Source organism: Thermobia domestica, chromosome 12, assembly GCF_964235325.1.
Source record: "Thermobia domestica chromosome 12, izTheDome1.hap1.1, whole genome shotgun sequence".
NCBI lineage: Eukaryota > Metazoa > Arthropoda > Insecta > Zygentoma > Lepismatidae > Thermobia > Thermobia domestica.
Genome location: NC_137465.1, coordinates 54,535,017 through 54,656,912, shown reverse-complemented (window position 1 = coordinate 54,656,912; position 121,896 = coordinate 54,535,017). Strand labels below are relative to the sequence as shown.

The 121,896-nt window shown below is 36.4% G+C and overlaps 1 protein-coding gene across 2 annotated transcripts; it reads left to right on the top strand.

Moving 5' to 3' along the window:
- Positions 1-4,956: 4,956 nt before the first annotated feature.
- On the top strand, positions 4,957-87,424 carry Dtwd2 (DTW domain containing 2). Of its 2 annotated transcripts, XM_081733686.1 has the most exons (7): positions 4,977-5,084; positions 29,510-29,607; positions 35,173-35,278; positions 44,893-45,078; positions 46,959-47,154; positions 62,237-62,568; positions 79,038-87,424. In XM_081733686.1, exons 3-6 carry the CDS (start codon positions 35,202-35,204, stop codon positions 62,534-62,536), a joined length of 759 nt encoding a protein of 252 aa, XP_081589812.1. In that variant the 5' UTR covers positions 4,977-5,084; positions 29,510-29,607; positions 35,173-35,201; the 3' UTR covers positions 62,537-62,568; positions 79,038-87,424. The 2 variants fall into 2 exon arrangements, with proteins under 2 accessions (XP_081589811.1, XP_081589812.1); XM_081733685.1 differs by lacking the exon at positions 29,510-29,607 and having other exon boundaries at positions 4,957-5,084.
- Positions 87,425-121,896: the final 34,472 nt, after the last annotated feature.

Below are 121,896 nucleotides of genomic sequence, written 5' to 3'. Positions count from 1 at the left end.
TTTTTTGGTGTTAAGGTTTCCTGGTAGCACAAGCAGACCTAGCTGACGGTTCAGAAAGTTTAGGTCTCTCCACACGTTTAGATACTCTTGATTGTCTTTGCCGTTATTCTTCAAGATGTTTTTTGAAAGGACTTGATGAGAGTATTTCTGTTCTTTGTGGTTGCATGTTGGTAGTTCTATTTCCTCCTGCTATTGGGCTGGACAGCGTCACTTTATTTTCTATATTTTTTCAAAGCACGATTCACAGACTCCGGAGACCATTTTCCATATTGCCATGTGCCCACTTTGTGTGAATTGTAACGAGATAGAAAGCAGGAAAAACAATTCATCACGGGAGCCAAAATCGCACTGGTGCGATTACGGACACACGGTAGTAGTGCGATTTGGGAAACTAAACCATTTTAAAAAAATCTTTATATACCTCACAAATTAAAACAAGAATAACTTGAATTTGTCGCTATAATATTAATGGTATTTTGTTTATTACTACTTATTGAAACATAAGCTAATTCTCTTACCTTAATCCCTATTCTACTGTGAAATACCCCGAAAATTAGTAAGAAATACTCCAATTATATTGTACTGCAACTGCACAAACACATAACTTACTGCACGTCGTCACTTTACTCTGTAATTATGGAAATATCCTTAAGTACTTAATTTAACTACCAGATGGCTTGTTAGTACTACTGTTCCTTTTAAACTAGTGCGATTAGAACCCGATGCGATATCCGGAACTCTTCCCTATGTAGCTATAAAGTGAAACAATGTGATACATCAATAATAGTTCGGATAGTCAAACGTACGATGCATTCATGAAATACTACATTGATACTAGTCTCTAATTTACGATTTTTACTGCATCGAAACTTGCACAGTCTTAATATGCATCCATATATCCGAGCATATTGATTGTTCCTGTGTGTTTTAAAGCAGTATAATCAGTACCTATTGTGTTTCTAAGATATAGCTATATTAATTTCTGTGAAATGTGGTCTTCCTGTCACCACGGCATGGCGCGTCCTCAGGTTGTGGATCGAGGAGAAGGCCTCTAGATATAGAAGTTAGCTGCGAATATACTGAATAAGCAGTCGCGGACAGATGACAAGGGGTGATCCTCCAGCTTGGGGATTTGGTGTGGGGCGAACAACCTTAGCCTGTAAAAAAAATGTTCAGATATATTCGCAGAATCCTTGAATTAGAACTGATAACTTGGCACGAACTCAGCAAAGTAAAATGGAACATGAGATTTGGAACATGGAATATAAGAAGTTTCTATAGGGTAGCGGCGTTAAAATTTGTAAGGAATGAGTTTAGAAATAGAAAAATGAAATCTTTAAGTTTTACATCCCACGCTTATGCCGGTTAGGCTAAAGGAGACGGTAATGAAATGGTGGAATGAAGAAAGTGAAAGGAAACGGGAGAACCCCGAGAAAACCCACGAGCACGGTGTTTGTCCACCACAAGGTCCACACGGCGCGAGCTGGGATCGAACCAGGGACCCCAAGCGCCGGAGGTAAACGCTCTACCACTGAGCCACCGCGTCCCCAAATTTAGCAATAGAGAATGGACCTTGTGGGATATCAGAAAGTTAGATTAGAAGGAAATAGAGGAGTCAAGTCGGGAAATTTTACGTTCTTTTAAGGGGAACGAATTAAAAGATACCAACTAGGAACAGGGCTATCCACTCACAAACGAATAATATTAGCAATTACATGGATTGAATTTGTTAATGATAGATTTTCTTTTACTTCTCTTAAGGGTTGGTGGTGTAATATTTTGTTTTAAATGCACATGCTCCAACATAAAATAACGATGACAATAAAAAGGACAGTTTTTACGAAAGACTAGAACACATATTTGATCATCTTCCTCAATACCATATGAAAATTCTGTTAGGCCGTTTCAAAGCGAAGGTGGGACGAGAGGGGATTTTCAAACCTATTATAGGGAATAAATGTCTGCATAAGCAAGGTTGTGACAACGGCGTTAGACTCGTGAACTTTGCAACATCCAGAAACCTTATCGTGAAGATTACAAAATTCCCACATCGCGACATTCATAAATATACTTGGAATTTATCAGATGGAAAAACACATAATCAAACTGATCACGTTTTAGTAGACAGAAGAAAACAGTCTAGCACAACTAATGTTCGGTCTTTCAGAGGAGCTGATTGTGATACTAATTAGCATTTGGTAGTAATAATAATAATAATAATAATAATAATAATAATAATAATAATAATAATAATAATAATAATAATAATAACAATAATAATGCACAGGTGTTATAAAGGTTAGTGGTAGCCCAAGCCATCAAACTAGTATACGCCACTGCTGCAAGAGTACATTCTTAGTACAAGTATATTTTAGGCCCAGACTAACTTCTTCCCCACCTCGAAGTGCTTCAATTTCCACACTGCAAAGTATAAGCGGTTTATTTCTTAATCTCAAATGTTCAGATATCAAGAATGAAAACTTGGAACACATGAGTGTAGCCCTAGTGATGAGGCGAGGGTGATTTACGTATATTTGAAACGCATACATATTATCAACACTTGTTGATCCATTGCTATATTAGGGTCTTTCCAATACTTTTTGACAGCCATTTATGTTCGGTAATTTGTTTCCTAGATATTTGCAGTAATACCTAATTTCGTCATGCCACCTTGTATTAGAATGCTGTGTAGGTCACTTCTGGTCACTTGTGGTATCCAGTAAAAAAATTGCTTTTGTCTACCTTGTACGGTTTGTTTCCTAACAGTTATATCTATTTATCTACCTATCCATCCATCTACTCTCTCTCTCTCTCTCTCTCTCTCTCTCTCTCGCTATATATATATATATATATATATATATATATATATAGATATATATATATATATATATATAGATATAGATATAGATATAGATATATATATATATATATAGATATATAGATATAGATATAGATAGATAGATCGATAGATAGATCGATCGATAGATAGATAGATAGATAGATAGATAGATAGACATGTAAGCATATATACAGAACCGATTGTTAAAAGCAATAACATCACTAATTGTTGGTAAAGGGAAAGAAATCTTAAATAAGTTACTACACTATTTTGAAATATATGTTTAAAATCATGTTTTAAACTGTTCAAAATATTTAAAACATTTTTTGTGTGTGTTTTAAAACATGTTTAAAACATTTTAAACATCTTTTTCATGTTTTAAACACGTTTCGTTTTTTTTTTTTTTAAAAAAAAAACTCTTTTTTCAACCCTGGCGTGCACCCAATATAAAAGTTGTGTTTTACTTTGCGATTGTTGTTTTGTAGTTATTATTACTTATTGCGTTATCTGTCTTGAGTAGAATCCTGAAATTTGCGCCAACTGTTATGAAATGAAGCCCGCAGACAGTATAATAGATTGGGGTGTATTGGAATTTCTATTAACTCTGACGAGCGTTCTGTTATTTCTAGCGGGAAAATGGAAAGCTACTAAGAAAATTATCATTTAAAAAAATGTTACAAAGTAAATTGATTATAGAACGTTTGTTTGTAAGGCTAAGATCAGTAAATAATGATTTTGTAGTCAAATAGCAAAATCACGTTACACATTTCGTGATGCAAATTAATGAACGAAAAATATTTTATGGGATAATTGGGCACACTTCGTAATCGTTTGCGTCAATACAAAGCAAAACTTGAGATTTAGGTAACGATAATCGACATAACAATTATTATGATTGTCTGCATTTTTGCATTGAATTGGTCAGTGGCGTATTTAGGATTTTGTTTCGGGGAGGGCTTTGCTAACTTTCAGGGGGGCTTTGCCTGAAAATGTGAAAATTCTGCAAGATATTTCATATACTTTACTATAGTAAGTAAGATTTCGGGGGGGGGGGCTTAAGCCCGGAAGCCCCCCCTAAATACGCCACTGGAATTGGTGTACTCAACGTTTCTACGAAGATTGGTGCGGTATGACAATCAACATCAATAACAGAGTTGACTCTTGAGGGAAGTGACAGTGGTAAAAATTAACTTTTTATAAATGCAATGGCTCAGTGGTAGAGCGTTCACCTCTGGTGCTTGGGGTCCCGAGTTCGATCCCAGCCCCCTCTAAGTGAACTTTGTGCTGGACAAACATCGTGTGCGTGGGTTTCCTCGGGGTTCTCCAGTTTCCTCCCACTTTCTTCATTCCACCAGTTCATTCATTACTCATAATCACCGTCTCCTTTAGCCTCACCGGCATAACCTTGGGACGTAAAACTCAAAGATTTCATTTCATTTCATTTTTCGATTACAATCGTTTCACAGCCTGAGTATTATATTCCAAATAAATATAATAATTATTGTTTATATGATGTTCTGTCGTTAGTAAATACATTAAATTAGAATAAAATATTAAATTTTGTGCTTCAAAATATCGAGGGGGGGACGCGTGCCCTGCCAGAAATGCCCGTGACTTTTACAATCTGTGGATCCGTATAGTAAGACTGCATCCATGAAATACTGGTTTTCTACATTGTGAAAAGTTCATCCGACAGTGGAATTTAAAGCACTGCACAACAGGCCCGTATCCACGGGGGAAAAGGGGACAGGGCCCCCTAAACTTTGGCTGGCCACCTAAAATTTAACGGTAGGCTTGCAAATAAACTATAATATGGTGATGAAATATAATATGATTGGGTCGGGCCCCCCTAACTTCTACCACCCCCTCTAAATTTTTGGGCTGGCTACGGGGATGCTGCACAATCATGTTTGATATACACTTACTCATTTATTCTAAAAATTATCATTTGTATTATGGACTATTCTTAATCAGTATCCCTTATTAAAATTAGGAAATGTTTTATTAATATATTTTTAATTAATTAAAGCTACAGATTTACTTATAATTTGAGCAGGTTATCAATTTTCGGCCAGGTTTCGCCGTTTTGTGCGTTTTCGCTACTTTCTTAAGATAGCTACTGGCAACACTGGCAAAAATATTCGCGCAAGAGGAAATACGTTTAGCGCAGAGAAAATAAAAATATATTTTCTTCAGTCTTTGTGTTTTCAGTTGATGTGGATATTGTGAAGGCATCCATCGAAGCGTAAGTATTTTACATATTCCTATTATAAATAAAACCTCAACTTAGTTTTCTCTCAATATAAACGCAAAAAGGCGTGTAGTTGCGTTATAGTCTTCGATGAATAATGGAATTTGAAAACCATGTGCTTAGTAAAGTTATGGTGTACAGTGGAACAATTAAATTCATGCATACTAAGTAATGTATATGCAAATTGAGAATAGGATCCAACTGGAAATACACTAGATCCTATCTTTTTGGACAAATTGCGCTCTTGTCCTTCAGCGAACTTATTGTCGTTGGGTTCCTTGGTGTAGGTTTACTTTAGGACGTCTCATGCATTTTGGCTATAAATACAGTGTTTCTTGAGGGAAATTCGTCAGGAGACGCGTAAAAAGACTGTAATTGGCTTTCTACTAGGCTCCTTGCTTGAGGAAATTCGTTTCTTTGATCAGAGGTGAAAGGTCTCGAGTGACCTGCGGTATGAGGATGGTGGATAAGTTTAGCGTACACCGAAGGCAATGGGCAGATGACCAAAAGTCTAGGCACAACACTGAATGCGTTACCAATTTTCATTAGTCATGTATATTTCTTAATTCGATCCTTTTTCATTCACATTTTCACCTTCGTGTAATTGTAAAAATTAATTGTTGAAAATGGCAAGGTTCTAGAACACAGGTCCTCCTTCCCGTCTAGTTGTAATAAAGACAGAAAACAACGTGCCCTGCGGGGCTCTAACTCGCCTTCACTCCCTCACGCTCGTTCGGCAATACTACGTGATTTAAGAATTAAACTTTGGTACAGGAAGGAACCAACCTAGCTACTAACCTACATGGGGGGGACCTGTGTTCTAGAACCTTCCCGTTGAAAATTTAGTTTTTTTACAGTACGGTTTTGGGTATAAATACAGCTGGATATGTAGCATAGACACTGCTAAACTCAAACCAACCTGTGTTGGGTGACAACTAAAACTCACGAATGCTATCTAACCGGGTCAGGGTAGGACGAAGCCAGTGGGCACGCGCGCTGAATCTTTCAAAGAGAGCTGGCGTGTCAGTGATTGTGTGTGTGTAAGCGACTGTAGATGCTGGTTTTGGCAGCGATACGAGTTTCAATAGCACTTGTGATAGTTTCATACTAGTAACGCTCCATTCTAAACATAAAATACATATTTTGTATAGTATGTAGAAAGATTCCGCCTGTGGAAGATAGCATCTGATAGTCATTTTTCATATGCACTCGCTTATTTTACCCGTCGTAAAGCGTTGTAATGATTTTACACTAGTAATCTTATACTTGTAAACTTAAACTACATCTATATTACTCTGTCTTTAAGGGTGTCGCCTGCAGAGATTTACTTCTTATAAACATATTTTTTTTATGCAAAGTATTGGATTTTACCTCTAAATCTTCCATAATGTTTTGAACCATCACCGAAAGGTGAATAGCAGTCTCCTAGTGGTGCAATGTGGTTCTAGATTCGTTTTCCGATGGTAGAGGATAAAAAATTGTGATACATTCCAGTGTTTTGGATTCCTCCTTAAACAGTAGGTACACGTGTCATGTGATTCTTAAGAATGATTCGATCATTTGATTCGCTCAGATGAATCGTTTAGGCTTCTGTGCATTCCCTTCGCGCAATTATTTGTTTCGATCAAATGAATTGGTTAGAAATGATTCGCTCATTGGATCATTTAGGTTTGCGCGCATACATTGTGCGCAGAGGAGTTATTCGATCATACAAATTGTTTGTCTGCTGCAACTCAATGAATTGCTTGTGATGAAATGCGATCTCTCTTGTCAACCATCTTTGCCATGTGACACGGACAGCACTGCATTGGGGCCAGAACAGCTTTGAAACAAGTTTCAAACTTCATTGTCACTACGAAGTTAGAATATGCTCTTGCTTCCTCGCATTAATTGTTTCAGAAACTAGCATTTGCGTCGGAACGGGCAAAATCTAAAAGTGTTGCCGTCTTCATTTTTTATTGCCAAATTCAATTTTCGAGAAAACATGCTTTGTTCAAAGTGATCCATCAGAGGCCTGTATACCGTAAATCATGTCCTTTAAACCAGAACGTTATACAGAAAAGTTAAATTGAAGCAGAAACTAGAATTTTATTTATTAGCGCATTTTATTCGTTTCAGCCTAAATGATCTGCTTCTTGCTGGAAGCATCAAACGTATTCCTTTACCTTTTTACTGATCGAAAAATTTCAAATTTAAGTGCCCCAGTATTGCACCATGACAACATGAAGTACGTGGACTAGATATACTTCCATCGAGGTACACATCGTTAACGGTGAACATAAGATTGTAGAGTAGGTCAGGCTCGTATTCACAGGGGGCTAGGGGGGCCGAGCTCCTCCTAAATTTTTACTGGCCCCTATAATTTTCACGGTAGGCTTACAAATGAATTATTAATATAGTGATGAACTGTCATATGATTGAATCGCTCCCTCTAACTTCTTCAGCCCCCCCCCCTAAAAATTTGAGCTTCCTACGAGCCTGGAGCAGGCGCATAGTTAGGGAGATCCAGGAACCTTAATATCCCCTGCGGGCAACTGAAGCCCCCGCGATTACCTTGGAGTTCCCTTGAACTTTCAGTTGTTTCTTTAGATAAATGTATCTTAGAAATAAGAGTAAGAGCGAAAAGGGTCAAGTGGATTGGGCGAGGTACGGGCCTGATTTATGAACTTTCTCCGAGATAATTTTAGAACAGCTGTCTTTCTATCTCTAGCTTTTTTTTAAAATTTATTTATTGTATTATTATAGATAGAAATATAAAACCCTAAAGTGGATGTGTAACTTTCATGTTTTTACTTCTAAATACTGATACCACTACACGAAAGTGTGTGCTCATTTCTGGTATGTAGGTTCTTACATTTTCTTATGCCGAGTGTTACAAACTCTGTAAAGGATAAACCTTGTTCATGGATATATACAGTGGCGTATTTAGGGGGGGGGGCTTCCGGGCTTAAGCCCCCCCCCGAAATCTTACTTACTATAGTAAAGTATTTGAAACATCTTGCAGAATTTTCACATTTTCAGGCAAAGCCCTCCCCGAAAGTTAGCAAAGCCACCCCGGAAACAAAATCGTAAATACGCCACTGGATATATATATATATATATATATATATATATATATATATATATTATATATATATATATATATATATATATATATATGGGTGATTCCACGAAAAAGGGAAATTTTCACTTGGAAAATTTTTGTTCCGTTGAGGGTCGCTTATTTCGATAAAAATATCACATGCACTTACTACTACTAAGTACATGTTAATTAGGTGTTCAGCAGAGCTGAATCGTTATTGGTGTAGTAAATAAAAAATAATAAACTTTTCAGCACCCACGGAGTTGAGACCATAGGACACGGAGTTGAGATTAGTTAACACGGAGTTGAAAAATTGCTGTGGAGTTGAGAAACGTGATACATCTGCGTGATCAGTTTTATTTTATAAGCGATTAAGGTTATAATTTACACAAAAATCAGAATAATTTGCCAGTAATTTTCGTAAGTTACAATATATTCTCCTTATGTTGAATAAATACTAACATAAACTAAATGACATGTAATTTGTTATACAAAAATACTCCAGAAAATATTGTTTTTAAACATATGAAAACGAACGGACCAAAATTGAGTACATATACTGTATAATATATATATATGAATATGAATATGTAACGTACAATAATAAGATACACATACACTTATCAAATATTGAAGAAGTATCGCGCTCTCGATGTGTTGACTTAATCATACGGAATTTGTGTATTTGTATATTTGGAATATATATATATATAATGAACACTAAATAGCAATGTTAGGCACTCATCGTTTCTCAGTTTTCTTTGAATAATTCGATGTTCTTTGTTAAGTAGTCCACATTTTCCACTCCAACGAAAGAAAAATGTCTTGAGGAAACAGGGAAGGGCTGTTCTAGTCTACACAGAATGTCCTCTGCCAACACCTTTTGCACATCAGGTTCAGTGGGCCAGGAGAAATTCTTGCCGATCCGCTTCATAAAATTGACTGTCAGTACATTCCCCTCAGACTCTTCGACAATCCCTAAAAAGAAAACAATAAGCTGATCATATGATAAGATTTAGTAACTCCTTATAGTCAGAAGTTTTGGTCAAATAATAGTAGATGCGAGAATTTTTAGAGTTCTTTTAAAAGTTAAAAAGTAACAATAATAATTTGATTTTTACCTGGGTACCACTCATCAGAGTATATAACTGCAACCCAGTCTCCAGTTTTTAGTGGATTGTCATCTGTTAAACCAACTTCACTAGAAACGTTTACATCCGAAGAAATTGTTGTTATTGATGGTGGAGAATAGTAAAGTTGCCCGAGATGGAAATGAATGCAGATATCTCCTGCTGGACATGCAAAACACGAAAGAGAACGGAAATTAATTACTTGTGGCGATATGCTACACCATGTTACTTGATGTACTTTTGCTGTTCCTACAAAACGTTTCGTGGTAAGAGGAAGGTGCTGTTCGACAGATGAAACTTCTTCCTTTGAAACAGTATATATCTTAACACCTCTGCAATATTTTCTCATTTGTTCAATTAATGTTGCGTAGTTGTCTACATCACACCCTTGAGCAATAAGGGAGTCTGCAGTTCTTTTAAGAGTGGCCCCAACCCCATCGGGAGCACCTTTCCCATGTCCAGTTTCAGAATAGTTCCATGTAATATTCTTGCATTTTATAATTGACGTTGACAGGTAAGTAGCAATCAAGTAGAACATGTTCTTATTTCTATATTGGGTTGAAGGTCCGTCCGAGACAAAGTGCAAGCTTGTAAGATTTGGAAAACGATTCTTCACTTCCAGCAGAATTGGTCGCAGATAAGCAATTATGGCAGCTGGTCCATGATTGAGAGATTCAGATACACTACAAAAACTTTCAACTTTTAACTCTTCAGACTGACCCATGTAGTACATTACTCCAGTATGCAACGTTATTTGTTGGCGCGAACCTCCAAAGTGAACAGACTGTGGTTCTTCAGCATATTTACAGACAAAATTCTCTGAGAAGTCCACGTGGATGATAACGTCTTTTGTGGTCAGCTTACATTTTAAATCTTTTATTGCTTTGTACTGATGAACAATATTCATTTGATGTTTAATTAACGTGGGAATCAAGTCGTATAGAGATTCAACCAACTCTTTCTGCGTACATTTAATCTCAGCTTTTTTCGTTACTTGAACAGCAATTTCCTTTTCTCCTTTTCCAATTCGTTTTTCTTTCGTCGTTACCCACTTATGGAGAGAACACTCTAAGTTACCTTCAAATTCACTGACAATTACTGACTTTTGTGCACAAAATTTACAATCCCTTCGCAAACAATTTTCATTGTAAGTGCTGCAACAGAGTTCTTCAACTATACCAATAGCGTTTTTTATTGAAATAACTCCCAATGAATTAAGTTTTTTAACAAGTAAATTCACATTTTCATGGAATATGCACAAGCAAGTATTTCTTCTCCCAACTTCAGGAAACATGACCCAGTATGGTCGTAATTTGCAGAAAAGGGAATAGGATATGTTATAATTATGTTCCTCATTGAATTTCAGGCATAGGTTTTGTAACGTGTCACTTAAATATCTTTTTTGCATCTTAACACCATCTCTTGTCACATAATCTTTTTTACCGGGGCAAATTCTACTGTTTTCATCACGTACCAGAAATTTTCTAATATCCTCAGCAACATTTACTGGAACAGAGTATCTTCTGTATTTTTTTCTTTCATACTGAACTTTCTTCTTCCGCGATTCACAAGCTTTCACTCTCTTAAAAGAAATGAATGTACCCAATTTCGTCAACAGTCTGTATTTTTTCAAAATTTTGCCAGCAACAAGTTTTGTAAATATTTGTTTCTCTCTATCACTTTTCATTCGTCTGTAATTTTCTGCTAACTGTGTTTGAAGTACTTCACCGAATACAAGCTTCTTCTTCACATCTTTTGGTATGTTCTTGCCTCTCACAAATTTCCTTACTTTACTTCGGGGAGTATTTTCACATTTGTTCTTATCTTTTAATAAACGCTGTTTATATTTTGAAGCGATTTTTGTCATTGCATGCAGTTCTTGTTGAAGCTTTCGTATTTTCCTGTACGCCTTCGAACGATCCTTTCTCACTTTCTTGCGACCTATTTTCTTTTGACTACTACAACAGTTTGCGGAACCTGTGCTAGGCATAGCTGCTCCGAATTGGTTATTTTCTGTAACATGAGAAACCAATGACCCATTATGTGATAAGAGTGAACTTGCGTATGATGAATTATCTTGAACAATCTTTTCAGCAATTTGTTTGGATTTTTTCCTTCCATAATGTTCTCTTGATGATTGTCGCCACTTTTTCCTCTTCATTCTTTGCTCCCTTTCAGATAATGATGATATGCCTTTTACTTTTCCTTCTTCCTTCCTCTTTCTCCACCTTTCTCGTTCTCTCCTCTTGAACTCTTCATACTTAAGAGGATCATTCCTGATTGCCAACCGACGTTTCTTTTCGGCTTCCCTCTTTCTTTCTAGCTTTTCCTTTTCAGTTAATCGTTTTCTCGGCATTTTAATCTGAAAAGATATGAAAGAAAAAGAGTTTTATAACAAATGTTACTTCTCACAGACTATTTCACAAGAAACATTTAGAAATGTAAGAAATTCATTGATATTGAAAGATTTTGAAGAAGTTTTTTTTTTTTCGGAATTTTTTTTATAAACTTTTATTGAGACTGTCATATGTGACAAATACTGAATTGGAAAAAAAAATCTAATTAGTTAAGGGGTGATAATCCAATATCAATCAATCAAGAGAGAGAGTGTGTTTTAAAAGCTTTTTGTTGGTGTGCATAATACTTATAGATTAGGACGACAATAGGTTAAAAACAGACACTATCTATCTTGACTGAAGTTCTACCTCCGGCTACCTGACGGCCGCAAAACTGAACTTACGCGTAACAGTTCTTCTTAAATGGACTATAGCAGGGCCAACAAGAGATGGTCTCTGAAGTTTCTTACCACATGCAGAGGGCAAAATGCAGCCCCTACCTTGGTGTTAGTGTTACCAACCACGGACTATCTTACAAGCATTAATTAAATTAGCATTATAGATGGACCTAAAAAACCCTTGACACGTGAGTAGTAGCAACGCCGCTGTGAGTTGTCAGAGATCTCTTGCTGGCTCCTCTATAAGACGTACCAGCTGGCCTTTAAGCGTGAATGATACGTGGCCAGCGCGTCGGCTTCTACGGCCATTGTACTGGTCTGGGCAACCAGGTTTCACTACATCTCTACACAAGTAGTTTCCAAGTGCCTCACTATGCGAGGTAAACACCATCAATTTTTAAGCTTCCACCGGGAAACAAACCCAGAACCACGCACGAAAGGCGAGCGTGCTAGTCATTAGACCATGAACTCGCTTTATTTCTATCAATACGTTGAAAGAATAAATATTTAAGACAGCATGGGCATAACAAATACAATAGGATTATCAACTCCGTGAACTTGTCTCAACTCCGTGGATTCCTTAGTTTTCAAATGGACACGGAGTTGAGCACCATGGAGTTGAGAAAATTGCATATAATTCACCTTTACCGGGACACCTTTTAATCAGTACATGTAAGTACTTGTGCACGAATTTCGTACATTACGACGTAGGTTTCTAAAGGAAAATTAGTTATATACCGTACAAATACATTCAATAATACATACCATGGTGTTGAGTAACAATTAATATACGCACCTGCTTTTCACACAAAAAATATTTTTCCTACAGCTTCAGACACTTGCACACAAGGTTTTCTGTCCTTCAATCCAACATGACTGCCTTGTCTTCTTGTGGGTGTTGCCAATGTGGATGACCATGCCATCTATTGAGAGCAATATCAATTTTTTCTCATGCCATGGAGTTGAGACGAAATATAAGTGACAGAAACGAAGCTTAGTTAAGCTTTCGAAAATAATCGTAATATAGGTTTACTATTAATAAAACCGAAACATTGAAGGGTTCTCTTCCAGTTAATGTCCATTAAATGATGTTTGATTTGCGACTTCAATTGTAATTTACTAATTAAAGTCAGTCAACTGTATTCTGTGACAGCCCACGGTGTTGAGAAATCTGGGTAATAATAATTTTTTACGTATGTTCCGTGTTACATTTGCAAATTGTTATACACGATATACCTACTTTTTGACGGTTACTATCAAACAAAAAAAAAAATGAGGTGAATATTTCTAGTAGTAGTTTGATGAAATGCCCGTGACAGAAAATTTCCCTTTTTCGTGGAATCACCCATATATATATATATTTATTTGGGAGCCGTAAGAATCGGCAATGCAAGTCGCGGACCCTGTTCCCGCTATTTGAATTTATTATTTATTAGGCCTACTGATTTGTTAAATTAACCCGATGGCAGAACTTTCTTTGTCTTTCTGCGATAAGGTTTTGTAAGACAAAAATTTTCTGCAGGAATTCCGAAATAAAAAAAATCAAGATGATGATATCATGTTTTTATTATAGCGTTACGTGAAGTATGGTATCCCTAGTTTGAGTTACAACCTGTGAAGTCACATTTCTTGAAAGAGTTTTGCTAAAAGAAGCAGATTTAAAATATATATATGATACAATACATGTGAGATTTCTACATACAGTATTAGAAAATTTCTTTTGATGTTCCATTTATAAAGTGCAAGTGATGTTCAAAAAGTAAAACTCATTTACTTTCATTAAAACGATTAAAATAGCTCACAATGTACAATACACAATATCTTGCAGATGGCCAGATTAGGGTGGGCGCTTGAATGCAGAATAGCAAATACAACGTAAGCCACTGCAGTGACGGCAAAATCGATCAATATATAACTATGATAATTACTAAAATGTTATGTCTAATACGTCTTCGTTAAAATCGAAATATCTAGAAGATGGCGTTACTCACGAGACTAGAAATTCCTCATCTTGTCTCGATTTTTGTCTACAAAACGAGAGAAGTGTATTTTCAAATTCAAGACGATAGGAGAAACATGATATCTCGATAAACAGAAACGAGACGAGAAGAGACATTTCTCAAGTATAGTCAACAATACTATTTCACTCAATTGTAAGATCTCAAAAACTGTTTTAATGTTACATGATTTGTAGTATAAAAACTATAAATTGATTGCCTGAACGTAGTGGAGAGCATTTATCAAAGTTTAAGCAAACGAAAGTCATTACATATGCACTGAGAAAAATCCGTTCTCCAAACAGCGGTATATTGTACAATAGGGATATGACTTTTTTACTTTTTACAAAATTTTAATTTTCCTGATGTTGTATTTAATGAACTTTTGCCTATACGTTACTTCTCTGGTGTTATTTTTGTTCGGGGTTGGAAAAACGTCCCGCACCTAATCTATTGTCATATGCGAGGTAAGTGAAAAAAACGACACATGATCAGAATTTTTAATTTGTAAAACATGATAATGAAAAGAAGTCTGGCATCTAGGAAAGGTTTAATAGACATTGGTATAATATAAATTGTGGTCATGTAATCTATTTATCGTATATTTACAATCAAAATGTAGAGATCTTTGTCTGCCCATCAACCCATCAGGCACGCAGAAATTCAAAGATTCCTATGTAAATAACACATTGTGTTTTTTTGTATGTTATAAGTAAGCAACATAAATACAAGTTATTTTCCAAATTTTAATTTATACTATGCACATTAAACACTTTTGCAAATCAGTTTTATTGGTGTTACGAGCCTAGTAGGTTGCTTTGCCAGTGATAAAACTTTAGTATTCTTTGCTTTTATACGTATTTGCAACAGTGCTTCCCTCAATTGTCTTTCTAATTGCTATCTCTTCTATTTTTAGATTAAAAATGTCATTCAAAACCAAAAGATAAAATCAGCAGTTGAATCAACTGGAAAAAAGTGGACACAGAATTTAGCAACATGTAGAAAACGCCGTCCCAGCATACCAGAAATTAAAACGGGACATGAGTGAAATGTGTAAAACGCCTACAAACAGAGACATAGTCGGTAGATATTTGGGGTTGTACGATGAACTGAAAGGGCAGTCGGATAGAATAAAGATAATCTCTTAAGAACTGTGTAGACTTTGGGAGAACTGTGAATTTTCCTTTGCTTACTATGCAGCAAATTTCATCAAAAGTTGCCAAGCTGATACAGTTGTTCATAAAATATAGAAAAAGGAGGAATGAGGTATTTGAAAAATCTCTCACTAGTGTGTTCGATATTAAAAAAGGAAAAGGAAACTGGCTTTGCAGTGAAGACAAAGAACTGTATAGAAAACAACTTGAATCTGGTGGCCGAGTCGGATACACTACAGAGAAAATTGCCTCTATATCAACGATCCATCTTTCAAAAAGGCGAAATAGCTCAATTGGTCCGTGTACAAGCCAAGTGCAACATGTGAGTATCAGTGATACTGAAGTAGGTAAGGTCAGCAGTGACTCTGAAATTTTCAGAAGAGCCTCCCCTTATGAAACGTAAGTATCAAGCAACAAAATCTGCAGCCAAACTCGTGTCAAAACTGTATCTGTCTACAAGAAAAGCAGTGAAAGTTCTTCAGAACTTGGCTGAGGAAGAAATAAATGTACTCACACCTTCACAATCGGGGATTTTGCGTCGAGTGATCAAGGAAGCTGAAACAATGAAGAACCGGCTAAAAGAAATTTTCGGTGAACAGGAATTCTGCTTACATTTTGATGGGACGAGAATAGGAAGAAAAAATTATCAAGTGCAGAATTGTGAAAGAAGTCTTCGCCTTGGAGTTTTGGTTTGTGAAAGCAGATCCGCTGAGAACATCTATATCTTACTTCAAGCCTTGTTGGATGAGTATAATGCATGGAGGAATATTAAAATGATCATTTCTGATATCACAGCATTGAATATAGGGCACAAAAGTAGTGGTGTTGTTAGACTCCAGAGATATTTTAAACAAATGGGTTTCGATGAGCCTCAGTTTATAGGATGTCAGCACCATATTCTTGACCTGGTTCTGTGTCACTGAATGGATTCAGTATTCCCAATAAAATCACGGTCATCCAGCTTCAACTATCAATTCATTGAAGATGTTTTGGCTGGGTGTGAGGACTTACAAGAAAACTATTCTGACACAGGAAAGGTACCACCACGTGAAAACCCAGTATGGAGAATTGATTTCTGGTTTTTATTTGAACTTTGTGAAGGATATAATTTCTACCGGAAGGACAACGATTGGCCTCAGTTGAACTGGCAGAAGCTATCTTCCCTCAAGAATGCTAGGTGGAATTCACGTGCAATCTATGCATGGTTGCCTTTTTTCTCCTTCCAAAATGGAGAGATCAGCTACAACGTACTTGCGACTTCATCGCAACTAGATGGACAAAGGTATGATTTTCAATTCAGCATTATACAGAGGACACATACAATGAATTGCCTGCTACTATCTCCGACCTAAAGTGTCCTAAAGCTTTAAAGTGATTTTCCGCTTAGTGGGTAAAAGAACGTTCTATGCTGGATGTGCCTCGCTCAAATATGGTGGCCGAGCGAGCTGTGAAAGTGACGCAAGAGCATCACAACACTTACAAAAGTGACAAATACCTCAACAGCAAGTTCATTAACAGTAATTCACAAAGTATCTATTGAAGCTTTCCTGGCGACGTATTGTGAACAGGTCTTCTCGGGCTAGCAGCCAGGTAAATACTGTCAGCCCTCGAAACGTCGCAAGATATAATAGTATTTACCTGGCTGCTAGCCCGAGAAGACCTGTTCATAATAATTCACAAATTTAAACAATTTTACTAATGTACTGTATAGAATATTCAGTGCCAAATGCAGACTGTGTAAGTAGATGTATTTTCTTTTAATGCTAAAACAGCATCAATGTAGGTGCGGGAGCTTTTTTTACAATTAAATAAAATCAAAGACATTTTTTAGGTTTGCAGCCAAATGTTCATTGTTTGCCACCCCAGGCTTTTCAATTTGAAAAAAGTCATATACCTATTGTACAAGTATACGGACTCCTTTTGCTTACTACAGAAATCAGTGCGAAGCATACGTTATCCATATGGTACATAGCCTCTGCCCTTCGGTGTTGCATCATGCCGTTGCAGGATGCCTGATGTCTAACAGTCTTCCTTATATTACTTACATATATGTATGTTACCTTCGTCAGCTATTTGTTATAAACGTCCATTTGTATGTGAGATCCTGACCACCCATATTGTTTCATACGGAAAGTACGTATAGATGGAACGCTTATACAGAAAGTATTATAAAACATGCGTTTTTAGTTATGTTTGCTGTACGTTAAGTCCAAAAACTGCAGCATTTAAAAATGTAACATACGATTTTACGTACGCCACATACAATTTTTTCACCAATTATTATGATTTAAGTGTTTTACATAACGCCTTTCGTGGACTTCTCGTGACGCGGAAGGGTTCTGATACTTTATAGATGAAATTAAGCAGAAAATCAGGGTATGAATTGTGTATATAAGTTTACAAAACGAGATGAGAGAAGATTTCTCAGAATCGAGACGAGACGAAAAAGAATTGTTTTAAATCCGAGACGAGACGAGAAAGCCTTATTTTTTTCTCGTAGGCAGCATTACTAATAGACTGAGTTGTTTGTTTTAAAATGGTGTTACTCGTTTGTGGCCCCCGAAAGGAGAAAGTCAGCAGTTGGTGCTGGAAGGAATCTCGGAGAACCATATATATATAAATCAATTCAAAGGATCTTGTTGTTGTAGATTCTGGAAAAGAAATCCAACTTCAACTCCATACAGAATAAAAATATCCCCTTTCACCGGAACTAACTTATTGGTTGGGCCTTCTAAACACCTTCTTACATAGGGCTCCCCGAATAGATTTGTTACGGCACTGGGGTACCTTGTTCTTTCCCCCTTTCTCATTTAATCAATTCATCCATTAGGTCCTTCATGTGTCGCTGGACCGGTTGTTCTCTCATCAAGCATCTAAATTATTCTATCAAAGTATCAGTGTCATTCGGTCGATGTTGAACGCAATGTCAAAGGTGAATCCGCTGTTTGTGTAGGGTCTTTGATCATTCTTCTCGACATGGTGCAATACTACAAACCAAACATTCGAGAACAGAAATACCTTCTGTACAGACAAAGTCTAATTTGTATGAGAGCTTGTGCTGTTAGTTGCTTTAACATGTAAGAATTTGGGAATATTTACTCTTCACTCTACACTGTGGTGGTAATTGAAAACACAACAAAACAAGCTAATGTTTTGATCTACAAACGAATTCTGGAATGAATAACGTTTAATACATTTTAGTTTGTAACTGGATGGAGCTCCGATCTGACGTTGTCAACAATTTGTACCACTAAACTACTGCATGTATAAGTTCAGAAAGTGTATACAATATGTACTCCATATCTGGCTGTAATTGACTTAAAATCCATCTGTTCAAAGTAAAGTTGACCCCAATAGAGAGTACTTAAATGCAAAATTATTTTGCTTCCCACTATCAGTACGCCACGGAGCACCAATTTCACAATGTTTCGTTACCCTACCAAAATTTACCCGAATTCAACCCATGCTAATAAACGAGTTTTACTGTACCCCCTAATTCCTTTCTGTCAGCTTCAATGCTTATGCTCTAAATGCTAGTTATTTTTATTAGACATGATTGTGTTATTTACAGTAAATTACTGATTATAATGAACTACCGAACACAAAAATTTTGCGCAATTATGGGGTGAGGATCGGCAGAGAAGATTCTGTTAAATATAACTTTATTTGTATTCCTAGCACTGAAGATGTACCGTATTGGATCTACTGCTTAAAGTGGGTTCTGAATCATTACTCGGGTCTGTATCCAAGGCAAGGTCCTTACTAGGAGTAGAATCAGAGACTACGCGCTTTATTCACCTAGCTATGAAGAAATACTAGTCTTTTAACTGATCGGTTGGTTTGGAATTAAATGTCCTTTTATGTACTGAGGCTATATACGACATGGACGTAAAATCTAACGTGGGACCATAATCACATGTGTTCCCCGAGGAATCGAACAGGAGTCCCTCGCCTCAAACACACATAGTCTTCATGTGTGGTGGCCAAATTAGTGTGGTTTTCTACATTTTGATTCTTTATTTTACCGAAAATAAATACTCCATTCTGGAAGTCATCATTAAAAAAAGAAAATAAGAACTTCAAGTTGACATAGTAAATGCTAGATATTGCAAGAAAACTGAGCTCGACACTAAATCCAATGAGTTGAGTTAATTTTGGGTTTCACGTTCCTTTCAGCAGCGAGGCTATATGAGACGTGGACCTACTGATTAACGTAGAATCCGAACCACATGAGCTTCCGCCGGGAATCGAACCCGGGCTCCATGCCCACAATCGAATGAGTATATGATATTTAAAGGTTAGGGTGTTAACACAATTTTTTGTCTTTTTCGATAGCCTTATAATTTTCCACAAACTTTAATTCAGTTCGAAATAAATGAGAGAGTAAATTGAAGTACTTCAATTCGTATAGAAATCTACGCACAATAAATACGGTATTAATAAAAAGAAAACAGTTGTTTGCCCTCCTCGTTGGTCTAGTGGCTAGCGCGTGCGCCTTTCGTATATGATCTCAGGATCGATTCCCGATGAGGGCAAAAAAATTCACAATTATTCACTTTCATTAATTATCCATCTTCTTTAGCGTAATGAGCATAATCGTGGGACGTTAAACTAAAATTTCACTTTTTCATTTCAAAACAGTAGTTTGTTGGTGTATTATAATGTGATGGTACTGTTAAAAATATTCTTTGTGTATATAGACCGATGAGTTATTTAGGGATTATTGCTTTACACATAATCAACAATAAATTTCGTTTAATAACGTTTGTGCTCTTTATCTGTGAATAAACATATAAAAAGAGTTTAAGAAGTTATTTGAAAACATTTGAACGAATCCATATAAAACTATTTTATTTCTATCAGCGTATTAATTGTTACAAGAAATGAATGAGAGTTAACTGTCTTCTAACTAAAGAAAATAGGAGTTCCCTTACGGAAATGCTTCACACACAATGAAGTCCTATTAATTCAAACTACTTCTAATAGAAGAAATCCTTTAAACACTTTACAAACGTTAGTCCTTTCTAACTATAAAGCGCTTATAGCCAGTGTCTTTTGACGAAGTAAAAAGAACCCAACAAGACAGCACTCACTGCTATAACCATTCTTGGCATATTTTTCTGGGTTCTTTCAATAACAGCACAATTCCTGATGACTAATTCGCCATCAACCTCTATTTCTCTGTTTAATGAAGTGTGCATCACCGTGTAATCCTCGAGGGCTGCACAAGTGTCTCTAAAATGGTCACTGCAGGCCACAGATGTTAACAAACTGCACACTCCAAGAAAAACACTTCGTCCACTGGCCAAACTACAGGACATTAGAGAACTGATACCGAGTGCTACAGACGTCCAGTGGTATCGGTCTCCAGTAAATATTATATCCAGAAGGAGATTTCTAGGAGCCGGAGGATTCACGTATAAGACACGTCTTCCATGTTCCACTTCGTGCCTTATCACTGGCCAATATACATCCAGCTGATCTGGAAGTCGCACTTCAATCTCCAATCCTACATAAAAGGGAACACTGTAATCGGTAGTATCACCTGTTGGTTCCTGGGGTTCTACGAAATTCATTACACTTGACAAGAGAAGCATACCAAGAGTCGAGATAATGGCTGACAGACCTGTTAGTCCATCCTGAATGGCAGCAATGGCTCTGGCTGCGTCACTTCCTGTCAAAGTTGCCAATATCCCCAGCACATTAACAACATCCGAAGGTGTGACAGGAGAAACTTGTTGCATACTCCGTCGAACTGATGATGCGAATGACTCGTAGTCGAAGCTCCACAACTCCTCTTCCTCGCTTGCTGTTTGTTCGAAACCTGGATCAGCTGAATTGTCTTGATCTGCCTGTTGCCCGTTCTCTTCAGTAATTCTGTATTCCATGGATGAGGGTCCAGGGACGTCCTCAGGACTATTGTCTCTCTGCATTTTATAATTATAATTCCTCTCACTTTTAATATGTTCAGAACAAGAAAGTGATCACTAATAAAGTCAACTAAAGTATTTGTAAGTATTTAGCCGCTTTATTTGTCGCTTAAGTCTTTTATACTGTCTATCCGGTTTAATTCCATCCTTTATCTAAAACCATGGCTATCACATTGTAGTACGTACTCTCAACAATTGAACTATGAAAATATTGCATTTATATTTTTATTGTACCTATTTGAATACAGCATAATATAGATCTATTTTAAATCCATTTTATAGTTAAAAATCTTGCCTAAGCACTTAAAAAGAGAAACATATATTGGGACCTATTGAGAGAAAGCAAATTAGGAGCTATATCCATATAAAACAAAAAATTTAAAAATAAAAAAAAGTGTGCCAAAAGGAATTGTCTTTAAATATAATACATTTTATATTGTGTCTAGAGTACAGTTCACTTTAATGCAGTGTTTCCCAACTAGTGTGTCGCGTAGTCTCACGGAGTGTGCTGCAAAACCTTAGTAAAAATAAATATTATGTCATCTAAAAGACCTCTACACTTTAAACAACACATTTTATTTTTACCATGAAGTTTCCTAAGGACCACAGTGCCGCACAAAATAGAAAATTAACATTAGAAGAAACACGAAACTCAGTAGTGTTCTGCTATTGTTAGAAAAGACAAGTTTAGTTCAGTTATCAGCGTTTTGGGTGTGACTTTTGTGTAGTGCAGGACATAAAAATACAACTACAAGTACGCAAAAGTACTGGTATTTCGAATGTATATTTTTAAATAGTTGTCGGAACTATTTCAAGTGACATTTTGAGGATTTCAATAAACAAAAATGCCGCGAAATTGTGTAAACAGTGCGGATAGCTTCTGCTACGTATGTGGGGAAGTGACATTTTCCTCACAAAAGCAGACTATAACACCACTAATAAGAAAAGCCTATCAATATTACTTTGGTTGTAAAATTGGAGACCAAGATAAATTTTGGGCACTTCACATTGTGTGTAACACTTGTGCCAGCAATCTAAGAAATTGGATTAATGGGAAGGGGCGCTCAATGCCTTTTGGAGGGAGCCAAGCGACCACATCAGAGACTGTTATTTTTGTATGGTTCCTTCCGTCAAGAAGGGAATTCCCACGAAGAAGAAGCGGGCCTTGATCTATCCTAACATTCCTTCTGCAATACGCCCTGTTCCACATGGAGAAGGACTACCTGTTCCTGACCCACCTAAAGAATATGATCTTTTTTCTGATGATGATCAAGAAGTTGAAGCTCCTGAATCAAGTACTTCGAAGGACCCTACGTTTGTTGTAGAAGAGCCTCCATGTGAACCACATAGACTTACTCAAGAGGAACTAAGTGATCTAATCAGAGACTTGGACCTCTCGAAAGGCAAAGCCGAAATTTTAGCGTCACGCTTAAAGCAATGGAATTTATTGCAGGAAAAAGTAAATATTTCAGTGTATCGGAATAGGGAGAAGATGTTCACTTCATTTTTTTACTATGGAAGACACACTTGTGGCGTGTACAGATGTAAATGGTCTCATGAGGGCACTTAAAATTAATTACGAACCTACTGAGTGGAGGCTCTTTATAGATTCGTCCAAGGTGAGTTTAAAGGCAGTGCTTTTACATATTGGAAATGAACTTCCTTCAATTCCTGTAGGTTACGCAGTTCATATGAAGGAATCTTATGAAAATTTGAAACGTTTACTTCAAGCCATTAAATATTATGATTTTCAGTGGCTCATTTGTGGTGACCTTAAAGTAATAGCACTGTTGCTAGGTATGCAGTTAGGGTATACAAAGTGTTGTTGCTTTATATGTGAATGGGACAGTAGATCTCATTACCGCAAAAGTGATTGGAGTACCAGAGAAACTCTTCAGCCGGGAGTGAAAAATGTGCAGCATGAACCACTGGTAGATCGTAACCGAATTTTGCTTCCCCCTCTACATATTAAATTAGGTCTTATGAAAAGTTTTGTTAAGAGCATGAACCAAGAGGATGAGACCTATAAGTACCTAAGAGGACAATTCCCTCGATTAAGTGATGCCAAAGTTAAAGAGAGTGTTTTCATAGGGCCACAGATTAGGCAACTATTCAAAGATCACAAGTTCGACGAAATTCTCCAAGGTGAGGAGAAAGCTGCGTGGGAAAGCTTGAAGAGTGTTTGTTCACAGTTCTTGGGAAGACACCGAGCAACAAATTACAAACAACTCGTAGCAAAGTTGTTATTGTGCTACGAAAATCTTGGTTGCAATATGTCTCTGAAACTCCACTTTCTTCATTCACATCTAGACTTCTTTCCCGAAGATTGTGGAGCAGTAAGTGACGAACATGGTGAGCGTTTCCATCAAGATATTGCAGCCATGTAGTGTGGTATGTTAGCGTAAGTATCCTGCATTTCCGGTTACCAGCATGAAAGTTCGCCATTTTGTTACATGTCCAATCAAGGTTCGAAAATTACCGGGAGACAGTTCGTAGGATCATTATTGTCGACACTGGACGCCATATTGGAAAATGGCTAACTTCTAGCAACTTAATCTAAATATTTACATGAAAGCTTTATAAAACACTTTTATTCTTCTCCAGTCTGCTGCCAAACAGAAAAAGAAACAGTTAGTAGCAAAAATTTTCCGATTTTAGTCATTTAACCCTTTGGAGACCGATGGAACAGATCTGTACCATATCGTCGACCTTTGAAATTTGCCTTATAAATCTCTAGTTACCTTATAAATCTCTAGTTAAGCTTTAAGCTATTCACACTGGGTTTTTTGCATTTATTCGAGCGTGGAAGCATCATACAACGTGTTTCATGGGCATTTTTCACTCACACGTGCGATGCCTACGGGTGGTGACGTCACGAACACTAAGGAAGAAAAAATTTGGTAAATTTTAGAGCTTTTCTGGTAATTTTTTGACACGTTTCTATTTATTCTAGGATCATGGTTCGTACCTCGTTGTATTTGTAATGAAGTAATATTTCCAACTGTACTATTACAATTTCCCTATTGTGTATCAGAAGCGAGAAAATCGAGTCCAAATTGAAAAAATGAGATTTTTTCTGGAAAAAATTCCCTTTTTCGGGATTTCCTCCGCTCAAGGACACGATAGGGACATGTGAGTGGTACCAATGAAAGCTACCCTAATTTGACGCAAAATCGTTTGGGAATTATGATCCTCCGATAAATAGGGACGTGTCAGGGATGTTTTTGTTTTTCCCTTAAAGTAGTACCTTAAAGTAGTATGGGTTATGCTTTCCACGTGAGTGAATTTTCTTTACGCCCTTAATTTTCAAGATATGAGATTTATATTTTCCACAGATATTAAATACACAATTTAGTATGTTTTACGCGATCCAAGCGTTAATCCAGGGGGGAGAGGGGCCCAAACTTGAAAAAGAGTGATTTTTCTGACAAAATTTCCCTTTGGAAGTAATTTTCCCTCCTAAAGCACATGGTACCCACATACGAGTGGTACCACTCGAAAGGTTGATTAATTCCAAAGACAACAAGGTATGATTCATGTTCCTACGAAGAATAGTCTTTATGCTGAACCTCATTGAAAAATAATTGACTGACAATGTATTATTGGAGGAAATTGGTAAATCGGCTAGAGCATCTACACTAATTTTTAGGGACCTTTCTTCATACCTCATTCTACTCACTATAAAGCGAAGTTTTTTGGTACCACTTGCATGTTCGTGTCATGTACCACTTGTATGTTCGAGGGGAGATATTGGTGCCATTTTTTTTTGTAATTTCCTTTTTTCCCACTTTGGGCTGAAATTTCCCGCCTTAGGTACAAAATAGGAACATTTGACTAGTACAGTTGGAAACGCAGCTTCATTACAAAAAAACGAGGTATGAACCATGATCCTACGATAAATAGTCTCGTTGCTATATCTGCTTGACTGAAACTCTAAAATTTACCTAAAAAGGCAAGGTCCCATAAGGGTAAACTGCATGAATGGCCTCCCCGGTCACCCGACCTCACTGTGAGTTTTTATTGTAGAGGTGTTGTATATCAAGTACAAACTAATACAGTTTATCATTCTACAACTTTAATGCGTTTGCTACAATGTTACATATCTAAATAACTCATATACACTTTCACAATAAAAAAAAAAAAAAAAAAAACAAGTTCAGCTGCTGTGTTCATAGTGATATCACTGTGAGTATTGTCCTTCACATTCGCAAAGCAACGTACAGACGAGGCCGTTCTTAATACAAGTACATTTCCCAGTACAGCGCAGTTTGCAACGGTATGTCACTAGTTGTCGACTGTTATCAGACATACTCCTCAACGTAGTCCACACAGGTTAAGACCAAGTCCGTTATCCACTTCCTTCCAATCGCAGTTCAGGGGTTCGACATCATGCACATACTTTTCGAGGAACTGTCTCTAGATCTTGCACTGAAGAGTTGCTCTTCTTGTATGGAGATTCAATGCGTCTTCGGTTGGAGGTATTCTGTCTATTGTGCGATTTTTCTTGCTGAATAGAATTCGTCTGGTTTCGTTGACTTCCTCGCAAGTACTTGATCTGTCATACATGAGTGTCACAAATCGCTGGATTAGCATGCGAGATCGGTAGCTTACAACATCGTGAGAATGAACGACTGCCAGTTCTCGGAAAGCTGTATCCACTTCTCTAAACGCCATCCACGTATTCCACGCACTTGTCTTGCAACGCCAAGGAAGGCTGACACTATGTCACAGCCCGTAAAACTGTGAAAAAACGGCAGCAAATCTATCGTTCCAGAAGGTAAGTTCGTGCACATGGTGTGTATAGGAATGAAACGCCGCATTTTTGCAGAACCAAAATCAACCCATAGTTTCTTCAGAGTGGGTGATAGATGCAGAAACGCAAAGAGAGCGATAACAACATCAGAGTCAACTGTACGAACTGTAATATTTTTGTGTCCCTTCTCGGCGACGTGACGGACGTGCAGAAGGATTCTTCCGTCAGCTTCTATGTGGGATGAGGGAGAAATACCAGTAATATCTAAGTCTGAGGAAGAGGATAAGACTTGATTTCCTCTTCTGCAGAATATTTCTCTTTCTGAAATATCAGCTGCAGTTATTGTTACGGCGAGGTAATGAAATAGCCTTTCCTTGTTGTCATCGTTTGCAAGGAACTTCTGGAAATTTTTTGGAAGCGGTCCCGTTGGCTTGACAACAAAGCGGTCACCCTGCCCACGCTTCTGACGCATCTGTGTTTTCAAGCTCTTTTCAATGTAGCGGTCAAAGACCACGTCTAAGCGTTTAGTGTCTCGAAGTGGGAAAGAAACCCAGTTATTCACAACTGTCGCATATTCTGCAAATGTTTTTGCTGCTCCTGGTTGCAGTTGGTGTACCAGCATCGCTCCATCGACGACAAGACAAGAGGAATGGGGGCTGATAGTACTTGTACACCCAACAAATTTTTCAAAAAATTTCAAAATATCTGATTTAGAGGTAGGAAGTCTGAGATCTCCAAATTCAGATACTGATGGAGGATAAGTTGTTCTCATGAGAAAATAATTCTCTGATATCGCCCTCCCTTTCCTGACATGCTATGAACATCTTGCAGAGCAGGTTAGAATCTTTGTGTGCACTAGCAAGTTTCATCTTATCTTTGCAACGAACTTTCAACAAGCTACAGTTGAAAAGCTGCATATTAACTTTCTTCATAACATCGTGTATAGACTGCTTGCATGCCATGAGACGGTTATAAACGAAGTCCCCATACATTTTGGTTCCTGTGGTAGCTGCGATGCGGACAGACTGGCACGAATCTTCTGGTGCTATACGTCTAGTGAACCCAACTGTAGACAGATGCTCTTCTTCAAAAGGATTACCAGTATCACGAAGTAGATCAATTAGGTTCTTCACATGTGTCCTGTACTTGCTTTGAAATGCATCCGTGTCCTCGTGGTGTGATCTCGATACGTGCAACTCAGCAGAGTAGCTGTGTTCATACTCAGCCAGTAAACAAGCGATTTCGGGACAACTGACTATTTTCTTCAAAAGAATAAATGGGTTATCGGAAGCTCCCCATAGAGAACCACTTTCTTTTATCAGTTTGTTGTTCTGTTCGTGAAGCTGGTCGTCTGACATACGTGAAAAGTGGCGGTAAGATTTCCTACTGGTGAAATGTCCCTTAGAAAATTCCTTAAATACACCAGGATGACATCAGATGGGAAGAAGGGGCAAGTGCCCTCTGGTTGCATCGTGAGCCAGGCTCGTAGCCATCGCAAAAATGTAGGGGGACGGTAGAAGTTAGAGGGCCCGATCCAACCATATTAACTGTAATATCTACTCTTGCAAGCCTACCATGAAAACTTTAGGGAGGGAGTAGAAATTTAGGGGGTGGCCCCCCATGACCCCCGTGAATGCGGGCCTGTCGTGAGCTTCCTTCCCAGAGATGTTGACTTGATATATAGGTCAAGTAACACAATAGTCTTATTTTTGGTGTACACAAAATAACTGCCCCCCCCCAGAATACCTGTGCCCTTTCACTAGCCCCCCTCAAGAAATTAAAGCTATTGATGTTATTGTCTAGCAGTTCACAGTCTTCTATAATCGTTTTGCCTGTGAATTTGAGCGCAAAGACGGTGTAAATCGGACAAAAATTGAGGAACTTGTGAAAAGTAGGCCATTTTTCAAGATGGCGCCCAGAGTCACACGAAACATATTGAGAAGCTGTCTCCCGGCTTTTTTCTCATTTACATGTCGCGTTAAACACTCTGACCAAATTTCGTGCTGGTAACCGGAAATGCACGATCCATACAAATTATTGCACTTACGGACCGCACTAATGGAGAAGAGATATGAGGGAAAGTGGAGGGAAAGAGACATATTGACCGACTACTGTTGGACTATTGCAAGGGATGCTCCAGATGTAACCTACAAAAGGCAAGCCAAGCGAAGACGCTCAAAATAAGATAAACATAATCCTGTACAAGGGATCACTTGAAACTTTTGTCTACATTGCAGTGTAGTTCTTGCACAAAAAGGTATTTGCACATATTTTTCATGTTTTGATGTTAATACTGATTTTTATTACGGAATTGTTAATGTTTAACTTGACCACGGTTACTTTATTTTCTGTATCGCTGTGAAACTGGTATTTGCGCAATTTTGAAAAAGGAAGTACAAGGGTATAGAAAGCTATAGGTTAGGGTACTTCTTAACTCCCCAGCTTATCACATCACAGTGAAATAGATAAAAAAGTGAACTGTAGGTTTTTACAAGGATTTTGCTTAAATGTTCTATAAATATTAATACATTTGTATATATACAGCTACTGTTGTACAAGGGCGTTTTTTTTTTTTCACAACCTGAGCTAAGAAAATTCTTCTATTATCATTTCCTTTCATATTATGCTTAAATGAATGTAAAAATCGCAATTTCAAAGAATTTACATACTTTCGATCAAAATTTGTTGAATAGTGTAATCGGTCTCTTTCAGCATGTAGAGATTCATTTGATGTTAGATTGATATTTTCCGATTTTTGATTCATTTCGAATACATTTATACTTAAAAATAATGTAAGTAAAAGGCTAATAGTCACCGCAAGAAACAAACCTTGTCTCTAGGAAGTACTTTCGAAGACGTAGTTTTCATCGTCAGTCTAGGCACACCTCAAAAAGGATTTAAAAAACATAAAAAATTTTTAAAAATGTACGAAGTAAAAATCTTCTTGTCACTGTAATTGGACATATGTTAATTATAGCCTATTAGCCTTTTACTTACATTATTTCTAATCATTATCACCGCTCGCAATATAATGATAACATTTATATTTAATTCTGAATTCTTAAAATGCTCTTACAGTTTACTGTAATTTCTATTAAGACGCGTCGTCAATATAAACAAAGCAAAATTATTAATTTGCATTTTGTGTTGCACCTTTTTTGTTTTGTTTTGTTGAGGCTTGCTTTCTAATCGCCGAGTTGTAGGAAAGAAAACTTACAATGTAACATAATGTCCTTCACAAAAGATCAAACTGAGAACCACATAGCACATGTGCTAATGACTCAACTATTAGTATAATAAAATTTTTTGGTATTATAGAAAAAATAAATATAAGATATTATTAGCTATGTTATATCAAAATTATTAAAAATACATTTCCTTTCAATATGATACTTGATCAAAGGCAACAGGATTTTGTCCACGTGAGTTTGACTGGAGTTTAACATTACTCAGTCTGTTTTGAAGATTGGAGTCATTTCGAGGCTGGGTGTGAGTAATATGATAACTTTATCACAATGGTAACTGAAAAATCAGTTGACACGTTTAGAAAATATGAAAAATCAGTTGACACGTTAAGAAAATATTTTGTTTCTATTTTAACACACACGTTATATTGTTTATAGTTAACTTTACTTGCAGGCCCACATAATTTTTCTTAAAATAAAGGGAGACCGTACAGTGATAGTAAGTCCACTTGGCGAGAGCTGGAATTGACCTACGGATCCCACGTACCAGAGGTGAGCGCTGTACGACTGAGGCACCACGGCCCGAAAAAATAAGTCAGTAGTGAGAAATACTCATTTTCAACGTAGCAATAATAATATTATTTCCCAAGTAACTGTGGGCCACCATGTTTCATGGAGAAAACATTCCTACTACAATCTTCACTGAACTTCAATGAATTTGTGTCCACTGATGGAACATGAGGCTTAGAAGAGTAACGCACCTGGCCCACAAAAACGCTTCAGTGTGTCCCTCTGATGATGAACGCAGCACCGGCAGTATTAAATTATCAATTCTGTTCAGTGGTGTTAGCACGAAGAAGTTGCTGTTTCCTGATCGCAGTGCAAAGTGCGAAATTACGAGGCACGTCCAGAAAGTAAGTTCCGTTTGGTAATAAAATTAAATTGTGTACAGATACAGAAAAATTATTTATTGCACAAAATTCTACAACTCTTAAACTACTTTTTCACATAACTGCCGAAATTTTGCAGGCATTTGTCATAGCGTGGCACAAGGTTTTATATACCTTCTTAATAGAAGTTTGCCGCCTGTGTCTTCAACCAGTTGGAAACAGTTTCTTTCAGCTCGTCGTCATTGTTGAAGTGTTGACCGCCAAGGAAAGACGTGAGATGTAAGAACAGGTGAAAGTAACCCTGCGGTTTTCCTGGATCTTGTCATCAATCGCGTGAACCATTTCTGCTGTAACCAAAGATGGACGCCCACTTCGTTCTTCATCGTGCACGTCACTACGTCCTTCATTGAATTGTCGGACCCATCTTCTCACCATTAAATCACTCATCGCATTTTATCCGTAAACATCGCAAATTTGCCGATAAATTTCACTTGGTTTCACTTTCCTCGCATTCAGAAAACGAATCACAAGCGGCGGGGTTTTCAATCAACACCGACATTGTAAACAAGCACAACAAAGCGTACGTGACTGACAGCGATCTCCAAATGGCGCACGTTTCTTCTCCTTGATACAGAGCGTCTACCGCGCATGTGCGGAACTGCGATCGCAGCGCTGCAGCGGAGATAAATTAAAAACGGAACTTACTTTCTGGACGTGCTATGTTTTTTGTGTTTTGCCTACTAACATAATTCGTGTGCATTTTAAAATCTTTCAGTTTTCGTTTTATGTTTATTGCTGATATATTACCAGTTTAGTTAATTTATTAGTTTCTGGCCATGTTGTGTTTTTGTGTGGAAAAAACTACTAATTATGGAACGTAGTTGAAGGAAACGTAGCAGTATTTGGACTTCTTTTACAGAAGTAGGACCAGGTAAAGCCAGATGTAGTCTTTGCTTTTCAATTATTTCATTCAATGGTGGTGCAACAAGCAATTTGCAAAGACATTTAAGACTGAAGCATTGCGATGTCGAATACAGAAGGCAAGAGGAGGCAACTACATCTGAGCAAACGACAGGACATGCAGAACTGGGTGGTCCTGCTTGTGACACTTCTGCTCCTGCATCTTCCAGCGGAACCTCAAAATCTGGAACATTATTCACTAATGTTAACAATAATGCACCGAGTGATTTACGCAATAAGCGGAGCAAAGTGATTGATTTTGCCGTGAAGCGAGTAACGGTTGGGAGGGCGAAGCAATTAGATAGGCAACTGGTGCAAATTATCGCGAAAGAATATCAACCTTTATCTTTAGTTGAAAATGAGGAATTCAGAGAGCTCATTTCAATGTTAAATCCTTCATACACTTTACCCGGCAGAAAAACGTTATCAACTAACATATTACCCTTTGTATACAATGAAATGAAAGAAAAAGTAGAGGAAGAACTAAGCAAGGCCAGCACTATAGCTGTTACAACAGACGGATGGACATCCGTCATGTGCCAAAGTTTTATTGGTGTTACTGCACATTTTACCACGGATGATTGCGAACTGAAAACTTCCTTGTTAGACTGTTTTGAATATGGTGAAAACCACACAACTGAAAATTTGGCAACTGAACTCAAGTGTGTGCAGCAAGAATGGGGTGTAAGCAATAAAGTTGTTGCTGTTGTTACAGACAATGCGCCTGTCATGAAGGCAACTGTAATTAGGTACAATTACAGACATATTCCTTGCTTTGCTCACACTATCAACTTAGTGGTGAAAGAGGGGGTTAAGGAAATTAAGTCTTTACACAAGAAAGTGAAAGAAATTGTTGAGTACTTCAAAAGAAGTCCTCAAGCGTATAAGAAACTGCGAAACTTGCAGAAGCAATTAGGCTATGAAGAACTCAAACTTAAGCACGAAGTGAAAACTAGATGGAACTCAACATTCGAAATGTTTGAAACGTTCCTTGTTCTGAAGGAACCAATTTTATCAGCTCTGGCACTGATAAATCCAACACTTAATCAAATTTCAGAAGAAGAATAGGTGGTTCTACAAAAGGCATGTACTGTATTAAGAGATTTTCAAAAAGTAACTACAGAAATGAGTGCCGAGAAAACAGTAAACATATCTAAAGTTCCTTTCATGAAAAGAGTTTTATTGAGGCATGTTCAAAAAATGACAAATGAAGATGATTTGTCTCCTCAAATTAAGCGAATGCTTAAAGTTTTAAATGATTAGATCAGCATCAGCATCAGATTTGGAAATGTAGACTCAGAAATTGCCTATACTGAAAGTGCACTTTTGGACCCTCGATTTGAAAGACGCATTTAAATCTAAGCTTACTTTCAATAGTGCGTACACAAGTGTATCAGAAAGAGCAAGTAAGGTGAAAATTTCTAACCAAGACCCGTACTACCTTCATCCTCAATATGGGCGGACTTCGATGAAGAAGTTGGACAGCTTTTGAACGTTGAAAATCCACCTGCAGCTGGCATTATTGAGCTCGACAAATATCTAGACGAGCCATTAATTATTCGTACAGGTGATCCACTTGCGTGGTGGAAGAGAAAACAATTTGCATATCCTCGTCTTTTTCAAGTAAGGAAGCGAAGATTAACAATTCCGCCAAGTTCTGTTCCGTGTGAACGAGTGTTTTCGAAAACGACAAATACTTACTGAAAGACGAAATAGGTTGTCTTCTCAGAAAGTATCCATGCTCGTGTTTCTTCACGGAAATATGTAAAATCTGTGATGTACAGTGTAAATAGTGTTTTGTGTAGATAGTTTATAGTGCTGCTTAAATACTGATTCTATTTTAAGTTCAATGTGGTGTTTCGAGTTAGATATAAATGATAATACGACTTTATGAGTAGCAAGTGCAATTAAAATTGATGAGAAATAGGCCTATTTTATACAGCGCACATTACCTTAATAATCGTTCAAGAGCATATTAAAACTAACAGTGAAATTACATTACACATGAGTGAGCAATACTGTCACTACTCGCCGATCTGAGATAGCAAACAGTACAGAGACCGTGGCAAGCAGCAGGTAAGTTTATTTTAAAATTACTTTGTCTAGTAACGCGACGTCCATCCTTTCAGTTTTCACGAAAATACAAAGAAAAGAAAGAATGCATGAATTGTCGTCATTTTATGCATCCCGCATAGGGGAAAGATGGACGTCTAGCCTGAGGCTTACCTTGTCCAGTGACTATATTTGTTTATTGTGTGTGTGTATATGACTCCTCATTGCATTGAGCAAAGCGAAACCCTCTAGGGATAGTGCGGTAGCACACTTCTTAATTTCGTTTCTTTCTCTCTTCTCCCACAACCACTGGCGTCCCTGGCACGTAAAGTTTGGGGGGGGGGGGGGGTCAGAGAAAGTTACTTAAATGGTACTATCTGGCCCAATCTCTGTATTTTCTTCGACTCCATTTGTTAGCTTTCTGCTTACCTTCATGGAGCCCCTTAGATATATCAAGAACTCTGTTATAATCGTTTCACTGCCTGAATATTATATTCCAAATAATTACGATAATTATTATTTATATGTTATTCTGTCGTTACTAAACAAATTAAATTAGAATAAAATATTACATATTTTTTGCTTCAAAATATTGGGAGGGGGGACGCGTCCCCCTCGTCCCACCCGCCAGAGACGCCCGTGCCCACAACCCTTGTTTGTAAGAGCATCTGCAAAAGCAAGAGTACCGATTCGCTCACTGCAGTTTGTGATTCATAATTCTTACATTTCGATCTTGGTGAACAATTCAGTGAAAAGTAGAAATAATTCACTTGAAGAACCGATTCATTTGTGGAATCGTAATTCATTTGATTCACACCATGATTCGTTCATAATGATCGAATCGTTCATGATCGACACAACACTAGTCATGTATCTTCAGTGCTGAAAAGGGGCTCTAAACTTCGGGAAACAGCACAAAACAACATAATTTAGGCGGATTAGGACGAATTTTAGTTAGGAAACGTCATCTATTGTTAGGCATACAGGTAATGCTATACTAAAGTATACTGCACCGATGAATATTAAATTGTTTATTGAAAGGAACTTTTGTTAAAGGTAATAGGAGTGCCTTTTGTCAAAAAGGCAGGTATAAGACTAAGGCTAGTTTTAGACGGAAGCATTTAGCGTAGCATTTCTTGTAGCAGATGTGCTGCCAAAAATCTCGTATAATATTCTATAGCATCAAAAGTATATGGTGCTTTTACACGGTAGGCATCTTGTCGTGGCGTAGCAAACAAATCACTGAAGAAGGGCGTAATTATGGCTCCCAAAACTAAAAACAGATTTCAGTCGCTATTCCTTCTAAAGCCCTTTGTCGCATATGCTTATTATGATACAAAGGACTTTTAACTTTGTACAAACAAGGATGCTTCTCATATTTTTCAGTCAGCATAATAATAGCGTACATACTCCAACTCATTTTTCTTTGCTACAATTCATTTTCCCACACAAAACAAAGAACATGGATATTTGGCACACCATCTCAACATTTCTCTCTCTCTCTCTCATTTTTTTTTTAACGAAAAATAACACTTTCTATATAAAAGAATATTTCATTCCTATTTTCTTGATTTATTTAAAATTACCTATAAGAAAAATATAAAACTAACAGTCCTTACTTATAGAGCTATCACAGAATATCAGTGAGGTGTAATTTGTACCCCGCTTGACCCTTCTAAGATAAATATTCAAACTGGGAGAGGTAGTAAGTAGATTACTACAACTTCTGGGACTCTGAGCAATGAATGGCGAACGTTTTAGGAGAAGGTCAAAGAAAAACTTAGTCGAGCCAATGTAATTTATCAAAAACAGCATTGGTACAATTTACAAAATTCTTGTAATTGTAAGCCTTTTTAATGGTCGAAATTTCTTATAGCCTAGCTTTGAATATGGTTTCATATGGATCCACTGATTCTCAGAAGTGAAGTGCTCATCCGCCAGTTTATTTCTAATTAATCTTTAATTTCATGTTTCATTTTCCCTTTACGTTACTTAATAAACCGATTTATACACGACGTAATATGATGAAACCAATGCTGATGAACCTGTAAAATCTATGGTATTTCAGATTTATTTCCGCTCTCTCACGTTCTGATTCAATTTGTGAGTGATTCTGTTAGTGCAATTTTAATTTCTAACAAGCCCAGAAATCTAAATCCTAAATCAGGTTGTTTCAAATATTGATAAGTAACAAATCTTTTATATTGTTTTATAGGTTATCACATTAAATGAATTATAGAGACGATGGAAAACGCTTGGGAGGATCTTTGTAGTTTGCCTGTTGAACCACCAACAAAGCGTGATATTTGCCCCAGATGCAGGTAAGATCATTACTGGACTGGTCCTGGATTTTAAATTTGAAGAATTGTATCTTTCTGAAAGCTAATACCAGTTCAATCAGAATTTGTAACAAAGAACAGAGTGAACGCTACAGAGAATTTTTCGCTATATAGAAAATAGTTACGCAAAGAACACATATTCAGAATTCATAACATTATAATATTATAAGTCAGAATTTACCTCATTGGTGCGTCGTGACGTTTGAATAAAAGGTTGTGATATTTCGTTCACCGTATTCCCGTCAAACAGATCATGTTATTACTCAGATTTGCAGGAAAAATACGTTATTTATAACTTCAAGCCAGAATTAATATTTGCTTATTGATGCTATAGGATACGTATCTACAATTGAGAAATAAGCACTGATTTTGTATTCAAAAGTGATTATTTCTTCTTATACCATTTCAGCTCCCTCTGGAGCCTTCATAAGTAACTTTGCTTCTTCTTCTGCTGCTTTTTTCTCCCTTTCCTTCCAAAATCATTCTTGAAGAGGACATCTTTGAAATGTTAGAACACAGAATCTTTCGAACACCTTTATTTTTTTAAAATTTAATTTTATTTTGTTCTTTTTATTGTATTGCTTGTTGATCCTAACACATAATCACGTATGGGCACCTGTTCTAATTAGAAGAGTACAGAAAACTCTTCACAGAAGTATGGTACTGATAGAAATTTGAAAACTATTCAAAACAGGGTGGAAAAAAATCATGATTTTTTAAAAAAATAATTTTTGTTCAATTTTTCGATTTAAATCGATTTTTTTTTTTAAAAAAATATAATCTTTCTTCTTGTATAATACAAGTCGCGAACTGAAGAAAAAACATTAGGAGTTAGTATTAAATGCTAAATATGCCATTTAAGTGAAAGTATTAGGGTTGAATTTTGAATTAATCCCCAATCGTTAATCTATTTCACCCCCAATGTTTCTTAAACATTAAGGAAAAAGTACAGTAATGTTTGTCAATGGCAGGGGCATATTTTTAAAAAAATCAGAACTAGCTTGAGGCACGGGATACATATAAGATATTTAACTTTTCAAAGTTATAAACTCTGAAAAATTTTTAAGTTTCCGGAGAGGGGATCGCACCCTTCTAAATATGCCTCTATTATCTGGGCACAAACAAACAGACGCGCACACAAAAGAATTTTCGTCTTAAATGTCGATGGTGATTTTCCTGTTGGAATAGTTAACGCTTTACAAATCCTATGTTACGAAGAGAAGGAAGCAGGATTGCCCTATTACCCGTTCAAAACGGGATTTTCCCTAATCATCATCTGTATGACACTCGTTTTCATACTGTGCTGTACATACATTTGAGTCTCACTGTATTATGACTATTAACTTTCATACTCGAAATAACAGAACAGAAACGGGATTTTACTTATTTTCACTTTAAGTTAATTTATTTCGGAATTTGATTTAAATCAACGATTTTTAAGAAAAATCAAGTGATTTAAAGCAGACTGATTTAAATCAATCCACCCTGATTTAAAATGTTCGAACAAATATCTTCTTCCATCACAAAGGCGCATTGTGAGTTCTGTTAAGAAAAAAAGTGATGTGATGAAGCAGGCAATACATCGTTCGTTCGTATTATTGACTACCTGGATCTTGGGGAATTTAGTTTGAAAAAACTGTATATTGGTAGTGAGATGCGTTAATACAAGGAACGTTTACTAATTATCAGACAGATTAATATCTACACTCTTACCAGATATAAATTGAAGCTACTTGTATTATATTTCGATGTACTCTGCTGCCACTAAAACAATTTTTGCCATCTTGTTACGGGCCTCTTTATTCTCACAGTAAACAATTTTGTTTGTACCTCCATCATGAGGGAACTGGTGGAATAACTTTGTTGTCCAAGACATTCCGTCAGAGGCGAAAAATTGGAAAGTCAGTAAGATTTTGATTTTTTTTTTTTTTTTTTTTGTATTTAACATCCCTTTGAACAGTGAGGCTATATGATATGTAGACCTACAGCTTAACGTGGGATCCGAACCACATTAGCTCCGACCTGGAATCGAACCGGGGTCTCCCACACCAAAGGCGCGTACGTTAACGGAAACAAGTATGAGTCACGTCAGGACTATAAAGCGAGTGTGACAGTATTTGCTACTGTAATTTGTCAATAGCTTTCGCTGTTTTGGCGGTCATATGTGGTCTCTCGTTTCTGTTGGAGAATCACTTTTACTTTATATTAATGCTTGTGTACATTTCGTGTAAATGACTTCCGAACTTTATCAGGAAGCAACATTGAGTAGTACGCATGATTTACAATATCACTTTTACAAGAAATCGGGACACAATTGTGGTCTCATGACAAAGCTTCCATAGCCATACATATCCCCGGAAAGTGCTGAGCAGTGCTTTTTCCGAGGTAGCAGAACATCATAGTTTTATTTTAACGAATTCGAAGAGTTTTTCCCCTGTAAATTGGAGCAGTTTTACTGTGATTTTGCTTTTTGAAATATTGTAGTTAGTTATTATTTATTTTCCCTCATTGTACTTTAGGTAGAAGAGAGCCACGATGTTGTATTCGACATGGTATATGTGTATCATCTGGAACCTTAGATTCGATCTCTGGTGGGAGCGGGGATTATTTCTTGTTCTGTCTTTGTCCCAGCACGGTTCAGGATTGACAGAACCTCTGTAAAATGCCACCTGAGAAATCCAGAAACGTCATGCTGTCCATATATCATCTCATGTATGTGTCAAAGTGTATTAAATGTAGTGACTTAATCTCCACCCAGCAATAGAATTTCATATGCCTATCCCGGATGGGGCATCTTTTACCATTTGTCTCTAAGTAAAATACCAAGGAGTTTCCTAATTTCTTTGGGGGCTGTCCTTGCACCGACCGTGCACCACATCCAATTGTACATTAACCAAACCTCCAAATAAAAATAATGAATGTTCTCTTTTAACCAACCTTTCGTTCTCGAGTTACGACTAATTTTACAGTCTTCCTGTAAATTTTCGATTGGTCATAGAGCCAAAAGCAGGTCTTTCTGCACCCAGGTTGGCCCATATTTTTTGTTCAATTTTGCTGTCAGGTGTCATTTTCTCAAAGGTTTTGGTGTTGTTTCTGAAATTCTGTATAAATTATGGGATTAAATCATCCAATTTCAGTCGTGAACGTCACCTTGGATGGATGTCACATTTTGTAAATAGTAGTGTAATCTGAAATATCAAAACATTTTTTTTTTTTAAACATAGATATAATGCTGCAATTAACTCCTGACAATGCAAAAGAGAACGGAGGTGATATTTATGGCTGGGGCTGCCGACTTCAATAACATATTTCAATTAGTAGACAGCACCGTCGTAAGTTTCGTAAAACAGGTAACGTGTGGTAGTCTAGCTCTATTGTTGTAGGGGCCGTTTGAAAACTGCTGCTAACGAGGAAACGTTCTCGCGAGTTCGGTCATCCTTTGCCAAAAACACACTACATCAACTAGCAGAGATCAAGGAGCAGGTACTGAAAAGGGACGCTAAACTCCAACCAACAAGATATAAATGCATAAGGAATTAGCAGAGGGTTATCCAGATAACGGGTCGAATTCCTTATCTGGATCTTAGCGAACACCAGCACGAGCACTCGTTCACACAGACTTTTTTTGTTTTCAGATATAAATTCCAGGCGTATTCCCTTGTGAATGGCAATTCCATCATGAAAACTATCTGTACTGGAATGGCAAGCGCCCACTGTGAGACGCATCCAAAGAGTTCATTGGTTAGAACGTGCTAGTACAGTGGGAAATTTAGGACACTAATATCATTGGTCCCATAATCATCGACATCATTCTCACTTTTCCTCACTATTTCGAACCGCTTCTAGATACTCTCTCCTTTAAGTCTAGTGGCTAGCGTGTGTGCGCTTGGTGCAGGGGGTCCCGGGTTTGATTCCTTGTTGAGACCTTTGAGATTTAAACGCATTACGTTGATTTTGATTCTACCTTCTCTTAGCTTCACGTCGCATATAGCCTTGGTGCTAAAAAGAACTGTAAACTCCAACCACCAAACAACGCTTCTGGATCCTGTTCCAGTCCCTTCTGTGGAAGATAGTATCTTATATTGTTATTTCCAGCAGGATGGGACACCACCACTGTTTGTACAGAGTGGATCGCATGATTTGAAGAGAAGTTGGATGCAAGGGGTAACACGTTTTACACATTCTGTAGAACCTACATGGGGATGTCATGAGCATCAGCTTAAGTGTAAGTGACTTTTAAGCGATACAGCTATCTGGAAATTAATTACACCATTACATCTATGGGAAAACTGTTGTACTGTTCGAAGCTCGCATGACTCTGTTGTAATTTATAAAATGTGCAATTGATTTAGTAAGTTGGTTTTCAATAGGACGGCTATGAACCAGAAGTTCCTTAAAATATTGGCTCCTAATCCGATTTACGCACGTGAAGTCAGAAGAGTAACTGGTTCTCATGAATTTTCCGATCTTCATACAGTAGTTATTATGAGACACAGTAAAGAATTGATAGGAACTTCATTGCAATATAAAATTATGGAGGTAGATTCGGAGAGACCAAGAATTAAACATGATATTATGAACACCAGTGATGTGTTAGTGTTCAGTTGATTATATACAAATTTTCAAGGAACTTAAAAAGTTCGTTACTGAATTTTCTGTCTGTCTGTCTTTGCGATTTTTTCAATATTGAGCCCTCCATTTGATAGAGCATCAAAAGCTATCTGAGAAAGTGATGGAATTTTTCGCGTCACTCTTACCGTTCCTGAGATATTGGCCAAAAAATGTCCAATTTCGGGAGATTTAAGGAGCCATATCTCGGGAACTGTAAATCATAGAGAGATGATATTTTGCGAATTTTTGCGAGAAACAAGAAGGTGCGGATAAAAAGATTTATTTTTACGTGTAAGAAAAATTAGAGTTGTCCTTTCCACTACATCTCTCCATTCTTTTTAAGTTCGCTCTGGCAATGCTCTTGCAGCATTCTCAGCTGGTTTTTGATTGCAAATATGTTTGCATTGAGTTACGAAGTCGTGAAGTAAGATTGCGCAGTTAGTGAAGATTTAATATGTTTGATCAATTATTATTTGTGTTTTGTTGTATTTTCAGATTTACTATCTTTCGGTAGTTTATAAATAGTAAAGTTTTGAGTGGAGTGTCTCTTATTCGATATCAGACATGTGCTGGACAACATGGTGTTCACACTTACAAAGTCATATAGAGATTAATGCATCTACCGTAATAGCTCAGTGGATTGCAATGAAATGACAAAAACATATAACATGGTTTGTTTCTAATGCTCATACAGGTAACTAAATAAACAACATGAAACAAAGAGATGTGATGAGTTCTTGCAAGTAGACGGTTGCCAAGCTCCGAAGATGCATAGCAGGCTGCATTTGGAGAAGACGCAATTAACGTTAGCAATGTTGAAATATCTTTAACGTCCCACGATTAGCGTGTTAGTCTAACAAGTAAAGGGTCCAAATGGATGAATCGAGTTGCGGAATGAGACATAGTGCGCCTGATAGAGGATCTGAAAATATGTGTATATGCAAAGTTATAGCGGCTGAGCGCCATAAGAAACGGAGGGGGAGGGGGGTAATTTTGGTGAGAAAAGGGCTATGCTACGTTATTGAAATACATCAAATAAACTATTGAATTGTGAAAATAGTTAAAGATAGACGATGCAAACGGTGGTAGTTTCACATATTCTGTGATAAATTCATTTGTGCATTATTTTTGGTGTATTTAGTTCAGATAATTTAATTCCCTTTCATTTTAAAAAGACTGCTATATTTACACCAGCGCTATGCATTCTCGCACGGATAGCAACATCCTGCCTTGGCAACCAACGGCAGCTAACCACAGCCCTACCCGCAATTACGTCATCTGGTAGGCGGAGCTCACGCAAACAGCGAGAACAAGAGGGAATCCGCGGGAAGCAGCCATTATTGGGCGCGCTGACACCAATGGAAGAACAATATGTAGTAAAAGCTGCATCAGTGGATTGATTTGAAAATTATAGTAATCTTGTATCTGTCATCATCTGCGACAATTACGATAAAGAGTATGTAAGTATGTTATTTTAGTAAATATCAACTTCTATTCATGTGTATCATTTACTGAGGTTGCGTCTATAAAGTTATGCCTCATGTTCTGTGCCATGTTGTGCATGGTGCAATATATTGATACAAGTGAATTATCAGAATTTTCAATTAATTTTCCTGTTAAATGATGCTGCAGTTTTGTCTTATTTGTCAATTTTAAGTCATTACTCGAATTTTCTTCTATGTGTAGTTAGCGGTGGAAGAAGGTGTCATTTTGTGATATCTTGTTTCTTCGTTAACGCTCGGAAGAAAAATTCAATTAATGGCTATCTAAAGTGATATTTGCTCTACTTGGATTGCCATCCTATGGAGTAAACGCCACAATTTGTAAAAGAAAAATGGGTAGAGTAGATCACGAACCTCCGCTGCCATTTTGAATTCTGTGATCTTTTTTGAAATGGAAAGGTTGTCAAGTGATATATCAAGTAGGGCCAGCATGTTCTCAAAAAGTCAATTATGAACTTTAGTGATAATTATCTGTACTTATTTGGAAGATTTTGGATCATCTTTATGGTTACTTACGAAAATCTAGGAGACTGATACTCGTATGCTGAAAGTTTGGATTATCACGAAAACACATGTAAGTTAAACATATCCACAAGCCTAGAAAACTAAAAGTGGGATTTGATATCCCAGTAGCATATTATTACATTATTAGCACATTTCGCTGTTGGATATCAAATTCCACTGTTAGTTTTCTTGGCTTGTAGATATGTTTGACTTGGGGCGCGGTAATTTTGGCACCGGAAATTTTGGCACCAGTAGTTTAGACACGGTAATTTTGGCATCAAGAAACGAAGCAAACAGAAATTTTGGCACCATTTATAATTGAAGTATAGAAAATGTGAGAAAATACTCTGAATGTAATAGATATTTAAATTCACATGTTATTAACTAGGACTGTTCCAGCGCGATGAATCAAACCAGTGACGAATGTACAGTCAGCGACAAAATTTATTTCTCTTCTGTAAAATTTATTTGCCTATAACTTTGGAATTGATAGACTGATTTGAGAAGTTTTCTGTAATTTATGGAAAATTGTATCTTCTTTGAGTTGCTGAAGACTGCACTATGTTCACTGCACTGGGTTTGTATTTTACTTTTAAGTGCAAACAGTAACAGCTGATTCGAACCATGGAAATTGAAGTACAGAGAAAAAAATAGAAAATACTCTGGATATAATAGATATTTACGTTCACATGTTAATGACTAGAACTGTATCAGCACGAATAATGAAACCAGGGACGAATGTACCACAGGCACGAATAATGAAACACCAGTAAAAGATAATATTGGCAGCTTCATTAGATATTCAAAGCAAGTCAAAATTATCCTCTAATGGGTTTGTATTTTTACTTTCAAGTGCAAACAATAACAGCTGATTCGAACCATGGTAATTTCACTTTTCGACAACATCCGTTGACCGGCCAATCGGATTTCAGCACCGCCGTGTGACAAGCAAATCACGTTCAGGGATTTGTTTCAATTTCAATCTTAAACTTTTAATGAGGCTTTAGGATATGCGTGAGAGGGGAGCCGGAAGTTTCGATGGAAAGAATCTCCGTGTAATCTCTGCAAAATAAATTGGTACATTAACATCTATTATATCCAGAGTATTTTCTAATTTTCTTTCTCTGTACTTCAATTTCCATGGTTCCAATTAGCTTTTACTGTTTGCACTTGAAAGTAAAATACAAACCCACTAGAGGGGAATTTTAACTTGCTTTGAATATATAATGAAACTGCCAATAGTATCTTTACCGGTGTCTGTACTGTCAGTAACAAAAGTTCTTTTCCTATGTTAAAATTTCTTCCGCGAATATCTCTCGAATGGACGGAGAGATTTAAGTGCAATATTCAGCAACTTAAAGCAGATATAGTTTTCGGTAAATTTCAGAAAACTACTCAAATCAGTCCATCAATTCCAAAGTTATAAGCAAAATAAATTTTACAGAAGAGAAAGAAATTTTGTCGCTGACTGTATATTTGTCACTGGTTTGATTCGTCGTGCTGGAGCAGTTCTAGTTAATAACATGTAAATTTAAATATCTATTATATTCAGAGTATTTTCTCACATTTTCTGTACTTTATCATAAATGGTGCCAAAATTTCCCTTTGCTTCGTTTCTTGGTGCCAAAATTTCCGCCTTTCGTTTAACTTACATGTGTTTTCGTGATAATCCAAACTTTCAGCATACGAGTATCAGTCTCCTAGATTTTCGTAAGTAACCATAAAGATGATTCTAAATCTTCCAAATAAGTACAGATAACGATCACTAAAGTTCATAATTGACTTTATATAAGCCGATTTATAGCCGATATAAGCCGATTTATATAAGCTTATTTATATAATAAGTCGATTTCAAGATGGCGGCGGAGGTTCGTGATCTACTCTACCTATTCTTCTTTTTGCCAATATGTGAAACTACAACCTTTGCATTGTCTATCTTCACTATTTTTACGATTCAACAGTTTATTGGATGTATTTCAGTAACATAGCATAGCCCTTCTCTCACCAACTTTGACCCCCTCCCCCTACGTTTCTTATGGCGCTCAGACGCTATAACTTTGCACGTATACATATCCTCTATCAGTTGCACTATGTCTCATCCCGCAAGTCGATTCATCATTTGGACCCTTTACTTGTAAGGAAGACGAATGATTAAAGCAAGTGAATGATGGAATAATTTGTGGAATGAAAATGAGAGGAAACTGGAGTACCCCGAGAAAACCCACGGACATGTTGTTGCCCACCACAAACTAACTTGGACGGGGATCGAACCAGGGCCCTCATGCACCAGAAGAAAGCTCTTACCACTGAGCCATCATGCCCCCTATTAGCAGTGTTGAAAGCGGGATGAAGTCTTGAGAGGGGGAAACCTCGGTGACGGATAACATAGAAATGGCAGATCTGCAACTGCAGACTTAATTTAGCCCCGTTTGACTTCCATTTGTTTGCCTCTCTCAGAAACAACCTTCATGGGTAGTATTTCCAAAACGCGAAAGACAGTAAAATTCTTGTTAATACATGGATAAGAAACAACCTCCGAAATTTTTCCAACAGAGATTTTAGCATCAGAATTGAACAGTGAGAAAAATGTATCCAAAGCAAAGAACAGTGTTTTGAATACCCTTAACAGGTACACGCATCACATGTATTTATGTTAACACTTTCCAATTCTTCCTCCTCCACATAGGAAGCATTACTTTCAGCCTTGGTAGTTTTTTTCTTCGTGAAGATTCCTTTGTTTTCGTTGCATTTAACATTCATCTCCTGTAGGGTTAATGAAATAATCTGCCAGTAAACTAAAATATGTGACGTACCAAACTTTTTGTGTGAAGCCATCTTACATCCAGACCAATGTGATTTTTGAGGAAAATCTCATATGGGTGGGTGTTAATGTTTTTTTTTTTTTTAAAAAAAGTGCAAATTAGAATGTTCTATTCATTTATGTAATCAAATAATGCGATCTATTATTTCTTCGTTTAGACGTCCATGTGCTGTGTGTTGGTGCCCTTTCTTACCCGGACCATCAGTTACATCAAAATGCCGAGTAGTTTTGCTTCAGCATCCAGCCGAAGAACGACGTTGCCTTCGAACTGCTCCTATGCTGATGTTGGGATTGACTCCAGGGAAGTGTGTTCTGTACAAGGGAAAGAAATTTCCTCTTAACAGGTAAGAGGCATATCTTGATTTTGAATTCTTAGGTATGATTTCTTTTTCATTATTATTGCTCATATTTGAGACTTAAAGTAAAAATCTTCCCACCAAATAATAATAACTAATGATGGAATTGGGAAGATAACTGTAGTTAAATTTCAAAACTACTATGCAAAGGGTAAATAAGAGGGAGGGGAGGGGGGACTTGGAAAGCTAAAATCTATACATGCCACAAAATATACGTAATATGATGCGGGAAATTGATATTACGTTTTCGCAGTTGTTCTTCATTCCTAATTATAGCACTTTAAAGCTCTGATTTACTCAGCTTTGTTATCAGATCCAACGATGCTGTTTGTAATTACTTGGAGATTATTAAAAACTGCTGTACCGTTTACTGTTTGCGTTTACCACAGATGTCGTTTCATAGTTATGGTAGAGAATTGCATCCTTCTGCCTTAGTCTGTAAAAACTCTTCCATCACCGATTATGTTCAGTATGGGTGTCTGTGCTCTATTCAGCACAACCTGATCCAATTTAACCCAGTCATCCTTGCATATTTCAAGTCCGTCAAGTGTTGCGGTTCGACTTTTTGTGATGTTCCGTTTTAATAGGCCAAAGACACAGAAGTCCATGGAACGCTTCACAAATATTTTTACACTTTATTCAACTTACTCCTTTTCCCATACAAAACGCTAAAATCAGCAATAACGTTTAAAATTATATAATCACCACACACACACTAATTCACTACTAGGAGTACTAATACTCCAGGGCTTGCAGTGTGCATTGTGCTCCAACTAAAAAAGGAGCACAATATATAATTTACTCTTAACGCGTTGTTCATACAATATGAAATGTTTCACTTGATTTTACTTGCTTTCTTCTTCTTTACTCTGTATCACTTATAGAAATCTGGCTATGTAGAAATCTGAAGAAAGAAAGAAAAAAAAATCACTACTCATAATTCGAAGTGTCAAAGGATTACATTTTTGAATGAAGCTGTTTATAAGTAAATCTCAATTCTTGTCGAGGTTGTCTCCGTCCAAATTTGAAGTGCTTTATTGTAATTTAATATGATTTGAAAACATTTCTTTCTACTGGTGATTTTTTTTTTTTTTTTTTTTTTTTTTAACTTTGGTATAGTTGAAGTTATGTTTGGTAATACCTAGTTTTTAATAAGCCAGAAACTGCAGAATCCTAAACTTATGCATCTCATACATGTTTTTATTATAGTTCGCTTGTTTCCCTTTATCATTTCAATGTAAGCAGTGCCATATTGATAAATGACCTGGTAAACGCGCATGTACACTCATGTCCAAAATTATTGTCGCATGTCTATAAATATGTTGTTGTAGGAATATAATTTGGTAACGAATTCGTCCAGTATTTCTTATAATGTTAGTATGTGTATAATTGGCAAATTTCATGTCAAAATAACAGTAAATAAGAACAATAAAACGAAAATAAAATTTTTTTGTTCACTTAGCAACATTTTGTTTTACTCATTCTAATTTTCTTATTTATAATTCTTTTCCTATGAAATTTACCACAAATATACATTTCCCGATTATACACATAGTATCAGTATTAAAAGTACCCTGTAAAATCATTATCAAATTATATTCTTACAAGAAGGCAGTTATAGATATACGACAGTCGTTTTGGACATGAGTGTACAGTGTTGTTCACAAAATTTTGTAATCCGAAAAATGTTTTTCAATTTTCCTGAGTAATTTACATTTTACTCATTTTATTTTACCTGGAACCCATTTTATTTTATATGTATTTATTTATTATTTTACAAATATAGATTAGTGTTAGTTAATCTTAACTAAATGTTGTGTCTGTGTTAAAATATAAAGAGTCTATCATTGCGTTTATTTTTTTTTTAGGCACGAAGGTCTTCAGGAGATACTTGAATCTCCGGACTCGTTAGTTCTGTATCCGTCCAAAGATGCTATCAGTCTGAGTAGTATTACGCCCATGTCTGAGAGACATAGGTCATATAATTTAATTATTATTGATGGGACGTGGGCTCAAGCGAAGTCAATCTATTTTAATAGCCCGATGCTACATAAGCTGAAGAAGGTAAGTTGACTTTAATTGCTTTTTCTGATATTCTTTGTGAGTGTGAAATATGGCTCCACATTTGACTACGCGGTGTACTTAAATATGATTTACCAGGAAGTAAGTAATAGTTATCAAAGACAAATGTTGTAAATAAGGAATTCAAACATTAGGTTTCAAACTAGGGTATGCATAAGTATTGTTACCGGTCCACGGCTTCATAATTTTTTACCCGAGTATACAACATATTTTAACCAGCATTTATTTCTTTCTTCGTAACATTTCCAGAGGTCGGAACGAGTCTTTTTTTTTTTTTTTTTTTTTTTTTTTTTTTTTGAGAAGGTGGGTATCTGTCAAGTAACCGTTATTAAAAGAAATTTGCTAAGTCTCTTTTTTTTCTAAACCCTATTTAGTCCAATTGTTTGGAATGTAGTTAATATACTGGAAAATCTGTCAGATAAAATAATACTAATAATAATGATGCTGATGAATAGACCACATAATAAATGGTAAATAGTCAAATGTATGAGAGAGGTCAGTGGAATTTCTGTCTCCCAGGAGGAAGGTTGCCAGGGAGACCTTTCTAGGTTTGTCTTGCCCTTTTTGTTTACTATAAGTGAATTCGCAACAAAAAGGGTTTTCACTTCTGGGTGATTCAGTTTTTAATATTACGCTGTATTTCTTTTTTGTAATCTTTTGATATTTGTTTCTTTAACTTTTCTCTAATGTGTAATACCAAATAGACAGTATCCTGAACCAGGTCTTTAATCATCTGTTGCTTGAAGGCGGATCAGTATTTACATCCGTTGTTCTGCGGCCACTTATTCTTCTTGCATGTTGAGAATATATTTAATTCTTCACAGCAACAGGAGGGTACAGAACAATTTCTGTTACTCGTAGGGACCTGGCTACATCCCATGCAGGCTGTTACAGGATTTTATGAACATTTTAAATAAAATTTAGGTGATTTCAGATTATGTCGAGTGTTTTTTAACTTGCTAACTTCAAACTTAGAAATTTATATGTGTTTTCCAATATTGATGTGAAACAAACTTTCAATATTAGAAGTGGACATTATCTAATGCGCTTTAGTGGGTTCATTCTGTAGTTGTGCGCATTATATTTTTTGCTTTTGCTTGCGCAGTGGAACATCATACTGGTGAATCATTTACCAAACGCGGTTGGATCAACGATCCAATGGTAAATTCATATTCGATGCATGGATAACTCCAACCTTTTTCCATTTTCATTCCCTAGGGGCCGCGGTGGTTCAGTGGTAGAGCGTTCACCTCTGGTGCTTGGGGTCCCGGGTTCAATCCCCGCCCCTGCTAAGTGAACCTTGTGGCGGACAAACACAGGTGCGTGGGTTTCCTCGGGGTTCTCCCGTTTCCTCCCACTTTCTTCATTCCACCATTTCATTCATTACTTATCATCACCTCCTTTAGCCTAACCGGCATAACCTTGGGACGTAAAACTCAAATATTACATTTCATTTTCATTTTCATTCCCACGAATTCCGGTTTTATCATAGTCTCCTGTCCTGCATTAAGTGAAGATCGTTAATCACACAAATGAAAGGATTTTGGATTACAATTACATGTATTTTAGCTTCTGTGTTTTCATTGTAATGTATTTTAATTCACAAAGAGGTTTATTTCGGAAGCGCTTATGAGTTTACGAAGACTGTTGATAGAATTGCATATCAATGTATGCGTTGGGTGAATACCCAGTAAATAGCTGGAGTAATTTAATTGGACTCTTGGTTTTAAATATGGAATTCATCTGTAGATAACAAGAGTGTACTTTGGATTTTGTGCTTACAATGCAGTATTTATTGCTATTTGTCCATTAACACCAGTCAGCTTTTCAACATGACAATATGCCATAAAAACTAATGTGGAGAAAAAACAAACCAACTTGTGCTAGGTGCCACTAAAAAGCACGAGTGCAGTAACTTTGCTGCAGTGGAGTTCCGAAGGGGTGACACATTATTATACGATGCTAGTCACTACCACTCTATAGATATTCGCCATTTCCTTAATATATTCCCTTCCACTGTAACATCCGCCATGGAATGTTTTCCCATGAACGTGGGAAAATTGAATGGCTAAGTACATATCAGGGAAAATCAAAATCAATCAATCAATCAATCAATCAGGTGTCTATTGGTCACGAAAGTCATGAAAAAGTCACGAAATCAGAAAACGGTCATGAAAGTCAAGAAAAAGTCACGAAATTTAGCTTTTGGGTCACGATTTTTTTTTTTTAAATCTGCAAATATAAGTATAGACTGGAAAACTTTGTTTTATAAAACGTCAAAATTTTACCAACAAAAATGTTTGTGGTCTGCTTTAGAGTCTGTCAAATCGCAAGGAAAGCACGCTTCTATCGCATGCATAAAAATTTGGCCTAATTCGTACCCAGATCACTCTTGAGAATGTTACTAAATTTTGTGATTTGGGAAAGAAAAGGTCACGAAATTTCATTTTGGAATTTTAGTAGACACCCTGTAAATAAATAAATAAAGCTCTGGAAAACCTGAAAAAGTTAGGGAATTCCACTCCATAAATTTTGTCTCCACCCTGACATGTTATCACATCTGCCGTCTCTAAATTTGCACCATGTAAAAGGACCAAGGATAAACATCTGGGCTGTGGATAGCTGTTAATTTCTGATCTTCACTCGTGCAGTTATGCACTGTGGCACTGATGGGGAAACATTGCGTATCTTCTTTGATATGGTTATTCTCATGCTATGTGCTATCCTCCCGGTGTAAAGTTGATGGTTTTCGAATCCACCAGAGATGACAAACATCTGACCACTTTTCAACTGGGCATTTTCCCGCCAATACACGCACAGGAAGTGTATGAATTCTTTTCTGTACATACGAGCTGAGGTGCTCGTCTGGTGAATGAAACTCCCAGACATTCCATTTGTGCAAAACATCGATTCAATTCAGTCCGTGTAGTGCTCAGTGCGTCATATCTATTGAAAACATCATCAGGTCGTGGCACCTGAGATGACCCAAATAGTTTGGTGATAAGAGCAAGAAGATTTGAAAGATATTCACCAAATGTGTTGAGTGAGACACTTGCAGAAATAAATGGGCAACTACGATAACATCAAAGATACGACGGGGCCGCGGTTGCTCAGTGGTAGAGCGTTCACTTCTAGTGCGTGAGGTCCCTGCTTTCATCCGAGCTAGCTCCAAGTTTGCTTTGGGGTGGACAAACGCTGTGTGCTTAAGTTTCCCCGGGGTTCATCCATTTCCTCCAACTTCATTCCTCATTTCATTCATTTATCATCACCTCCTTTAGCCCACATAGCATAACTGTGGACGTAAACTTGCAAGATTTTATTCCTTTTTTTTTTTTTCCATCAAAGATGTGATAGAAAATTGGCGTTTTCAGTTTCAGTGGCACATTTTGTTTCAGCGGTAATGACGTTCTTAAGGGATGCTCTTGCTGCTTTTCGAAACATGACACTACAATCTGTTAGAGATGATGGCCAGAGAAGTTCACTCCTTAGATGCTTTTAAAGACAATAGTTACGCTTTGTAGCTAGTAGTACTGTGAAACGAAGATCTTTCATCTCTTCAGAATTAAATATATAATTTTAAGTGAATTTGGTATTATGCAAAAATTTCACTGGGTTGTTGCTTACAGATATACTATATGCGTTCATAATATTAGCCTGTCGTACGCATACCGTCCATCGTGGAATAAGGTTACTGTCTTGGTTTTGGATCACTTGCATGTATGAAATTATGTCAGTCTATCATCAATGCTCCAACCTTAGTGCAAATAAGTAGAGAACAGCTCTAGAAAAAGTTTGCAAGCGAATAATTACTAGAAAGGCGTACACGTGGCTGGCATTTTGGAATATGGTCGCCATCTTGGTTTTGCACCACGTGCAAGGATGAAATAATCGCATTTAATCATCAGAACTCCAATCCCACCACAAATAAGCAGAGCAGCGCTTCGGTAAAATTTTGCAAGCGAAATGTGAGCCAGCTTCCTTTTATTTATGAGCGAATAAATTTCTTTGTGTTTAATACACAACTTTAACTATTAAACGCCACGAGCTATGTATTACCAGTGAAATTGCTTCTTCGTCTTAACAGAAGTTAAGTTGTAAATCAGAAGTTTGTTTCACTGAAGCTGTCAACTGTATTGATAACGAAATAGGGGCGCTTACTCCGAGTTACTCTGTCCTAGAGCACCATTCAGAATTTTTGTAGGAGGTGCTCAGCGTCCACACATAAAATAGAAAATAAAAACAAGAAAAGTAAGAAACGAGGAAAGAAAAGAACAAAGAGGAAATGAAATTTCAATTTGCTGCATTGTATACATTATCATTATACAAAAGTATGCGTTTAAATTTTGTTTTGTTTTCTTTCTTGTAAATCCGTAGATTTGTGTTTAGAATAACTTTGACGAGAATTAAGATATGGGTAACCCTAAAACCTCGGTATTTACGTCAGCATAAAAGGGCCATGGGCCAAGAATATTTTCCATTGTGAAAGAAAACACTTAAAATAATAATAATAATAATAATAATAATAATAATAATAATAATAATAATAATAATAATAATAATAATAATAATAAATAAATTAATTAAAAAAATACATTTTAATTAAAAAATAGGCCAGGTCCATTTTCCGACGGGAGCTCATGTGGTTCGGATTCCATGTTAAGCTGTAGATCCACGTTTCATAATAGCCTCGCTGCTGAAAGAAACGCTAAACTCGAATCCATTCATCATTTAAAAATAACTAAAACTGCATATTCAGGACGGTCAGTTTTGAAAATTTTCCGGGAAAGGACCTCCGGACCCCTTGCCAAGGCACAGATATTTCATACCCCCAGATCTCCCGCTTGTAGACTGGACTAGAGCACCCCCACTGATCTTCAAAACCCGACGGTCCTGCACTAAACTGACGATACAGTGCCCAAAATCACTCAAGATCCAGATTTTCTCTTTTTTTATTGTGCGCTGAATGTATTTTGTCCAGTCGTTCCAAGTTATCTGAGACACGGCAAATTCACCGAAAGATGTTTACATTATGGAACTTGAATGTTTCGTTGTCTGGCTACGAAACCTATTATGTGATTCTACAGAACTCGATAGGATTTTCTAGATTACGATGATACGGAGGCATGCAAACTACAACCTGGATTGCATTTTTGAGCAAGGTTATCTATAACATGTTTTTAGATATTATTCTGAGTAGTGCCAACTGCTTGGAGCAGTTCAGCTGTCACACAATTTGCGTTAAAATGTATGCTGTTCCTTTCTAAGCAGAACACAATCTCTTGTTTTCGCCAGGCATTAATTGGAAATATTTTTAAGATTTTGCGCTATGATACGGTGCGTTATTCATTATTATAAAACTGCTATAATTAAATTTTGTGAATATTGTTTCAAACCAATTTTTAAAGATATTGACAATATCTTTGTGGTTGCCCCGTGTCTCTATAGGCTCGAATTGCAGTAGAGCGATCATCACTTCCGATGTGTAAAAGTATCGATCGTTGCCCTTACCTGTGCGATTTCGGAGCCCTGTATTTTGTCATCATAAGAAAGCTCCTTTCGTGACGTAAGGGTTGAGTCTTTTTTTAATGTGGCTCATTTAATTTTACATCTCTCTTCCCTGTAGCGATGGTCTTAGCGAAGATAATTCCTTTGCCATAATGTAATATCATCTCTTTCAGTGATAATATTTTTGCTGCTTCACAAATACAAATCTGGTATTTGTTCAAAAATTCGAAACAAACGAACTTGTTCTTTTCAAGTTAGGCAGGTCTGAGTTACTGTTCATCGCTTCCAGAATTTTCTCTTATGTTTGAGGACTCATTCGCGAAGAAAAAAATATGCACTTTTATTTCGATAGCGTTTTTCATAAGATCACCACATTTGTCTAACATGGATCTAGCGAGTTTCCGTTTCTTCCCGGTGTCACTTAAGTACCTGTTCCACATTTTTCTTTACGCGCATTGAAGCTATAGCATATATATATTACATAAGTATTTGTAGACTCGCTTTTGTGCCTCGGAGATAGCTTAATATTAGTGGATCATTTCGATTAGCTCTGTGATCTTAGTCGTGACCATATCCGCCTGTAAAACTTGAAGTTTAATCAGTCATTTTGATGCCGTTGTCCTGCAAAACAAAAGTGAGAATACGAGATGGTAAAGCCGAATAGGTAATAGAAGAGAAGAAAAACGGTGGAGGTGGTTCACTAAGCTACTCATATGTCGGAACTCCTTAAAATTAGAGAAATGAAATTTGGTACCCGAACTTCTCATGTAAAATAATTAAACACGTGTTCCAGTGTTTTTTTTGATATCTAACCTAGAAGGGAAGAAAAAGGATTTGGAAATTCGACGTGCAAGGGGTGACCATATCTGGGAATCCGTTAATGGTTTATGGTCCTTCCTCTTTCAACAGGAAGTGGGGTCACATAATTGTGTATTAATGCATAGACCTCATAATAGCTTGATTGATTGATTGGTATATTAATGGATACGTCAGGTCCGAGGCTGTTTGTGCCCGTCACGAGTGTTTGTACTAGTGATGTCGAGATCTTTCTGTTCGTTTTTCGAACTCAGTTTTGGTTGGATGCTTTCTGATGAATTAATTTCCTTTCCGATTTTTCCTTATTCTCGTAGGACTCTTCTTGGACTCTGTTCTCCTTTAGTTATCAGCGTTTCCCGTATATTACTGTAGGTATGAAATACGTGACTGAACTAAAGATTTATTTCTTAAATGGAATTTCCTTTTATTTTATTCGGCGATAATAACCATCCGTAAGGAAAAGAAAGAAAGAGAATAAAAAAAAAGCTGTCATTTGTCATTGACTTGACCAATGAATTTATTTCAATATACTATTGGTTGTATTGAGGTAAAAGTAGTTTCTCAGCACGGAGGCTATATTAGACGTGGAGCTAGAGCTTAACGTGAAATCCAAATCCTATAAGCTACCTTTTCTAGAATACAATTTTTTTTTTGCTATGAGTAGCAGTGTTTTGCCAAAATAATCATAATACAGTGATCATAGCTATCATGTATCCTAGCAGTTTCTCAGCACGAAGACTATATTAGACGTGGTCCTAGAGCTTAACGTGAAATCCAAATCCTATAAGCTACCTTTCCAAGATTACTTTTTTTTTTTTTTTTTTTTGTATGAGTAGCAGTGTTCTGCCAAAATGATCATAATACAGTGATCATAGCTATCATATATCCTGGATAGATATATTTTACAAATCTCGTATGGTTTAATTTTGCGTTCTCGAGGAACTACTGCTTAAGTATTAAAAATTTCATCTGTTCCTCATTTTAGTACTCAAATCGTATCTGGCGCAAAGGTTACTAGATTATCTACCCCTATAAGTAGTAGTATTGTTCTGAAAATACAAGATACTCTCTCTGTTCAGGTGTGTAAGCTGACTCAATAATTAGATATACAGTAGTACGTTTTCACGTTTGATAGCAGCCTATATTGAACAATGACGGTGCTTACTGTTTGTATACTAATCTTCTTTGCATCAAAATTTAAATCATTGATCTTTTCTAGATCAATTGGCTGCTTGAAATTTGTGCACAAAATGCGTTTCTTATCGCACATTCAAAAGTTTCCAAAGTTCCTATTGATCTAGAAAAGTCAGTAAATTCAACTTACTCGTAAAGAGTCCTGGAGACCGTCAGTCCCATTCCAGACACCCTGTATTTTAAATCTATTGTATTTTCTTAGGCACATGTTAAATGTGTTCTTGAGATTGTCATAATCACTTTTTGTTTCAACGTGCTAATTTAAAACTTGTTATGGTCAATGTTGCGGTAGTTTTTCTTTAAATGTGGGTGGTGATGATGAAGTATGATTCTGAATTGACATTAGTCAAGTCCGTGATTCACATAATCTTCTCCCTGAACCCACATTATAATTATGTTCTAATTGATTAGATTACATTTATAATTACTTAAATTTTTTTTATTGTTCAATTTTCTCAAATGTAAAGTCAAATTGGTATATTTCAGAAAGGAATATGCCATACAACAGTATAATTTCACATTATCAAATCTAGAAGAAAAAGCATACATTGTGTTCAAATAATGCTTAGCTGTGTGTTTTAGTGCACCCAGCAGAAATTGAATAGTATTGGCTTCATATACAGTTACCAATAAAGGTGTGTATATATATCGGACCAAAAAGAAAAATTACCTCCATTAAATAATATTAAAGGTGACTTTATATGACCTAAAGTTTTGAATGCATTTACAGTACATATATAGTAGTACATGGCATAAACCTGGAATTTGCCTTTCTATTTTAGAAACTTGAAGGGAATGTGCAATATCTTGAATAGAAGTAGTGAAGGTAGAACTGTACCTCATTTTGTGTAGCACTAGTGTGGTGGCCATCATCTTAAAGTCCATCTCCTTGAATTCAGATTAGAAATTTCGAATCAGAAGAGGGACATGAGACATCATTTTGGGTAGCTTTTCATCACAAGTATAAATGACATTAATTTCAAGATACTTTAACCATGTAATAGTTATTATGTGTGCGAAACGAAATGTCTCATGTAATATTATTATTTTATATCTAATTACGCATAGCAGATTTGAAGGGATTTTGGATGTCTTCCCTGAAACAAACCAATAGAGAAATTTAAATCATTGTTTCGCCATAGACCACAAACAAGATTACATAAAAATTCGTACTTTTACGTAGTTAGACCTTAATATAAGACGACATAACAATAAATTCATCACCAATGTCCACCACAAGCCCACAGCGGGAGCACAGTACACACATTATAAATCTCCACATTCGGCAGGTACCAAAGCTAATATTTGGAAGAATTTCTTTTTGCGTGGCATACGTCTTACTTTCTTAAAAACAGATTTACAGACAGAGATTGAATAGCTGATGAAGCTGGGTAGTTTGAATGAGTACCCAGCTTTATTAAATAATTGGTATAATCAGGTTAAAAGGAGTTTAGGTTCCGATAAACGTGAAACCGATATAAAATATAAAAGATGGGTAGGATTGCGTATTTTTCCCAGATTGACAACTGCGTTAAGCAGAATCTATACACAAGAACATTACTCAATTTAAGAGTTATTATACAGATCAAAATGAAAAATCGGGTATTAATGAAATAAAATGCAGTTGTCAAGAGTTATATAGGCAAAACAAAAACGGAATCTCTAGCATTTTAGAGATTCAAAAGCGGAAAATTAATGTCAGGTTTATCGAAGCATTTAAAAGAAACACAACACAGGGTAGAAGATTCAGTTTTATTTGGAGCTAGAATGAAGTAGAGAGACTGGTTTTTAAAATTTTATTCATTTCAAAAAACCGAAATTAAATTTAAACAAGGGATGTTTGATTGACGAATGGGAGGCGGTAATTACAAAATTTCTAATAGTTTTGATATGGCAATAAAAATAATAACGTGAGTTGGCAACCTTCCAACAAAAAACAAGAAGGCGCACAAATTGACTCCGTCATATTTTAGTTTGCATCATTTTCATCCATTGATTACTGACGTACTTGAACAAGTGTTTTCGTAAAACATAGCTCTTCCCTTGGTAAGTCCGTTCCATTTTATTTCTTGATGTTTCTATTGTTTTGCTTTCTGTTTTTGACCTCCGTCACCAAGACTCCAGGGGAGAGTCGAAAGCTTGGAAGCTTGGAGAAAATTCAGGAATTACAGAAATCTGTAAGTAGAATTATACTTAAAAATGATTCGTATAACATTCTAAACAAAAAAGAAAAATTATAAACATTCCTCTTGTAGTAGCTTTATGATAAGTTTTCAATCTTGTTTGGTACATAATTTACCTTTATCGCAGCCAGGAAAAGATTGTGATCATTCACTATTTGCAAGAGAAACTGTTTGTGTTTCTAATTTTTCGTAAGAGTGTTGTTGTACCTTCTATCAGTTTCACACCCCTTTCTATTGAATCGTTTGTTACGTGAGGGATTTAACTATTTTCTTTTCTTGAAGATAGTCATCATTATTTAACCACGAAATCGGTTTATACTGATTTCTAGTACTTTCCCTCTACACAAGATTCTCTTTTCACAAGAATTTCTATCGTATCTCCACACACCTCAAATATCTTTGTTGTTTCATTGTTTTCCCTAACAGTTTTAATTTTCTCAGTCATTTTTCGTTTTTCCACTATAATAACTTCGTCTCAAAAAGTGCCAACGCTACATATTCCTCCGTCAAATACCAGAAATGACAAGAAATGACGAGAATGAGAAAGAGCTTCTTAAGGTAATTCAGCATCTCTTTCTCTATAATTGTACACTCTTTCAAAAATTGGAGATCTTGTAATGGTGAATGGAATAAACCAAGCTTACACATAGAGTTGTACAGAAAAATATATAATTTTTGAAGTCGTGTTTCTTCTTCAAATTGTTGGCTAAAAAGAAATAAATTTCAAGTAATAGATTCCTTTCTCCATCCATCTTTCGTGGTGAATTACACCAATCAAACGAAAGGAAATGCCTCGAGAAGATGCGTCCCCCAGGATATACGATGGTCAGTTTCTGCAATGTAATGTTTCTACAGATTTTAAAGCAGAATTTAGCACTTTTCTTCTTACATCGGAAACATTGTTGCTTATAACTCTCATCACAAATTCCTGGAAGAAAGTTACTGTGATTTATTGCGATCTATATGTATTTTAAATCACTCTTGAAAACGCTTAAATAGGGGAAGGTCTGGTCCAGACGTAACTAATACACCACACTTACCAAATAAAGATTTTAAAACTAATCGATAAATATAATGCGTGCAAGGAAGATACTTCCTGGAGTTTTTTCTCTACTGGAATGCAAAGACTGTTCACGTGACCCATATTACAGACATAGTATCACAACAAACTGCCTGCACGAACTTCAGTAGCTTCCATTCTTCAAGCGAATGAACTACAGTAGAAGCAATATATTCTCTTGATGATGGCAAAATGGGAACACCAATGTTCGGCAGTATTTTCCCTTCCCAGTTCACAACTAATGCACTCTAGAAGGTTTTTTTGTGGCATTGTGCAACTTCGCTACGGAGTTTCTCGCGAAGAAAAGGCTTTATATTACCAATTCATGTGCACTATGACCTATTGCTTATGTCGTCGGATCAGAGAATGTATTGTTGCTCTGTCAGTAACTTATCAATCGAGAGCAGTAACCAGCCTTAGAGTAATAAATTATTTACACACACACATACATACACACCAGCACTATTATATTTTCTGTAATAATATCAGTTGGGCTTTCCTCCTCATTACTTAAAATTGCGTGCCTGTATGTTATTTCATTTATTAAGTTCAAACAAATCATTTTCGGAACGAATTCACATCCAACATCGGAACATTCAATGCAATTTCCATTATTATGGTATATAGGGCTAATACAAAAGTCAATATTGTATTCATATCTTTACATTAAATGATTTCTTAATTTTACAGATAATAATTCTTATATAATTAATGACATCTTTGAACGAAGCGGTTGGTGTCAAATATGAAGTAAGAGGGGAGAAAATACAACAGGTAATTAGTTTTCGATACCTGGGTAGTAGTATTGTAGCAATGATACGAAGTGCGAACGGAAAACAAAAGGAAGAATAGGAATGGCGAAATAAGCCTTTAGGTGGAAGAAAAATCTGTTTTGTAGGTCCTTGAATAAAGAGTTAAAAAAAGACTTAAAATGCTTTTGTGGAGTATTCTATTGTATGATGGGGCTTAAACATTGACATAACGCAAAAGTGATGAAAAATAACTGGAAGCTTTCGAAATATTGATGTGAAGAAGAACGGAAAGAATCAGCCAGGTCTAGTGTGAAAAGAATGAGGGGGTGTTGTGCAAGGGGGGGCAGAACAATTTTGGATATTATTGAAAAGAGGACGAGAAACTGGTTTGGACATTGGCTGAAAAAGAATTGTATTATGAGGGACGTGCTAGAGGGCATGGTGGCAGGAAAAAGAGGGAGGCTACAATTGATAAACGGTATCAAAACAGAAAAATCGAGAGGTTAGCGGAAGACTGAGATCTATGGAAGCTTCTCAGTTACGGCAGGTCATCTGCCAATAATATCAGAATCCCTAAATTATGAAAATAATGCCATCTATACGTATTTGTGGTGAAATGCTGCGCCCACATGACCCACTTCCAACTTGAAATTTTAGACATGAATCCAAGATGGCGGACCTCAAGATAGCTGGATGGTGCTACATAAAATAAAGTGCAGTTCTACCTCCATTACTTCTATCAAGATATGGTGTCATTCCCTTAGTCGTTTCTAAATTAGAAGGGTTTATTCCAGATTTTTGCCATATACTATGTACTAATGCTTTTAAAACTTCAGGTCGCGTGAGGCACCATTTAATATTACTTAATGGAGCCATTTTTTCTCATAAGTTTACATTGGCCCGACATGGAAACATTTTAGGGGCTGCATCTAACGACATCGGAAAATCGAGAATAAAGGACCACATATTCTTTTTTTTCTTTTTTTTCTTTTTTTTTTAAAAAATAATTTCAGTAAAGCAGGACATTCCTCTCACATTTACAGATACTTTTCTAGTGTCTAAAAGTTAGAACAAAGAATACAATGCAAAATATAATAATAGTTTTTCAAGTTATATAATCTTTGGTAAATGAAAATGAAAACCTTATCTGGTAATCTTCAGCGTTTAAAGTAGCATAATTAGAGTCTTGTAATCCGTCCATTAACGTAGAACATATGTATTTCAAGGATAAAAAGCAAAATGTCCCGACTTATCTACGACGAACAGAAGGTAGACTGTTCTACAATATAGAATAAATCAACTTATTGCTTTATTCTTCCGTTCTTGTATTTACCGTTCTTGTACATACCCGTTCTTGTATTTAAGCTATGACTAAGTCCTGCGTTACTGGGCATAATATAAAATACCTGTTTATTATTGTCATATTAATTGCTTACCATAAAAGAGACATTACTTTGATTGGTAATTGCTTCCGTCCTGACTTAACATCCATACTTGAATATGTCCGTGGTCCTCGCCTTTGGTGGGAGCGGTCCCGGGTTCAATTTCCGGTGGGGACACTCGCTGGAAAAAGTGTAACAACTTTTTCAGGCCAGCCATCTTGAGTGAGGTTTTTCCTGGGTTTCCTTCATTCACACCAGGCGAATGCCGGGGTGGTATTTAACATAATGGTCCCAGGCCGCTTCCTTCCTTCCCTTTCATCGGATAGTGTACTCGCCGAGGGACGTCATCCTTCATATACGTGACGGGCTAAATTACTTTAGATGCCGACAGCCCAAAATCTAATTCCTATTCCTAAACCTTGAATGTGTTCGTGGTTACATGTTATTATTGTTAAAAGAAAGAAAGAAAAAAAAGGAACTTGGATTGCTGAACTATTGTTTCTACTGTACATGAACAAGGACATATGCCATGATATACCACTACAACTACACAGTTCTTTCATCATTCCATATTGTAGTTACAATCAACGAACAGATTGAGCTCCTTCGTGGCTAAGCGGTTAGCGTACGCGACTTTTGGCGTGGGAGATCCGGGTTCAATTCCCGGCGGGAGCTCATGTGGTTCGGATTCTACGTTAATCAGTAGATCCACGTCTCATATAGCCTCGCTGCTGAACAGGACGTTAAACTCAAAATCAATTCAATTCAACGAACAGATTTCAGTTGATCAACCCTAGTACAGTCTCATGTAATAAATACATAAGTAAAATATTTTAAATTAATTAGTACTATCTTTAGCAATACAGAAAGGTTAGTACTAATATTATTGGTAATATGTATTCCTTTCGCCCTATTAGTAATTAAAATATTTTCCATTCCTTTCTTTAATCCATCTTTAGCTACAGGTATAATGTTCTGCTATGTAATCTTAAGCATCCAGTAATCGTTACAAAATGAAATGAAGTGAAATCTTCCAGTTTAACGTCCCATGATTATGCCCGTTATGCTAAGAGAAACACATTTTCAAGGCAGATGAGTGATGATAGAGTAATTGGTGAAATGAGCATGTGGGAGGAAACAATAGTACCCTGAGAAATCCCACAGATATATATTGCTCGCCACAAACTTACTCGATCCCCCTACACGCGAGAGGTACGCATTCTACCACTGAGCCACCACGGTGCCCCTCGGTATTAGTTAGGAATAATGCCAAAGGTCAAACGGCTAAACGAAAGAATAGTCTTAATATTTGATATAAAACACGTAAATGCCCGTTTAAATATTCTAAAAATCTTATTAAATCTTTCTCTAATTTTGTTAAAAGTAATGAGAAATCCGTGTTCTGTAGGTAAGAGATTAAATTGAGCGATAAAGATGTGTAAGTAGAATAGAGAAAAATATGCATTGCGATGTTAGAAGTAATGAACAGCTATCTTAGAATTAATAACGTTTTTTCTAGTTGATATTTTTGTACAGGATTAGAGTTGAACAATTGTGTACTGTCTGAGTGTTCCGTCCGAAGGCAGGTTCAAGCTTGTTTATTTAACGTAACTAGATAGTAGAACGGGAAGGTTGCATCTGAAGGCAGGTTCAAGCTTATTTATTTGACGTTGACGTAACTAGTTAGTAGAACGTGGTAGGTTGCAGAGTATTCTCGGACAACCATTCAGAGATGCAGATCGGGTGTATAAAGTCCGGAGACATAAACAGGTCGGATCCAAGGAAGATTATGTGATCAACGAAAAAGTCTTTCAAAATTGAATTGATGCACTGGTCATATCTGCCGGTGCCCAGTTTTGTTGGAACCAGCCTTTTATCTTTAAAGTTAATTGAATTGGCCTAGAAATGGTTCCTGAATTGAGTGGTATAAATGTTCTTTATTTTGTATAAGTAATACTTTTACTGTATCGTAACACTGTCACTTTAAATTTGTTATTGCATGTTTCTTACGTCTTATAGTTTATTTAATATTATTATGTTATGAATTTTCTAATAGGTGAAGAAACCAAGTTAACTTATTGTTTTTGGAAAGTAGTTAATGATGGTAATAGTACTAATCAATTATGATATTTTTGTCACCATAGAATGAAATTTTGATTTTTATATTTGCAGGTGAAACTAAGCACGGGAGATGTGAGCAAATACGTAATTCGAACTCAGCCAAGTGATAATTGTTTATCAACTCTAGAAACAGCAGCGGAAGCATTGACAATTCTCGAAAATCGTCCTGATATTCGTGAAGCATTGCTTCAACCACTACAAGCACTCTGTAACTTCCAGTTGCATCATGGAGCCGTATGCCATCAGAGTAAGGAGTTTTTGGTACAGTGTGATGCATATAATAAACCAGTTGGTCGAAGGACTCGTAAAGTGCTGAAAGTTCCAGAAAAGAGGATAAAAGAAGATAGATGATGACTATATTCAAAATTAATATTATATAACAGGTAATTTGCTAATATAATTGAGTAAAAATACCTCTACGCCAAATGTAAAACAGGGTGCGCCATAAGTCAGTTAACTGGAAATACTTGAGTCATTTTATGGAAATAGAAAAGACTCCTAGTCTGTATTTCTGTTTTCCTTCCCTTTCTTTCTTAATAATCTGAAAAATGCGAGCTTCCTTAATGAGACATTATTTTGACAAATATGTATATGCAACCAGTGGTGTAATCCGTTCACGGGCCACTTCGATATGATTTGATGTGATTTCCAGTCGAATATCCCTTTCAGCAACGAAGCTGCGTATTTGAGACGTTGACCCCCTCTTTCACGTGGAATCCGAACTACATTGGTAAAACACTGATTGATCTCTAGTGGTGCAAAGGGTCCCCAGTTCGATGTCAGACAATGAGTTTGTGGTTGACAGATCGAGTAATTGATTTTTCTCGATAGGTTCTTTTTTCTTTTTTTCATTTTCATACCGCCAATTCCTTCGTAGTCATTAATTAGATTTTACCACACAACATAATCGTACGAAACTATCTCCACGCTAGCACTAGGCTACTGAAAAGCTAAAATTGCCAGATATAAGATCACCCAAATTTCATTGAACACATTAAAATTAAACTACTGGTATTGTTGATTATGTAGTCCTGGTTACATGCTTCTCAAAACTGTGAACTCTGTGGGGAAAACTTGAATAGTTAATGGCTTACGGCCCATCCTGTACATTGATTTATATGTAGTTATGTTAAAAGCATTGACACTATATACTAAAGAAAGTAGTTGTGACTGAGCGAGTTACGTAGATATCTTTGAGACGTACATGTTCTTGTTCTTGTTTCGTGACAACATTTAAACGCTGAAGAAGCATGATTCAAAATTCATGAAACCGCCGGCTTTCTTGAATTGTCAACTTCATTAGCGCGGTAAAATTTACGTCTAGGAACAGTTAAAGGGTAGTTGAGACTGGGAATAATTTGCAAAATATTTATGAACAGAAAAGAAAATTAATTACCTGAAAACATCCTGTTAGATGCATGGTTGACAAAAAAAGCCTTTTGTAATAAAAACCAAAACCAATGGTTTATTTGTTTTAAATAACTTTTTTTTTTTTTTTTATTTATATTAAATAATTGATTTGAAGTTTAGTTGAGTACTAAGTATAGGGTACTTCTTTCACATAGAGGAATAGTAGATGCAGACTTAGTATTGTAATTCCTTTTCTGACAGTAGTGTGACAGACATTCTTTTTCTGCCGAAATGAAAGAATAGAGTTTAGGAGGAATATTTTTAATGTGTATAATTTTACGTTTATTCGTGTCTGATGAAACTTTCCAAGCACTGACTTGTGGCGGCATTGACAAATATAAAACTAGTATATACGTGAAATTAATGATGTAGAGAATAGATGATTGATAGTATCCAACACAAGTATGATAGATCAATCAAGTATGGTCCCAGCTTCTTTATTATGTCCTCCTCCTTCTAATGTTATATCGCAACTACTACTGACTTCGGAAAGCGAAGTAGTTTTCATTCATGATTCGAGCTGAGGTCATGGACTTCTGTACTCATGGTGAAATCGTAAGTACGTGTACCTATAAACATACTTCTTTCATCGTATTTGTCAATGCATGAACTTACACAATGACTTGTGAAAGGTAGATAATTTCAGTGCTTGGAAACTATTTCAAAGACGGAATTACATTGCAGTTTTTACAGATAGAGAGTTCATTAATTAATCCCAATTGAGTGTTGAAATGTCCAAAGTTTCCTTTCACTATTCTTTGCAAGCCATTTGAACAGTAATGGACAAAAAATAATTACAGATAAAAGTTTAATATTTATGTTTAATAGCATCCGTAACAGTATTTCATTTCAACTCAACTAGTTAGTCAACCGTACAGTATATGCCATGCATGCAACAAGCTGTCAACTTCATGCTTGTTGAAAACTTGAACAAATATACTAGCGTAGCTGCCTTTTCAGTTCCTAAACGGTTTCTTAGCAATCCTTGAACAAAGAAAAAAGCCTTTCAACGTCAGCTTTAGACGCTTGTACACTTAGTAACTGTTCAATAACGGGGAAAAAAAAAAAAAACTTCATTGTTATTTGTCTTTTTTGAGATTTGTTGCTCACTGATGTTTCAGTTAATGAGAAAGGGGAAAGAAATAGTGAATTGTGTGGGAGTGATACTGGTATGATTGAAGTGGCGCAATCGAGTGCGGGTCCGAGTTCGTCTTTGTCGGATCGAGACACAATAGGGGCAAGTGACGCAAAGAAACCAAAGTGTACAAAAAGTAAAGTTAAGAGTCGTCCGTACAAATTTAATTCTTTCTGGCTTCATATGCCTCAATTTAAAAATTGGTTGGCCGAGAGTGAGGGGGGTCGTGCTGTGTGCAAAGTTTGCGACGCTAAAATCATATCGCACAAGGCAGCTATTCTCAGGGATAGCAAGTCGGAGAAACATAAGGAAAGATTGAAAGATTTGACGGAAACACGAAACCTTACTCATTCAGTTCTTTCGTAAACTGAAAAACATGTGCAAAGAGCAGAGATAAAGTTAGCCGGTCTATTAGCGGCAAATAACTTGCCTTTGTTGTTAATGGATACGCTTGGTCTATTGTGTGCCGATCTTTTCCTAGACTTAGACATTGCGAAAGCAGAAGCGCTTATGAGGAATGCACTCAGTAAATCGTTTCAGGAAAAACTGCACGAGGGACTTAGTCAAGATGGTGCTTATTTTTCACTCATTATGGATGAAACTACAGACCGAAGTGTAAAGAAACAATGCGCTCTTACTGTTATATATTTTGATGAAGTCACTTTCAAAGTAAAAACTAGGTTTTTAGATTTAGTAGAGTTGCCATCAAGTGGTGCGGAAGACCTATACAATTACTTAAGAAGCTGTTTAGTTTCAAAGGGTATTCCATTTGCAAACTTAGTTGGTTTCTCAGCCGATACCACAAATGTGATGGTGGGAGAACATCATTCTGTTTTGTCGCTTCTTAGGAAATAATTCCCGCATATCGTCTGCGTAAAATGTATATGCCGTCTAATCCATTTGGCAGCATCCAAGGCATGTCTCAAACTACCTCGGTCTGTGGAAGACTTCTTGCGAAATTTAGGAGCGGATTTCAGTAGAAGTTCCGGTAAGCAACACAAGTTCAAAGAATTTCAAAAATTGTTTGGCATCGCAATGCATAAAATTTTGTCCCCAGCAACTACACGTTGGCTTTCTTTAAAAGCTTGTGTCGATAGAGTATTAGAGCAGTACACAGCTCTAAAACATTATTTACGAGAAATGTGCTTTCAAGACCCGTCAAAAACTACAGAAGAGATGCTAAGAACAATGGAGAATCCATTTACGGAAGCATATCTGGAGTTTATGGCCTATGTTCTTGGGCTGTTGACGAAATTTAATACATTGTTCCAGTCTGAAACCCCTTTATTACACAAGCTAAAACCAGAACTGAGGAGATTATTAAGAAATTTGTGTAGCAACTTTTCGGATGTGGAATGTATTCGAAACTTGTCGAAAATCGAAGATTTAGATCATTGAAACCCGCAAAAATTTAAGCCAGCACTGTTGTATCTGGACGTTCAGGCACAGGAAAGTCTTGAGAAGATGAGATGTGATGCTAATTTACCGAAACAAGAAATGAAGATCTTTCTGAACTCCTGCTTCAGCTTTTATTCGGAATTAGTAACTGAAATTAAGAAAAGTTTCAATCATGTTCTTCGTGATCCTCTCTTTGAACAAATTTCAGTGGTGCACCCCGAAATAGCACAATCTTTCACAATCAAATCAATGAGCACAGTTTTCCGACGATTTCCATATTTGAGTAATATCACAAACGCACGAGTTGTTGACCAGGAATGGCGTGAACATGCTTTCCTTGGTTTCATCAAACACGGGTTGACAACTTCTCTGTCGACTGAGGAGTATTGGCAGAAAGTTTTCCGTTTGAAGAATGCTGCTGGAGTGCCACTCTTCCAAATTTTGAAAAATATTTATAAAGCTACTTATGGTTTCGCCATTCTCCAATGCGTCGGTAGAAAGAGTTTTCAGTACTCTTAAAAATATCAAGACGAGCCACCGATACAAATTGAAGAATGAGACACTGGCAGCACTCATCCACTCCAAAGAAGGAATTAAAGAAGAGGGCGGGTGTATTGCTTTCAATCCCGATGAAAATATGATGTAGTCATCTTTGTGGAAGTGATTTCAGGTGAAAATTAAGATTAGATTTACCATTTACCAATAGTACTTTTTGTTAGCTCTTTTATTTTTCAAGATAGATTGACGGGCAAAAAGTACAGTAGATTTAAGCAACAAAAACTAACTCTTTTTTTCGAGTTCTCATTGCAAACTCTGATCCGCCTTTAAATGTATAGACTTGAACTTAGAGTCATTACGTTCGGGTCATTCCATATCAACTCAACACATCGTTTTATACTGACCCTTCACGATTTTGATGATTTTTACGTCACATGAAGATATCATAGCAAGATTGAAAAATACCAAATTTCAGCCTTCTAGGTTGATTAATTTTCGAAATTTACAATTTTGGTTAAAAAAAAAGCATATATTAGCTTTTTTAATTTGATATATCTCGGCTCCTAATTAACGTACCGAACTAAGACTTACGTCATTGTAAAGCCATTGCTTTAAACTTTTTATAGATATATAAATCAATTGCGCATACTAAAAAGAATTTTCGAAGATTCGAATTTCTCGAAAAATGACGATTTTAAATTTGTGAAAATAAATTTATATGTAGGTTAGGCCTTTAAAAAGATGCGGTCAAAATATAATTTTGAGACCTAATGGGGTCGAGAGATACAGACTTCGAAGGAAACTAACTTGTGTGAATAAAGAAAAGTCTTATGATTTGTATAGTATTCACTAAACTTATCTTGCGCGATAACATTTGGCAATTATTCAAACTCAACTGTAGCGCATCTATAAGCAAAGACTTACCTCTAGCCAAAGTCTTTTGAAGAGATGTATTCGTGGAAAGCTCATTTAGTTCTTTTGACGTCATCTTCAGGAATACGATAAACACGAGTAGTAGGTGTCACTGGGCTCACTTTGCATAAAATGTCTCATGGCTGAACCCACAATACGCGTCCATCTTATTTGGATTTAAAAGAAAAAAAAAGTGATGGTTCAGCATAGTGCAGAAATGTTACCTTCACCTGGCCATCTTCTCGATTAGTAGTGATAACATGTCCGAGCCACCAATTTCCTTCGTAAACTGTAGTCACATATCCATGAATTTCACTTAATGGAAGCGTCCTGGATGTCAGTAGGTGGTGTATGCTGGATGTTGAAGAAAAGAAGGGCATAGTCACTACAGACGTTCTATCATGGCACGGGGAACAAAGGCATGGAATCTTCATGTCTCTGGAATTCCGTGAATACATTCGAAACTTTTTTTAAAGAAATTAATCAGTCGCAGCATATTCTGAGTAACAAATATGAACTCAACCCTTGAGATACTCTTCTTTGCCCAATCATAAAGTTGGGCCGCGGTGGCTCAGTGGTAGAGCGTTCACCTCTGGTACTTGGGGTCCCTTGTTTGATCCCAGATCGCGCCAAGTGGACTTTGTGGTAGTGTGCGTGGGCTTTCTGGGGATTGTCCCGTTTCCCTCCACTGTCTTCATTCCATTCATTTCTCACCATCACCGTCTCCTTTAGCCTAGCCGTCATAACTGTAGAATGTAAAACTCAAAGATTTCATTTCACTTTTCCAATCAATAAGTTGTATGGTTACAAGATTTGATCTGAGAATGAGCACTGGAGGCTTGCTTTTCTTGCCAGTCTCTTCACAGTGCCTCCTATACCATTGCATGGGCCTTTACCACGGGCTGTGGCAAAAAAAAAAAAAAAAGTGCCACTCAGCCTGTCTTTCGAAGTCTTGTTGGTGTAAGCATAAGTTTAGAAAGTTATTACAGTTTTTATACTGTGCAGTTGAACCATCCGAAAAGTAGAAAATTTTCTCAGGGGCAGTACTATGTTTGTTTCGAAGGAATTCTACAAGCTTCTGAAAAGAGTAGAATGCCACAATATTGTGCTCAAGGCGTCAGATATTATAATCAAGTTATAGTGGTCATTTTGTTTCCTTTTCGCTGATAAATGACGAAGGGGTGGTGGACTGTAGCTTGCTTGGTATTCCAGTGAAATGAGTGAGCCTCACAATCTATGCCGTGCCGAGGCTATGTGAGGCTGAGGTAGGATTTAATAAGAATGAATAATAATTATATCTAAGAATAGTCCTCTCTTTCTAAGATATTTTGTTGACTCTAAAAGTAGCATTGTATAATACATCTATTTACAACCTATTTGCAGACACAGCTTACATATAACACTTGAAATAAATAAATTATATACATAATTTCCTGTTAACAGTTCACAAATGCAATGAAGAATATATTGTAAAATTCTCTCAGTTTATGTAAGGTAGAGCAATTATTGTACACGGGAATTTGGACTTTCCCATCACCTTTTATTATAATCTTCTTAAATACATAAATATATTACAATAAGTAGTTTCTCTAATAATTTTAGGTAAGGAAGTTGAAGGAACCCAATGACAAGGCATCGTAGGGCTTTTGTAGGTGAGGTTCCTCTCTTTGAGCGGGCGTCGTGAGAGGCTAAGGTAAACCCAATGGACGGGCGCCTTAGGGCTCTAGGTGGTTTGATCAACCTGGATAGATAGATGCTTGTTGAGGCGTGCTCCTTTTATCCTAAAATGTCGGCTACCTTCGGTGATCTCAGTCTTGCCGACTGCTGGCGATTGTGGGCGACTCCTCTTCGGTACTGTCGTCTGCGTTGCATTTGTTTACTGTCAACATGTGTAGTATACACATGGTTTTCGCATGATATGAAGACATGCGGAACCTTACAATATTGTATGTTTGCATTCGATTAATCATTATCACTATCGGACGTGCGCTGAGGAAGTTCAGAATCCGAAGTCAAATTCTCATCTGATTCGGTTATATTATCATCATCATCACTGTCAGTGCCAAGTTCAATTACAAAATTATCTACGGTATCCTCCATTAGCTCTTCTTTCTCCCAGAACCGCTGCTCCACGCTAATCACGTGTTTGTACCCCTTCCAGTTCTCCGGTGTCATAGACTTCAGAGCATCTCTGGTCACTTCTTCCAATCTAGTCAAAGGCAAATCCCCTGTTGGATTATTTTCTCTAACAATTCGTTTGATTTTTGCCCAAGATAGTTCAATAGCATTAAGTTCATACTGTTAGTTATGACCATTGATCTTCAATAATTCATCAATCCGATATATTTTGTGGCTTATGTTGTTCTATCAGCTGATGTAGTTCAAACTTCATATTTTGGGAAAAGGGAACTTGGTTGTCTTGAAGCCAGTTTATCAGCTCCTGTTTCACAACATACTTTGAGGGTGGTTTGTTAATTTATATGTTGTTGTAGGGAGCATTATCAAGAACAATGGCACTTCCTTTAGGAAGATTCGGAACAAGTTTTTCTGTAACCCATTTCTCAAAATTAAGTAGTTCATTTGTCCGTGGTGCTCGGCATGTCTTTATTCTCATTCACTTTGTGTATCAATCTTGTTACTTCGCGTTTGAGGAGAGTTCTCTTACCGATGAGTTCTATTTTGTTATAATTCTGCACAATTAATAATTATTACATCACTTTGAAATGAAAGTACTGCGAAAGTACCACAAGTTCTCACACCATACACATCAGCTAGCACAACTGGAATAAAATCCGGTCGGTTAGGACCATCTTATATATATATATTCGTGGACTGTATTATTGTAAACACCAAGTTCAAAATGCACAATATGAATATTTATTCTATTTAGAATCACTCAACTAAATACACAATTTGCTTTGCACAAGCATCTACAATATTGCGTGTCATGCAGTCACACACGCCACGTTGACACTAACAATTATTAATCATCCATCGTTGCCAGATATAAAGAACAAAAGAATAATGAAGTGCGACCGAACACGTGGTAGTTCCCAGAAGCCCTTCCTGCTCTAAACCTTAAACTTATACCATCAATAAACCCGCTGCTTGCTCAAGCATTCACTAAAATCAACCGGTTCGAAGAACTTGGGTTTGAAGACACACCGTGTAAAATTTCACTGTGCCGGCATTTCCAAAATGTCAAATTGTTGTCTTCCCAACTTCCGTTTATGTAACAATATTTCTATTTTGTGACACGTAATTTCTAATGGCCCTCAAATACCTTCCCCTCCAATTCACAATATTTGGACGCTCGGTGAGAATCTTCCTATTACTCTTACATCTTTTCCCATTGAAACACCTTACTGTAAAGCAACCGTCGTAAAGTGTGAACCTTCCACGGGAAATCAATTTTTTCTTGATGGCTGACAGTACTTTAGGCGCACTTGGAACAGTTTTCTTCTGCAAATAGAAGTCTTGTATAATATCGCGTATAACCCACCTGTCAAATTCATCACAATGAAACCTAAACTGTTCCGTTTTGGGTTTTCTTACCTGGAGTTGTGAGTGATGATTCACCAGCCTCCAGTCTCTTTTTTCCGTATGTTCGTTACACTTCGCACAGAGATCCCTGTATACGTGGACACACGCAAATTAGGCTGTGATAACAAATGCTTTAGTTTTTTTCTCCTTCGCTTCTTCGTCGAACTGCACTATGACCTTCCTTATTATGTCTTTAGCTTCGCTGCGTATAGTTTGCCCTCTCTTACGCTGTGAAGCCATTGTCAAATGAATAATAAGCAACAGAACCTCAAACAAATAACCAAATCACACTAACTTTTTAGAATGACATTCATGTGGCAATTTTCTATCCCTGGCAACGCTGACATATAGAAGAACGGAAAGAGAGTGTCGCAAGAGCCAGGCAGAACCCCCACTGTTGCCAACTCTTACTGACAAAATGTCGCTAAATTCAGGTCCAAAAGTCGCTAGAAAGTCGCTAAAACAGATATTTATCGAATTTAAACCTAAAAAGAATGTTTCTCTGGAACAATATAAAGTAAACTTGTATACATAGGCTAAACATAATCAATAAAGGCAGAGACCACGTGAAATGACTTACCTATTCGAAAAGCTATACTGTCTCCTCTTCTACTGCTACCGATGTTGAAGGCTGGGATGTCACAGTAGACGACGGCTGCGAGTACGCTGCTTTGACTCCAATTTTTTTAATGACAGCCTCTGGTATCTCATAGGAATGACAGCTCTTCCCAGAGATTCTAAGTGAATTTCGAACTTGAAGTATAGCCGACACAATTTCCACTTTCAACCGATTTCTCAGTTTGGTTTCTTAAATATTTAATGGGCTAAAAAGTCTTTCAACCTCAGCGTTTGAATGAGGAAGAGATAGCACTGCCATAGCGAAATTAGCTAAATCTTGAAATGAATTAACCCCCGCTGAATCTCTGTACTCATAGACCTCCACCCAAAAGTCAAGTGTTGTCGCAGTATTTTTCCACTTAATCACAGTCAGATTGCGCCACTGGTTTTCGATGTTACCTATTTCCAATGGGGAACAACCCATCTCTTCCACTAAATCGGTGATTGGATTTTTAACGACATTCAAACAATTATTTACAGAGAGCTGTGACATTTTTTGTAAGAGTTGAAAATTAGTAGGGAGCCTGTGTTTCAATTCTCTAACCAGTTTATTTGTAAAATCTACGGATCGTTTACGTACAGTTTCAATTGTTTGGTTTGAACCCATTGACTCTGCCAGTTTTTCAAATTCATATCCTAAGTAGGGTTTGGGGTCAACAAAATTATCTATTTCGCACGTGTTAGACAGAGGGTCTACCTCGGCTGTTGGATTTAAAATCTTTCTGCTTGTGAAATGTATAAGATTAGTTAAGTCATCAAGCAGTCGTGTAGGATCAACGTTTTCAGCTTCAAATGATTTGGTTGTCTTTTGCACCTCGCTGAGAACACTTTTCAGATAAATTAGATATAATTTATTGGACACATCTGAGTACATCTGAAATAACATTTCAGCCGTATAGCAGCTTTCAGCGGATCGAACCACTTCCAAGTGCAACTTCAACTCCTCCCATTGCTGCAAAATGCGGCGAACGGCCGGTTCTAGAGATATCCACCTGACATCACACACTTTTAAAATTTTCTGTGGTTCTTTATCGTTAATCGTAACATAAATATCCCGGTACATATTTTGCCTTTTAGTAGAGTGGGCAAACCAGTTATAAGTTTCACGCACTAAAAATTCAATGTTTCGAGGCAAAGTGTCCTTAGTTGCATGCGACACTGCCAATTGTAATGAGTGACACACACATCTTATCAGAACTAAATGGGGAAGATTTAATTCTCTTTTTAGAATTTCGAAAACACCATTGATAACACCAGTGTTAACGCTTGCATTATCAGCTTTTAAACCTAACAGTTTGGACGGATTCAATTTGAGATTGTGTAGAAGTGATATAATTGTCTCTGTGATTACTTGTGCAGTGGCATTTCTTAATTCTAACAAAGCCAAAAACCTAGATACTACTCGTTTTAAACTAACACTGAAGTATCGTATAATTACCCCCAAAAGTTTTGTCACCGAGATGTCCGTTGACTCATCCAATTATAAGGCTGTAACCCTGTGCACCAACGTCAAGTACCAAATTCTCGAGAAAATATGGTGCCAGAACATTTTTCAAAATGTCTGTACATTTTGTTCTATGTATGTGTAAGTCTTTTGCTGTGTCACTATCGTGGAAGGTGTTCGTACAAAGTTCGGACAAATGGTCAACAGTTAATATTGAACAATGTTCAGCAATGAATAAAGCGAGCCTACCTTCAGCTGCGTGTGTTTTCAAACTTTCTTTCCTAAATGAAATTTTTTGCTGTTTATGCGAGATAAAAGGATCGGATCTTAACTTGTTTCTTTGTTTCCGAATGTTTTTTTCAGATCAGTAGCCTTTGCATAAATCTCACTTTTGCAGTAGACACAGAACGCTTTTGATCGATCGGAATCAACTGGCTGCAACCATTCATACTGTTTCTCCCATTCTTTTCGATAATGTTGTTGGTATTGGGGTTTACCCATGCTTAATTAAAGAACACCACACAGAATACACTTTAATTTATCAGTTACACAGCACTATGCACTATACACTAGACACTTCAACTAGATATATTCAAAATATTTACACGCAAATAATATTCACTCGCTCTATCCCGACCCGAGAACTGCGAAGTTTCAATTGAGTGGTTGCGTTGTCAGGTGACACAATCCACCGGGAATTTCCCGAATTTTTCACACATTCGTAGGGCTATGTATGCAGGTGGCGATTCGATGTCATGGACCACACGGGTTGTTCCCGAATTTTGCGCTCACGTTCGTTTTATTCATCAATCTTGAGGCAATCGCTCATCATGTATATTAATTTTTCTTAAAAGCAAAATCGCTTTAAAAAATTCGCGTTTTGTCGCCAAGACACTTCAAAAGTCGCTGAATAAGTCGTTAGTTGCTTTCGTAAAAATTTTGTCGCCAGACGCCTTTGCAAATCTGCTAGATTTAGTGACAAGTCGCTAAGATTGGCAACAGTGAGACCCCTCCCCCTCTACCTCAGCCTCCGCTGGTAAACAAGTCAGCTCCCTACAATACTGTATGTCCATATTGAGCAGCGATTTTGTCAATGACATATGTGGGGAACTGGGGTTTGTATCTTCGAACGAATTGCAGTAATTAATTTTTTTTTTTCTTTTCAAATCGTCTCAAACGTCCAAGTTGTGTTGAATGAGCCAACGAATAATGTCACCTTTTCTTGTGGCCATAGTCGGAGCTTTGTCAGCAATAACTGAGTGGTATTTTGCATTATTCATTACAGTAATAGATGACGTGTGTAGGTCGGGGAGAAGAGATTCCTGAAACTATTTAAGAAATTTGGTTTGGTTCGTTTCTTCATGATATTCTCCTGTTTTCTTCGATGTGAAGAGAAGGGAACAGTTTGGGAAGAACCCAAAAGACGTACCGGCATGAAGAAGTATAATTCTTCCCGCTTTACCTAACGGCAATCCCATTGTGCCCTGAAGCGTGTTGTCGGTCCATCCTTCACTGACACTGTGGTTCACCCCGTTTCATCAAGCCACCCGGTTCACCCCGTTTTATATTATCGAAATAATGTTTTAATATTTCTCGAAGAAATCTACATCGGCACGCAGAAACGTCCGGCTTTTCCATTAGAAGTCTTCTTCCATTTATTTTCTTATATGAAAACTCCAGTTTTTAACAACAGTATACAAGGATGTTTTGCTTCCTTGAAAAAATTCGGCTTCTTGGAGCGACGCGTGTAACTTCTGGATAGTGGAGTGCTCCTCCTTTTGATGATAAGAGTAAATATGTCGCCTTATAGCGTCTTTTTAGACAGTATCCAAATTTGTCGTTACTTACTTTTCTCTTCTTGCCTGGAATTTCTAATTTTGAAGACCTTGATTGCTTTTCTTCATTTTCGAACTTTTCTTTGCCAGTTTTCACAACAGTACATTTATTTATTTTTACAGCAGTGGCAGTCCTGAAGCACTTTATTTACTGGGATCCTTATTGTGCTTCTCCTGTTCGAAATAGTCCCGAACTGAGCAAATAATTTCCCTTGATTGTTCTTTAATAGAAATACCTTTTCCTCAAAGGTTCTTTCTTTCAGAAAAATGTGTTGTCGGCCGTTTAGCAGGGAGAATGTCCTCCAGTGCACTGGATATTATTTAAAATATGTATTCGTTATATACACAAATAAACACACAACACATACACTAGAACATGATATATAGAACAAAAGAGCTCACATATACAAATATACAGAATTGTATACGAAAATGCACGCGAATATAAACAAGTATACTGAATCTAAAAATCACTTCCACGTACAAAGAAACGAAAGACTCCATGAGAATAGCTTCTTTCCTTCTGAAAACACGTGTTTACCAGCGGCAATATTGGAGTGTTAAGGTTTGTTGCCAAGGAAACCCTCCATCTACTGTTGCTAAAATGATGTTTTCGATTCGACCCTCGCTGAGTGACCGCAATAACTATGTGACGTATATTCCCTTCTTCAAAACAAATCTGCACATGCTTTTGAGCTGTCAATTTGTTTCTAGTTTTGTAACGACTTTAGTTAGATGAAGAATTATATAATTCATAAATATACATTGATAAAATTTTACTTTGATATAAAAGAATGATTGTCATAAAAATGACCAGTTTCAATATATATACCGGAAAAGGTATGCATAATACCGAAGTCCTCGCATGCTTCTCCGGGGAAATGAATTATTTCTGGACGTGGTTTAAATAATGAAGCACTACAATTATATAAGTATCTCACTAGTAACACTGTCCACTGTTGCACTAGGCTGTAGTTACTATGATTGTCTATTTTTGTCTCGGATGATAAATTGTTAAATTATTTGCACAGAGAAATATGCACTAAAATTTATAATATTTTGTTTAGCACAGGATGTCATTCCATAGCATTGTTTCATAATTGCCGGTAAATAGTCGATTTCTCGAAGTACGCGACACGATTCACAGGGACGCAAGTATCGACTACGTTCCTTTACATAGTATGATAGATGCCAGTCACTGTGTCAGTTTCAGTGAAATAAATACAGATTCTACCGTATAATTCTGATATGAAAATTAAGGAGATATTCTGTTCATTCCTACTGCTGCACTGTAGTGTGTCTCTTCTGCAGATAACTACTAGGATACACAGTGCTTAGTAGCGCGAACAAAGAACCACCAAAATCTCTACTTGACTGCAGATAACCGTATACTCGGCTCCAGAAAACTATCTAGTCACCCTTTGCTCTGCCTAGCAGGATTTTTTGTCTTCCTCTCAATGTGTAGAAATACCGAAACTCACTCTTAAGATAATGGTTTTCAGGTGTAATCTTTCCCAGCTACCAGCGTTGTGGGTAGTCGGAGACTGTACTTACCTAGAACAATTCAGTTGTAGTACTCTGTTTACACACAAATTTTGAATTTATATGATAACAGAGCAAAATTAAGTGGTGGTGGACCTCTTTCTGTGGTCTTTTCTGAACAAAACAATATATAACGCTCTATATAATAGTTAACAGATAAAGTGAAAACAGTTAAATAAGCAAACAATCGTTACAAAAACAAGCCAGTATAAGAGATTTTCTTCTCACTGCTGCCATCTATGTAAACATGGAGGATTGACAGCAACAGGCTCATCTGCTCTTGGTTACTACCGTTGAAAGGTAACAATGTTTTTAACAAATATCATGATAGTACGTAAGAAAATATAACATATTAATAAAATTACTAAATCCTAAACACAACTTACATACAAGAACTATTACACGGGAAACAGTACATGTATAATAATAGCATCATTTTCCTCTTGGTAGAGTAGAAACCCACCAGGTGTTTTAAACACTGCTCTTTCCCATAGCAGAATCCGCATGAAAGGTTTGATATGTTACTTTAGAGAAATTAAAATGTAAAACACTGTTTCGTAGGGAGACGCGGTAAAATACAAATTTAGGCCAGTTCGGGATAATTCCAAGAGTAATTTTGTTCGATGCTACTGAATCTATGTATTTTTGCTGTAACTGTTACTTAAATAACAATAGTAATTTCAAACGATAGTAATTTGTCTACCAAGCAAAAATTATAGGCTCGCTATAGTTTTGGTTGAAAGCCCAAGCTACGAAGAGATGAAAAATATTTTTTAAAATGTGTGAATATACAGTAGTTTGTGAGAGAATTTTGGTATTCAGCTGGAAGCTTTGTAAACACTACTCGAAACAATGCCCTATGCGCGACTTCTTGGTGATATGAGGGAAATGGTACCAACCATACACTAATCTTGAAATCTCTTCTTTTTCCTTCATTGTAGTGGACGTTAAGAAGTCTAGTTTTCTACAAAACATCCGAAGTGCTGTGCTCAGAATCTTAGAAAAAAATCTCGGTGTTCTTATACTAAAGCATAAGAGTATAGGCTTTCCATGGTTCTTTTAATTTACAAATTGACGAGTTAGATACCTTTAGACATATAGGACCTTATGCAGAATCATTTTGACACGTGATTAGTGCCGTACTAAAGAGTTCGACTAACATATGTTTCCTACAGTAGTCAGGCCTTTAGTGTGACGCTAATCACATGTCTAAACGGCTCTGCATAAGGCCCTAAGAGTTCACTGATCTCCTAACCTAATTGTTTCTCTGCTCTAATGACATGAGATCTTAGTATTCATTGGGGTTGAAGAAAACTTGAGTACCATCTGTATTTGAGCCGTTCAAATGCCAAACCGATTAACTCCATCAAACGAGATTTTTCAGTAGAGAGCATTTTAGTAATTTAGATACAGTGGACCTTATGCAGAGTCGTTCTGACGCGTGATTAATGCTATACTAAAGAGTTCGACCAAATATGTTTCCTGCAGTAGTCAGACTTTCAGTATGACGCTAATCATTCTTCAAAACGACTCTGCATAGGGCGGTATGTGTTTAAGTGAGAGTGGCCAGAACGTTTACGCGTTCTAGTGGCAAATTGTTAAACTATCGAGTTAATCGATTTTGCCACTTTAAAGAATGTATGTTTTCCAAGTCAAAAATGTGGAGAACTAAAAAAAGAACAAAAAGTGGAGTTAATCGGTTTGGCTTCTGAACGCCTAATGATAGTCTGACGTTGAATGACCTCATTATGCATATAAGTAACAATTAATTAGATCAAATAGGTAAAATAATCATAAGTAAACATTAATATTCATAAACTAAATTTCATTAATGTCCAGTTTCATATGCAAATTATAATTAATTGTGTGAACTCAGGTAGGAAAATCTGCTGACAACACCAGGTTCTAACTGTCGTGTGCTGATTCCAACTTTCGAATAAATTCGAAACTGGTCCAAATTTTGTCCAACTTCCGGAAGTTCAATTTCAGTTGGCAGCCTTTTTAGTTTCAATGGAAAATAATAATAATAATAATAATAATAATAATAAAAGGAAACTTTCCTTTCATTATTATTATTATTATTATTTTTATGCATGCAGATCAATTTTTTTAATAGTAAGATAATTTCGAAGTGGGGAATTCATGTCTACTGAATAAGTTTCTTAATTCTGCTAGTCACATTTCTTTTTTCTATACTTAATATGAGATACATTACATCTACTACTAACTTGATAAATCTGTTCTGCAAGTGGTCCATACAATTACTCTTGTAAGTGGTCTAATGGTTGTCAACGTTCCTGCTCGATTTAAGTATTATTACATATTTTCTAAGGCGTTTTCAAATAGTTGTTAATATTGCGATAATTAAGTATATAGATCTATTTTTGGTTTTCTAACCTGTTCATTTCTAAAGGAGGGAAAAAGTCCCGTTCCCTTCATAGTCTGTGTGCAGTACCAGTTCTTTTTTCTGATTTCAAACTTAAATCTAATTTCTTCCTCTTGATCTGTCTTTTCCAGAGCTCAAAGACAACGCCCTACTGAAGAAATTCTTCCAAATGTTCGTCCTCATTTGGAATGGGTGTGTTGACCCAAAATGAGTGTACATATAATGTGCAGTTGTTTTTTGTATACTTTTGTATAATATCATTTATTTTCATATATACTCGTGTTTTGAAAATTCCAGTCCCATGAAGGAAGTAATCGAATCAAACTACAAAGCTGGGTGCTAACATAAGTATGATAAAAATTGCAGAATTATGGCAATGATGCATACCTGATCACAGCGGCGCCCTCTAATATATATATATATATATATATATATATATATATATATATATATATATATATATATATATATATATATATATATATATAAAGACGACTTCTGTTGAGACATTCTGTGTGACATCGTCAACGAGCTGTACCCACTGATACATAAGTTATTGTAATTCGCCAACAACAACAGGAACCATAGAAATACATTACGTAGTTGGAACGGAGCGCATGGTCGTTCTGCGTGAACAAGGATTTTCGTACAGAGACATTTGTCTTTGTAGGGGACATAATACTGCAACAGTTATGCTGGTAAACTCAATGGATGGTTACAGAACTGCGCAATATGACCTCATCACGGACGGAATCGCATGTGTATGACATCGATTGCTTTGAATTTGTTTTTAAGTGTTATCTTAATACTTAAAAGAAGTATTGCAGGAGTACAGCAATTTGGTGTGCAAAGATTACATGCGAATATTCCCGTTGCAGCGACTTCCTTTGATCTGGTCCATCGCCGCGTCAGGCGGATGAATACATACTGGCGTGCCGAAATGGCAGCATGTGTTTTTAAATAAGATCCGCTTTAATTTAGACTACCATAATAGTCGCAAATCCATGAACTGTATGAAGCACGAAAAACTAGCTTTAAAGCATGGTAGTTTGCTCTGCTAACCCTATATTTCCCTACTAAAGCTGGTATAGTACAGCAAACTGTTACTGAAAAATCGTAGAAAAACAATGAAATTTGTCTCATATGAATAAGGAGAGTTTCTTCCAGAGTTTGAAAGAGTTAAACGATATCGTGGTAAGAATCACTTCTCAGGCTATATTGTTATGCATCTTTCTGAACAAACGACATGCATTTAAGGCGTCATTGTGTATCATCGGCAATATCGGTTGCTGCGAATAGTGGGTATTCTCAACAACAAATGCAAGAATTGTAGAGAGAGAAACAAGTTATTATTCCATCTTCAACAATTTCATATGTTCCAACAACCAATGCCTGACTGTTGCCAGTAGATTTCAAGCTTTCTTTGTGATGTCATAATGCTCATTATTTGTTTTTGACGTAGTCGTTCCGCGCAGTTTTGTGCGTTTGCCTCATGTGGCTGGTTACAATGTAAACAGTTTGGTGGGTTAGAACAGTTATCCTAGTATGTAATTCACTATATGTCGACATTTTATATGTTGATCCTTGCACATGAGAGGCCATACCTTCAGCATTTTGTACATTGGCGGAATGTATGACTACCGGTAATTTGTGGTACTGTAATGCGATGTCTAGTGGTAAGGTTTGAGACCCGAATGTTTTGACTATCGTCTGTGTAGGTTTCTTTGTACCATCAGGCAGAGATAATTTCTCTGTCCGATTCTATATCTCTAGATAAGTCCTGTAAGGGAATATCAACTTAAACACCTTTAACTAGACATACACTAGATATTGCGTGATTTGGAATGTACGCTTGCCATTGTTTGGTAGTTGAAATTTCATGATCGAGGAATGCGTTTGCTTCATGTGCTGAAAGGAATGAAATTTTCATGAGATAACGACCTATTTTTTAAAATTTTATAATGCCTGGAATGTCTGCAAGATATAAACACCGACTAATTGCCATTGGATGAGTGGGTCCTGTCTCATTTATTTTAAGAAATACAAAATAGGAGGGTTTGTGACTATATTCACTATTGTCGGTTCAGAGTTGATGTGTGCCGTGGTCGACTTCCTGGCTATCGAATTATCTTCTACATATCTCCCATCGAATTTGTCTAGGATATGATCTCTCAGTATCAAATCCGTCAAGCCAGTATCGACGAACTGTGGATTTGGACAGTAGCAGCCTGGAAGGCGAATACATTCATGGCCTCTTTGATTGATGCCACAGCGTATAGAAGCTACTGTAATTCGTGGAGGCTTTACCAAATACTGAATTATTATTCTTAATGTGTTTTTTGTGGTCAGAAACTAAAATCGTTTACTTACATCATGTACTAATGTATTATTCCTTCATGGTGCTGCAGTTTTCGTAAACATAAGTGTATAAAAAATCTAAATAGTAAGCTTTTCCTTTTCCTATTGTCATCTTGGTCTGTGGTGGATTCTATTAAAAGAATTTTCCAGAAAACGTGTGTTTAATTTTAGTAAATAAACAAAATGTCATCTGTTAAATCTCATGTTTATAGTAGAAAGAATTTTATTTGAATATATGGTAGGTCACAAACTCATGTTACATTATACTGTGGAATCCAATTGTGTCAGTTTATATAATCTTTTCTTTTACTTACCTTTTTTCTTTCTTTTAAGTTTCTTTTTTTACTTCCTAGGTTATACAGGGTGTTTCAAAAAGAATGACCTGATTTTGAAAATCCCATATGTATTGATAAAAATATACTACAAAAGTGGGATAAATTGCAAAATACTCACAAAATCTTCAAATTTTAGCTATGCTATTACAAATGCTCTGTGTTCACCAGCGGCAGCACGAACAACTAGAGGATAGCTAAATTCGTTATAAATTGTACACAATGCATCTTTGTTTACAGCAATTATGGCGAATGTTATTCCGTTCTTCACTTTTTCTGTGTCACGAGGTAAAGGGAGGATGAACACACTATTCTTCACATATCCCAAGAAAAAATCGCATGGGGTCATAGCTGGCGACCTTGGAGCCAAGAATGTAGGGCAGTGTCTCGGGGTCCCATGCGCCCTATCCAACGTTGAGGCAGAGTGTGATTGAGAAACTGACGTACGTTGTTGTGCCAGTGTGGTAGAACTGCTTTCTGTTGAAAAATAATCATCGGAGCCCTCCTGAAGTTGCGAAAATAGCGAATTCTGCAGCATTTGAAGATAGCTCATTCCAGTCACTGTGTTTTCCTAAACAAAGAAGGGGCCGTATACTTTTTCACGAGAAAGGGCAAAAAACGTTCACTTTAGATGAGTTTCTTTCGTGCTCAATAATGTCATGAGGGTTCTGGAGTCCCCATATGCGCACGCTATGTCGGTTTACTTTACTGCTAACATGAAATGTTGCTTCTCACTGAAAATTAACCGTGTTAAAAATGTATCGTCTTCCATGTCCTTCTAGCAGAGCATTGCAGAAGTCATCCCGTTTCCTTTGTTTCACCAATCCGAAAAGCTTGCACTAATTGCAGTCTGTATGGTTTATAGACCAAGTGACGCCTGAACACTCGCCATAAAGTCGTATGAGGCATTGCCAGTTCTCTGCGAGTAGACTTTCTCGGACTCCATTCAAACGTTTGGCGAATTGTTTCCACCATTTCATCGGAAGTGTGAGGCTGACTTGGACTCTTACCTTTGCACAAGCATCTTGTCTCTTCAAATTGGCGATACTAACGGCGAATGTTTTGGGGTGCAGGTAGATCAATGCCAAAACGCCGACGAAAAGCATGCTGGACCGAAATCACTGACTCAGTCTTTGCAAACTGCAGCTTACAAAACGCCTTGTGTTGAGCAGACGCCATCTTGCTTTTGACTGACTGTAAACTGAAAAGACGCATTGACTGACATCTAACGACGATTTTCTGAAACTAGGCCACACCCATTCAAACAACACTCATTTCCTTGCCGGCACGTCCCATATTCCGTAATTACTATCGTCAAAAATCAGGTCATTCTTTTTGAAGCACGGTGTATTATTCTATTTTCTGGTGGAGCAGTTAGCGACTGTTCTATGCTAATTTGGCGATCTCTCCTTTGGGTTTTTTGAAACTTGCCTTCAGCGGTGCTTTTAAGGTTTTCAGTTCCTCCTTATCTTTCGTATTTAGTATTCCCATAACCACTAATTTCCTTTTGCTGCATATTTTTGCATTGATATATCTTTACATATTTTAGCGTATTACGTATTGTAAAATTCTGTCTTTGTGGATAGAGCTAAAAGATGGTACAGGGGAATTTGCACTTTCCCAAACACTTTTTTTTTCTTCTTGTACACAATAATTATTACAGATAAAATGTAAGTTTCTCTAGATATCGTGATGGTTTCGTGGTGAATTAGTAGGACGACAAATGATGATGAATTTTAGGGCGACAGAAACCAAGGCTCTTGCGGCCAAGGTGTAGGAGGTAGGTATTTAGAGACCAGGCGTCCTAGAGAGTGGTAAGGATAAGGGAGCTCCCAGAGACTAAGCATCTTAGAAAGTGGAGGTGATCATCAATCGGTGGAGATAGATGCCTTTTGCGGTGTTCCAGCTCCATTAATCCAGAAATGTTGCTGATGTCTGAATCTTCGTCACGTGCCGATCGTTGGCAATGGTTGATGACATCTTTGTGGTTGTCTGAAGTGTGTTTACAGCCAGTACGTGGTGTTGGGAGCACGTATAGAACCTTGCAGCATATTTTACACCTTTGTCACCAATTGCTCTATTGTTTACAGTAATTGAAGACCTGAATGGCGAAACATTCCAAGAACAGCGAAGTATTTTTTTTTTCAGGAGAAATAAACGTTATACTTGGCATGTTATTATTCAGCTAAAATTACTTGGTATTAATGTTTGAATTGGACTTATTATGATGTTATAATGAGTTGGGTGTAATATTACACAAGTGAATATCTATATAAGAGAAATACAATAAAGTGGACTTGGGATGACTTGCAATTCAGGCTCTTAACTACATTTCTTGATTGATAAAAGTTTATTAGTTGTTTCCCCCGCTCTGTTTACTTCGCTTTCTTGATTATTATGCTTTGGTATCAGCCAATGCTCCTACCTCAATGACATTGTGAAATAAGTGTCAAACATAAAGGTAGCTTGATCATTGAAGAAAGTATCATGGCCTTATGGTATGATGGATGTGTTGAGAAAATATCATAGAGGGAGTTAAGAAGAAATTTCAGAACTGATGAAAGATTACAATTGTATAGGTTTAATAGAAAGTTAATTACTGAGCTTGTGCTTAATAACAAACGTACTCTTTATTTATCCGAACTTGATATTTTAAGTAGGCCCGATTTCTGCACCAAAGCGAGGGGACACGGTAGCTCAGTGGTACTCACCTCTGGTTCAAGAGGTCCCGGGTTCGCTTCCCGGCCTCGCCATGTGAGTTTGTGGTGGACAACATTGTGCTCCTGTCTGATATGGCCTGAGCTGCTAAAAAGGGACGTTACACCCACATCAATTTAATTTTTTGCACCAAAGCGAAGTGTTTCGGTACCTTTTCCGCCAAAGATACGAAGCGTACGTGAAGGAAATAACGAAGTTCGCTCACATAAACCCAGTGTGCGAATTAACGGGGTGGATCAGAAGGATTTCTCCCCTTCTTGTGCTGGATGATAAGTTTTTGATGTCCACATGTTATCTTCTTTGAAGTACAATGTCCCTTAGTTCGCACACTGCATAAACCAGATTTAGAGAGTGAAGCGAGTTAATTGTGAGACCACCTGAAGCTACCTAAAAACCAGAAGCTCTCAAGTCACATAATAATAATAATAATAATAATAATAATAATAATAATAATAATAATAATAATAATAATAATAATAATGGGTTGCCCTGTAGCTCAGTCGGTAGAGTGACCGACTATCAATCTTCATCTTTTAATTTCATTTTCAGGGGCTAGGAGCTATGCAGACACGGGACCCTGTGGAGGGCCAGTGTGAAAGGACGCTGGTGCTCCCAAATTATGTCAATGAAATAGGATAATTACTAATTAATATTCAAAATTTTAATTAATGTCGGTAGAGCAAAGAATAGGACTTCTAATTTCCAATAAATATAAATATTTTGAAGAATTTAACAGTTAAACTAATAGGACTCAGATGGAGTTTAAATTTTGATTAATCTCATTTAGCCGAACAAAATTAAATGGATTGAATTTTAGTCTCAGGGTCTTTTCCTTTGGTTTTACTTCTTGCAATGGAATGCCGAACATGCCACATACAAGCTATAGCAAAAGATAAAGACAAAGTCATAAACTGCTAATACCTCTGCAAGTCCTGCTGCCTGAAAAGAAAGAAACATGTTCAAATGATGTATCACATACCTTGTTATCTCCTTAGGGTAGAGAGATGTGCAATCCAAATCCATTTCGACAAAAATTTTAATGAAGCACCAAACAAAATTTTATAGATTCACAAGCACTATTTTTTTTTTTTTAAGAACAGGCTCACTGAATATACACTCGCAAATTAATAATAAAAAAAAATAAATTTTGATTTACGTTTCCGGAAATTGTAATAAATAATTAGTTTGTGCACTAAATTATAATCCTGAATTTCTTCTTACTCCCCGAAGGCCTTGTTCTTCCCAAACAAGGCTACCACGATCCTGTCCAATGCAGAACTTGCCTCTTCCAATTGGCAACCCAACTAATTGTCTTCATTTAATAACATCATTTAATCTCCCTTTTGCTGGATTCAAACACTAGCTAACAAATAAAATGCTGGTAACGGTTCTGTTAACTACAGTTAATGCAACAGCTTTGATAACCTTTAGTAATTGTCTTTGTGAATAAAACATCACATCCTCTATCTCCACTTAACTGAATATAAAGTAAATTAATATTCTGTCGAATCACAAAGTTTATTTTTTTCACTCAAACTTAATATTAACTATATTCCGAAGGCATAGTTCTGGAATTATTTCTAAAGTTTCAACTTACACAGCCGTTAAAATACTTTTATAACATTGTTCGTAGAACTATTCACAGCTTGCCACTAATTATACGACTTGTAAAGATTTTATATATATATATATATATATATATATATATATATATATATTTATTTATTTATTTATTTATTTATTTATTTATTTATTTATTTTAAACTGCCTATTAACAACACTAATACATTATCCTGATCTCTCGTCAGACTAACATTCTTAGTAATTCTCCTAATAGGCCTTTATGCGTGCTGAGAAATTTTAATTCGCTTGTCAGCAGTCTTTATGTCTTTTCAGTTTACGATATAATACTAAACAGTTTTATTCTGAACGCCATCAGCTAACTAAACTGTCCACGTATTCTATTATCTGTTAATAATCTTAACTACTCGAAACTCTTAAAAATTTCTACGGAGTTTTTCTCCGGTATTAGAATAAATCACATAATGATAATCATTGAGGTATTTCTTCGTGGAACTATTCACAGCTTGAAATTAAACGAACACTTCCTTGCTCAGCAGAATATATGTTGTCTCTTTCAAACTGGCAGTATACTACACATGGAAGCGATGTTGTATATCCGCGAACTTGCAATCAACTAACTCTTCCTTGTCCCCTGCAATATATTTACAAACACCCAAAAACTAAGAAAAGGATAGGCTCGCATCGAGCTACCCGCAATTTTTATGACGGGGTGAAGAGACCAAAGGGGTTATTATCTCTGGCGACAGAATGTCTGAAAACACAACTATACACTATTTTCATTTATGCTGGCTATAATTTACGTTGTTGTGTTAATCAAGATTGACAACACTACAGAGCAAACTTCAGGCTTTTCGCTGATATCTGATACATTATATCTACATTTTGTTAAGATTACTAATTTTGCTATTAATTCTGTTTGTAACTCTGAAAATAACTGTTAGCAGACCGACTGCTCCTACCACATGTCCTTGTCAGTCATTGACCTCTGACGGCCAAATTCAAAACTAAACTACCCCATACATTCTCTTGTACAGAGTCTGTAAATGAACGTTTACATGTATAATACTTCAAATTTATAGAAATATCATTGATTGGTATATGCATACATATGATATATTATACAAACATCATGTAAAAATAGTAAATACAAACTGACATACACATTACCTAATAACTAACACAATCTTTTGGAAATAACTGTCTGCTACGAGAGAGAACACACGTGATTATGTTTACTTCAGTTACAACTAACAGGTTCCACCCCTATTCAGTGCAACAATAAACAAACAGATATTGATTGAAACAAGCGTTGCTATGTGAATGAAACATAACTCGCATAGGTGAGACTGAACATTACTAGAATTTTAATATATATTTTCAAGTAAACATAATAATGATATGAGATGACTGGAAGCTTTCACTGGCTACGGGGGTGATGAAATAGTTCCTTTTGAATCGTTCGAACCGAACAAAAAAAAAAAAAAAAAAAAAAAAAAAAAAAAAAAAAAAAAAAAAAAAACCTAAAATTATAGGTCGGACCTCGGCTGTCGGGGACTTGGACGCGTAGCTCCTACATAGTGCGAGAAACGGTAAAATACATTTTATTTCACACCTTTTGTTACTTGTGTTTTCACAGCAAACTACGAAAAATTCGAGAGCTTGGAATACAAAAGATCTTGCAGTCTGAATGTCGTTCAGGACGACATGTAAACCATCGTTTCAAACCATTGCTGGGTTTAGATTTTCTTTATATCCTTTCCTCTCATAGAAAAAGTAAACTGAAATTTCTTCTAATCATATATTTTCCATTTGTGAATAGATACGCTGCTATCCACAACTTGTTTCTATTATTATTATTATTATTATTATTATTATTATTATTATTATAAAGAAATGCATCTTCTGTGTATAGGAAAATTTCGCTGTATACAAAATCAACGAAAGAAGAACTTAGGACTATGAATAGCTATTCACGATATTTGAAATTAATTCACAAAGATAATAATTAATTAATAAAATATAACATATATATATTTATTACCAAATTTAGTCATCCCCTTTTCATTATGCAAACAAATATACAACTACATTTAAAGAAATTAATATGTAAATCTTAAATTATTCAAGAAAAATTTTAAATATTGGTATGCAAATCTAAAAAAAATAATCCTATAATAAATATTGAGAGATATGCCTGATACAACCCATAGTTGAAATTGGGATCCGAACCACTTCGATCTTTGAATCCCAACTATTGAGCTGACAGCGGGAAACGAATCCGCGACCACGCGCGCCCAAGGCGAGCGTTCCAGCGATGAGGCTACAGGGAAGCAATTAATGTGTCGAATAAGGGGTACAAGAAAGTGAAGAGAGTCGTGACACCGCAGGTCACCACGTGATATCTCAGTTCAATGGTAGGCAAATGCCCCTAAAGGCTGCTGTACCACCGATGTATTATTATTATTATTATTATTAGGTCAGGGCAATCAAGTGAATGTATAAGTGTCATTTCCCAATAAATCAATCCTATAACGCGGGTATGTTGATAAGTGCATTTGGATTAGAACATTTCATAGATATTTGTACAATTGCGCTTCCTTATTGCAAGATTACATTTTTAAAAAATATACTGCCCTTCAATTCGGTACTTGTCGGCATTATCAATATATAATAATTAAATTTCAGAGACGGCGGATCGACGCGTAATAGCTTGACAGCCGTTGCCTACACCGACAAATGTTGTATTGACAAAATTCGAAGATTCATGGTGACCGTTGAAAAAGCAAAGATGAAAGCGTGAAACTCCCTCAGCAATTCGACTACACAACCATTTCCGTACAAATAAGAGTATTTGGATACACTGGCTGAAAGAAGCATGCTTCCTCGGCTCATTTCGTTGTTGTTTTCCGAGAACATCCGATCCACTATGATCACGAACACCAGAACGGTATAGTAAACGTTCGTAAAGTATATAAAGTATGGCAAGCTTATACTACATACATTAAACGTTTATATAGCATACCCACATTTCCTTAAGCCTATATGCAAAAATTAAGTAATTTTCCTTTTATCAATGTTATGAATAAACATTGCTTTAATCCTTTTCATTTTAATTTTCAAAGTAAAAAGTAATTAGGAAATTTATTAATGGCTAATAAAAAGGTCAAAAATGGCAAAAGAGTTTCATAAATAAGCTATATTTAAGGCTATAAGCATTTCGTCAATTTGTATGGCTAAGTGCCTCTCCAGATATGCTAGATTTAGCCAAAAATATGCCAAATTGGCATCACTGCTTATAGGACCTCTTACTCCATGCTCCGTCAGCAACAACTGTGATAAGTGAAACTCCATCATGATCCACATCCCCTCTCTCCCTGGGAAGCTTGGCCTCCTCTTGTCCTGCTTCCTGCATTAGTTGCCACGCAGTCTTGTGCACAGCCGCGTGCACTTTCTTGTGATTCTTAGCATAGGTGTTCTTAGCCATGCATGGTATGTCCAACACGGCAGTGAGCTTTTCCAGCTGCGAAAATGCTCCGCCAATAGCCATGATACCTGACACTGCTGCAGCGTTCACTGATATGTATACATCTTTTTTTATTCGCGTCTTGCGTGGATATTTCTTCCATCAAACCACACATTTGACATTTCAAAATCACAGTGCTACTGAGTCTCTTTCTGCGTTCTCCTATTATTATCATGTCAGCAATTGTGCAATTAAATGGTTTGTGCCTGATGCTAATTATTCTCCGAAACAAGTACACAATATGCACTATTCTTCGCCCTTGCAAAACTTCAGTTTATTCAGATGCTGCTTGTGGTGGCTCCAACACTGGTTCCGGTGTTTCAGATGTTCCGGATGCTATTTGTGGTGATTTGAACTCTGGTTCCGGTGTTTCGGATCTTCCATACAGAGGTTCTTGCAATGCTACTTGTGGTGGTGGCTCGAACACTAGTTCCGGTGTTTCGAATCCTCCATCCACAGATTGCTCGGATGCTGTTTTTGATGACTTGAACTCTGGTTCCAGTGATTCGGATCTTCCATATAGAGGTTCTTCGAATGCTACTTGTGGTAGTGACTCGAACACTGGTTCTGGTGCTTCGGATACTCCATCCAGAGATCTGTTTTCGTCATTTTCATTGGATATCGGAAGTTCTTGGGCAGACCTAAAGAAATTGCGAATGGAAAATTAATACGACTGTCTAGCCATTCTACTTATATATATCAATACCAATCAATATTAATCAATATGAAGATTTGTATTTATACATCGGCACATACTGACTTTAACGGGATCAAACAGGGTCGGGAATGTGGTCTAGGACTCAAGTTCTTAGGTGTTAACCTATTTTTTCTTTCTTAGTATCCTAATGTTTTATCTTAAGGTTTCCAACAAAAAATTTCCATCTAGTACTTATATAATCGGCTAAATTATACTGAAAGACTACTACATAGCAATTACTATAATTTTCTTAAATTTGTTATTTAATACGAACAGAAAAATATCAGCGAAAAATGGAGGGAAGTAGTCGTGACGTTACATCACTTCGGTTTGTTTTCGATTCTGACGTATGGCTTATACAGGATTAGTAAAGTAGGTTTAAGATGCTGATGCGTTTGACTCTCGATTGCACTACAAACGGAAATGATGAAGTATATTGGAGTATATAGCTTAGATTTATTCAATTTACTCATACTATCTGTCGGATAAAGCTTCTCTACAGATCGGCTCCTGCAACCAATATTTTACGACCAGCAAAAATTTCAGTGATATAGGCCTTCAATGACATCGACTTTATGACCAAATTTGGCTCCGATCGGTTCATAATTGTAAAAATTACACAGTTTTTTAAATGTCCCAATGGCCACCATTTTGAAATTTTTCATCCTAGCAAGGTGGCTAACGCACTCATTCAAGATATTCGTAAATCTAACTTGTGTGCCAAATTTGGTTTTAATCCGCCGAAAATTACAACAGTTAAATCGTTCTTAAGAAACATTATATAGCCGAGATTAGCAATTTTCTAAAAATTTGAACGGCCACCAGTTTGAACTGTTTTGGATGGATCATTCTTATTTTCATACTCAACTAATGTATTGTAAAGACCGATTTTCGGGCAAATTTGGTACCAATCGATTTATAACTGTAAAAATTACGAATTTTTAAACATTACAAAGGTCGCAATTTTGAAATTTTTCATCCGAACATTCTGGCTATGGACCTCATGTTATAATGTTGCATACCTTTCAGGGTATTATTATTATTATTATTATTATTTGCAATAATAATAATAATGTCCAGTAGCATATCACTGCAATCTTGTAACTAAAAACTCTTACGTACATATATATAAAGATGCTTTAAAAATATCTGATTCGTACATGTTAATTTTACAATACAATAAACGTAATGATTATCAATATTTCTTCGTGATTTGTTTCTTACTTTCCTCTCTTTTTTTGTAAACGGGCTAAAGTAAGCTGCTAGTGTTTGTTTTCAAAAGGCATGAGGAATTCTACAAATACTGAATTTCAGTAACAACACACATACAGTACACTGTTCATATAATGTTCTTCAAAATACTAATCATGCTACCAAAATGTTCTACAAACCTCTACTATATTAATGGATAAGCTTTGCGAAAAAAATCTAGGGATGTTTTTACTTAATCCTCTTCCTAAGAGTGAATAAAAACAATTAATTGGATACATTAAAATAGGAACTTAGTAAAGGCTCCTCTACGGAGAAAGTACAGAGGTGGAGTCCCAACAGAATTTTGGTACTGGCTTTCAGTTTACTCTAACTTCAGCGACAGACAAATTTGTTGAGATTATTTCGTTGTGGGTGGTCAGTCTTTTCAGATATATATATATATATATATATATATATATATAAATTAGGCAGTGGGAAGTGACGTAGAAACGAACTGTCCAAGGTAGATGTTTGTGGAAGAAAGTTTGAGACCTTCATCCAGCAGTAGGTTGACAATAGTTGATAATGAGATGATATATATACATATATGCGAACCATTTGTAATGAGGGTTAGAAAGTGATGATCGAAAAAATTACATAGACATTTTCCGGAATTTCTCACACGAGGGTCTCTATAACAGGCAGATTTCTAAAGAACTCTACCTACAACGGGGTGCGGATAACTACGTGAAAATATTATGTTCTTCTCAGGGTTTGTGTTCCTGGAACCTGCCAGCTTTATCAGAGGGTGGCTTTGTTGGCAATTGCTCGATGAAGTTTGAAAAAAAGGGGGAGGGAAAATGGAAAGGAAGATGAGTGAAAAGAAAAAGGACAATTTCCCTTCCGTTCTCTTTAGAAAGAGATGTCAAGGTCATTCACCTGCAATGAAGGAAAAAACAATGTAAACGGATTCATATTGCTCTCGAAATTACCACATCGCCTCTTTTAATTGGATGTTTGAAGCATAGCTCATTTTCTTTTTCCTTCTTTACACCGGGGGGAAGGTTTTACAGAAAGAGATTTATAATGTTATCCACCATTTGCAATAATAATAATAATAATAATAATAATACAAATAAATACAAATAAAATTATATCTGCAAAGACTGAATTGATGTGGATAATCGTGGTTGTTCAAAAACAATCTATACAACCGTTTCGGACAGATACCGGACACTGAGTACTCACAGGAGTGTCTTCGCGTAGAGGAAGAGAGATGTTCCACACTAACAAAATAATAACAATAATAATAATAACAATCAGCCCTTTTTTTCTGGCGGTTTGCAACGGTACGGCTTACTAGCACTTTTTTGTGATTGAAACCTGCTTTAAAAAATTCAAAATATTAGAAATTTGTATGGGGAAATGGAAACAAATTATTCAAAGTGAAATATTTAGTCTGACACTTCGTACAATGCGACCGTTCAATAAATCTAATACAACTGAACATTTTATTGTTATCAACGTAGATTCTAAAGGTTTTAGGGATTCATCAGGGCAGCTTGATTCCTTCCGCAAAGGCGACATTTCTTGGTTTCCCTCTTATTTATCCCGTTGATTTTTTTTTTATATCTTCCGGAAGAAAATCAATTATAAAGTCCGTATTTGTTTGTTTATCGAAAGTAAGTTCCTCAATCTAATAAGACTTTATAAAGAACATGAAACATTACTCTGATTACATTCAAGTAATTTAAAATTTGATTGCGGAGAGCAATGAACTACATGGCATTCTCTCATCGATAAGAAAAGCAGAAACTGTGAAACTTACGTCACCTGTACAGGTAATAGCAACTCGGAAGGAAATAATAATTGGAAAGTTTAGTTTCGATAGGATACGTATCCAGTTTGGTCGTTCAGTGATTACATATATTTTTTTCCTGGTTCATTTGTCAAATTCGACATATACAATCATTTCTTTGAAAAGGATCCATTTGGGTTTGTAATAAGCCTAATTCAATGGGAATGTCATTGACAGTTGTCAAATCGATAGACATGAGAAACGAACCAGAAAACACAATAATAATAATAATAATAATAATAATAATAATAATAATAATAATAATAATAATAATAAAGCAAGAGAGGCAGTTGTATCGATTTTATCCTGTGAAGTAGCCTATGCAATATAAGTCATGGAGTAGAGCCTCCGGCACCTTTTCTACTAGAAAAATACGCTAATAATAATAATAATAATAATAAGAACAAGAAGGAATCGAATAACAGGCGCAAAGAAAGTAAAGAAACACGAAGGGCAGGACTAGACTGATAGAGAATAACAAACCGGAAAAGCAGCGAAAATGAAACAAGAGATAGAGAATACGGGCAGATTTACATTGGAAAAACGAAACCTTTAGCCAGGGGAAGGAGACACATGAGGGACATAACAAAGTATGGTAAATGGTAACTATTAGGTCCCAGGTTCCGCTCTCAACCAACAAACATACATATAAAATTTAATAAAAGAAATATGTAACATTTGTTTGTTAATTGTAAAAATTGTTTACAAAGTTGAAAAAATATTTAGTCTATAATAAGAAAACAAAAAAGTATTATAGAATATACTTGCCTTTTTTGCTTCTGTTCTTTATGCCATATCCTTCCGCGAGAAATATGGTTTTCCCAATTTGGCCAACAGATGGCAGTATCGTATGCAGTTACATAAAAAGCCTGTAATTAGCTTCGAATTACTAGGCACAAATTCACAGTAACAATATAAATGGACTCATGTGTGTTATTGCTAAAGTGTATTCTTGGGTTCTAACTTGACACTTTTATCATATTTACCTTCTGAACATTACGAAATCTAAGAATATTAATATTTGATTTTAATAACTTTTTGTTTATTACAAAATAAATACAAATATTATTTAAAAAGTAGTTAACAAGGAACCAAGTCAACATGATAAGTTATCAGTTACCGTTGAGTTCATTTTCCTTCTCGCTGTCTTAATCTAGATTTTTGGTGATTCATGTTCTGGTCACACTGTAATTTCTATGGATAGCAACACTGAAAATTATTCTAATTCGTATTTTCGGGTGTAGAATAACATTGTCTATTATTGTGCTAAGTTACATTTCATTAACTCTTTTCACTTACAAAAAACCGCAAAAGAAAAATGGTTAGGTTTTGTATCATTTTTAGTAGTCCGCCCCCTTAAATTCAACTAAAAGCAAGTAGTAGGAATCACACTACAAGATTAGATAACGGTAATATTACAATTTACAAGGTAGATTTCACTTCATCGCTGATCACAAATTTCTGTCTCGCGGGGGTATCCTATCGCTACCGCTGACAATCATTTCATGTCGAGGCAGCGGTGATGGTATCGAATCCCTCCGCTTTGCGACCAATCCTGTCGCGCCCACGAATGGTCTGAAGGGGAAATAGACCTTCGTGGCCGACTGGTAGGATTTTCATTATTTTGAAGTTGTGAGAACACTGCTTCTATCACTTGCACTCAGAGCATAATGAATAGTTTGCTCACTCTTCCAAGTAAGCTTTTGTAGTATCTACAAATATACGTTCAAACATACACGAGCGCTTAACTAATTTACGGGCGTGCTAACGGGGTGTTAAGACACCGTCAGAGAACGATAGCAAAAACAACAATAAAGTATTTATATACCGATAGATCATAAATATCGCATAATAAGAACAATTAGTATCAATCTACCACATTTGAGTCATAAATCATCAGGGCCCATCGGGCGCAATAGCACGAGAATAAGTAGTCTTGGAGAGATTGACAACCACGAGAACTTGTGATAAATCCACACACAACAAAATAATAATATTAAAGAATAAGTGGTAGTCTTGAAAAAGGCTGTTTATATAGGGACTTGAAATTAGTCCGTATCAAAGGCGAGCTATGTAGCTCGGGTGGTACATGAGTTTTTATTACAATTACCATATCAATTAATGCAAGGCGCAGATATCCATCTCAAGTAATAAGGCTATCGAATGACCACTTGTTAAAGGGGACCGAGTTCATATCTCAAAGCAATACAAATAACTAGAAAGTGGCGGTCGTGAGCGAGATCGGACAAGCGGTGTTAGTACGCAAAAGAATGAGTAATTATGATTAATATGAATCAACGTTTAAATAGTATTGCAAAATAGATCTCATAGCGCAGTTAATATTCGTGTGGAGGCTTCGGCGAGTTGGAATACCACTGCTATCAGCCAGTTTAGATCACTGAACAATTATCATATCAAAATACATCATACCGCTAACATTAAACAAAAGAAATTGACACTCGTTATTAAAAGAGATCTTCGAAATCAAATATGAATATCAATTGACGAAAAGAGAGTGCGCCCTATCAACATTCTCGTAAGTTATAACAAAACAATAGAAAGGTTTCAAAGTAATTTTGAAAGTACTTGGGATGTGATCCCCTTTACAGTTAAGCGACTTGAGGGGAAAAAGAAATGCAAGCAATAGGTACATTGAAATATTAAAGAAGCTGTTGTAACCCACCTGAGATTCGTGGTCCTACCGCGAGGCACTCTGAAATCGAGATGGCAAAGACTCCTGGGTTACCATCGGCGTAGCTATAGACATTTCGTACACACCAAGTAGCGAGTTTCACTTAACACACTAAATCACATTGTTTCAATTACTCACTTGTATTCCGAGCGGTTGAAACACAAGAGCAAGATAGAAGGACGATAACCAGGACTTCGTACAAGATGATGATGTCACTGGGCTTCGTACAGGGTTAGAGAACTTCGGAATATTGAAACTTCGCACTAGCTGGTCTAGTCGATGGGAGATTCGGATGAGGAGTTATTGTGAGATTTTGAAATGACGTAAGCGACACAACTTGTTCGAGGTAGAAAGAGTTTTATTGTTTGGCTCGAGTAAGTCCGGAGACTTTGTACAACAACAGGCTACTTCCTACATGAGGTCTCGAAAAAATTATGTACTCAGTCTTAGCACAAACTGTAATTGCGGACGAGAAAGCATTTAGGAGCCAAAGCAGTTAAGAGTTAATAACGGATCGTAAGGGATCCGTGAATAGCACAGTTCTTAGAGGTTAATAGAAAAGTTTTAATAGCAGCGAATAAGTTCTAGGATGAACTGTATACTCACAATAGTTAACACTGATAAATGAAATAAAGATAACACACGCACTGTTCGTAAGAAAGTTAAGAGATGGAGTTCTTAACTAAGTGACCGTGATACTAAAGTATTCGCTTCATACGCCGTGTGATGTTAATCAAAAGTTAGTACCGACACAACAAAGTAACTGTAGTCGGTAATAGACGTGACGGGAGATGAACTCTCTCTTTCGGAGATGGAGTTCGAAGAACTCTCCTATAAAAGTTCGGTGCTGTGGCGGACAATAAGTCCCCGTCGACAACTTAGTAGTTTTCTCCCGAAGGAGCAACAGACGTAGTGTCTGCGTCTCAACGTCTCGACGTAGTTCCCCCACAAGAGAGAGTGTGCACTAGGTTTTTGTTCAAACCTTATCAATTGCATCAGGCACTGCTGCAGTGTTGGGCGTATACGGGGGTAAGCTCTAGTCTTACCTGATTGGAGTTTAATTATCTGTAAAACAATTTAGACTCTGAATTGCGCAGGAGTACCAAGAGGCGTTTGCTAAAAGCTTCCTGTACATTAGATATTTTTATATAGAATCCTGATAACTTTAAGAGGTTAGATATTTGACGTCATGTGTAAAAAGAGTCACATCTGGTTACAGAAAGTGAAAATTTAGAATGACGATTTTAATTACTTCATTGCTGGCCAGACACATTATGAACCAAATAAAATTTGGAGAGTTGAAAAGTTCAAACTTCATACATGTACTGTGGAAATAATAACTTAAGGTCCATGAGAAGTTGTATGACGAAAACTGTCAAAAACAGAGTAATAAAATTTATAATCGAGCACTTGTGATTGCAAGGAAATGAGACTTAAGGAAATAATATTCTATAGCGTAATTAGCAAATCTAATTGTCGTTAATTAATGAATTTCTGTGCAGCGCGATAAAAATTGCGAAATTTTTGGCAGTGTTTTTTTGGCGACGCTACACCACTTAGAGAACAAGGTCTACTGTAAACCTTAACTTTACTTCCCCGAGTTATCCAAGTGAAACTTCAGTTGGAGCGTTCTGTAGACCAAAGACGAAGATTTCAGATACTGGTACCTTTGCTCCAATGTAGCCAATAAGAGGAAAATTATGGAAGGGTAAATGGGATTTTTTTTTCGAATTTTTCCTTTAAAATTGGACATTAATATTTTATGGGTGGAATCACTGCTAATAGGCAGATGCAAACCATCAAAATAAAATTTGATAAACCACTAGTGTATGCTAGAAGTATCATGTCTATATCTAATAAATTAAGCATGTAATAAAAAGATATTATACAGGGTGTCCACAATCTCCTTGAACTGTTAGAATGAAACATAGCTTGTAAACCAGAAAACCAGAACAGATAAAGACGTTTTTTTTTGCAACGTGTTCTACAATTCTCAAAGTTTATTTCACAATTACAACACTTCCACTTGCACCCTGTTAGTTGCCCGCAGGACGTCGATATTCAATATCCATCCTTACACGCTGCAGCGTATCAGCATCAATCTGTTGGATAACGTTGGTAATTCGAGGACGAAATGTGGTAATATCTGGAACAGGGGTTTCGTAAACACGATCTTTGACGTACCTCCAACGGAAAAAACCCAAGGGAGTAAGATCAGGGGGGAACGCGATGGCCAAGAGATTGGTCCATCGTGGCCAATCCATCTCCCAGGGAAATGTCTATCGAAAAGGTCCATCATATCTAGAGACTGAGGAGGCGTTCCATCGTGCTGGAAGATTATGTGAGGCTGCAGTTCCAACACCTGGGGGGAGTTGGTACTCATGAATCATGTCGTAGTAAATAGACCCTGTAACTGTGTCCTCAGCAAAGAAAAATGGACCAATTACCCGATCATGCATTAGAGTACACCAAACGTTTAGTTTTGAGCGGGATCGAACATGTTCACGAATTACGTAAGGAGGTTCAGAACCGCATATCCGAATGTTATGCTAATTAACATATCCAGACACGTGGATTCGTCTGAGAACATGACCAGTTGCAGGTACTGACTGTTTTCGTTGATTAAGGCTAGAATGCGAGAGCAAAGGAAGTCAGTTGGCTCCAAAGCTTGCGTAATTTGCACTTTGTAGAGATGCAGCTTGAACCGCTTGTGAAGGACCTTATGAATTGTTGGTCTCGTTACATACAATTCGCGTGAAGCACGATATACCGATTTGTGAGGGCTGCGCTGAAATGCCGCATGCACGTTGTCTACAACTTCTTGACCTACACCTGGTCGTCCACTCCGCGGCAAGTCTATTACGCTACCTGTCGCGAAGAACTTTGCAGCCAATCTAATTATTAATTGTTTTAATGGTGGATCTCGTCCATCTTCTGACAGAATTGTCACTGCACAGTAATTGGTGATTTACCAGACTCAGCATAACACCATACACATTGAGCCTTCTTTTGTACTGTTGTCTTTGTCGCTTACAACATAATCTGCAAGTATACTGAAAACGTCAACCATTAATTTCATTACAGTGATCAGAATAATAAGCATACCACTCAACTATCACAACTTAATACAACTTGGGGAGTTGTAGAACACGTTGCTAAAAACCGCATGTCTTTATCTGCTACAGTTTACTAGCTGTTTCATTCTAATGGTTCCAGGATTTTGTGGACACGGTGTGCATGCACTTATCTTTTCGGCATAAGCTGTTTAGTCCCTACTGCTTTTATTTACAACATTACTTCTTAAGTGTGTCCAACTCATCCCATTGTGACGAGCCCATGCAGAAGCCGTCATTGCATGCACAATACAAAAACAAGACTTTCTTCCTCTTTTCTATCAGGTGAGAGAATGCCCAACTCACTTTCCAAGGTTTGTGTCGTGCAATAATATCAGTTTCGCTGTGAGTCTCCATCTGCTCTGGAGTAGTTGGACCAGCTTGAGTTGCCGACTGTGCTTTTCCAAATGTCAGCAGGCCTTCTATCATAGCGTTTCCGAATGCTTTATGGTCTATCGAGGTTTTCCCGAACAGGACATATTCATTGACCACCCGCTTATTAATGAAATGAAAGAGCTGGGTTGCCCACTTGATCGCCTTCCGGTTTGTTTTTAATTGCTGACGCTCATCTGATCGGCGTTGTCAACATAACCCATGTGCTTGTTGTAATATTGGATTAGAACCGGCTTGGGTACGTTGCCATCGGCGTCTAGGATGTTTCCAACAGCTGTTTGATTATGCATACTGGACAACACATACTCTTCTTGTTTTATTATTGAAAGGAAACCACGTCTCCACGTTTGTCTCAAATCCTTGGGACAGAAATTAGGAGGCTTGCTTTTCGTTCTAGAATTCACTGTGCCACAGCCACGGATTCCCTCTTTCTCCAAATCTTCAAGAAAAAAAAAAATTTCTTTATAGAATCGTTACTGCGTGGGGGATAAATATCCCGTAACAAATGGGTATTCTACCTGGAGCGTGTCCACATGGATGTTCAGGGAGTCGTTGGTATTGACACACCGATCCTCATGCGCAAATGTCACTCGGCGTTAGTGATGTCTTTGACCATTGGGATGATTATTGTGGGAAGGCGGTGAATCGCAACGAGTTGTCACAAGGGGGTGCGGGCATTTGCGGGGAGAAGGGGTTGATGGTGTTTGCCAATATATTGTAATGAAAGAGAAGGAATTGGAATTTTCAACTTTTGTTACAAAAAGACGTGATGAATTGATGAGATAATGAAACTGGGACATCGGTAAATTTTAAAGTTAATAATTGAATTAAAGCATCTGCTGCTCGCTGACCTGAAGGGTCACGCTAGACGTATAGGATTTAAATTCTTATAGCTGAAGGCTAAATTCAGAACTCGATGAAAATTGATTTAAAGTAATTTGATTATACATGCCAAATGCAAGGGCATGTTTGCGTAATTTTATAGTTCTTCCCTTTTCCTCAATCACGAAATGTAAAGAACATGAATCTGTGTTTTTACTCACATGAATGATCCAGCAGACCGCAAGCATCGAAACTGGGCAGGCACCACTATTTAATCTCACATTGACGAAGCACTAACTGGTTCAACTTGATGTTCCAAGTTGAGTTGTTGGGATCGAATCCTTGGGAGAGCGTCTGACTTACATACTGATGCATCGTGCCGATAGGCTCAGGATTCTAGTCTCGTGGTTTCGTAGCTGGTCGTTTACCGTTTTTGGGACCTTACTGTGGGACTGGAATCACATCAAGAACTCATCGTCCTTCCTGGGAGTCTTAGTGTGACTGTCGTGGACTTGAAGGTCTGGCCGAGTATAGATTCCATGGACTGCAGGCCGATAGAATGGATATCATTGCTGCGCTGCTCAAACTCCTCGGATATCAAGTACAACATGGGTGAAACAATCTAACGTCGTGGTCCAACAGTACTGCATTGAACTAAATGAACAAATACACTTTCTACACCTGTTTTTATACGTTCCTATTTCCGTATTTATTAGGCTCCGTTTACGCTTTCTACCATGAGGAAGTTTTCGGTTAGTGGAACATCCATAAATTCCGTGTTGATTTTAGCTTTGTTTATTCATAGAATAACTCTCCTAAAATAACACTGGTCGCCAGATATTGTTCCCTTTCTGACAAAATGAGACTTTCTTATTAAAAACATTCATAAATGTATAAGTCTGCCCATTTTGGCTTAATGCTTGTTACATTTGATTATTCAGCTTTGAGGCAGAGTTCTCGATAGTCATTCCTACATGAGTTTTTATCAACGTCTCAGCGTGTTCCCTATTTGAAATAAAATGAATGAATATCTTTTTCTGGGTCAATTCCTTTTCCAACACGATTAAGGGTTACTCATTCCCTTTGAACCAAAGCAGATGTATGATGGAGATTTACTCTTTCCTATTTCAAATTCCAGCGCACACCTACCAAGCAATTCGTTTGGTGTCAGAATGATTCAACCCTAGTAGAACTACTCTTAGGCAAGTTCATAGGGTTCGGCTAGTAGTTCAGCAGGGGCCTCAGCAAATCCATCAGGCTTACTTGCTAATACCAACTGCTTGAACATCTTACAAGCCTCACTTTCTTTATCACACTCACTGACGAAACCATATTGATATGTCACTAATATCAGCATGTTTCATTTTCCGCCAATATAATCCTTTGTGCAACCCTATAATGAGTGAAATAGCGCCTGTAAGAGACGCTCATATTGATGATTGATTACTACACGAATTCCCTTCGAGTGAAAATATCAATCAGCTGCTTCCACTTGTAGAACAATTTCTGGGGCGTCGTATTCAAAACTATGTACGATGTTTAATAATTCGGATGCCTCGTTTATTGGAAAAGCCATGTGTAATCACAATATTGTAATCTGTAATTTGTGTAAGTATTGTCTTAATTTATCACACTATACTGTTATTCGGTAAATAATATTTTCGGATTATCACAGTGTGTTCCAAATTATGATATTGTATTTTTAATCACTTTGTAACACCAAACTCCCTTTCACTGTCATCGAAGATTAGGTAAAAATTTTATCGGTAGTTCTTGTAGTTTTCGGTAACTAAATTGCAGTCCCGTAACTATCCAATGGAACTCACAAACATGCGTATTTACGCTACGACGATAATTGTTATAAATCTCCCACATGAAGGTAACTAGGTTTACAACACAATAACTTTAGCTACGATCCAATATGACGAGCGCAACTAGGAACGTCCTCACCGTACCGTTTTTAAGTGGATACTGATATATAGGCGCAGATAACAAATTCCAAGAGTCGAAGATACACAAAATTTCTCGAAGATAAATTCCCGGTAAGATTTCGAAAAATTATAAGCTAAAAGATTTACCGATTGCGCAATATTGTGCAACTGAGTATTATATCTTGTTCAAAGAGTTTGTTTATTAGTACCTAATTTGTTATTCGAAAGTAAACCAATATTTACAACTTTGTATGTATATGATATAACAAAAGTGTACATCACGATGGAAAGTGCTTACGATGGGTAATTTTTATTACATGTACAACGATGAAATACGAATTTACTCACGCGTAATATTGGTTAAATAATAGTTTTTCTCATGAGAACGTTCTTATGAACAGAAGCGGACTAAAAAGATTCAGAGGAAAGTTTACCCTAAAATAATGTAAGTACGGAAGTTTTTCAGGTATGAGTAATGTATTGGGAAGATTAATTTGTAATTACGAAAGTAAATTGTAATTATAATTAACAACGTATATTTTATAAAATCAACACAGGAATTTAGAAAACAAATTATAACAGTGACATTAAAATAATTCTACCAATAATGTTACATGTCACAATAGAATACATGCTAAAAGTGAAATGTACTTATGTATTAATGAAAGTTTAAATTCAGAAACATACATGCCACAAAAAATTTGTAAAATCAGAAAGTGTTGCAGAAAATAAAAGTATATTGTGTAAAAACCAATTTGCCTGTTACAAAAAGTAAAATGTATGCTACAAAAAACTAAAGTGTATATGTTGTAGAAACTAATTTGCATGTCGAAACAAAAGTATGTTGTAAATTCGTTACAAAAAGTATGTAGTAAAATAGTGTTGCCAAAAATAAATGTATATGTTGTAAGAAGTAATTTGAGAATCAAAAAATAAAACTATGTTGTAAAAAGCAATTTGCATGTCACAAAAAATTAAAACTATATTTGTGAAATAAGTGTATGTTGGAAAAAATAAAAGTATGTGTTGTAAACTAAACGCATTTTACAAAAGAATCTGTTGTAATAACTAATTTGCATGTTGTTAAAGTTGAAAGTATGTTATAAACTAATTGTACGTTGCAAAAAAACGTGTATTTATTTATGTTTGTTTACCTTCAATTGCTCAAAAAATGCATGTTGAATGTAAATTGCGATAATAATCTTACATAGTGCAAAGATTTTTGTGTTATATGTTTAATTAATCTCAAAGGATTGCATGTTTGAAAAATGAAAAGTATATGCTATAAACTAAGCGCATGTTGCAAAAAACTCAATTGTAAGAAAATTGCATGTTAGTGAAATGTATATTCCAAAGAAATGAAAATGCATGTTGCAAAATAAATGGTGTAGTAAACTAAATGCATGTTAGAAAGATTAAAAGTGTGTGCTGTAAGCTAAATGTATGTTGGAAAAGAACTTATGTTCGTGTGTGTTCTTTCGAAAACAAATACATGTTTGAAGAAATAAACTTGCATGGCAGCAAAGAATGTAGGTGTACTTATTTATATGTTTGTTTAACTTGAAGCTAAAGTGTAAAGAAAACAGAAAAACAGTGTATTCGTAGCAAGTGTATGCAAGGAAAAAACTATAAAGTCCATTTTGTAAAAAAATAAAAGATAATTTTTATACTTTAGTGAAGTTTAAATTCGTTCAATGTAAATGCGTGTTGAAGTTTTAATTCACTACTTGTATCTTCAAAATAATTTAGTGTTATCACTAAATAAGTTTAAAGTGAACATAAAGAAAAATAATCCACTTCTGGAAAGATGTTTTAGTTTGGAATCACTTCCGTTCCAAAATTCTAGTTGGTTCTTTCAATTAACTGCTTCAGTTACAAAGTTCTGCGTCGTCCTTTCAATTATTTGCTTCAGTCCTAATACAAACCTTAACATTTTATCAATATACATGTTCCAAGTTTATTATAGGTACAAAAACTATTTCAGATTTTTTACCGTTGAAATTATTGAAGAGCTTCGTATTATTTTTCAACATTTTTTTCACATGGAAAAACAAAAAGTTTTGGAAGATGTTAAAATTTCTGAAAGTACCATAATATTACTCAAAAGACAAAACGAAGTTTTCATTTTTATATTCTTGCTTTGAAAACTTAAGAACAATTTTAGATTGTGAACTGGTGTCAGCTGCATCTGATAAAACTTAAAATTGAGGTAACTTACGTAAATGGTTCGTATTACTATTGGATCGTTCTTATACAAACCCATAAGAACAATCTTAAATTCTAAATATATTAATCTATTTAACTAAGTTTATTTTAAATTTTCATTTTCACGTAGTAAATTACTCGTGATACGAATTTTTGGTCATGCAACAATAGTCGTAAGAAAATGCCATAAATTGATGGAAGATAAATTTGGTAATATTTAGTTGAAATTCTTTTACGTAATATGAGTTAGTAGTAATACCAGCAGTAGAGCTCGTAGTAATAATAATAGCAATGTGAGTACCACTCTACTTCGTAATAGTATCCTGAAATTTTAAATAACATACACTGAGTATTCCATAAATTTCTAATACCAAATTTTACATATCTTATATATAAAAGAGAACGTACAAATCCTTTGTTCCCTCATCACGCTAATACGGCTGAACCAATTTCTTTCATTTTTGGGGGGTTATTAGGATTTGGACCCTAGATGGTTTTTATCATATCACTTTAATTTTCAATTACCAGTGTCTTGAGATAATTGACCATTCAAGTGTCCATAACGTACAAATCCTTTGTTAGTTTATCATAGGTAAAAATAAACGTATTTATATGCAACCCGCATGACCGTGTCACTCGGCGGGTTAACATAAATGACAGGCGATATAATGTTAACATTAGTGCAATCTACTATGGTTTTTATCATATCACTTGAAAGCGAAAAAGTAAAAATTATCTAAGTAACAAAGTTTATTGCGTTCCGGGGTGACCGCAGCGAAGCGGGGCGGGTTAACATAAATGACAGGCGATATAATGTTAACATTTACTGCAATCTTCTATGGTTTTTATCATATCACTTGAAAGTGAAAAAGTAAAAATTATCTAAGTAACAAAGTTTATTGCGTTCCGGGGTGACCGCAGCGAAGCGGGGTGAACGCTGCTAGTATAGTATAAATATGAAAGTATAGTAGTATGAATTTTACCATCTGTATAAACCAAGTTTTGACCAAAGCAAAAAAAGAAATTCTAAATAGTAGTAAGAGCTATTATTCCCAAGAAAACTACCTGAAACCACTAAAAGCACAGTCTACAACGTTCTAATAGCAGACTAGTATTAATAATAGCACTATTAAGCGGTTAAGAAATGGTCAGATTCATACAATAAAAATAGCAAGAAAAATACATACAGAAAAAAGTGAAGAAAATAACAAGAAATTAAGAAAATAACAGATACAGACATTGAATAGCAAAATACCAAACAGATAAGCAGAGCGAAGTATTAAGAAATCAGTAGATAAGAATCTATAAAATGAAAAAGCTAGTTTCAATAGCTAAAAGGTATCCAAAGGGAAAAGAAAAGAGACAAGTAACAGATTAATAAAAGGTTAGTTTCAATAACTGAAGATAGACGAAGAAACAAGAAAATTTCTTTAGTTCATAATAGTAAGAGCTATTGTTCTGCAGGAAAACAAAGAAAAGGAAGGTTAGTTTCAATAGGTAAAGATACTGAAAAAATAAAAACAAAGAACAGGTTAATTGAAGGTTTTAATAGCTAAAAGATACCAAAGAGAATCTTTTAATTAGTTCATCATAGCAAAACCTATTATTCTACACGAAAACAAAACAAAAGGGAGGTTTCTTAAAGATTAATTTCATTAACCAAAGATATGTAAAGAAAAGGAATAAGTTAGAAATAGCAATAATAGAAAAAGGAAACAAGTTACCAATAGCATATGTAGAAAAATGCAGTAGGAAGCAATGTTAGAAGTAAAGACAGATGATAGAGGAAAAGAAAAAAACTAGGTTAGATGGTTGCCAAGATAGTAATAAGAAAAAAAAGTTAGAAAGGATAATATAAATTTTTAAGTAGTTCAAGTTAATATTCAAATAGAGTAAAAATCGAATGAATCAGAGAACTGTGAAGGATTGTTAAATACACAAAGAGAATCTGTCAGCAACTAATGAAATTTTAAAGACGTGAGAAAAAAAAAGGATCAAGTTATTACTACCACAATTCGCCCGCCGCTTGTAACATGTTATGCCCGAATTGAATAGAGTGGTATCTCCTAGTATAGCCTGTGGGTATTAAGTCGTTAAATTACTGTTCAAGTGTACCTTCTAAGGTTCCTTTTAAGCGTATGACATTACTACAGCGAGTAGAATACGATCACTATGCAACCAGACTTAATTTCTATGTACCTATCAATTACCTACTGGTAGCGAGTCATGGCCTGCTATGCTCTGTAGGGATGAGCTCTTGTTAATGCTCGCCATTTCATATGTACCTAGAATAAGTGCATATAAATTCCACGATTTGACTTGTTCGGCAGAGCCCAAGCCAATTCCGAGGGGCATGTCCAAGGAGACTTAATCGTCTCCTTACCTCTCTTGTCACCTCTTTCCACGACCACACATACGTAGAGATACTCTTAACTTATTCTAGGTCCGTGTCATATGGATTTGACTTTATCGTGTCAATCTTCTGTCGTTTTACCGGATCAAAAACTTTCACGTAAATATCTAAGATTCGCACTATTTCTGTTCGATCCCACCCCTCAGAGCAGTACAGTAACGTTTCCCCTCCCGGTAAGATCGCTGTAGCAATACGGGACAACTGCTGTAGAGTATACCGTACTTTACTACATCCAATGACTGATATAGCCTGTTCGTCCTTTAAGACAAACATTTCAAAGGAGATAGTTCCAATAGTAGACACGTGCAAGCTATATGGTACTTCGCTGAAATAACACAAACGCAATACAATAGAGTCCCTAAAACTCGGCACTCGTTAACCCGGCAGTCTGGATAACTCGCCCACACCCTGGCATGGCGAAAAAACCCCGTGCGTAGACCGTACAAAGTCAATGCCGGGTATTTTTCTGAGGTCTATCTTATCAGGTAAATTACAGTGTGTATTAATTTATTTTCATTTTCATGTATGTATAGTAAAGGCTCTATGCCTTCATAAAGTAAGTACTTTTCCTTTGTTTAAGGGTAATTGAGCAGTTTGTTCTCTGTTGTATTCTCAAGCAACCAATACATACAAGTATAGAACTGTATTTTCTGAGAAAACATTCGTACTTATTCTTTTTAACCGCATTCCCGATAACGCGGCATTTTCACTAACTCGACCACCCTTCGTTCTATACACGTCTATACAGACGTGTTCAAATTATTAGACTAAAGTTTGAAAAATGAAGAACCTTTTATACAATTTTAAATAAATCCTGTGTTGCTGCTTTCTTTCACCATATTACAATCTGTTTGTCTTTTGTTTGTCTTCTTTTCGATTTTATTACCATTTCTATACGCATTTGCATATTTTTTTATTAACTTTTCAGAATTATTTTTACTTCGTCGTCGCGATGCCAAATTCTGATAAGTTCTGCGATGAGATCAACCTTGGTGGTTTTCCTTTTTCTGTTCACTTTCTTCTTAACAGCCCACAAGTTTTCGATAGGGTTTCAGTCGGGATTATTTCCTGGGCATGGCAGAACCTGAATACCATTTTCCCTCAGGAAATTAGTTATAGTCCTTGCTTTTTGGCATGGGGCCCCATCATGCACAAAAACAAAGTTACTATCCGGAAACTATTCCTCCATTTGCATAATAAGTCTGTTTACTAGCATCTTTTGATAATGTTTTTAATTCATCATACCCTTCACGAGATACAGTCTACCAGGACTATACACTGACATACAGCTTGAGACCATGACTGACGTTGGGTGCCTCACTGTTTGCAAAATACAGTTTGGAGAAAATGTTTCATCTGACGTCCTGCGAACATATTGGCTACTTTCCCTCACTTATGGAAATTATTGATTCATGAGAGAAACATACCTGGAAATAGCATAATGTATCTCCGTGTATGTATTTTAAATTGTATCACAATATCATATAACAAACATCATATTCAGAGAAGTAACTGTTCTCGTAAACCTTTATACGAGGAAGTTTAAAAATTATTCAAGCGTACCACAATACCCCAAAGATGCCCAAATTCACAAAATATAATGGATAAATATGTAATGCTTAGTACTTTACCTTGCTCAAATCATCCTTGAATGTATTTTTCATTTCATTTGCTCATTCCAATCTCTTCTTTGCCGTTGCTGAGATTAATTTTGCCTTTCTGCGGGCAATTCGCACTTTTAAGCCCGCTGCACATAATCGTCTTGTCACCGTAGACGGAAATATGACACTTCCGTAAGCATTTAACTGATTTGACAAATCGTTGCTAGTGACTCTTCTACCGGATTTGGCTATCTGTAGTAGTTTCCTTTGAACACGAGGGCCGATTTTCAGTTTACTCCCACATCTACTTCAGTCGTTTTACGAGTATGACTCACCGACCTTCAAGGGCCGACTTATTCGAATGACTGTTTTCTGAGAAATAGACCGACCGACTTCTAGCTATTTCTTGCTATGTGTAACGCTTTTCTTTCAGAAGACACTCAGTTAATGGTTTTACGTGGTGTTAAGTCTTTAGTTTCACCCACAATTGGCACTTTCATCAAATCTCCAAATACAGAACTAAAGAAATTTTAATACCTTTCTGCAAAAACCTTCAGCTTAAAAAAAAAGAAAAAAATCACGTGTTTTCCACCTAATACACATTAAAATATTAGATGAAAAAAAAATAACGAAAAATACAGAAAGGACTAATTCCAGTTCATGTGCTAGTATAAGTATGCAATGATGCAGTTGTGTACTACTATTACCAGTTTCTTACCACTGTTACCAGAAAGGAATAAAAATAATCGTAACTTTCTATTCGTAAGGCGCACACAAAGTTCAGAAGAACTTTAGCTTTTAAAAATATCAACTGTACACAATACAAATGGAGAAAAAACAAAACAAAATTTTAAAAAATCGTCAAAAATCCTGACAAATCGACATTTAGTCTAATAATTTCCACACGCCTGTATATATATATATATATATATATATATATATATATATATATATATACACAAAACTAGCTTATAATAACATAGCAACTAGTAGAGATCACAAGAAAAAAAAGCGTATGAGTTAATACCAGTGAGATTTACAACAAGTAAAACAGATGGAAATACACACACACACACAAGTTCAGGACACAGTAAGGACAGTAAGTGTGTATGGCAGATATGCAGTACATAATTGCAATTTAACACGAGTAAAAATATTACATTTAACACGTAGGCATCCACCATTTAAGACCAACAGAGAACTCTCATATGAATAAACACAGAAAAGTAAATCAGTTTTCAGGAATACGTGGAAATTCAATAGATACATAAAGAAGAGAAATTCCGCGCCCATAATATAAGAATTCTATACCTTCAACCAATAAAAGCATGCAAAAGTGCTTTCCACTCACATTAAGATATTAAAGAAAAACGTATAAAATAACTTGTTCCTTATTCTATTCTATAAACTTCAAAGTATAAGACACAATAAAAACCGTAACAGCATGATTTAGTTAATTTGCATTTCCTCTTAAAATACTAACCATCAAACGCTATAGCATCTTTGTGCCTAAGCGGTTAACGTTCCGTATTTGTTGCGTGGAGTCCCTAGTTGAATTTCCGATATGAACCCATGATTCGAATTGCGTGTTAAATTATAGGTTTGCTTCTCACTGCACGTTTAACTTGAATACAACTATTGACGGCGCAAAAATGATAGAAGTTGCGGGAGTGAGATCATGTCCAAACATTTGCAAGAGTAAATATTGCTGCTCACCATCTTTAAATTTCTCGTACGAGTCTTATCGCGTGGGGCAAAACGAAATAAGGTGCGATATATGCTCGGTTAAGGAATGGGCAGATAATTCACCCGGGAAGAAACACTTGCTTGACAAATATGACAATAAAGCAGAAGCCCTCGAGATCGGATTTAACCATTTTCTGTATGGGCCAATTGACATTTCAAGAGTTTAATTGCTTATATGCAATACTAAATTTCTCACTATAGCTTCCAAATCATGCTATGCCTAACTATAAATTGTTCCGCCTTAGGCAAATAGCAAATCAATAAACAGAGAGTGTTTTTTTAAACCAATTTAGTGCTCCAAGAATAGATCTAGTCTATTAAGTCTGAGTTCAATTCCCAGTGAGAACTCGAATGTAGGCTGCGTTTCGTATAGCTTCGATGCTAAAGAACAGTATCAAAAATAAGTAAACGCTTTGCAGTGTAGAAATGTTTACAAGAGTTCCATTAAATGAAAAGAGTGTCATCCAAAGACTAGCACAGACATCTACATAGAAAATAAAATAAACGCTAATTGCACTTAAAATGAAAAATAGTGGAGGATGAAAGTCAAATCAAGTTAATATCAAGTGAATAAGTAATAAAATCTTCTCTTTATTCCTCAAATCTCTTTCTATCATTTCTTTTAATCAAGCATCTTATTTCACTGCGACTCCTCTGTTCAATAAGGTAAAAAACGACACATTAAGCATTAAATTGCACTTTGAATCACATCACTTCTATTTAGTTAATCATGCAACGCTATTTTAAAGATCACTGGATCCATGACCTGTTACCACTGGATCTTTAAGTATCACGAAGGTGTTTACATTCTGTTTGTCTCCAAAGAGCACTAATACCCAGTACTACCCCCTCATTCATGTTTAATATTCGTATAAAGACCTATAATTAGTCTACAGGAAATCAAGCAGAAGACACAACTCACTTTTTATTCAATTGAATCAAATTTTATAGCGCAACATAAGATACCTAAAAAATTTTCCTCCCCCTGCGCTCCGTAGATCTATCAGTTCAGGTCTAAGATTAAAAAAAAAAAAAAAAAAAAGTCCCCATACTGGTACATAGAGCTGTATTACGTCGAGCGATCGAGCGGTTCGTCAAATCGAGGATCCTGTCAATCGTCGAGGCTTTCCTCAACTCTTATTGTTAGAGGTTGTGGCAGTTTTTGTTTTATATGAAAAATTACTATTTTCGTAGAGATAGATTAATAAAAGTTTATTGATTAAATTGAAAACTAGTACAAGGCCACTTTCGTTTTCTTAGTATACCGATGCTATACGTCGTTGATCGTGTAAGTCATAATTTTCACGAACTAATAGAGAGTCTTGTTCAATTGTTGTAGTGAAAAAGTTCACTTATACGAAGTGAGATGTAATCGTTAATGTCCGCAGAATATGAATTGAAACCAGTTCGGAAACTGAAGTGAGTCGAACACTTCGATAGAGCAGTTGAAAGAATTTTGAGTTCCGAGTCTTAAGAGTTTGTGAAGATAAAAAAAACTAAGTTCTGGGGTATTGCAATCGTAGTGATGTTAATGGAAGAGACACACACACGCAGGTCCTATTCTCTAGTATGTTAGTTCGTCGATTGACGTTTTCAAAGCGTTCCTGAAGTTTTAAACTACCCTTAGAATTTGGGCGTTGGCTAATTTGCATATTAGTCTAAACTTACTTTCTTATTGGATTTCAGAATGGCGTTATGCGCTTCAGTATGAGTTTTTTTAATTTTGCGCACAGCGTTCCTATACTTTTACGAGAGGAATTTGGTTATGCATATTTCCATATGTGGTGTTACACGAAAATACATCACATTTGGTTTGGAAAAAAGCAGCTGCTCTCTTTTTCTACTCTAAAGTTATCTTTTCACTCGTGATTATACACAAATGTTGACTAGTGCCCTTTTACATTCTTCACACTCTATAAGGTTAGATCTGAGAAAACATTAAGAATAGTCATTTGTTAACTCGCAGTTTCTTCCATTATGGGTTTCGAAAATTAATTTACAAGTCCTTCCTTGTAGGAAAGGTTCCTACTTAATGTGTTTGTAGACTTATTTTTAAAACAGTACCAAAGGCTGCAGTATTATTACGTTACTATTAACAACTGTTACTTCCGTTCTTAGACACTATATGTGTCTCCGAGTATGCAATTGGGTTGGACTTAGAATTTTCTTAAGACAGTGCAATTTATTTTATTTGCGCTAAGAGAATTCAGTCGCAATATGTTGTCAATGCAACCGGGGTTTTACTTCTTTCTTACGGAGAGAGTGAGAGAGAGAGGCAGTTGGTTCGCTGAAAGCAAGGGAAAAAAGAAAGGGAGGCTTGCTATTTCTGTTTTTCGCTTCTGTATCCTTACGACATCCAAGCAAGAAAAAGAAAATTTTCATATCGAAAATTCGTGTATTTACACTCCTCCCCCTAGGAGAAATTTTTGCAACCAGAGGGCAGGAAAATTTGAAAGGAATTAGCGTATTTTGCTGCTGCGAGTCACCCTTTTATTTATAAGTTGCGTTTTAGCCTGTGGCTATGTGTCGAGTTGCAGTTTCTTTGCACATCCTGTATATTACATCGTATCCAGAGGAGTTCGTTTGAACATATGTTGCAATAAGCTTGCAACGTATTGACCTAAGACAATGATCTTGACACCAGCCTTTAGTTGGTCTGCAGCATTTGCATTTACAATAAGCATAGACACTTATTATAATTACAATTGTTATACAAGTAAGATAAGTGAATATCGAATAGGCCAACATAGACTTGTCGTGAGTTATTTTCCAATCCTATTCTGTTATTCAATTCTCTCTCTCTTCCAGCTTGTGACCTGCATAGACTGTCATTAGGTTGTTTGACAATTGGTAAATCAAGTTTTAATTTATTTAGTTTGAGCTTGTTATTTCTTGAAACACACAACAATCTAAAGTACCATTGAATTTTGGTATTACAGTCAAACCTCTTAACGGGCACTCTCAATATCGGACTATAATACGGACACATTTTTTTGTCCCGGCAAAAATAAATGTTCCCTTATGGAACAAAATTCTCTCTTTTACGGACATTCTCAGATATGGACGCGGACAGTTCCCTCCCCCACCTCAGACGTTTCAATAACCTCTTCATAACGGACAGGAATTATTCTCAGTTCTGCGATATATTATTCATCACAAGTGTATCTATCATGAGTCTTGACGTGGTGGACATTCAAACAGAACAGCTTCAAGCTGAACTTAAAATTCTTCTTTTTTTTCTCCCTGCAATAAACTGCTTTCTGGTGGAAATCCTAGAAAATCTTCAATATGCGATAACACTCATGCGGGGTCAGTCGTATGGCCAAGAATTATATGCGAACTATCTTCCCTTGCCTAACAAATTTAGTCCTTTTACGAAAGAATATTAAAAACTGAGAGCATTATGATGTTCTGTATTTCACTTTAATGTAGAGTGTCGGATAATATAGCTTAGAAGAGACGCTCAACTATAACAAGTGAAAAAATCGAAATATTTCTGTTTTTATCCTTACATTTATGTATTTTATTATACACCCCAAGGGATAAATGCGCGTGACGAAAGCTTTCTCAGATATTTCTCAGGAAAATAGATTTTTCTCCGAATGAATTGTTTCATGAGCCTTGAGGATGTCAGTACCATTTTTGCTTTCTCGCAAGGGTTAGAAGCTAAACTTTTTTCACTTGTATTGATCCAGATATATTCTTGCAACTGCATTTTTCGAATAAAATTCCTGACAGGTTTCACAGGTATACGTTCTAACATATACTTGGAGCCAGTAGCGTGTGTGACCGTTTTGGTACCTTGCAAACATGAATATTTTCCACCGTGTTTCGCTCGAAATTGGACGTCTTTCCCATGCTTCGAGGAAGACTTTCGTTTGCATCCGTCACGCCGGAAACACTTGTGCAAATGTCCTCTCTGTAAATGGGCTGTGAAGTAATACTTTTTCTCAAATACTCTGATTCGCTTCCTCATCAGTATCTTCATGGCTATCGAGCCTGTGCGCTTGGAGCTTGCGACAACAACGTGTCTGATTTGGGAATACACCGATCTGCGCTCATCTTCCAAAAATACAAGGTGCATTCACTCATTTCACTTGTGTGCTTGTTCGTCGGTTGAACGCCCGGTTGAAGCAAGTGTGGTTGTTTTTTGTAAACTCTATGTTAACTGTGAAACCGAATTCAATACAGCTTAATATTGAAGAGGATTTGTAAGGTTCTTGAAATATTTGATTCATTTCCTGCTAATTATGGTATTCGGTTCCTGGCGAGAGAGTATTAAAATTTGAAAGCATTATGAAGTTCGGTATTTGCTCTTAAATGTAAATTGTCGTGTGATATAATCTCAGAGCAGAAGCTGAATTTCAAGAAACAAGCGAATTGCAATATTTGTATGTTTTTATTTTTCTTTCTACTTTTATGAGTGTTAATATGCCCAAAAAAATAAATGCGCGCGGTGAAATTTTTGTTGCATATTTCGCGTGTAAACGGATTTTTCTCGAATGAATTGTTTGACGTGCCTTCAGTCTGTCAGTACGATTGTATCGTTTTTCGTGAAATGTGAAATTGACCGATCTTTTCTTATCTCGAAATAAGAGTGCATTCACTCATTTCTTTTTCCTGTCTGTTCAAAGCATGATTGAAGCAAATGTGGTTGTTTGTAAACTGTATGGGAACTCTAGACCCTAATTCAATACAGCCTTAATATTGAAGGGAAATTTTAAGCTTCTTGAAATATTTGATTCTTTTCCTGCTAATTATAGTATTCGGTTCCTGACGTGAGAGTATTAAAATTTGAAACCTTTATGAGGTTCGGTATTTACTCTCAACTCTAAATTGTCGTGTGATATAATCTCAGAGCAGAAGCTATTTTCAACAAACAAACGAACCGAAATATTTGTATGTTTTTATTTTTGTTTCTACTTTTGTGAGTGTTAATATGCCCCAACATGTAAATGCGCGCGGTGAAATCTTTTTTTCATATTTCGCGCGTAAATCGATTTTTCTCGAATGAATTGTTTGACGCGCCTTGAGTTGGTCAGTACGATTGTATCGTTTCTCATAAACGTTATACGCGAAAGGTTTTTCACCTGTATGATCCACATTTGTTGTAATTGATCTTTTCAAGGAAAGAAATCCCGGCACAATCTTCTGATGAATATGGTCCTACTCTTGTGTGAAGCCATCGGTGCAGTTTCTGGTTATGACTTCGATTAAAGTGGATTGCACAGTGGGAACACACATACTGCTTTTATTGGTATGCGTTCTGACGTGAGTTCGGAGGCCAGTAGAGTCAATGAACCTTTTTGTACACTGTACAAGAGAAAGGTTTTCTACCGTAAATCGCTCGAAGGTAGACGTGTTGCCCACGCTTGGATGAGCTTTCGTTTGCTTCGCTCTCACACCCGATATATTTTTACATGTTTTCTGCCCCTAAATAGGGTGTGAAATAATTCTTTTTCGCAAATATTCTACCGCATTTTGGGCATTTATTCGTTTCCTTATCAGTATCTTTATCATCATCCGAGCTTGTGCACATGGGGCAGGCGGCTAATAGATTTATGGTTTTGGAATTGACCGATCTGTTCTTATCTGGAAATACAGAGTACATTCACTCATTTCCTTAGTTGGTCTGTTGAACGCATGGTTGAAGCAAATGTGGTTGTTCGTAAACTGTATGGGAACTCTAGACCCTAATTCAATACACCCTTTATATTGAAGAGAAATTTTAAGCTTTTTGAAATATTTAATTCTTTTCCTGATAATCTAAAGGGTTGGATTCCTTACGAGAGAATATTAAAAACTGAGAGCATTATGATGTTCTGTATTTCACTTTAATGTAGAATGTCGTATAATATAGCTTAGAAGAGACGCTCAACTATAACAAGTGAAAAAATCGAAATATTTCTGTTTTTTTTTCTTACATTTATGTATTTTATTATACACCCTAAGGGATAAATGCGTGTGACGAAAGCTTTCTCACATATTTCTCAGGAAAATAGTTTTTTCTCCGAATGAATTGTTTCATGAGCCTTGAGGATGTTAGTACCATTTTTGCTTTCTCGCAAGGGTTAAAAGCTAAATTTTTCACTTGTATTGATCCAGATATATTCTTGCAACTGCTTTTTTCGAATAAAATTCCTGGCAGAATCCTGTCAGCAATATAATTTTACTCCTGTGTGTAACCGTATGTGCACTTTCAGGATCTGACGTCGATTACATTGCCTTGTACAGTGGGAACACATACAGGTTTCACTGGTATACTTTCTAATTTATGTTTGGAGCCAGTAGCGTGTGTGACCGTTTTGGTACATTGCAAAGAGGAAAATTTTTCCACCGTGTTTCGCTCGAAATTGGACGTCTTTCCCATGCTTCGAGGAAGACTTTCGTTTGCATCCGTCACGCCGGAAACACTTGTGCAAATTTCCTCTATGTAAATGGGCTGTGAAGTAATTCTTTTTCTCGAATACTGTAAAACATATAAAGCTCTGATTCGCTTCCTCATCAGTATCTTCACGGCTGACCCAACCTGTGCGCGTGGAGCTTGCGACAACAACGTGTCTGATTTGGGAATTCACCGATCTGCGCTCATCTTCCAAAAATACAAGGTGCATTCACTCATTTCACTTGTGTGCTTGTTCGTCGGTTGAACGCCCGGTTGAAGCAAGTGTGGTTGTTATTTGTAAACTCTATGTTAACTGTGAAACCGAATTCAATACAGCCTTAATACTGAAGAGGATTATTAAGGTTCTTGAAATATTTGATTCATTTCCTGCTAATTATGGTATTCGGTTCCTGGCGAGAGAGTATTAAAATTTGAAACCCTTATGAGGTTCGGTATTTACTCTCAACTGTAAATTGTCGTGTGATATAATCTCAGAGCAGAACCTCAGTTTCAACAATCAAACGAATCGAAATATTTGTATGTTTTTAGTTTTGTTTCTACTTTTATGAGTGTTAATATGCCCCAAAAAATAAATGCGCGCGGTGAAATCTTTCTTGCATATTTCGCGTGTAGACGAATTTTTCTCGAATGAATTGTTTGACGTGCCTTCAATTTTGTCAGTACGATTGTATCGTTTTTCGTAAACGTTATACGTGAAAGGTTTTTCACCTGTACGATCCACATTTGTTGCTGTAATTGATCTTTTCAAAAAAAGAAATCCTGGCACAATCTTCTGATGAATATGGTCCTACTCTTGTGTGAAACCATAAATGCAGTTTCAGGTTCTGACTTCGATTAAAGTGAATTGCACAGTGGAAACACATACCGCTTTTATTGGTATGCGTTCTGACGTGAGTTCGGAGGCAAGTAGAGTCTATGAACCTTTTTGTACTCTGTACAAGGGAAAGGATTTCTAACGTATAACGCTCAGAGGTAGACGTCTTTCCCACGCTTGGATGATCTTTCGTTTGCTTCGCTCTCACACCCGATACATTTTTGCATGTTTTCTGCCATAAAATAGGTTGTGAAATAATTCTTTTTCGCAAATAATACCGCATTTTGGGCATTTATTCGTTCCCTTATCAGTATCTTTATCAGCATACGAGCTTGTGCGCATGGGGCAGGCGGCTACTAGATTTATGATTTTGGAATTAACCGATGTGTTCTTGTCTCGAAATAGAGAGTACATTCACTCATTTCCTTTGTTGGTCTGTTGAACGCATGATTGAAGCAAATGTGGTTGTTTGTAAACTGTAGGGGAACTCTAGACTTTAATTCAATAGAGTCTTAATATTAAAGAGAAATTTTAAGCTTCCTGAAATATTTGATTCTTTTCCTGCTAATTATGGTATTCGGTTCCTGGCGAGAGAGTATTACAATTTGAAACCTTTATGAGGTTCGGTATTTACTCTCAACTGTAAATTGTCGTGTGATATAATCTCAGAGCAGAACCTCAGTTTCAACAAACAAACGAATCGAAATATTTGTATGTTTTTATTTTTGTTTCTACTTTTGTGAGTTAATATGCCCCAAAAAATAAATGCGCGCGGTGAAATCTTTCTTGCATATTTCGCGTGTAAATGGCATTTTCTCGAATGAATTGTTTCACGTGCCTTCAGTTTGTCAGTACGATTGTATCGTTTTTCGTAAACGTTATACGCGAAAGGTTTTTCACCTGTACGATCCACATTTGTTGTTGTAATTGATCTTTAAAAAAAAAAAAAATCCTGGCACAATCTTCTGATGAATATGGTCCTACTCTTCTGTGAAGCCATAGGTGCACTTTCAGGTTCTGAGTTCGATTAAAGTGAATTGCACAATAGAAACACACATACCACTTTTATTGGTATGCGTTCTGGCGTGAGTTCGGAGGCCAGTAGAGTCTATGAACCTTTTTGTACACTGTAGAAGAGAAAAGTTTTCTACCGTAAATCGCTCGAAGGTAGACGTCTTTCCCAGGCTTGGATGAACTTTCGTTTGCTTCGCTATCACACCCGATACATTTTTGCATGTTTTCTGCCCTAAAACAGGTTGTGAAATAATTCTTTTTCGCAAATATTGTACCGCATTTTAGGCATTTATTCGTTTCCTTATCAGTATATCTATCAGCATCCGAGCTTGTGCCCATGGAGCAGGCAGCTACTAGATTTATGATTTTGGAATTGACCGATCTGTTCTTATCTCGAAATACAGAGTACATTCACTCATTTCCTTTGTTGGTCTGTTGAACGCATGGTTGAAGCAAATGTGGTTGTTTGTAAACTGTATGGGAACTCTAGACCCTAATTCAATACAGCCCTAATATTGAAGAGAAATTTTAAGCTTCTTGAAATATTTGATTCTTTTCCTGCTAATCTAAAGGGTTGAATACCTTACGAGAGAATATTGAAAACTGAGAGCATTATGATGTTCTGTATTTCACTTTAATGTATAGTGTCGTCTGATATAGCTTAGAAGAGATGCTCAACTATAACAAGTGAAAAAATCGAAATATTTCTGTTTTTATTCTTACATTTATGTATTTTTATATACACCCCACGGAACAAGTGCGTGTGACGAAAGATTTCTTACATATTTCTCAGGAAAATAGCTTTTTCTATGAATGAATTGATTCATGTGCCATGAGGTTGTCAGTACGATTTTATGCTTTCTCCCAAGGGTTAGAAGGTAAACTTTTTTTACTTGTATTGATCCAGATATATTCTTGCAACTGCTTTTTTCGAATAAAATTGCTGGCAGAATCCTGTCAGTAATATAATTTTATTCCTGTGTGAAACCGTATGTGCACTTTCAGGTTCTTACATCGATTACATTGCCTTGTACATACTGGTTTCACTTGTATGTGTTCTAACATATGTTTGGAGCCAGTACCGTGTGTGACCTTTTGCTACATTGCAAACATGAAAATTTTTCCACCGTTTTTCGCTCGAAATTGGACGTCTTTCCCATGCTTCGAGGAAGACTTTCATTTGCTTCCGTCACGCCGGAAACACTTGTGCAAATCTCCTCTCTGTAAATGGGCTGTGTAGTAATTCGTTTTCTCAAATACTGTAAAGCATATAGAGCTCTGATTCGCTTCCTCATTAGTATCTTCATGGCTATCCGTGCCTGTGCGCTTGGAGCTTGGGACAACAACGTGTCTGATTTGGGAATACAAGGATCTGGGCTCATCTTCCAAAAATACAAGGTGCATTCACTCATTTCACTTGTGTGCTTGTTCGTCGGTTGAACGCCCGGTTGAAGCAAGTGTGGTTGTTATTTGTAAACTCTATGTTAACTGTGAAACCGAATTCAATAGAGCCTTAATATTGAAGAGGATTTGTAAGGTTCTTGAAATATTTGATTCATTTCCTGCTAAATATGGTATTCGGTTTCTGGCGAGAGAGTATTACAATTTGAAACTTTTATGAGGTTCGGTATTTACTCTCAATTGTAAATTGTCGTGTGATATAATCTCCGAGCAGAAGCTCAGTTTCAACAAACAAACGAATCAAAATATTTGTATGTTTTTATTTTTGTTTCTACTTTTGTGAGTTAATATGCTCCAAAAAATAAATGCGCGCGGAAAATCTTTCTTGCATATTTCGCGTGTAAATGGCTTTTTCTCGAATGAATTGTTTCACGTGCCTTCAGTTTGTAAGTACGATTGTATCGTTTTTCCTAAACGTTATACGCGAAAGGTTTCTCACCTGTATGATCCACATTTGTTGTTATAATTGATCTCTTGAAAAAAAGAAATCCTGGCACAATCTTCTGATGAATATAATTCTACTCTTGTGTGAAGCCATAGGTGCACTTTCAGGTTCTGACTTGGATTAAAGTGAATTGCACAATGAAAACACACATACCGCTTTTATTGGTATGCGTTCTGACGTGAGTTCGGAGGCCATTAGAGTCTATGAACTTTTTTGTACGCTGTACAAGAGAAAGGATTTCTAACGTAAAACGCTCAAAGGTAGACGTCCCACCCACGCTTGGATGATCTTTCGTTTGCTTCGCTCTCACACCCGATACATTTTTGCATGTTTTCTGCCCTAAAATAGGTTGTGAAATAATTCTTTTCGCAAATATTGTACCGCATTTTGGGCATTTATTCGTTTCCTTATCAGTATATTTATCACCATCCGATCTTCTACGCATGGGCAGGCGGCTACTAGATTTATAATTTTGGAATTGACCGATTTGTTTTTATCTCGAAATAGAGAGTACGTTCACTCATTTCCTTTGTTGGTCTGTTGAACGCATGATTGAAGCAAATGTGGTTGTTTGTAAACTGTATGGGAACTCTAGACCCTAATTCAATACAGCCTTAATATTGAACAGAAATTTTAAGCTTTTTGAAATATTTGATTCTTTCCCTGCTAATTATGGTATTCGGTTCTTGGCGAGAGAATATTACAATTTGAAACCTTTATGAGGTTCGGTATTTACTCTTAACTGTAAATTGTCGTGTGACATAATCTCAGAGCAGAAGCTCAGTTTCAACAAACAAACGAATCGAAATATTTGTATGTTTTTATTTTTGTTTCTACTTTTGTGAGTTAATATGCCCCAAAAAATAAATGCGCGCGGTGAAATCTTTCTTGCATATTTCGCGTGTAAATGGCTTTTTCTCGAATGAATTGTTTCACGTGCCTTCAGTTTGTCAGTACGATTGTATCGTTTTTCCTAAACGTTATACGCGAAAGGTTTTTCACCTGTATGATCCACATTTGTTGTTGTAATTGATGTTTTCAAAAAAAAAAAATCCTGGCACAATCTTCAGATGAATATAATTCTACTCTTGTGTGAAGCCATAGGTGCATTTTCAGATTCTGACTTGCATTAAAGTGAATTGCACAATGGAAACACACATACCGCTTTTATTGGTATGCGTTCTGACGTGAGTTCGGAGGCCAGTAGAGTCTATGAACCTTTTTCTACACTGTAGAATAGAAAGGTTTTCTACCGTAAATGGCTCGAAGGTAGAGGTCTTTCTCACGCTTGGATGAACTTTCGTTTGCTTCGCTCTCACACCCGATTCATTTTTGCATGTTTTCTGCCCTAAAACAGGTTGTAAAATAATTCTTTTTCGCAAATATTGTACCGCATTTTGGGCATTTATTCGTTTCCTTATCAGTATATTTATTAGCATCCGAGCTTGTGCGCATGGAGCAGGCAGCTACTAGATTTTCGATTTTGGAATTGACCGATCTGTTCTTAAATCGAAATACAGAGTACATTCACTCATTTCCTATGTTGGTCTGTTGAACGCATGATTGAAGCAAATGTGGTTGTTTGTAAACTGTATGGGAACTCTAGACCCTAATTCAATACAGCCTTAATATTGAAGAGAAATTTTAAGCTTCTTGAAATATTTGATTCTTTT

What these genes read in the sequence shown, in the direction of transcription:
- Dtwd2 (XM_081733685.1), top strand. Translation starts at nt 35,202, where the DNA reads ATGGAAAACGCTTGGGAGGATCTTTGTAGTTTGCCTGTTGAACCACCA. An exon ending in GATATTTGCCCCAGATGCAG is followed by an intron (nt 35,279 to 44,892) that starts GTAAGATCATTA and finishes TTCTTCGTTTAG; the next exon opens with ACGTCCATGTGCTGTGTGTT. An exon ending in TGCTACATAAGCTGAAGAAG is followed by an intron (nt 47,155 to 62,236) that starts GTAAGTTGACTT and finishes TTATATTTGCAG; the next exon opens with GTGAAACTAAGCACGGGAGA.